The 121,896-nt window shown below is 40.0% G+C and overlaps 1 protein-coding gene across 4 annotated transcripts; it reads right to left on the bottom strand.

The window, feature by feature from the left end:
* Positions 1-3,488: 3,488 nt before the first annotated feature.
* TGFBR2 (transforming growth factor beta receptor 2) lies at positions 3,489-90,884 on the bottom strand. Of its 4 annotated transcripts, XM_054680490.2 has the most exons (9): positions 90,485-90,861; positions 74,246-74,320; positions 52,696-52,864; positions 47,134-47,324; positions 35,966-36,073; positions 25,176-25,975; positions 23,357-23,498; positions 9,081-9,208; positions 3,489-6,173 (listed from the first exon to the last, which is right to left on the bottom strand). In XM_054680490.2, exons 1-9 carry the CDS (start codon positions 90,576-90,578, stop codon positions 5,994-5,996), a joined length of 1,887 nt encoding a protein of 628 aa, XP_054536465.1. In that variant the 5' UTR covers positions 90,579-90,861; the 3' UTR covers positions 3,489-5,993. The 4 variants fall into 4 exon arrangements, with proteins under 4 accessions (XP_054536465.1, XP_516343.2, XP_054536466.1 ...); XM_516343.8 differs by lacking the exon at positions 35,966-36,073 and having other exon boundaries at positions 90,485-90,881; XM_054680491.2 differs by lacking the exon at positions 74,246-74,320 and having other exon boundaries at positions 90,485-90,672.
* Positions 90,885-121,896: the final 31,012 nt, after the last annotated feature.

Below are 121,896 nucleotides of genomic sequence, written 5' to 3'. Positions count from 1 at the left end.
AAAACAGTTAAAAGACTTACACAAAGTTACAGTTAGTGGCAGAGCTGGGATTTGAACCCAGGAGATTTGGCTCTAGAGGTTCCAATTTTAACCACTTTGTTATCAATGTTTAGACAATTTATTATGAATATTTTAATGGACCTAGGGTACCAGGGCCACAGTTATTTTATTCTATTGTCTATCATTGTGGGCATAGGTCAGGGGAAGACAGAGGAGAATTTCAGAAGCACTGTGCTACACAGGCTGTTTACAGAAATGATTTTTAAGGATCAATTGTGTGTGTGTGTGTGTGTGTGTGTAGAGAGAGAGCGAGCATGAGAGAGCAAGAGAGCAAGCATTTCACAGTGTGTGCAATTTTAGCTTAATTAGAATAGGAAGACTATTAACAAGTTATTTTTAAATGCACCAAAGATCAGGAGGCATATTAGAATTAAATTACACCATGTGAGGCTGATTGGCAGCCCATGTAATGTGGGCAAGTTCACAGTCTCGTCTTTTATCAGCACAGTTTGCAAAGTAGGCCTGAAAGGCATGGCCCCAAACCCATAGAGCGTGGAGCTATAGTTATTCAAGTAAAAAAAAAGAAACTAGTTGGAAATGTGATAAGCAATGATTAGCTAACCTATTTCAGGAGGAAAATGAACAAAATGAGCAGATGCCGACTGTAGTGGCTTTAGTGAAAAAGGATAGATACACTTGTTTAAATGAAAAGTTCTCTGTCACCTGAAGACAGAATTTCCCTTAGGACCAGACCGCTAGTGTGTCATTTGCATAGAGAGCTTAAAACAAAAACAGCCACCACAAATAGAAACTCCTGGGCACAAATATAGACTGCATTCAAAGGATGCTGACTGGTGCAAGGGACTGAGTCCATGCTGAGGGCACTTGGAGACCAATTGCCAGTTGGGAATGTTCCTGACCTTGCAGTAGCAAGAACTAAAATAACCCCAGCAAAACAAAGCGTGGAAGAAGGGAGAGGGGTTAGAAGACCTTGGCTTCTGTTTTGGCTGAAGCTCTTGGGCTGCAGCCCGGAGCCCATGTGCATTTGAGGAATAACTTTTCCTCCCTGGGTTCCCTCATGGGTAACTCCCTCCTCTCCAGTGCTAACTGCATCTGCCTCCTCCTTATTTTGGACTGTTGAATCAAACCCTTGAGCTCTCCAGAGGCTCCACGTTGTTACCCCCTAACTCCAGCTTTATCTTGTGTTCAAGGTGGGGATTTGATCCCTGGAGTCCAACTGCTTCAGTTCAAATTCTCATGCTAATGATTGCGACCCTTAGCTAGACCTTGCTCTCTGCCTCAGTTTCCTCCTCTATAAGATGGAGGTAAGATACTTCGCAGGGTTGTTGAGAGGATTTAAGCAGATAAGGTAAAACAGAGAATAGTGTTTGGCGCTTACCAAGTACTCAATAAATGTTAGGAATTAATATGAATTTGCCTCCTTGGGTAGAGCTCCCTGACTTCAATTATTCCTATTAACACCTCCTGTAGTTGTCATGCATGAGTATCGTCTACTTAATGTATTTTAATAATCAATTCAAGTTTTTAAACTCAGCCATATTTCAAGCAATATTATTTGTGAAAGCCCAGGCTGTGTTAATGATTTTTTTCTAATGTATGTTAATGATCCACTAAAATAAAGGTGGATCTATTTTTATAAAGGTGGCACAATCTTAAATCATCTCAGATACCAGTACACATTTCACACATTAGGAAACACAGTCTATACACATTCACTCATCTTCCAGTTGTTCTCTCAGCAAGCATGTAGACAACACTTACCATGTGAATGGAGAGGAAGACAGGCAATAGAAATGGAAAAGCATCTTTTCTGCCTCCACTGAGCAGAGACCCAGAGAGAGATGAGAACAATGATCCAGTAGCAGAGCTTTTCTTCATGGGGTAGCCTTTTGGTCCTGCTTGGGCAGGTCAGTTCCCTCAGGAAACAGCAGGAAATAAAGAACCAAGCATGTCAGGTGTTCCAAATTCCAGTTCCAAGACAACTTGGCCCTGCATCCAGATTCTACATGGTGAGACCCTGGGCTTCTTATCTGAGCTCTCTGACCATCTGTTTCCTCATCTGTTAAATGGGCATAGTATGTACCTCACCGAGCTAGTGGAGGATTCAATCTGATGACATAGCGAGTCAGTGACTGAGTCAGTGACTCAGTGAATGAGCGCTCTCCCCCGATTATGTGTTCACACAGGACCCATGTTTCCTGTCCTGCAGACCTGGGGACTGTATCCATTTTCCTCTGTTGTAAATGCTCTCTAGGTTTGTACCTAAAAATCTGCTTCTTGGCCTAAGCAGGCCTTGGCATACTAAACCAACTTAACATTGGCCAGCATGTAGTGAAGGCTTTCCAAAAAGTTCAAGACCCATCTTCAAAAGCCTCATGTGTCTTCTTACCACAATTTTATCTTGTAAAGGATGAGGCTTGTAAAATCTCATTTTACACATGATGAAACTGAGGCACGGAGAGGTTAAGTAATTTGCCCAGATCACAAAGCTGGCAAATGGAGGAGCAGGTAACCTCTACAATTAGTAACCACTAAAATTGCTACTAATAAAGACAAGACTATAACTAAGGCCCACAGTAGGACCACATCATCTAGCTCAGTGATTCTCCACTGAGAGGGACTTTGTCTTTCAGGGGACGTTTAGCAATGTCTGGAGAAATTTTTGGTTGTCACAGCTGTGGGGTGGGTGCTACTGGCATCTAGTGGGTGGAGGCGAGGGATACTGCTAGACATCCCACAGTGCACAGGACGGCTTCCCTCCCTCCCAACACACAATTATCCAATGCAAAAATAAGTCAGCAGTGCTAAGGTTGAAATACCCTGGTGCAGGCACTATGACATTAACTATTTAGAACCCAGTCGATAACTAAGAAGAAGCTACAGAATCTCTCAGATTCCAAAACAGGTAGCATGAAGTGCAGGCAGAAAATCTCATGCACTTTGTCACAAGAAATGACCAGGAGACAATTTCCTAAGGCATATTCATCTCACCATTCACGTAAATCAATTAAAAGCACCAAATGGATGTGGTATCTGGGTAGAAAAGGGAAGCATGGAATACGACAAGAGTCAAGAAGAGAGCCAACAGCTCGCTAGTATGAGGAACAGAGAAAACAGAAGAAGCGGTAGAAACATTGGCTGTGAAAATCCCTGCAAGAAACAGCCATGTGGATAGAGGCAGCTCCTGAGACTGTGGGAAAAGGTCGTCTGGGCATTCAGAGGGACATCATGCCAGGATGCCAGCATGGCAGGCAGGCCATGAGCAGCATCTGCTTCATCTCATGTTACTGAGCTTCTGTGACTTTTTTTTTTTTTTTTTTTTTAAGGACTGTGAGACTGTCAGTTGAGGAAGACAGTATGAAAAAGTTGGAGATTATTTACTTGGTGACGTTTTCTGCATAAATTGCAAAGTAACCAAATGAGGCAAATGGATTTAGCTACTAGGAATGGGAACAGGAGGCAGGATGCTCACCTGAGTATTTTGCTTTATTCAATCTAATAAACATTTTATTTATGTAAAAGACAAACAATGCATAGAATGAAAATAAGTGCTTGAGACTTTTGATATAAAAAGAGTATATAGCATTCACATTCCTATTTTAATACATGAGTACAGCTGAAGTGTTCCATAAAAGAATAAAACTTTCCCTTTATGTATAGTAGTGAAAAAAGTCAGTATTTTTAGGAACTACAGAATGTTATTCCTTGGTCTTTTTTCTTGAATAAGAAAAAAAAAACATAAACAAAACAAGCCACAGTATCCTCTGACACTACATTCCAGTTTATGCTGATAACCCAGAAGTGAGAATACTCTTGAATCCTGAATATCTCATGAATGGACCAGTATTCTAGAAACTCACCACTAGAGGTCAATGGGCAACAGCTATTGGGATGGTATCAGCATGCCCTACGGTGCAAGTGGAATTTCTAGGCGCCTCTACGCTACTGCAGCCACACTGTCTTTAACTCTCAGCCCACCCACACTGAGGAGGGTGCCTAGAGGTTCTATTTCCAAACCTTTGCATGTATCTTAAAAATCTCAATAAAATGAGACCTTCCACCATCCAAACAGAGCTGATATTCTCACTACCAGTCCCTCTCTAATATTCCTATTTGGCTGAAAATAAGTAGCTTCAAAAAGTTTTAAAAAAGAGATTACTTGCAGCATTAACACTTCTTTGTTGATTAACAAGTTTCCTATGGAGTTTTAAAGCTCATACTTTGTTCTTGTCCTTGTGGACACAAATTTTCTAACTGCAAATGGGACCTTTGTGTCCCACATTCAAATCCTCTCTAGTAATTTCTGCAAAGGTTGAGAAGGCTGGCATGATGGAGAGAACGGTAACCATGAGGAAAGCTTCTTGGAGTAAAGCACTCCTCTCTCCAATGCAGAGGGTAAAACTATTAACATATAAGCAAAAGAAACTTGGGCTAACTGAGACCCTTAAAGGAGTTCCCCTTTAGTCCAATAAAAGGCCAACTTCAAATCTTAACACCAGATAAGGTAGTCAAAATCATATTATATACCCAGAGAATGACTGCTTGAATGGACATTTCTTACAAGGGACCTTGGTTAGGTGCAGATTTAATTCCTAGACTGGGGTCCAGGTAGGCAGTGGAACGAGCTAATGTTTACAGTGAGAAGTGAGGCAGCTTTGTAAGTGTCTCCACACCTTCACGTTTTGTGAACGTGGACTGGAGATAACTGAAAACCATCTGCTATCCTTACCTGGGGATCCAGATTTTCCTGCAAAATCTCCAACTATTTATAAAGTGGCTTCACTTTCTGAAACGCTGTGCTGACCAAACAAAACATATGTTTGGAGTGCCTGAGGTCATAGTCCTGACAATGATAGTATTGTGTAGTTGAAATCCTCTTCATCAGGCCAAACTGTGCTTGAGCCATCAGGAGCCCAGAAAGATGGAACCCATTGGTGTTTGTATAGAAAAATAGAAAATCAAGTCAAGTGTAATGAAAAAGTAAACACGATAAAGCCTAGAGTGAGAATTTGCTCCTTTTTAGAAAAGGATGAAGGCTGGGAGCAGAGAATAGTAACATAAGTGCAGGGGAAAGATGAAAAAAAGAACAATTTTTCATTAGTAGGTGGTGGGGCAATCGCATGGATGGGGACATCTGTTCTGATTTTTCTGCAACCCATGAAGGTAAAAAGTGGGGTTCAAAACATTCAAGGTATTAAAGACGGGGTAGAGTTTCTAAACTAGGTTGAGGGAGAGTTTCTAAACTAGCCCCCCAGATTTGGGGCTTGGAGCTTAAATGAAAAGTCCAGGAGAAATAAGGGCACACAGGAACCCCGGGAACACTGGTCCCCAAACAGTGCCACTGTACTTAGTTCCATGGCCAGAAGAGAAGTGCTAGGCAGGGAATGATTATTTTGCAAAAGCAAGTGCAATGTGGTCATAGCTGGCTGTGAGACATGGAGCCTCTTTCCTCATGCAAAGTTCACTGTTTTACAGTCAGAGAACCACTGCATGTGTGATTGTCAAATGCTAATGCTGTCATGGGTCCCTTCCTTCTCTGCTTGGTTCTGGAGTTCTCCAATAAAACCAATTTCCTGGGAATATTTGATGTTTTTCCTTGTCTCTTTTCAAGGTATGGCTATATATATAGAGATATAGACATATATAGATATATATATATATAAAACATAGCTATTCATATTTATATACAGGCATTAATAAAGTGCAAATGTTATTGGCTATTGTAAAAATCAATCTCATTTCCTGAGGAAGTGCTAACACAGCTTATCCTATGACAATGTCAAAGGCATAGAATGCTCTATGTCACCCACTCCCTGCTGCTGTTGTTTCTGCTTATCCCCACAGCTTACAGGGAGGGGAGTGACCCCCTTGGTTTTCCAGGAAGCATCAGTTCAGGGGCAGCTTCCTGCTGCCTCTGTTCTTTGGTGAGAGGGGCAGCCTCTTTGGACATGGCCCAGCCTGCCCCAGAAGAGCTATTTGGTAGTGTTTAGGGAGCCATCTTCAGGAATCTTCTCCTCCGAGCAGCTCCTCCCCGAGAGCCTGTCCAGATGCTCCAGCTCACTGAAGCGTTCTGCCACACACTGGGCTGTGAGACGGGCCTCTGGGTCGTGGTCCCAGCACTCAGTCAACGTCTCACACACCATCTGGATGCCCTGTAGCGGGAAAGAGATCCAAAGGGCACCATGAGTTGGTGGGCTCCGTGGAAGGCAAGGTGGCCTGCTGACCTTGTTGCTATAGTGAGTGCAAGCAGGGTCCAAAAGTGCCTGTGCATTTAACATGTGCTGACTGAGTGCCTGCTGCTGCAGGCCAGCCAGTTCCATGTGGAAAGGGTGGTGGGGGGTTTGTGCTGGTGGCAGCTGTGCTCAAAACCTACCATACTTTTTGGCTCTGGTGCTATCTGATCACAATAGGTCCTGACAGCACAATGATCCTCTGCTGGGCTTCTGGGGTACACTAACACTCCCAACACCTGAAAATTCCCCACGTAGTGGCCCTTAATATCATTTTAACACCTTTCTATTTAGAGAAGTTCTTGCTTCACAGCAAAATTGAGTGGAAAGTACAGAGAGTTTTCACAAAACCCCTTCCCCATATAGGCACAGCCTTCTCCACCTTGACATCATGCATGCATCTATGTGGTACATTTGTTATAACTGATGAACTAACACTGACATATCATTATCAATCAAATTCATAGTTTACATTAGGGTTCACTCTTGGTGTTGTATATTCCAGGGGTTTTGACAAATGTATAATGACGTGTATCTACCATTATAGTATCATGCGGAATAGTTTCTCTGCCCCTCAAATTCTCTGCATTCCACTTATTCATCCCTCCCTCCATTCCCCTAAATTTCTGGCAGCCACTGATTTTGTACTGTCTCTGTAGTTTTTGCCTTTTCCAGAGTGTCATATAGTTGGGTCATATACACTGTTCTATTTTAACAGGGCTGATTACCCCCGTCAGAATTGTATGCAGGCATTAGCATGGTTTCATTTTCTATAGGCCACACATTTTGTAGAGTGATTCAGTAGCAGCTTCTACGAGCTGCCAAGGATGACCTCTGGGATGCTCCATTCCTCTCCAACAACATTGGGTTGAACCCTGTGAAACAGCTGCCTATGTGGGTCAGGCATGCTTAACTCTATGCCATTTCCTAGGGTTCACCCTAACCGAATCCAGCTCCCATCCAAGGAGACCATCCAGGAGATCCTGCCCAGGAAGGTGGCAAGAGTTTTCTCTCACTGGCTTAATTTTTATTTTGCATTGCAAATATTTTTGTTATCATTTCAAATCCTTTTTGGAAATAAAGCAGGCAGGAGTTAAGTAAATGGTCTGATAGGTGGAAATAGAGTGTGCTCCTCCCAATTGTAAGATCAACATTGCTAATGGGATCCCTCACACAGGTGGCTGGGAGTGGGATGGATAAATCTCAAAACTACCTGGGAGAGCTGGCACTTTTTCTACTTGTTTTCTAATACCAACAACTTTCCAAACACACCTAGGAGCCTATCTCTCCCTCCCCACCCGATGAGTTCATGATGTTAAATTAATTGCATAATTCACCTAATTGACAGTATTGACAGATGGCCCTGTTAAGAGTAGAGTGCTATTGTTGGTACACAAGTAACATTTATTTTATTCTGGCACTGTAATTACAGGCAGTAAATTAAATTAAATATTAAGCATTAACTTGAAATCAATAGGGCAACAAATCTCATTATGAGAAAAAATGTATTATGCAAATTCTTTTCAGAATTTTATCATCATGAATAATGGCTTCATTACGAGAACTATACAGCAGAGGAGGCAACAGAGTTTGAAAGAAACATAACACTCCAGCACATTCTGATTTCAGAATTTATGCAAAATATTCTTACAGTTTTAGTGTCAAAGAGGATTTGCTCAAAACTCCAGAGAAGCCTGTGACCCACCACAGCCTGGTTCCCCCCCGCCCCCTCCTCGGACTTTATTAAGGTCTGTCTGCTGAAGTGGCTCTGGGCCAGGACTGGCACAGACCAGGCTTCCTGCTCCATTTGTCTTCCCGATTGTGCCTGATTTGTTGTTTCTGTTTCTTATCTGAATTTGCCTTGCCCTTAGGGAAACCAACAACTTAGCCTCGGCCTTCATGGTTGAGGGAATTCATCCAAAAGAGGCAATAAAAGGTTTTAGTCAGTAGAAAGAACAGTTTTCTCAGTGAGATAGGGCCACACTGTTCTCTCTCATTCTTCACTAAGGGCTCCTTCCTGGGTGTGTCAGACATATAGCTGGTTCTGACTCACTCACAACCTATCGTTTTCTTTTTTCTCTGACCATTGCCCTCATCAAAGTGCCCCCAAACAAACAATTTGGATCAGCCTCTTTATGAGTCCAGAATGACTGCCCTGCTATGGACAGCCTTAGCTAGCATTTCTTAACAAGGAAAAATAAGAGGCCATTAGGATGTTCCCAACAGACAGATTTCTCGTTCCTTCCGGGGCATTCTCCTCCTCTTTGCTTTCCTTAATTCCAGAGTGAGGAGTCGGTCTCCTCTTTCCCACGCGTGCTCACTCAGGCCTCTCCCAAGTCTGTGAGCACAGCCTGCAAACACCTGTACACAGCCTTCTGCATGCCACAGTCACTTCTCACTACAGCTGCCTGACAAACCCTGCTTGTTTTGCATCTGCTAAGTATTTCCTTATGGAGCTGAAGATTCCCAGAAGAAAACATTTGGAATCCAGAGGGAATCAAATATAAACTCCTGACGTGAAGGCCCAGGAGTAAGTAGCAGAGGCTGCAAACAAAATGTTTTAACCCAGGACCAAGGGGGCTTGGAAAATGTGACAAATGTCCTCCGAATGGCTATTTGTGAGCTCTCAGAGTACACATCAGCTGGTTGGAGCCTATAATAATTGGGTTATCCACTGTATTGAAATTTGCTTTATAAACAAAATTTAACAGGGCCATAGAACACAATGGGACCTTCCCTCAGATTTAAGCTCAATATTCCAGAATTCTCTGCCACCTAAGAGGAAACTTGGTTGAATCTTGCCGACCTTTGTAAACACTCACTCCTTACCTGGTGGTTGAGCCAGAAGCTGGGAATTTCTGGTCGCCCTCGATCTCTCAACACGTTGTCCTTCATGCTTTCGACACAGGGGTGCTCCCGCACCTTGGAACCAAATGGAGGCTCATAATCTTTTACTTCTGTGAAGAAAGCCAGCAAACACAGGGTCACTGAGAATGGCATGTGCAGCCAAAGGAAATGAGCATGGTGAGATGCCTGGCTGGGGAGCATGAAGCACTAAGTAACAAATACATACGTAATTACTCTAAGAGCAAATTTTAATAATAATGGCTAAGATAAGAAGGAAGGAGTGGTTGGGGAAGGGCTAGAGAAGTATTCAATAAATGATTGTTGAGTACTTAAAATGTGCTAGGTGTTATGCTGGGGGACACAGTGGACAACAAGATAGAGAGGGTCACGGAGCTTAGGTTTTAACACAGGCATTTTCTACAGGGGGATATTGCAGCAAAAGGGTGAAACTGGTTCTTGGGAAGTGGAAAAATCTTATGTATTACAATGATTTGTGAGCCTCCAAAGGCCCAGAGTATACAAAGAGATTTAAAATGTGGTATTAAATTTCATGTAGGTATTGAGGCATAAAAAGGAATGAAACTCTGGCACATGCTACAACATGGATGAATCTTGAAGACATTACGCTAAGTGAAATAAGCCAGACACAAAAGGACAAATATTGTATCATTCCACTTGTATGAAGTACCTTGAACAGGTATATTCAGAGACAGTATAATGGTGGTTGTCCAGGGGGCAACCTGGGAGGAAAGGGTACGAGAAGTTATCCTATAAGGGGTAAAGAATTTCAGTTGAGCAAATTTCAGTACAGAAAAATGAATAATGGTGATGGTTGTAGAGCACTGCGAATGTACTTAATGCCAGTAAACTGTACACTTAAAAATGGTTAAGATGGTACATTCTATATTATGTCTGTTTTGCTACAGAAAAACATCATGGAGAGTAGTGTTTAGAAAAAAAGTTGTCTACAGGCCAGGTGCTGTGGCTCATGTGTGTAATCCCAGCACTTTAGGAGGCTTAAGGAGGATTTCTTGAGTCCAGGAGTTTGAGACCAACCTGGACAACATAGCGAGATCCTCTATCTATACAAAATAAAAAACAAAACAAGCAAACAAAAAAAGTTGTTTAAAAAGGCTCCTTACGATATCACTGATTTTAAAAAAGGTTGAGAAATGCTGTTTTAGTGGGAAGACAGAGGGGACAGATTAACAACATCAACAAAATTTTAAAACGATAATTTTCCTCTGATGGTATATTCAATAAAGAAAATGATAAAGGAGGAGGTAACCCTTCACCAGGGCCTCAGGCTTCAACTAAGGTCAAATTCTTTATAAAAACTTCCTTGAACATCCTTAGGGTCAATCTTGGTTAGATATCCTGGGCAGGGCTCTATCCTTGCATGTACCATATTTTATTTAATATATTCAGCTGCTTATTTTTCTCACCTAACTGGACTGTGAGCATTTGGGTGCAAGTTGAGTCCCTTTCTCATTCTTGTATTCTTGGTGCCAATTGCAAGGGTCTCCCATGCCAACAGGCTGTCAACAAATGCTTTGTTGAGTGAGTGAATGAATGAATGAATGAATGAATCTTAGATTCTCTCCAAAGTGGCAGTGCATAAACTCTGGCCAAACATTAAAACAAAACACCAATTTAAATGAGCAGATTAATATAGTGTAAACAGAGCACAGGACAGTTAAAAAGATAGAAAACATCCCAGTACTAAAACATGCCTGGGCTGAAAGGAGAGATTGGGCTGGATTCAACACTGTTCTCCAAAGTAAGTAGGATCTTTGGCCTTTAGCTTCAAAATAATCTTATTTAATGAGTAAAACTTTCAATACATTTGCACTTCTAGGTAAGGAATTGAAGAAGCTTTCATGGCAAGATGACATTTTGAAAAGGGATGGCTTGTTTTTGTTCTTTGTTCATTTGCTTTTTTCCCCTTTTCCAGAACTCTACTTGAATATTTATCTTTTTCAGCTTCACCCAAATAGTAGAGCTGCCAGGATATTTTCTTTTTTATAGTTTTAAATACAGGGGAATTTGGGATGAAGGCCTCCCATCACATTAAGACAAACCACAAACTATCCTCCTGTGTGTCATGCTTTTTGCCTTAAAGGACCCAAGCATTTAATCCACATTGCTCTTGGGTGAGATCTGAATTGTGATTTGCATAGTATTTATACTCTTATTTTTTTCTTTCATTCCCTATCTTCAACCAGACTGTAAATGCCTAAGGCACAAGGCAGTGGCTGAATTTGGTGGGTTTCACTTATCTGCTCAGTGCCTAAAATCGTGCCTTATACGTAGTAAGAATTTAATAAATATGAGTTCAGTTGAATTCAGGCAAAAGAGAAAACTGAGAATCAGATCTGGTTCCCAGTAAGTGTTTACTCTCACATACTTCTTCTCTTCTATAAAATGAATATACTGAACTGAGCTACTTCCATGTTCCTCTTCAGATTTATCTTGTAATCCAATCTAATCAAATATGATGCCCCCTTGGTACCACACCTTGAGATATATGTACTACCATATAATAGTAAAGGATAGGATTTGTATATGATATAAATTGTTCCTTAGATAAGGTACAGTACACAGACCTTCCATCTTCAATTGTTTTGGCTTATGTAGCAGTTGCAGTTGGTGCCTGCCAAGGTCCCCTTGACCAAGCTAGGGCCAGCAGCCTACAGCTGCCACAGGTGTTGGCTCATAAGGGCTCACACCTTCACCCTTTTCTGGGGGATTGTCCTTGGCCAATGGGAGTTGCCTATCCTAGAGATTCTTGGACATGACCGCCTTACTCTCGGAGGCAGCGTATAGCCGATGACAAATTAATGTTGAAGTTTAACAGTCCAATTCTCTTGGCTCTTGGTGGGTAACTATGGTGCAATTCACACTCTCCAGAGCTTCCTGTGAGATCAAGCTGAGGTTAGACCTCTCTTGAAATACAAGTTCACTTAACTCCTTCCATGCCTCTTCCTGCTTCTCTTACTTCCTTCTCATGAGAGCTTATCCTCAATAAATCATTGCACAAAAGTGTGTCAGACTCCACTTCTAGTAAAGCTGGCCCAACGCAGCCGCCAAGGAAGTGCTTTCTCCTGTCTCCCTAGGCCTTTGTCTCAGTGAATCTGCACAACCTGACTGTAGCTGCAAAGCTACCCTGGGGAAGCCTTGATGTAGCCCCTTCTTGTGAAGGTGAAATTACTAAACCAGGAAGAACATTCTGAATCTCACATTGTATTACTGTTACTCTGATGAAACTCCTTTGCCTTTCTAGAAAGCTTTCATGCTTTTTCCTTTCTACCAAGCATTTCAGAGAGTTCTTTCTCCTCTGACTATCAACAACAATCCCTATACTCATGGTCAGAAGTGACAGAGGAGGACATGACCAACATCAGAGGAGGAAAATGTTGGGATCAGAATAAACCCCAGCTGTCAATCTCATGGCTGATAGTCCTTGAGAACAAAGACAAAGTCTTTGTCCTTGAGACTATAAACCCAGAGCCAATTCATTTCAAGTCCTAATCTTCCTAGTCACAAACACTACAGAATTTATTGTAATTTTTTTTATAGGTACTCTGTGGATCAAAGCAAGTTTCCATGGGGAATGAGAGAAGATGGCATTGGGCATATTTTTACTTAAAGAAAAATTAATGAATGCTATTTTAGAAAGGAAGACAAAGGCAATAATCCCTTCCCAAAACAAACAGACTTATAAATAGGTTACTTCCTACTTTTCCTAAAATCTTGGAAAGTTGTGAGAGTCCCTAATATTCCCAAGGGATACAAAGCCTGCTTCCCATCTTTGACTTATGGGTAATTTCACAAGGAAGGGAGGTCACGGGTAGTCTGAAAGGTGCTGGCAAAAGGACTGGCTCCTTGTGCCCCACTGGGAGAATTTATGACTCTTCTGCCTCCTCCTAAGCTTAAAACAGACAAGTCTGGGGAGGGAGGATCATCATTTGACCCAAACTGTCATACTCTAATCCTTTAATATTAGTTTTTCAGATTAGGAGTACGGATGGGGATCTGCAGTGTGTGCATGATTTAGGCTGACCTTTCTTTAACTTTTGAAAAATGTCCTATTTATGTAACATAGATTTTCCAAAACAGCTAAATGCATGTTTGCTTTTTTCTTTCTAATTACGGATTTTTGCAATTCTTCTTTCTTTACCCTTCTCTCTCATTTTGGACATCCTACTCCCAACCTCCATTTTTTTTTCTCATGCCCTGCAATGTGTAGGAAGATGGTTTAATGTTTGGCAGTGTGTATACACGTGCCTCTCAGTTAACATCTTTGATATTCAATTGCAGTGATCAGGCAACATTGCTCGTTTTTCCTACTATGGCCATTAAGGCAATGCCATTCTCAGGGCCTCCATTAGGACTTGTAGGATGACCATGTAACATGGAGGCCAGTCCCTCCTGGAGGGCATTTCTTAATTGCTCCTCAGTTCTAAGTGTCCCTCAGAATGCCTCAGATATTTGCTTTCACTCAGCAGAAGAAGGGAAGAGCGTGGCCAGAGATAGCCTGAACCCTGTGAGAGGAGGTTAGAAAGCAGAAAGCCCTCTGCCAGCCAGGTGGGTACCAATGGTCCTTCCTAGGATGAGACCTCATGTAACAGAGCCCAGGCAGTCCTGGGGAACTGGACAGAGCTGGTGATTGGCAACAAGTTGATGGCCTGAGACCTTTGACACTCCAGCTTTTTCCCCAGGGTTTCAGGCAGCTGGAGACTGGGATGTTTAATCCACTTTGGCAAAATCATTGGGTCCAAACTGTGTATCTTATTTATTTTTCATGATGGTGCTTAAAATATTTTTATTTTGGAAAATGCATGTGATTAAAACTATGAAATGACTAAACAAATATGTATAAAGAAATGCAAATCTCTCCCCAACTCCTAACCACTGTTTCTTTCACAAAAGTGGCTTAGGTGGAATAGTGAGATTAAAAGTGATTAAAACTTTTCCCTTCTTACTTGCAAATGAGCACTTCTCAATCAATTTTTTATAAAAGCCCAGATGTTTTGCCCTCAATTCATTGGGAATAAAGGCTTTGGTAAGATACAGTAGAAATGAATTACAAGAAAAATGAATCCCACTTGAGTGTTGTGGCAACATCAAACTGCTATTAAAGGTACAAAACACATCTTGGTTTCTGTCCTTATATTGCAAATCTGAAACAGAGAGTTTGAGGACCAGCACCTTCCAAAGACCACATTTGGAGCAACAATTGCCCTAGATGCTTCTTAAGGAATGTGAGATGCATTTTGACACAGGAAAAAAGAACACAAGTTATTAAACATATTTTAAGGGTTTCAAATGAGTCAGACAAAGAATATTGAAAACGTCTTCAGAGACGGGATCCAACATCCTCATTTTACAGTTGAGAAAACTGAGGCCCAAAGAGTACACTGGATTCCAGGAAGAGCATTTAGAATTGTGCACTTTATTACTGTTACTCTGAAGAAATTTGCCTTTGCCTTTATAGGAAGCTTTCATGCTTGCTCATCTCTGCCAAACATTTCAGAGATTTCTCCCCTAACCGGAGCAAGTACAGCTGGGGCAGTCCCCGGTATGAACATGCCCTTCCCAAATGTGACAAGTGTGTCCCTCCCTGCCTTGATGGGGCCCTCCTCAGCATACAACCTTGAGAAGGGGAACCTTATGGGATCTGCTGGGTGGTTGTTATTTGTAATTTCTAAGCCAGCTATGCAAAAAAACAATTACAAAGAGCAGCCCTCTCCTTAGCTGGTATTATTTACCCACATTAAACCCAAACACTTGTCCTTTCTGGGTTTCGGGAAGTAGATGTGACTGGTGGTGGAGGTGAGGTAAGGATGAGAATCTCATTTTAGCTACAGGCATCAGATCAGGGCATAGTTGGCAATAGAATTAATGCAGTTCCTCTTTGCACATTTGATCAAATGATGCTTGACCTTGGGCCTCTCTCTTGTGAAGAACTGCATAGAAAGCAAGTTCAGGAGTGTGTGGGCTGAGTCCAGAGAAAATGTTACACCGGGCTAACCTATAACAAGAACCACCTTTTTAAAAAAAAATTAGAATTGCCTCTAAGAAAAAAAGCGAAGGCTTAGAGAGTATGACTGAGTTTAGCACTTCAAAAGTGGAAGAGCTAACAATATGCATTGTAAGTATTATTTGTTGGTTTTGCCCTGACTCCTTTAAAAAGTAGATATGAGGACTTAGAAAAGAGATGCCAAGAGTTTGTGCCTCACTTCCTATATCCACAAAATAAGAATAGTCACATATGCCCCTTACAATTATTCAGTGTGATGCTGCAGGGCCAGCTGCACCACCACCTCCCAACCCCATTGCACTGGCTCTTCCGGTTAGGCTGGCCCAACTCCAGGAGGAACAGGCAGGAGGGCTGGGGAGTGAACCCTCCCAGCTCGGCCTGGAGCAGCCCTCCAGCAAACTGATGGGAATTGGAAAGATAAAACACCCAGCCTCCTTTGAGTCAGGTGGTATGACACTGAGGTGTGTGTTCTGCCCGTAGTTATACTCCAGTTACCCATGGTGGTAACTCACTTGATAAGATATCCTTTACTGGTTTCCTTCCCTTTCCTGACTCATTTCCTCATTCTCTTACTGGCATTTCCTGCAATCTCTTCCCAAATAAACTACTTGCACTCAAATTCTTGTTCCAGGGTCGGAGGCACTCCACCCAAGACATATGCCTACACAGCAGAATTAGTTCATCAAACCAAGTCTCTGTCTCACCCTCAGACTGTTTCTGAAGCCAGAGAGACGGGGCTGAACACCTCAGAATTTCCCTGAGTGCCTCAAACGGCATCTTTTCTAAAAATCCTCTTTATTTCACTGCTTGAGAACGACTTTCTCTTCCTTCCATCTCCCTCCCACCACCTCTCTCTGCAGTCTTTTCACTGATGGAAGCCACCCACAACCGCCCGGCCCTCGCAGCTTCTTTTAATTTGTTTCAAAAGGCTCTTAAGAGAAAACTACGCTTGCCTGTCCCTTCCCAGTTCCGCAACCCTCAGAGGGCAGGTCTCTGGGACAGCAATGGTATCCCTCGGAAAGTCAGCATCTGGTGCACAGCTGCTGTTTTGACTGTAGTCCCAACGTAACAGGGCAGCAAAGTTGTTGATGGTTTTCCCCAAAGCAGTACCCCCGAGTTTTCATATCTGCTTTCCAGACTGTGCTCCCTTGAAATCCAGGAAAATGAAGTGTTTCAATCCTGGTCTCTCCTCAGCCCTCTCTCCAACGCCTCCTTTTTTTCTCTCTCTTTCTTCCCCCACCCCCTTCCCTTTCTTTTTGGTTCATTTGCACTTTTTTTTTTTTTTTTTTTTTCCCATCTCACAAGGCTGCAGCAACTTGACAATACACTAAGGAGCCCTTCTTGGAGTTGTGTTGCTCCTCATTAAATACTTGTTCAGCTGGCTGCTACGTGTCAGCTTCTATTCAAAGGCCTAAATGCTAGGGATGTGGAAGTCAGTGTGCTTGTAGGCCAGTTTGGCTGGGGATGACGAGAGTATTTTGCCTGCTGTGTTCACCAAAGGGGGCCCTGAACAGGACCGCCTTCACCCGCCTTCACCCGCCTTCCACACAACACACAAACACTTGTATGAACACCAAACAGACTGAAGGCCTGGGACAGAGATTTCTTTGTAAAAGAGAAGCCATCTCCAGTTCTGTCCTTGCTGAATGGCGATTTCATGAAGCTTTTTCTCCTTTTTCGTAAAACAGTAACACACCAATCACCTCCTCTTGTCTTGTTCTTACTTCAAACAATTCTGAAAGATTTGTTTTCTTTTTTTTTCTTTTGTATTCTTTCAGAGGATTAAAATGTCTGAAATGACAGCCTCTTTCATTATCTATCCCCCAAGTCTATTTTTCTTTCTAAAATCATCCCACCCACCCCACCCAACTCCAACATTATATTACATAATCTCTTTGTTCATTACCTGTCCCTAAAATACTGGCTCTTCACTAGACTTCCTGTCTCTCAAAGAAAGACACTGCTTTTTAAACTGCTGTATCCCTGGCATTTTAAACAATGCCTGCGACACAATAGGTACTCAATAAATACTTTTTGAGTGAATGAATGAATAAATATATCTTTAGGGAAATAAAGATAAAACAGTTATCTCAAATTTTAAGGCATCAATACTGTGACATGCTACACAAATTAACAGCCTTGGATTCTGTTAACAGGGATTCACCCAGAGAAGTGAGGCCATCACTGAATGTTCCTCAAACATGTGATTGTCTCCTCAGCTTCTGCTGGAAGGCTTCATATCAACTGCCAGGATGCACAGAGTAGCTCTGACTATCCTATCCATACTGATCATAGGAATCATAGCTACTATTTTTTGGGGGGGGCGGGGGGGATGGAGTCTCGCTCTGTCGCCCAGGCTAGAGTGCAGTGGCATGATCTCAGCTCACTGCAACCTCCGCCTCCCGGGTTCAAGCAATTCTCTGCCTCAGCCTCTTGAGTAGCTGTGATTACAGGCACCCGCCACCATGCCTGGCTAATATTTTAATTTTTAGTAGAGATGGCATTTCACCATCTTGGCCAGGCTGGTCTTAAACTCCTGACCTCATGATCTGCCTTCCTCAGCATCCCAAAGTGCTGGGATTACAGGCGTGAGCCTGTACCTGTACACGGCCATAGCTACTATTTTAAATACGTTCTCCATTGGCCAGGCTAGCAGTATACCAGGAATACTAAGGCCTGTGAGCTACAGAGTCAGACAACAGGGCTTTGATTCCTGGCTCCACAACTTTCGCACTTCCTGAGCCCTCAGTTCTCTTATTGTAAAATGGGATTAATAACAGTACACGCCTCAAAGAGTTTTGGTAGATTAAATGAGTTGATGTGTGGAGCAAGTGCTCAAGAAGTGGTAATTATTCCTTTATGGCTTTCTTTATCTGGACCAAATGAACTTTCAGTAAGAAGCCTTTCTCTCTGACCACTCTCTTCACCTAACTGCAACACATCTCCCGAGGCCCCTGGTGGAATTTTGTGCGAAATGAAGCTGTACCACCTGGCTTTTGAAGAGCTCTATTATCATCTGTTTATGTTTTCTCACCTGATAAAAGTGAGGCTTCTCCAGTGTAGTGCTGTTCTTTCTCTGTTTTCCCTGTGCTCCCCTGCATTCAGGGGAGATTGGCTGATAAAGAAGTAACTCAGAAGGACGTCCCAGAGTCTTCCTCTTCCTTTAAGAGCTGACCTAAGTCTCATTCCCTGACCATAACACTGCACTGCCTGTAGCCAACCTGGGCATTCAGTCCTTTGAGCTCACTGCCTTCCCTTCCTAAGCATTTATCACAACTGAACCACACTTGCCTGTTAAAAACAGACTAGTTAAGTGTTCCAGTGCCAGTAAATAGCATGAGACAAAGCCTGGAGGTAAGATCTAAAAGACATTCATCATGATGAAGTGATGAACACAGAATGAGAATGTGGCGTGGAGGTGAGCTTGGAGCCTTAATATCCATGTTTATGAGTCACTGAAAGGCAGGCTAGGTGGGACTTCACAGTTTTCTGTGAAATCTTCTGTCCCTAATCCTTGTATCCTACTTCATTCAGTTAGACCTTCTGCTGCTTAGAGCATTTTTCTTCAAGTAGTGAATACTCTAATGTTAACATCCAAGAAAGTAAAACAAATAGTCACCTCAGCAATAGCTCATTAACAATTGGGAACAGAGAGGTTAATGTTCCATAGCTTAAAAAAGTATCAATACAACTGGGGACTCTCTCAGTACAGGATGGGGTGCTATATCCATATTACCAATGGCAGTCATCCTGAGAAATCCAAGCAGCCACACTTACTCTCCTTCAGTGGGTAGATCCACTATACTTGTCATGTAGATTAGCTGTTTTCACTGGAGACTTGCATCCCATCATCCTTCTGCACACAGTTGAGGTGGACCATACCTCTTTTTTTTTTTTTTTTTTTTTTTTGAGACGGAGTCTTGCTCTGTCGCCCAGGCTGGAGTACAGTGGCATGATCTTGGCTCACTGCAAGCTCTGCCTCCCGGGTTCACGCCATTCTCTGGCCTCAGCCTCCTGCGTAGCTGGGACTACAGGCGCCCGCTGCCACGCCCGGCTAATTTTTTTGTATTTTTAGTAGAGACGGGGTTTCACCGTGTTAGCCAGGATGGTCTCGATCTCCTGACCTCATGATCCACCTGCCTCGGCTTCCCAAAGTGTTGGGATTACAGGCGTGAGCCACCGCGCCCGGCAGGACCATACCTCTTGAGCAGGCTTCTCTGCAGGTGCTTGGTAGCTGGCTCGATGGGTCAGATCATAAGCCTTTCATGTCACAGAAGTGGCCCTGATCCATGATCCCACAAGCACACAGACTCAGAGCCTACAGAGAAGATGACTCTGGAGATCTGGTTCCCTTTACTGTCCATCTATGATTCATCATACAAAGGTAAGCACATTCCACATTTCCTTTTTTGAAATAAGACTGCTGATTTTAAAAAAATGGTAATTACATCTGCTATACTGCAAACTGCAGAAGTTCAAGCTTAAGGAAAGACCTTTTACATCCTTCCCTCTTCCTTATGCCTTAAAATTAAAGTCTAACATCAAACAGGGGGATTCATTATTTAATTTGTAAGATAAGAAACATATCTGCATGTGTAAGTTTTTTAAAAAGAAGGGAGAGGAAACAAACAACTGTTTCCTGTAGACTACAAGCTTCTTGAGGTCAAAACCTGTCCTTCCATCTGTGTTTCTACAAAAGCTACAGCAGGGACAACATCAAGATGAATGCAGTTGGAGGGAATCCATCTGTCTTCAGGCTTCGTGTACTTTCCAAAGGACCTTTTGAATGTAAAAGAAAAGCCTCTGAAACTAAGACTAGGCTGAAAATCTGTCTTTAAGGTTTTTGAGACATGCCAAAAAGAAACAAACAAAAACCACTAATACTTTTAAAAGAAGAAGTCAAGGTGGGAGAAGGAGCTTACTACGTGAGTTCACACACTTAATCAAGTGAACGGCTTTGTGTCAGGACGAACGTGAGGATGGATAAATAACCTTGGTGTCTGCAGCCCGAGCAAAGATGGGAGAAATAGGACTGTGGGCTTAAGATCAAACGAAATGAGAACTGGGATGGCCTCTTTCTGGTTCCCCAGGGCTGTCTCTTCTTATCCTAAGGTTATAAAAGGTTTTTTGAGACTAGCTGAATAAACCAGATCCTGTTCCTTCCTTCGGAAAACTTGTTTATATTCTAACTGTCTTCAGACCTTGTAAAAGTTGGTGAACTTCTTCCTCATTAGCTTAAATTCTTCCACACTCAGCAAATATCAACAGGCAAAGGTTTTAGTCAGTGATAACAATGAAAGCTGGGAGCTCACCTAGGGCCTTAATAAGCTGGCTGCACTGACAGAGGGAAAGACAGAGACACAATCTCCAGCTCATGTTTATAGAATAACAGGGTTGCAAGGATAGGGAATGATACTGAAATCTAGGTAAATTTATTCTGGCAGTGACAACAGCATTGTCTCTGATACAACTCATACCCGGCTAAAGATTCATTTTGGAACTGTCAAAGCTTTCAAGCAGAAAATTATTCTCAGTGGCTGAAACTTGGTTAAACAAATTTCACTGTGCAAGGAAAAACAAAGTTAACTTTTGGAAGTGTTTTGGGGGAAGAAATCTCAGTCAAGAAACTAGATAATAATAACTATGTCAGCTAGATAGGAAGTGCCATCCCCATGCGGGGGTCTCAGGAAAACATGTGAGGTTCAGCAGGGTGCAGGATGGGAGGGGGTGACCCGGACCCACGCTGGAGAATTGGCTATGCATATTCTGAACAGGATGAAGAATCAGAGCCAGCAGTGGTGCCAATTGAATCTGCCTTGGGCAAAATGTTGGGTAGTTTGGACCAGTGACCCAAGCTGTGGCAACCTGAGCAACAAAATAAATAATGACAATACTGGATACTCATATAATAAAACAAATATCCAAAATCCTCTGCTGATATAAATACATAATTAGTAAACAAAGAACAGGGGATGGTGACAGAAGAGACAGATCTTTTTTAAAGTAGAATGCATATTAATAAATATAGAAGGAACAAGAAAAACAGAAAATCTTCCTTAAGTAAACATTATAGTAATAATTGTTATAGGCAGGAATTAGTCATAGATCGTCAAATTAGTGGGTAAATGGCGAATAAGAAAGTTCTAGTACCTTTGCTAAACAGGTATTTAGTATCTTTAGAAACAGGTCAAAGGCATGTATTACTTACAAATGGACAAAGAGCAGCAGGTCCCACTTTAACCAAAGGACCAAATTTAACATTAATAACCAGACACATGGACATCTTATTCCCCCGGATATGACGCACTGAAGATAGGCACACTATCATTTTTGTGGTAATTTTGCCCAAAATATGTAATCTCAATCTAATCATGAGAAAACATTAGTGAAACCCAAAGTGAGAGACCGTCTAAATAACTGTTTTAAACTTTTTATAAGTGTCAAGGTCATAAAAGACAAAAATCGACTGAGGAACTGTCACAAGGTCAAGGAGACTAAGGAGGCATGCACATTAGATCAATGCGGGATCCTAGACTGGATCCTGTTTCAGAAAAGAACATTACTGGGGACTTGGAAGTACAAATACGTATATGGATTAATTAAGAACACTGAATCCAGGTTAATTTGCTGTTTTTGATAGCCATACTATGGTTTAGGTTAGATATTAACAACAGGCAAAGTTGAGTTAAGAGTATATAGAAACTCCACTATTTTTACAACTATTTTCTAAGTCTAAAATTATCACAAAACAAAAAGTTAAACATGGAATGGAGGCTGGGTGCAGTGGCTCACGCCTGTAATCCCAGCACTTTGGGAGGCCGAGGTGGGCAGATCATGAGGTCAAGAGTTCGATACCAGCCTGATCAACATGGTGTAACCCTGTCTCTACTAAAAATACAAATATTAGCTGAGCGTGGTGGTGCATGTCTGTAATCTCAGCTACTCAAGAGGCTGAGCTAGGAGAATTGCTTGAACCTGGGAGGCAGAGGTTGCAGTCAGCCGAGATTGCGCCATTGCACTCCAGCCTGGGTGACAGAGCGAGACTGTCTCAAAAAAAAAAAGGAGTGGAATTAGTTTGGCTTCATTTGGCAGCCAACCAGGATGAACTTGGGTGCACAGATTTCTCAGGTGAGACCTAAGACCCTGTCTCACCTAAGAAATAAAGAAGGACATGAATAGAAACACATAGTGGACAGGAGACAGCAAAAGGCAGTTCTAGTTCAATGAGAACTTGCGCTGGGCTGCTTTCATTGGACAAGCATGCCAGAATTCTATTGCTTTATGTGTCATGCATCTGCCCTCCAAGGTACTGAGAAGAGAGTCAGGAAATGGTATAGTAATGTAGACCTCAACTGTTCTTGCCTTCTGGACAACAAGGGACAATACTTCCTAGAACAATAGCCTCACCCTGGCACCCCAGATGTTTGTTGCCCTTTCTATCTACAGTCTCATGGTCAATAGTAGTAACAGCCTCTAACAGTGAAAAGGACTCAGCATACAACTGCAGAGAAGACATAGCAGAGGGCACCTGGGAGACTACGACAGTGTGTTCAGGGAAAAATGATCCTAAAAGAAAAAAAAAAAAACAGTAGGTGGCTGAACTTGGGGATAAAAAGAGCAAGCCAGCTTTTCAGGAGAAAAGTAGGTCTCCTAATCAGTCTTGCAGGCTTAAGCAGTAAGAAGACGGCCTTCCTCAATAACCTCTTCACTAGAATTTTCAAAACCTAAACAAATATCTCAAACAATGATTTTTTTTTTTTGCCCAATAAAACAATGTCATGTCCATAAAAGTAAATTTTGAATCAAATCTTTTTCCCAGACATAATTCTGAAAAACCTTAAAACACAAAGTAAAAGAAATCAGATGCTTATCTGAATATTATCCACATGATCATTAGAGATAATTCTTATACATTTATTAGTATTCGTCTCTTGCCAGATATTTAAATAACCGTGAAGAGATGTGTCAAGAGAAGAGTAATTATACAAAGGTTTATAAAAGGAGATACAAAGCTTTATGCTCCAAATGCGGCTTTCAGTTTAAAAACCTAGGCTGTTTAGCATAACCCCAAATAGTTCTGGGATGGTTGTATAATATCAGATCTCAACTAGCTCTAATAACTGCTTTGTAACCCCTGGAATAATGCTCGAAGCAACACATGATCTTATTTTGAAGACAAGTTTACCACTACACAATGATGCTGGTCCACACCTACCTCCCACTGCATTACAGCGAGATGTCATTTCCCAGAGCACCAGAGCCATGGAGTAGACATCGGTCTGCTTGAAGGACTCAACATTCTCCAAATTCATCCTGGATTCTAGGACTTCTGGAGCCATGTATCTTGCAGTTCCCACCTATAGCAAAAACAGACAGTGAGGCCCATCATTTAATTCCAGCTGCCTTTTTATTTTCACAATATAGCTGATGGTGGCCCCTGACACGTGCAGAGGATTTTTTTAAAAAATCAAAGTGCTGTTTTAAAGAATGAGAAATGCACAGAAAGGTACAGATAGATGGTTATTTTTTAAAATAGATGTTCTCTCCCTGAAAACCCTCTAAAGACTATAAACAAAGCATGCCAAAATAAGGAAGTGCCAAACCCCAGAGCTGCCTTATCTAACCCCATGACTTATGTCATCACATTTTTCAATAACATCCTTACAGATAACCTGAGAGACAATATTTGTGATATTTTAAATGTTTATTTTTGCTTTCCAAAATTGAATTTTTTTTTTATTCCTGAAACTCCAAGACTTATGGTAAAAATAATAATTGCTATCAGTTTTGATCACTTCAGGACTGAGTCTTAATCTTTGTTTATCCCATGGCACATTCCAGTGTGCAAAGGATATAGTACAATTGCATAACATCCCTACTAAATTAAATTGTATAAAAGCATTTTCACAGTAAAAGACCAAATCTGGATCACTTTATAATTTTAACTTGTGGGCCATGTAGTTTTATTTTGACTTTTAGGCCTGTGCTAATCTCTATGACTGATAATATGCAAACGTCGGATCCATATGAAAAAGGAAAAAAATATTCCAGAGAATGGCTCACTTAAATATTTAGTGTTGTAGTATGTATAAACTGACTAAATAACAATAAAGTCCTACCTTCCCAAGGATCTAGGGGAGCCAAGTGAGTTGATATTATCATTCCAAGGAATGTTTCTTATTGGCATGTATTAGAGAATTTTTTCTTCTCAAGAGGTCATTGCATGGCTCATTACTCTGGCACATTAGTCTGTCCATATTTCGATGTTTACCTCAACACTGTGTGCGCTGCCATGGACACAGGGCTGACTGAGCAGTAACCGAGTGCTTCAAAGTGTGTCCTGCCACCTGGCTAAAGAAGACAGTGCTGCTCTCCACGGACTCCACTGTGTGAAAACACTGGGCTCATCATTTATAAGGGATGTTGTGGTGATTTCCAATCACCTTCCAATAGTTTCTTAGCCAAAAACATTTCCATTTTAATCTGTGAGAGTGCTTCAAGAGTGGAAGCGCTCACTCAGTCGACAAGTACTTATTTTACTTTCAATGTTCAAGGCATTGTGCTAGATATCTTGGGTGACCATGTGGATGTAGATTTGGACTTCAGGGAGATTGCCTTCCACGATGCTTTTAATACAGAGAATAATACAAAGAAACCAACACAACTACAGCTAGTATAGAGCAGAAAGGACTGAGTACAACCATAAGAGGGAAAAAATAGAGGTAAAGTACTAACAGTGCTTGAAACAAAGAAAAAACATTTGCTGGAAGAGAAATGAGGATTGATCCAGGAGGAAAAAATGTGCTGAACTGGGAAGGATTTGAAGATAGGAGGAGAAATGCTGTCCATTAGCAAAAATGCTCAGGCAGGACAGAGCAGAGTATGCTCAAGGAAGACTCCATACTTTGGCTAGATTCCCTAGACCAGTGTCCAGAGTACAGGGCTGTTTGAGATAAGAGCCAGGAGATATGGATCAAGAGGTAGGGTGAGGCCAGGCTCAAGGTAAAGGGGATCTAGCACTAGCTCTAACTTACCTGCCCACTGTTAGCCAGGTCATCCACAGACAGAGTAGGGTCCAGACGCAGGGAAAGCCCAAAGTCACACAGGCAGCAGGTTAGGTCGTTCTTCACGAGGATATTGGAGCTCTTGAGGTCCCTGTGCACGATGGGCATCTTGGGCCTCCCACATGGAGTGTGATCACTGTGAAGGTGAGCAATCCCCCGGGCGAGGGAGCTGCCCAGCTTGCGCAGGTCCTCCCAGCTGATGACATGCCGCGTCAGGTACTCCTGTAGGTTGCCCTTGGCGTGGAAGGCGGTGATCAGCCAGTACTGTTTCCCCAACTCCGTCTTCCGCTCCTCAGCCGTCAGGAACTGGAGTATGTTCTCATGCTTCAGATTGATGTCTGAGAAGATGTCCTTCTCTGTCTTCCAAGAGGCATACTCCTCATAGGGAAATATCTTGACTGCCACTGTCTCAAACTGCTCTGAAGTGTTCTGCTTCAGCTTGGCCTTATAGACCTCAGCAAAGCGACCTTTCCCCACCAGGGTGTCCAGCTCAATGGGCAGCAGCTCTGTGTTGTGGTTGATGTTGTTGGCGCACGTGGAGCTGATGTCAGAGCGGTCATCTTCCAGGATGATGGCACAGTGCTCGCTGAACTCCATGAGCTTCCGCGTCTTGCCGGTTTCCCAGGTTGAACTCAGCTTCTGCTGCCGGTTAACGCGGTAGCAATAGAAGATGATGATGACAGATATGGCAACTCCCAGTGGTGGCAGGAGGCTGATGCCTGTCACTTGAAATATGACTAGCAACAAGTCAGGATTGCTGGTGTTATATTCTGATGGGGAAACAAAACAAGGAGAGAAGGAGTTGGATGTGGTAGGTAAGTACTGTCAGGAAGTGGGTTCATGCCTGAGCATCTACAGATTTTAGCATCTGCATAGTTTTTGTAGATACGATATTGTTAATTTTTATTTCAGGGATGCAAGTGCATGCTCGTTCAGTCTTCCCTGTCTCTGGTCATCTGTTCGTCATCTCCTACTCTTCCTTCAAACTTCAGCTTAAATGTCGCTCCTTAAGAGAGGCCTAGAAAAACTTGGAAAATTGTCTTATTTTATACATTTTCATAGCACCTTATACTTTTCCTAGGTAACAATTCAGTACAACTTAAACTAAATGAACGATGACTCTACCTCTTGATTTCACATCTGTCTTTCCCTACTCTTGCCATCCCCCATGGACAGGGAACTCCATGCTGGAAGGGACCATGTCTTCTTCACTACTGTAAACTGCACTTAGCACACAGCAGGTCCTCAATATTGCCAAATAAAAAGACAAACCATTTACTGAGTGTTATCTAAGCTCAGGACATTGGGAACATGGAAAAAAATGACACAGCTTCTGCCTTCAAAAAATCTGCATGCATGATACCTGGTAAAAACACAGAGTGTGCCACAGTTTGCACCAAAATCTTTGCTCTTTTTCAAACTCCAACTTGTTCTGCTCTGATCTGTTCTGTTCTGCTCTGATCACCTGGGCCCATGGGTGACAGGGAGAGGAGTCCATGGAAAGGATCTCTTTGGACAGTTATCTTACATCCACCCAACATTCCTCTTTTCAGTGTGCATACGAATTGTAGTTTCATGGAACTGAAATATTTAATAGCAACAATGGAAACATTGCCGCAAAGGTAAAACAAGTTAAAAATGGAAATGCTGCAGTTTTTTGACTTGGAATTCTGAAGCAGGCCCCTGTGGGCTGACAAGGAGAGTCCTTAGCACCAGATATCTAACTATAATATCTTGTGCCTCAAACTTTGTTTCACGTGCTGGCCTTGTTGGCTCTGGTGAAACAGTTTTCCTCTTTGGAAGAAGGACATGAATAGAAACAGACAGTGGACAGGAGAGAGCAAAAGGCAGCTCTAGTTCACTGGGAGCTTGTGCTGGGCTGCTTTCATTGGGCAAACATGCAGAATTCTATTGCTTTATGTGTCATCCATCTGCCCTCCAAAGTACCCATTAATGAGCAGGCCTCATGCTCAGATCCTAGAATCATTCATTAAATATATCACTACTGAGTGTCTATGTTGGGCATGGCACTGCCCTCAGAGAGTACCCAGTAGAGGACTTAGGGCACATATACAAGTAAGCAATATATGGCATCTGGGATAGGGGCTAAACATACAATGTAATCTATATATTAGTGGAATGTGGAAAAGCTTAGAGAAACGTGGAAGGCACAGTAGCAAAAAACTGCCTTTAAGTTGGTCTCTGAAGAATGGGAAAAGTCAGTGACGAGTGGAAAGAGTGCTATGTTAAGGAGAAAGAATATATGATCTACTTAAGGAAGAGCAATTATCCCATACTGACCACTCTGCACCTGCGGAATAGAAAGGAAAAAAATGGGTAGGTGGTATGGAACCAAACTCCGTGTCAGAAAAGGATCTTTTGATTATTCATTTGTCAGTTTTCACCTACAGTAGGTGTTTGAAGAGAAAAAAAAAAGTGATGAGAATATAGTCCAGGTAGAATGAGGATATAACCAAATTCTCTCAAGGGGAACCCATTACCTAAATGATACTGATAAAGGAGTTAAGAAGAAATTACTTGGGCAGATAGTAAGGGTATGGAAGTCCTCGGTAAGGTGTTTCTTTTTAATGAAAAGCAGCCCCAAATCATTTTCTAACAAAGAGCAGCCTGTAAAGTTGAGCTTCAGACATAGACAGGCAAGCTGGGAGCTTGCACGGGTGAATGCCAGCAGGAACTAAGGACATGTTCAAGATGGCAGCTCCATCTTCCCTTCTCTTTGTCAGCCATGTGTACAATAAAGAACAGACCAGATGGTGCTGATCAACTGGAAAGCCCATTTGCATAATAAGATTAGGGTGGGGTGATCAGTCTTCCCCATGCACTGTGTAAACGTCATACCTGATTGAACCAATCTGTGAGCCCTATGTAAATCAGACACTGCCTCTTCAAACGGGACTATAAAATCCAGCACATTCACCACTGGCCCGTCCTTTCCGCTTGGAGACTCCTTTCTCTACAGAGAGAATTGTTTCTCTTTCTCTTCTCTTCTGCCTATTAAACCTCCACTCCTAAACTCCTCATGTGTGTTCATATCCTAAATTTTCCTGGCTCATGATGATGAACCCCAGGTTATATACCCCAGTCTACATAGCTACTTCAGCATCTGATACTTTCTTTTTTTTTTCTCGAGATGGAGTCTTGCTCTGTCACCCAGGCAGCAGTGCAATGGCACGATCTCTGCTCACTGCAACCTTGCCTCCTGGGTTCAAGCCATTCTCCTGCCTTAGCCTCTATGCCCGGCTTTTTTTTTTTTTTTTTTTTTTTGTATTTTTAGTGGAGACGGGGTTTCACCATGTTGGCCAGGCTGGTCTTGAACTCCTGACCTTGTGATCTGCCCGCCTTGGCCTCCAAAAGTGCTGGGATTACAGGCGTGAGCCACTGCGCTTGGCCCAGCATCTGAAACTTTCATCTAACGAAACAGTGAGAAATGAAGCTAGTACATATCCATTTTTAAGGTTTATGTGTAATATGATTACTTGTTCTTAAGGTAAGTCTGAGTGGAAATGCCAACTTCCACTGACTATATATTCTAGATGAAAATCTTGGGTCTAGTAACCAGAGAAGTAACCCCAAGATATCAGAATTCCAGCAACCAAGAGGGAAAAAAATCACCATTTTTTGGAAAGATATATGAATGCATTTTAAAAGTATCGGGGAAGTGAGAAAATTTGGTGATTGATCCTTAAAAACATAAATTCTTACACTGGGAGGCTTGGATTGGGACAAAGAACAGGCAAGAGTAGGGCAGAAATGGGGTGGGACAAAGCAATTACAGAATGATTGAATGCAAAAGAAAAAAAAGATGCTCTTGTGGAGATGTATGGACTGTCCCTGTTGTCCAGCAAACAAAATTAAGGGGGCAGATGAACACAACACAAATTCAAACACAACAGCCGATCCAGCAGTCAGCATTTCCACTTAGGCTTACCACTTCCACAATGCTCCCTGCCTGAAACTCCACCTCTATTATATGTGGTATCCAATGAATGTGTTTGTTTGAAGTACCCACTTGTCTCCGGTCTCTGTGTCTGTAACTACACAGAACATCTTATAATCAGAAATCCACTTGATTATCTGATTGCTTCTCTCCTGACAAAGCAGGGTAGTGGCCAGGTCTGTTTTGATCATCATGATATACACAGCACCTGGGGCAGAATGGGGCAATTTATGGTATTCAACAAACGTTTGTTTTAGAAGCTGAATGATTACTTATGTGGAATGATACTTCTCAAATTTTTTATATTTTACAGCAAGGTTTGACAAACTATGGCTCAGAAGTCCATGGCCTGCTTTTGTATAGTCCTATGACCTAAGAATGATTTCCATCCCCATTTTTAAAGAGTTGTTTAAAAAACAATAAAACTAAGAGGTTCATGCAACAGAGATCTTATCTGGCCCAGAAAGCCTAAAATATTTACTATCTGGCCCTTCACAGAAAAACTTTGCTGACCCCTGTTCTAGAGGTGTTATTTTAATAACCTCATTGGCAGAATCTGGAGAGACTTCACTTTGGCCAAATGTGAATATGTAGTCAATTTTTTTTCACATACGAGAAATACAATTTGAAAAAATTTAAATATTAACTGCATAATTACTTAGCTTTGTCCTTAATTCACTAAAACATCCAGATGAAATGTTGATTCATCATGGATAATTTTATTTTACAATTCCTAAATATCTATAAAAACAGTCGTATTTGCTAATTTCAATTCCTTTTTAGCCTAAAGGAAACACAAAAACAGAAATCCCCTTATGTGTGGCACTGACTGAAGAAGATTCTAGAAATCCCCAGTTCAATGTCAGAAACCAAAGTTTTACTTTCTCCTAAAATTTCCTGTTATTTCTTTAGAAGACTTACACTTAAAAAATTTGAGGGGGAGGAATTCTTGAATAACATCTGTCAATCTTGAAACTTCAAAGAGGTGGTGAAAAACTCTAACAATAGCAACCAGGGCTGGAAGGAAGCTTTGGGATGTGGCTTTATCTAAACAGGAGCCACCCACACCCTCTGGCAGTATTAACCCTTGGGTTGCTACTAGAAAACCCAACAGCTGTTGGTGTAGGTACAAGCCAGCATCTCCTTTAGTCAAAGACCAACAGGAAATGCTTTTCATCAGCCGCCAGTTACAGAGAAACTCATAAACTGAACACTTACTAAGTTCCTGGCTGTGTGCTAAGGATTTTATAGAATATTTAAATTTAATTGATAGAAAAACCCTATGAGGTAGAAACTGCTATTATTATAAACCCCATTTTACAGATAGGGAAGCTAAAGATCAGACAGTTTAAGTAATTTTCCAAGATGATAAATTTAGGCAACAGCAAAGCTGGTATTTACAATGAGCATTGCCTGATTGGAGAGACTTCTGATCTCAACCCCATACCTGATCTCTAAATTTCATATTGGTGAGAGCCAACTAAGAATGACAATGACCTTAGGCTGGGTGTGGTGGCTCACACCTGAAATCCTAGCACTTTGGCGGGAGGATCACTTGAGCCTAGGAGTTTGAGACTAGCCTGGGCAACATAGTGAGACTGTCTCTACACAAACTTAAAAAAAAAAAAAAAAATTAGCCAGACACTGTGGTGCTTCCTGTAGTCCCAGCTATTAGGGTGGCTGAGGCAGGAGGATTACTTTACTTGAGGCAGGAGTTCAAGGCTGCAGCACACTATGATCCTGCCACTGCATTCCAGCCTGGGTAACAGAGCAAGACCCTGTGTTTGTGCGGGCGGGGGTGGGGGGTGTGGGTTGGGGGGGGAGGGGAAGAATGACTTTATATAAGCTCCCAATTTGATAAAGTGTTTTTCTTTAGTGTAGCCTGGACTAAGTGATTTTACAGCCATCCACCGACTGACATTGGCAATTCTTGTATAATGTGTCTAAAGGAGTATATTTTGGGTATGGGGATTATATTCCTTTGTTCTGAACTAAGAACCACAGTTTAGTAGTGTCTCTGTAAATATGCATCTTTTTCCTGCCAGGAAATAAAAAGTTTTATGTGAAGGAGAACCCCCAAATATTTTTCTTTTCTCAGAGCCTATTCTCATGGCCTAGATCTTAGCACAGCTCAAAACATAATTGTTGCACTATTGGGACCTTCCATGAATAGTAATAACATTGAACTAGATATAGCTCTGAAGGGCATTAAAAATAAGGGTGGAATTTATCCAAGGCCCATAAAAAAATGAGGCTATAATAGTAAACATTTTTAGCCTGGGTTCCATAAATAGAGTTCAGTGGGTCTGTGAATTTGAATGGGCAAAAATTGCATCTTTTTTTCTCTAACCTTTAATTAAAAATTAATATTTCCTAGTATCAGCTGTACCTATGAGTTTGTTGTTGCAGACGTCTCAGCATGTGACTTACACTCACCATTTAGACATTTCAATTGTTTAGATCTGCTGCTATTGTTATTTAAAGCATTATTATAGAAACATATATTACTATAACACAAATTCATTTTTAAAATATTTGGTCATTGTATTTCAATGTAATTGGTTTTCTTTGAAATACTCCATGTTCTATTTTATGCATTTAAAAAACATCACAGTGAGAAGGGTTCCACAGGCTTCCCTACTTCAAGAAGTCCATGGCACAGACACACAAAAAGGGAAGCTCCCTTGGCAGAGTGAAGGCATTTGGGCTCTAGTCTCTTTTCCAGGACTTGCTAGAGCAGGAATTTTGAGATTGATGGGTTTCTCTAGGAAGTTGGTAACTAGTGCCAATGGGAGATCTGCCTGGCTTGATTTGTTGTGCTGCACATGGACAACTGTGGATGCTGTCGGAGCTTCTGTGGAGTGGGAAGGGAGCTCCGCAGTGGAGAATGAGGAGAAGCCCTCCTTTGAAATCTTGTAACAATAAGAAAGATAACTCATATACGATGTGCTTTGTTGGGTTAGGCACCGGACAATTTATTTCGTAAACATGATCTACTTTATTTCTCCAATAACCCTATGTATGAGTTAGATTCTCTTACCCCCGTTTTACAGAGGAGGATACTGAACCTTGGTTGCTTCTACAACATTTTTGTCTACTTAGTAAATAAGTATTCTTGTTAAGTAAAAGTTGTTCCTAGTAAGTACTCAATAAATGAATGCTGTCCTTTTAATGTTATAATTAACATGACTTGAGACAGGAAGTTCTTCCTTCCCCTCAGCTATCTCTCTTTAGCACAGTTTCCTTCTTTGGATCTCAGCCAGTTGCATATATACTCTCGCTTTAGGTGAACATGCTGGCATGTGAACATCCTTGCGGCTAGAGCTTCACTGCCAACTTCACAAGAATCTCTCTTGGCATCTGAGGCTCATTAGTGCACTAATACACCAAGGTGTGCGAAAAACTGTCATCCATGTCCCTTTCTATTGCTCGGATAAATTAGTATCCCACTAAATGTTTGCCCTAAACTCCTTTACCGAGTGGAGGAATTGCCAAACTACTTCAAATATTAAAGTAGGAGCCTATCTCCCAAATTCAGCTATGTTGATTTGCTTTTTATCAAGACACATTAACTGATCCACATAGGATTTTATTTACCAAGTTGGCCTTAATTTAATGCTTTTATTTTTTTAACCAAGTGACTTTTATTTAAAATAGTGGATAAGGGAGGTTCAGTTTTAAGTTCCTTTTAGGAACTGGTGTCGGCATAACAAAGGACATAAAAGAGGCTGAGAGCAACGTGTGTGTGCACGCACGCGCGTGTGCATGTGTGTGCGCACATGCATACTCAAGTTATAAGACAAATTGTTTACTTTTCAATCACTCCAACGGAAAGTATACCACAGGATTTCCCCTTGAGGTTTTCTGCCAGTTTGTATTTTTTTTTATGGCATACTAACATTTATCTTTGGAAGACAGAAAAAAAAAGAATTTGACATTTGTCTTTAAAAAAATATTTATGTAACAAGACTCTGACATTTGCAAATGGCTCCTTATTTGCAACTAAGTCTGGCCTCTATGAGTGACAGAAGTGACTGGAAATTTTCAGAATTATTAAATGGATCTCACAGTTCATTGTTAAGGAGATAGCTTGGTGGTATGGAAAGAACAAAAGCTTTGAAGCCACTCAGATGATTAAAAAAAAAATAGGGGGCAGATATGGTGCCTCACACCTGTAATCCCAGCACTTTGTGAGGCTGAGGTGGGAGGATCACTTAAGCCCCAGGAGTTTGACACCAGCCTGGGCAATATATTGAGACCCTGTCTGTATATAAAAAAAAAAAAAATTAGCTGGATGTGGTGGTGTGGGCATGTAATCTGAGCTACTTAAAAGGCTGAGGCAGGAGGATCACAAGCCCAGAAGTTCAAGACTGCAGTGAGCTATAATGGTGCCACTGCATTTTAGCCTGGGCAACAGAACGAGAACATCTCCCCCTGCCCTCCCAACCCACCCCCCAAAAAAAGTTAGCCCTCTCTTCCTTTTTCCTTTCTCCTAAGGGTATTTAAAATAATATACTTAGCCCAAGAGCATGGTATGGCCCTCAAAATTAGAGAAATTACTCTGATTTCTCTCTTGTGAAAAAGAATTCATTCCAAAATAAAACACAGATACAGAAAAGTGCATAAAACAAGTGTCTGGCTTAGTGAATTACTATAAGATCAACACTCTTGTAACCACTGGTCAGGTCAGAAAATATAATTTTGCTGGCCACCCCAGAAGTCTGTTCATGTTCCCCAACTCAATCGGAGATCCCTCCCTTCCTCTAAAAAGTAATCACTATTCCTGGCTTTTATAGTTATCATTTTCTTGAGCTTTTAAACTTGTTTTATCATCCAAGTATGCATCTGTAGTCGTCTTGCTACTAATATGACTGAATACAAATGGTAAACCTTGCTTTTTTGCAGAATTACTGTTTTAAAAAAACTTCCTACAATAAAAACACCAGAATCTTTACAAAAATGTTTAATCTGAATTAATCAAATCATCAGACAAATCTACAAAGTGCCTTTATAAAGTACCTGAAATGGTCTGACCTATTCAAATCAAAGTCAATGTCATGAAAACCAAAAAAACACACTGTAGAGGCAAAACAATCAATTTTAATGTGTTGTCCTTGACTGGATTCTGAATTTAAACAATAGACCCATAACCTTGAAGAAATCTGAATATGGACTGTACTGTATATATATTTAGATGTATATATGTGAATGTATCTGTGTCTTAGTATCTCTATACACACACACACACACACACACAGAAAGAGAGTGAAAGCTAAGCACTCACATATATGCTTCATATTGCAGAGTTCAAAGATCTTGCCATCATTTTCTGTACCTTTAAAAATTTTGTTGGCGTGTTACATAAAGAATAACTTGTCACCTCGTTATTCTAAGTGTGCCCGCAGACCAGCAGCCATCAGCATCCCCTGGGAACTTACTGGAAATGCAGAGTCTTAGCGCTGTCCTCAACTAACTGAATCAGAATCTGCATTTAAAAGTTCTCTCAGTGATTCATTTACACATTCAAGTTTCAGAGGTAAATTTTATTCTTGCTAAACAGTTTAGCAAAAATAAAGTTAAGTTCTTTGGTACTCTGCCATAGAGATGCTTTCCTCCTACAAAAAATTTCTTAGTGGAATTGTTTGCAAAGCTCTGGTACAGGTGTATTCAGCACTAGCCAATGAGAAAATGGTCCATGATAATTTTCTAGTCAATTAACTGGTGGAGGAGTGTAGAATGAGGTATGCTTCCCCATCCATCATCCTAGTAAAAAGCACACCAATTTAGGCAAACAATAAAAAGTCATTTCAATTAAACAACAAAAGGACAGTAAGCTCACTAGCAATGAAGGATTTAATTTAACTTCTAGCTATTGATAGCACTGTTTGACATTCTGGATATATTTTGAGAGTATTTTTTCCCCAAATGATGAAAGAAGTCTTCTCTCCAATCAATGTGGTTGTTTTATTCCAACTGCACATATTTCAGAACAAAGCTATTCGCCACCTCTCCTATCCCGTGGCACAGTCTCCTTTGTATTATTTCCTTCTTATCTCTCTCCCAGATGGAAAAGCCTTGCATGTATTCTAATCCAGTATGATAATCTCTTTCTAGAATACCCATGAGAGGTAGAGGTAAAACCTCTGCCTGAAAATGTTATGGTAGAAGGACATCATTCCTTTGTTATCATTCCATAATCAAATCACAATATTTCTAACTGCAGATATATTGGGATAAAGTCTAAATATTGGGATATGTTTAAAATTATTCTTTACATTAAGTCAAATGTAGCCTCTGTGTGCTTCTATTATTGGTCCTTCTGCTGTTCTCTAAAGCAAAAAGTAACAAAATGAATCCATTTTCTATGGGATGAGAACTATTAAACTCCTGCTGGATATTAAACTCATAACCCATAAATCATTTCATTTTCAGGTTGAACAGCCATGTTTTCTTTGGTTACTTTTCCAGAGATACATTTATGAGACTCTAAAGTCTGACATATTTATCAGACCCTAAAATCAGCCTGCCCAGCATATAGCGCCCAATAAATGCCAGGACCTTTTTTCTAAGGATAAAGTGATCTATTCTCTGAAACCACGCTTGCTATTTAAGATTCTTCATCATGTGTTTTGATAGACACAGATATAATACTTGGAATATAACTTGTGTAGCAAAGATTACAGCAGGACTCTCACCTCCTCTTCCACCAAGTGGAGTTTAAGGCTCCTGATGGTTTGTTCTTTCTGTTTTGTTTTGATTCTTTCAGCCAGATCATCCTGATTTCAAAATGACCTTAACTCACCTCTAAACCCTGGGGTCTTCATCACATGAGCAGATTCCCAGCCAGTGTTTTGACAAGTGCTCCTTTGCAATTGATTGTTTGAACCTATATGTCTGATTTTACATCTACCTGTCAAGTTTTAGAAAATTGGTCATTTCAGGCCATTAAAACCCTGATTCAGCCTTTGCTCTTTTAGGCATCCCTTCCACTGTGCTTTTCACCCTTTATGTTCCTCCTTAGGATATAGATTCCTGCTACTTCTCTTGCTCTGACTTTAAAAGGAGGGCAACCAACATTAGGAGGGTGCCTACAAGGTACCAGGCTTTGTCCAGGAAATGATGACACATCTGTCCTCCCACAAAGAGAGTTTCACACCTGATATATGTTCTTTGGAACAAGATTTTTTTTCATTTTCTTTTCTGTGTTATTACAGTTTTCTGACTACTAAAAGCTTAGGTTTTGTTAGGATCCCCACACCTGCCCTGATTCTTTAATTCTTTTTCTGGCTGGCTGTCTGAATTACACCTTGTACTCTGTCTAGGGGCCCTCATGTTCTCAGGAAACCTGAAAGCAAGGTATATTTCTTAAGTTATTTCAGGATGCTCTCCAACAGGGAGACCAGATCGCTTTGGAAAAGCATATTCATTATTCACAATACCTGTTAGGTCACCAGAATACATCCTCTCTCTCTCCCTGGCTTTCCAGGTGAACCACAGGCTTCTGTAATTCCTTCCCACCTGAGTTTCTCACCTCCTAAAATCACGCACACAGCCTCCCTGGTCCCTGCCTTGTCTCTGCCAAGGCAGTAGCACCCAAACCTTGCCATCCAACCTTTTGGACACATTAAGGTTTAAAATGTGCTTTCCTTTAACGTATAATTTAATCAGTTTTAAAAGCTAAGATGCCTATTCCCAATGAAGCCGTTGACCTTGTTCCAAAGCAATTGCTTGTAAATTGTTGTAGAAAACAAAATAATATCCCCTCTAAAAGTGTCTTGCTATTCCTCCAAGGACGGGGTAAAACAGGTGTTGGTTTTTCTCCTCCTCTAACCTTCGAAGGCATAATTTTGGCTCCTTCCTGTGGTAGCTGCCATTCTTTAATTGTTACCGTCCCTTTCCAGGCTACAGGGGGAACGTGACGAAAAATATAAAAAGATTTGGCAGAACAAACTGTCTTGAGTCCAGTGGTTCCCAATGTGGGCTGCATATTAAAATATCTTGAAGAATTAAAAAATAATTCCTGATACCAGGCCCCAGACCAATTAAGTCAGAAACTGCAGGAGTAAGACCCAGTTAATGAGTAGTTTTTAAAGCTCCTCAGGTGTTTCCAATGTGCAGCCAAGCCTAAGCATGACTACATCAGCCTGGTGGAAGAAACAGGTATTTTGAATAGGATGGGGCCTGGAAAATGAAAGACATGGAAATAATTTTAATGACTACATTTCAGAGAAATTGTTCTTGACATTGGAACCAACTATATCCTCTAATTAGGCAACAAAAGGCATATATATGTATATTTTTAAAAGTAGATAAGCAAATATAAATTATTTCTCTAAAAGTTAACATGTTTTTTAAAAAAAGCATAATTTGTAATGGCAAAATTGATATTTTCCACAACAGGTAACATGCAGGAGCGATTTAGAATACAAAAGGACTTTCCAAAGGCAAGTCATCCAGATGTCCAAATGGTGGTGAACACAGCCTCTGGAGTATACGTGGGTGGAAATAAAAGTCAATTTCACAGTGGTTAGCCACCTCCCTGAGCCTTTTTTTTCCCCTGGTGGGACACTGAGACACTCGCAAAGCAGCAAAAGGTCTCAATGGACCCTTCTTGCCATTACTCATGGGTGTGGAGTTTATGGAACACATGGAGGCTGCAGTGGGAGAGACCTGAGGCTGCAGAGGAACCACCAGAACCTTGCTACAGCACCAGCAGTATGGGTCCGACTGCTTTCTTGGCCACTCATATCCAGTGGATGGAATTTGAGACAGCCTGTGTCCATACTGGATTCCACTCTGCTGATTCATACCAGAATGAGGTTCTAGAGTACAAATATTCACAACCAGAAAGCACATCTGGCCTCAGTGCAGCTTTGTTTACTTTGCTACTTAGGAAAAAAAAAATCTTGAAAAGCGAGTTGCTTCTGCCTTAATTCAGTTCAAATACATTCTAGGCTTCCTTCAACTGAGTCACAGTGTCCTCTAGCATGCAAAATCTTTATTATTTCCTTGGCCAGACATAGGGCCATATTGATGAATTCCAAGTGTGCTTTCTAACCAAGGCTGGTTCACAACAAAAGGCTGCTTCAGCTCTGAGTCATCACCTCAAATAACTGAGTTCTCTTCTCAGGAATGAGACTAGCAACTTTAATCCATAATTTTCTTCCTCTTCTAACAACTTTTCTCAACCATATTTCCACACTTATTTTTTCTTCTGCATTTAGACCAGAAAGTAAATCTGGTTTGTTTCTTTTGAAACAAAAATGCACAGCTGGAAAGCCAGCTATTTTGAGGCGTGAGTGCACAGTTCCAAGGCAGCATACCTAAAATCCCCCAGAGCTACCAAAACACCATTTACTCTTTTCATTTCTTACATGCAAGAACTAATCATTTCCCCAAGAAGCCAGCTCCCTGGTGTTGGAGCTGAACAAACACAAAATGAGATTTGGGAGAAAGAGGGCAGCATTTCTAAGACTTCCCTTACTCGGAAAGCAACGGAAGTCAACAAAATGCTCAAAGCATGTGATCAATACACAGAGTGGGTTTGCTGGATGGTGTAAAGCAACGACATTAAGGACACAATGGGTCCAGAGGGAACCAGCTGGCTGAGATGTTCTGCTAGCAAGTTAAACATAGACAGGAAACCGCGTGTCTGATACTGTAAAAAAATAATTTGTCTTCCTGCCAGAGATAGGCTAGCAAACCAAAAAGGCTGTTTTCACTTAAAAGAAATGCTACAACAATGAGAGAGGAAGGAATGAAACTTTGTGGCTACAAGAAGTCTTCTCTGCCCCTCTCTCAGCATCTCAGGTTAGAGGGCACACAACACCACACTAAATGCTAAAGCCTGCACATAGCTTGCGAGTCAGCAACGTGCACCACTGGGCATACATCTTATGGTCTGCTTCCCTATTTAACCACATAGATTGAACTTTGAGTCAGAAGTGGTTTCTCAAGTCCTGGTTTCTAAGCTAGCAAGATATAATTGATTTATTTACTTACAGTCCTATCCCATTCCCAAAAACAACAACAACAACAAAAAACACAGTGAAAGAAGATACAGTCAAGAGAGGAGCTATAATTATGACAAATGGAATATAAATGTGAGAAAACAGGGTAAAAACTGGTAAGCAAGAGTGATATTAGTATGCTAAATGTGTAGGTACATATTTGCTAGAAGCATGATTCAGATTTGACTCTAAGCTTTTCTGGTAGTTAGCATTTGAGAGAGAAACACAAAAACCATGAATATCTCTATCAGGGGTTGGCCTGAGCCCTGTTTTTGTAAATGAAGTTGTACTGGAACACAGCCACGTCCAATCACTTACACACTGTCTGTGGCTGCTACCACAGAAGAGTTGAGTAGCTGTGACAGAGACTCTGCCCTGCAAAGCTGAAAATATTTACTATCTTGCCTGTTATCAAAGAAGTTTGCAGACCCCTGCTCGGTATGCTTCAAAGTGTCCTTAAGATCAGAGGCAAACAGGTCGTCATGAGGAGAACACCTTTCTAAAACAGAGAGCCAAAATAAATGTCTCCTGGCTTCCTCATGAAGATAACAATACAATGCAGTGAACAGCATCCTCCACATTCTTTACAGTAAACATACCACTTTGATTCACAGGACTCCTTATAATGGGGAGCATCTAAATAGGACTCAGGTGGAGGAATTTGCAGGGAAGAGGAGAATACATGACGTTGGTACAAATCTCCTCACTCATCCGGCTAAAGCCAAAGATAAGAAATTTGAATCTAGTGGAACAGTAATAACTATTTACAGTCAAAATTCATTAAGTGCTCACTCTGTGCCAGGTGCCGTGCCAAGTTCTCTACATAAATAAATACATTTATCCTCAAAATAATCCTATTAAAAGTATTCATTATTTCTACTCCCATTTTTCAGAGAGGAAAACAAGTAGTTACCCCAAGAACCAAGAGCTTACACACGGCTGAGCTGGGATCTGAACACAGGCAATCAGCAGGGAAGCCACGCTCTCAGCCCTGCCCTCTGTTGTCTTCCCAACAGATGAGCATCTTACTGGCCATCGTTTATACACATAATTTCTCACGGACATGGAAACAGTGTCAGCCTGAGGTTGTGCTTCTTGCCAAGGACATGCTGAGTGATGGGTCTGGGCTGCCGTTTGGCAAACAGAACAGGTAGCCTCTTATGTAAGGTGTGCAGCCTCCCATGGGTTAAGACTGATAAAAAAGCAAACACACCACCACCATGGGAATGTGGAAGGGTAAGGGTATTCCTTCTATAAGAGACAAGATTATCTGGTTCTTCTATGATTCTCCTATGGACAAAAAGTGAGGAACAAACTATGAGATCTTGGAAAATCCCAGCTCCTCTCTGGAGACCCACTTTTTTGTCATTAAAATAAGAAGTCTGGAGGAGCCAATTCACGGGTTTCACTTCATCATAAAAATGTAATAAGTCTATGAAACAAGACAACACACCTGAAAGTAGTTAGCACAGGTGCGCACATTCAGAGTAGGCTGCGATCCAAGGCAGTGATCATCACTATGGTTGTTCTATGAGTTCCCACAGCCTAGGCCATGGGCTTGCCACCACCTTGCCTACATTTCAATTGGAAAAGGGGTGGGACCCTGGTCCTGCAAACAAACTACTGAAAGTCTAGGACTTGGGTCCAATGATATCCCTTTCCTGTATGGCCCCAGTGCCTCTCATTTTCTAGAATAAGCAGTTCAGTTCTAAGTTAGCAGGAAAAGCAGGATGGCCAAGATCCAGTCATTTGGGAGCTGGAAGTGGTCCAGCAGCATGCCTCCCTTCATGCTCCTTGGCTTACCATCTTGTTTTCCATGTACCCACCTTCAGCAGACAATCTTAGCAAACAACCCAGGAATGAACTGGTTCAGGCCAACTCTTCTTAGAACCACACTATTACTCTCCAGGGCTTTCCAAGGCCACCAAACATCTCCTCCATAGATCCAATTCAAAACAGTATCTTGTACAATGCATCTTGAAAACATTCGCAAATGTCTTCTTGCTTTGGGAAATATTAAGGGACAGTCCCACAGATAAACTAATACAAATACAATAAACTAACATGAACATGATCACAGAAACAAAAGAAATGCTTACTGAAAAGGTGTCTGATTTTCTCCACATTAAGATCCACACCAGAACAACATTTGTGGAGTATATTTAAAAAATAAACTATTGTCACTGCTGAAAAAGACCCACATGCCACTGGAGAGCTCTGTTACACAAGCTGACTGAGTAAAGTATATTTAGCTCATTTCCAAATGACCAGGCTTTAGACCAAATTTATTCCTCATGGGCCCATCAGCTCAGGGAGTTACTAGCATGAAGTTAATAAGACCTCCATCTCTGGTTCCATCCCTACCTGGTGAGTTCACACCAGTGCTTCTCACACTTCAGTGTGCAAACAAATCACTGAAGGCCTTGTTACAGGCAGATGCTAATGCAATAGGCCCCGGAGGACCCAAGGTTGTGCAGTTCTAATAAGCTCCCGGGTGATCCTGCTGCTGCTGGTCCAGACACTTTCAGTAGCAACGGTTTATACCGTTCAGAAGAGGTATGTGTCTTGGTGTAGAGTGTTCTCCTTAATCAGGGGAAGAAGAAGTAAGAAAGGATGCACCTACTGTGTGCCAGCCACTGTGCTGGGCGCTCCCAAGCATCATCTCCTTAAATCCCACAACAACCCACAGGTACCATTTATCAGCACTACTTGGCCAATAATGGCGCAGTCATTCAAAGAGAAGGCCTTGTGGCCCAAAGCAAGCTTTCCATGGAAAAAATGAAGAGGGAATGAATCCCTTTGGCAAGTACAGAACTGCGATTACCCTAATCACTTATGTGAAAGGCACTTGTGAGTTGTTTCAGTTTTATTTAGCTGCTTCCTGCTGTGATTCTGAGTCAAAACAGGAACAACGTGTCTAATTTGTAATATTATCCAACAATGCCAGGGATGTGGTTAGCTTTGATTAGAAATTCTAGACTCAGCATGCTCCCCTTGCCTCTGTGAAGGCATGTGGAGAAAAAGAGAAACTGGATGAAACAGGGATTAAAGCAGAGTGAGCCCCTCCAAAACCTTGTGGTGTGATATGTAGGTATCCGAATGCTCAGTTTATGCACCACAGTCAGCACTCAACTACAAAACCTCAGTGTTAGAACAGACCGAAGGCTACACAGGCCTGGTTTCCTGCATTCAGACAAGCACAAGTCACCAGCCCTCTATAAAAAGCCCAACTACTGCTAACAGCTAACAGACAGTGACATGTCAGGCAATGTTGCAAGCACTTTACATGCATTAATCTACTCAATCCTCACAACACCTCCCACCCGCTTTGTATTTCCATTTTACAGATGAAGAGACTGAAGCATGGAGATGTCAAGTCACTGGCCCAACATAGCAGAGCTAATAAGCTGTAGAATAAGCCTTAAATCCAGGAGATCTAGCTCATTCTTGAGTATTACACTAGACCGTTTCTCTCTTACCTAAACCAGCAGAAATCACCTCTTCGCTCAGTGTTCCACAAATTAAATGTCTCACTGCACTTGGAAACCATTTATGAAATGAATAAAACTGAGTTGTTGTGTTTGATTCTTACAGGTTCAGTGAGAGATCAATAACCATATCATGTCTTTGCAAAGTGGGGATGTCATTGGCAAGTAAACAGCGTGGCTATTTGCTCAGGATTCCTTCCTCTCCTACCTCCTGTGCTGCTGCCTTCAGTCCTGGTGCCCATCAGGTCTCGTCTGACCGACAGCTGTCACCAGGCCATCCATCATGACCAATCCAAACAACTTCTCTTCTAATTGGAATTTTATATGTTGGTTAGTACAGGGATAGACTCTGATTTCCTTAGAATTCTACACAAAATGTTCTGGCAGGAGGGAATCTTCAGAGACTGGGAGGGAAGCATGAATGTGAGAGAACAGTTGTGCAGTGCAGACCCCAGCCCCATTCTAGTTGTTTCTTGACTCCTGCCTGCCCTTGGTCACTGTAGGGAGGCAGGGGAACTGGCACTAGGCCCCACTGAGGGATTCCAGGGTTAAGGGTAGGTACCCGGTTCAAAGAAAAAAACAGCAAGGTTTCTTTAACTCTTTCATTCTAAAAACCATGATCTCAGTCCTCTGAGGAAAGGGCATCTATGACACCAGTGTCTGATGTCAAGATGTTACCGTGTTCCTCTGCCTCTACAGACAACCAAGCCTCATTTACAACAACAACAAAAGGAACAAATGTTAAATCTCTGCACCATTTAGTCTAGATGTTTGAATTTGTCTAGCATTTGAATTTTTTATCATGTGCATATATTATCTCTTTGGAAACATATAGAGATATAAAGAGAAAGAAGGAAATAAAAAGAGGAAAAAAGGAAAGAATTAAAAAAGGAAAAAAGGAAAACCTTCACAGGTTTTAGTGCCTTACATATCCCATTATAAATCCTAGCTTTGATACCCACTAGTTGTTTGATCGTAGACGAAGTGTTAAATTTCTCTAAGCCTGGTTTTCTCATGCATAAATAGGGATCCTAACAGTGCCTACTCGCATGGGGTGGCTATGAGATTAAATGAGGTCATGCTTGGAAAGGGCTGAGCTCCCTGCACAGCAACAGTATGTTTTCTCTGAATATTAACTATCATTAATAGTAGCACTAGAAATAAAGATCCATACTTAAAATCTTGTGGCTCAACTTTTTCTTCTTACATATTAAAAAAGGTAGATGTACATAATTATCATCCACTGTGTAGCTGCAGATCAGGAACTTGCCAGCAAGAGTACTGTACTACTAATAATACAGCCACAATGCACTTCACAGCTTTTGTGTTCACCACCTTGTTGGACTTGGAGTAGAGAAATCAACATTAAGAGTTTTCATTCTGGCCAGGTGCGGTGGCTCATGCCTGTAATCCCAGCATTTTGGGAGGCTGAGGCAGGTGGATCAACTGAGGTCAAGAGTTTGAGACCAACCTGATCAACATGGTGAAACCCCATCTCTACTAAAAACACAAAAATTAGCCGGGCATGGTGGCAGATGCCTGTAATCCCAGCTACTTGAGAGGCTGAGGCAGGAGAATTGCTTGAATCCAGGAGGCAGAGGTTGCAGTGAGCCGAGATTGCACCGTTGCACTCCAGCGTGGGTGACAGAGTAAGACTCTGTCTCAAAAAAAAAAAAAAAAGTTTTCATTCCTCAATATAAAGAAGAGATGGTGGCAATAAGGGGAGAAATGGAATATAAAATGTTGCTCCTAATGTCTGCTGTTTTAGGTGGAAGAAATATCCCACCACACAGAAAAGAGATGCTTAAAAAGCAAACACCCCCTACCTTCTGGAGCATTTTAGAAGACTCTGAAATCACCCAGACATTTGAGTCGTCAGCTGTGAAAGGCTTCCTGTACTGTACAGTGAGAAATTGTCTTTATGCTTATTATCTCACTTCATAAGAAAGTCTGAGAATAAATAAGAGGAAAAATATGAGGGATGCCCATGATGATCACTTGAGTTGAAATACTCTGAAAATGGAAGTCATTAGTATCTGAAAGGCTCATAGTAAAATATAAAATGCATGATATATTTTGACAAAGATATTCAATGATAAAATATAGATCCAACTTGCAGGCCATTTATCAACTTTCGTCCTTTTGGAGGAAATAAACTCGTCTACTGTAGACAAGCTGGTATACAGAAGGAGAGAAAAGTTTCTTCAATGCTAGTAAACATGCCTGGGTATTCTACTGTCAGAGATTAATTCCTTTGGCTTAGCCTAGGCCTTCTTTTAAAAGGTAAACTACTTGAAGAAAGCTGACCTGGTAAGTCAGAATATCAGGTGTTACCATGTTTCATGTGATTAAACTATTTAGATTTCCCTCCTAACTCAAATCACATAAAGAACATGAGGCCAAGCACAGTGGTTCATGCCTGTAATTCTAGCACTTTGGGAGGCCAAGGCAGGTCATTCACCTGAGGTCAGGAGTTCGAGACCAGCCTGACCAACATGGTGAAACTCGTCTCTACTAAAAATACAAAGAGTAGCTGGGTATGGTAGCACACTCCTGCAGTCCCACCTACTCAGGAGGCTGAGGCAGGAGGATCACTTGAACCTGGGAGGCAGAGGTTGCAGTGAGCCAAGATTGCGCCATTGCACTCCAGCCTGGGCGACAGAGTGAAACTCCGTCAAAAACAAACAAACAAACAAACAAAAAACAGAAAAGAAAATGAGAGAAATGGACCATTTACAGGAAGAGGATGAGAACATAGGAAGGAAGAGTAATCTGGAAAGCGTTGCCCTGACAAGATGTGCATGCCTGCCTTCAGTTCACTGAGAAGTTGGCCTGGGGGATGTTGGACAGGAAGATAGGGAGAATGGCAGTAGGTGAAGGACACAGGAAGAGAAAAAGCTGGATCTGCAGTGCTACTGAGCACCAAACATGAAACACGAGGACACATAGCTTCTCGCAGGTGGAATGCACATGGCCGCAGAGATAGGGTGTAGAGCCAGCATTTGTATTTCAAAAAGATTTTTTAATTAAATCAGACCTATTGTTGACTAAACTAACATTTACACTACCACGCTGGTAAAATTAAAAGACTTATCCATTCCCAGTGTTGGAGAAGGTACACGGAAATCCATATGCTTACATCCTTTTCAGGAGGAGAATAGTTTAGTAGTGCTTATTCAAATTTAAAATACACATATTTCTAATCTAGAAATTTCACTTCTGGCAATCTGCCTTGCAGAAATATTAGCACAAATGCATGAGATATTTTTACAAAGATATTCAATGTAGCATTAAGTGGAAAAACTGAAGACAATCCATCAACAGGGACATGATAAGATCCATCATGGGAGATAATATGAAATTCGAGACTAAATTAAAAGTTGTACAGTATACCTATGTGTTCTATCTTGTTTAGAAGGAATTGTAAAAGTGGTTGGGTATAAAAAAGTGTTGCAAAATAATATTTATAGTATGATCAAATAGTTGCACTGAAAGATGGATGAGTGGATGGAAGGATGGACAGATGGATGAAAGGAGAGAAAGAGAAAGGAAGACAGGGAGAGATTGGGAGAGAGGATGGAGTGGGAGATAATATGAATGAATGATAGAGACGGGTGTGCATGTAATACATTGTCAATACAGATGATCTGTTGCATTGGGAGTGAGGGGAGGAGGAAAATGTACTTTCATTTTTAACTTTCACACACTGTTGGATTGTTTGAAATTTCTGATGATCAGCATATACTACTTTTGTAATTAAAAACCACTGAATACTCTTCTTATTAAAAATTGAGGGAATAGTGTATGCCTTCCTTTCAAGCTGAGTAAACGCTGAACTTCAAAGATGGAGGCTAGTATCTAATCTACTCTTCTCCTGGCTCTAGGGGTAAACTTTGGCTTATTATTTCCTCTCTGTATTTCAATGTTTCTCTCAAATGGGATCGATGACAAGTACCCTAAAGACAAATCCTGGGACTATGTACAAGAAACAACATCAGTTATAAAGAAAGTCCTCCTCCAAGATTAAACAACCCCATCCAAATCTTTAGAACAATAGCTACCAAATTTTAGCTGCACAGAATTACTGGGAGGGCTTGTTAAAATACAGATAGCTGGGATTCACCCTCTATGGTTCTCATTTAGTGGGGCCTGAGAATCTGCATTTATAACAGGTTCCCAGGTGATACTGATGCTGGCTGCTCAAGGGGCTGCACTTTGAGAAACACTGCTCTAGGTGAAAGAAACTATTTGTCAAAGACAAATAATAATGTTTGCCCCAGTCAACCATATTTGATGAGAACCAGAACAAACCCTGCTACTCCCTAAGCCCCTCTTTCCACCAGCTGAATGAGCTCCTAATCCACTGTATGCAATCCACCACAGGAGGAATGTGCTCTATGACACTGCAGACCAAGGATACAAAAAATTGGCACAGATCTCAGGTCCCACACCCTTAAGAGAAGAAAACTCACCTTCTGAGAAGATGATGTTGTCATTGCACTCATCAGAGCTACAGGAACACATGAAGAAAGTCTCACCAGGCTTTTTTTTTTCCTTCATAATGCACTTTGGAGAAGCAGCATCTTCCAGAATAAAGTCATGGTAGGGGAGCTTGGGGTCATGGCAAACTGTCTCTAGTGTTATGTTCTCGTCATTCTTTCTCCTAGAGTGCAGAGATTCATTGGAAGTGAGGGGAGAGGGAGAGAGAGAAAGAGAATAAATGAATAATATGGCCTCCAGACAGAAAGGCAATCTGGAATACTTTTCCTTCATGAAGTTGTTCCTAACAACGGCAGCTGGTTCCTGTTCTCCAGCATTCGCAGGCTGTCCTATAGTCTCCTATGCTTTTCTACTCTTTTCTGTTTTTCCTTTGTTTATTCTGGGAACCCATTTGTGATTATAAACATCACCTGGAGCAGACAGCGTTCCACGGGGCAGTCCTGGTGGAGAATTTTACATATTTAAGTCTTAATTAAATCATTAAAGGGGAACACATGGAAAAAAAGAACATTCCTAGGTACTCAGGATAATTTTAAATCTTCCATCCTGAATGTAATGCAAACCTCACATCACACCCCTAGTTCAACTGGCAAAATCTGTCCTGTCTAGCTATACTGTTTTCAAAGAGCATGCCTGGGGAAATAGTCACAGTTCCTCTTTTTTTTGTTTGCTGGGCCCCAGAGCATTGCGTGTAAAGGGTATACTCCTTGTCAACAGCTGGTTCTGCTGAGAAAAACGGGAAGAAACATCCCAGATAAAGAACTGCAGTCTTTCCCAAATTACAGAAAGGAGCAATTCAGAAAAAACAAACAAACAAACAAACAAAAACAAATAAAAGAAATGGAAAAGGATGTCAGGGTGTTCTTCATTTACAGTTCAATGAAATATTTTATGCTGTCATAAACTAACTACTTTGACACTTAGTATCCCTTCATAGCACATATTTGAAGACTAATTTAGCCCAGGGCTCAGAGAATTTCTCACATAGCATTTTCCTTGGGCCCTAGGAAATGCTCAATTGGCCGTCAGTGTACATTGGATTTTTAAACAACATGATTAATGCCCACTATTATAATTGAACAAAAGAACATTTTGGCTCTCTTGGAAAAGGGCATCACCCCTCTATCTACCTCCCTCTGCTCCCTCATGAACATACTATCTTGGATGACTGTCCAACAAGGTTAGTCTGACATCCACCCTTTCACCTCTGTCCTTTTTAGATGCAAAATACCTGTTGTCTTGAATCGCATTCTCTCTGTCTAGAGAGGGAGCGGAAGGAAGGGCTAATCTGGTCCAGTCAGTTTTGCTAGAGTAATCTTCTATGAAGATTCTGAGTGCACACATGAGCCAATGCATGCATGTACTCACTCACCAATTTTCCCCTAATCCTCCCTGCCCCATGCACAAAGGCTCACTGCTCACAGCAAGGAAAATGGAAGGCAGGCAAGAAGCAAGAAGCAGCTAAGACACAGCTTGCACCTATAAAAGATGCGGGGCCATCCCCATGAGAGAAAGAGCAACTTTGACCAATACCACCTTTTTAGTGCTTAAGTCAAGGACATTAAAGGACAATATGTTGACAAAGGGATAAGGGCAAGGGTATGGCTTAGGACAGTCCAGGCAGGAATGGTGCCAGTGTCGACATCCATGCAGCCCAGAGTTGACTCCAGTGGAGGTACATGTGTCTGCTTGTGAAGGGGCTCAAGGGTTCTTAAACTAGAATTCCGAAAGACCCAAGAGGAGCACGGCTTTGCTAAGTTGGTCCCTGCTGTGACAGGAAGAGTGACAAGCAGAATAATTGGTTGAGGGTGGCTATCAGGACACCAAATGAAACTAAATGAAAGTTGGCATGATCATACAACAAATGATGAATAATTTGGAAATCTACCCATCTTTAACCCCAAAGCTACTTGGCAGTCTTCAAATCAGCTGTAGTCATGGAACAAGAACACCTTCCTCCCTGCCCCCACAGTTTTGTGTGTGTGTTTGTGTGTGTGTGTGTGTGTGTGTGTGTGTCTGTGTGTGTGTAGGTTGTTTTTGGTTTTGGTAATAAAACGAAGGTATGCTGTGCCCACAGAAAGGCATGGTCTCTTTTCCTTGTGACGCTTATAGAGGCCTAAGAAGGAACTGTGAGCCATGAAAGAAAGCTGCTCTATAATTATTGGGCAGCTCTTCCAGAGCCTCTGGTTTTCTACCTCTTAGCTACTGAGAGAACTAAAATCACAGAGAGAAAACAACTGTAATACTTGAGACCTGGTAAAGCCCTTAACTGCTTTCTCCACTCACTCCTGTAACAGCCAGGCACAGCTAACTTTTCAAACTCTTTTTGGATATAGCTGAGCATAGGAAAGGTAAATACAAAGAAGTAAATACGGACTTCTTTTTTTTGTCCTGCAACATTTGCTCTGAGCCACTGAAGAGGCTGTCAATTTCCACTGAACGAAGAACCAACATGATAAAATTAATTTTGGAGGCTGGGCACGGTGGCTCATGCCTGTAATCTAAGCACTTTCAGAGGCCGAGGCAGGCGGATCACAAGGTCAGGAGTTCGAGACTTGCCTGGCCAACATAGTGAAACCCCATCTCTTCTAAAAATATAAAAAATTAGCCACGTGATGGCGGTGTGCACCTGTAATCCCAGCTACTCAGGAAGCTGAAGCAGGAGAATCGCACGAACCCGGGAGGCAGAGGTTGCAGTGAGCCCAGATCACGCCATTGCACTCCAGCCTGGGCAACAGTGGGAGACTCCCTCTCAATTTAAAATTAATAATAATAATAATTTTGGTTATAAAATATTTCTATCCTTGGAGACAGCTTAAGCATTTTATATGGAATGGGCACACAACTGACATTAGTTAAATGAATGAATGAATGAATGAAAAAACACTAAAACTGATTAAAAAAACAACAACACTGAAATCTACAATCATAGTAGAGCCTTTCAGTTTCCACACTGGCTATTTTTACAATAGCCTCCTGTCTTAGTTTAGGTTTCCTGGAAACAGACCTTGAGGCTGTGAGAGTTCTGTGCAGGAGGTTTTTGGAGATGCATCTGTAAGCGACTAAAGGCAACAGTATTGCACAGAAGGAAAAAGCTAAACTATAATGCAGGTTGCAGCAAAGGCCTCAGTGAATGCCTTGGAAACTCTGAAAATGGGATGTCCTTCAAAGATGTCCCACATTATGGCAAAATAACCAGGAATTTGTTTCTCTGCATCAACTAGCCATGGGATGATGGCTACCCATGAAAAGTGTCCAACGTGAATGAGGCAGCTCCCATCACTGGAGGGAAGGCTCAGCAGTGATCCTTCAACAGCCAACACTCCCAGGGAATGAGTGCCTTGGTCATGAAGGAGGATCAAGGCGGGCACTATAGCGTACCCTATACTTCCCCTTCTCATTATCAACACGCCTGGTTTCACAGGAGAATTTTCTCTGGCCAGCACAGGTCAAAATAATGTTCATTGTATTTACCCTTTATAGCTGGGACACAGAAAAGACAGGGAGGCCTCCTCTCTTCGACATGCTCACATTTTTTTGAGGCTAGCAAAGCCTCTATTCTAGAGAGACTTGATTCACATTCAATGATTTGGGCTTGTATTACTGGTCAGGAAAACAAAAATCTTAATTAAAAGAGCCTTTTTGGGTTGCAAAAGCAAGTGCTCACATCACCGTAGATATTTAAGAAACCACGGAAGGAAGCTTTGAGGCCATCTAGTCTGGTGTCTCAATCTTTCCTGCATTCTATTTGACATATGGTCATCCAGCCTCTCCTGAACTTCACTTGGTGCTTACAGAAAAGGAAGCCTGTTCTGCTGTTGGGAAACCATGATTGTGAAAATGTCTAAACTTATGCTGAGCACAAGTCTGCCTGCTTGCAAATGTTATGGATCCTCCCTCTACCCTTCAGAGTTATGCAGAATATGTTTATTATATTTTCTACCTGAGAGCCTTTCAATTTCGTCAGCAGAACCCACGATCTCTCTTCACTGTACTAACCATGTCTAATTGCCCAGGCCATTCCTCAGACAGCATGATTTCTAGGCCTCTAACCACACTGGTCCCTCTCCTCTGAACACATTCTTTGTCCAAATCCTTTCTTTGAAAGCGTTACCTAGAAGTGGACATGGACAGGTATCATATCATATTGGCAAGTATGTCATGACAAGTCTTTGCTGTTAACATTCCTTCAGTTCTTAAGAAACCAGTTCATCCCCTGGTATGTACAGAAGTTTGTAAGGTTTCCAGATCTATCATCAAGGCTAGCTTTACATGGTCTAGGGGTCTCAAATGACTCATTCTCAAAAAAGGGGGAGAGATATTTGGGTTTATATTCTTGTTTGTCAACTAGCGAGGAGCCACATAAGTTACTTTTTTTAAAATGGCCAATAAATTAAAAACATCAGAGTAAGTCTGCAAAATGTCATATCTCATTAATGAATTTATGTACTTTTGTAAAATTACAACTCTTCTAAAGATCAAGGTTATTTCTTGTTCATGCTCACAATCTATAACCATGAATTAATCAAATGATTCATGAGTATCCACTGTGTATGTATAATTATTATTTGAGATGTATGTATGAGTTGGAGGATATGAGAGAGAGAGAGAGAGAGAGGAGAAAATGTGATCCGATAAAAATATATAGTTCTGGTCGGGCATGGTGGCTCATGCCTGTAATTCCAGCACTTTGGGAGGCAGAGGCGAGTGGATCACCTGAGGTCGGGAGTTCGAGACCAGCCTGGCCAACATGGTGAAACCCCATCTCTACTAAAAATACAAAACTTAGCCAGGTGTGGTAGCGGGCACCTGTAATCCCAGCTACTCGAAAGGCTGAGACAAGAGAATCGCTTGAACCTGGGAGGTGGAGGTTGCGGTGAGCCAAGACTGTGCCATGGCACTCTAGCCTGAATGACAGAGCAAGACTCCATCTCAAAAAAAAAAAAAAAAAAGAAAAAGAAATATGTAGTTCTGAGCTGAGAGAAAGAAGTCATATCTATCCCAATGGTTATACGAATAATATAACCAAGATTTCTGACTAAAAAAATAGGTTGTTTTTGTGGTTCTCCAAGTAGATTCCCCATTTTTGGCTGGTAGTTTTCTTTTCCAACAGCCAACCTTTCATCACCTCTTCTTCCAGACCTGAGATTGCCTCAAGAGAACAAAGCTCCTGGTCTCACTATGGGGTGCTGAGGAGGTGTCGGTTAAATGACTACTAAGCGGCAAATCCCTCTTCTTGATACAAGAAAGAGTTTCCAGATTTATTATATTAAAGATCATTTTATGATCTTTACGTTTATCATGATCATTTTATGATCATGATACGTTTATATACCCACATAAACGTACACATACATGCAGAGAACACCCCTAGAAACTACATTTAATAATCGAAAGAGAGATGGTCTAAAGGAAAGGGAAATGGAACAGGTGTTTACACTTAGGGGACAGAGATACACTGACTGTGTGTACTATGAGAATACATTATGTAAAAAGGGGAAAAGAAAGAATAACTTCTTAAAAGGCTCGCTTACCATACAGCCACACAGACTTCCTGTGGCTTCTCACAGATGGAGGTGATGCTGCAGTTGCTCATGCAGGATTTCTGGTTGTCACAGGTGGAAAATCTCACATCACAAAATTTACACAGTTGTGGAAACTTGACTGCACCATTGTTGTCAGTGACTATCATGTCGTTATTAACTGAGGAGAGAGAAAGATATATTACATGATTATCCAACTGCCAGGCAGCCTGCCAATGAATTCCTGAAGATGTTATGCAATTTCAAATGAACTTGATGTCATGAGAATGAATCTGAAGAAAGGCAAAATAATTCCTTCACATCAGATTAGAATTATCTCGTGTATGCGATTTGTAATAAAATCCATTGTACCATGGTGAGGGGTGGTGAGGGGTGGTGAGGGGTTGGGGTGGTTGAGTAGCCATTTGCTTTTGTCAATGGTTGTCATAAGGTCCACTTTCTACAAAAATCTTATCATTCAATAAAGAAACCTAGATGGGCCCACTGCATAGTACAGAGTGCTGGGCCCACAAATAAAAGTACCCTTAAGGAAATTATAGTTTAGCTGGTGAATAAGACAGGAAACAGACCAAGTCAGGGTGACCCAAAATAGAGGGCAGCACAGAGGATGTGGGAGCCAGGCGAGCATCACCGTTCAGCTGGGCAGGGAGGCTATAACCTCACAGAGTCATGAAGTGCCGCACCAAAGGAGGAACCATTGCTAGAGGCACAAGATTGTGCCGCCATTTTCCTGACCTACTCCTGAAAGAGCTCTAAGGGTCTTCTTTTCAAGGGACTAGTTCTACTGACCTCTCTCTGTGTTTGAGGCAAATCAATTGATTAACCAACACTTACTGAGTGCCTCCTAGACACAATCCCAAGCATTGGTGAGGCATTGGAGTTAGGATCGCAGCAAATAAAAGCTGAATCCACCTCAGGATCTGCCTTCTGTACCTCTCCCTTATCACCACCATCACCAACCTCCTGCCCCTTTCTGGGAAGAAGCCAAGTTCATTCCCTCCTCAGGCCTTTCACTTGCTATTACCTTTGTTTAGCTTCCTGTCACTTTTCTGGTCTCTGATCAAATGCCACCTCTTCATCCTATAGCAACTCTGTTTTATTTATTGTCTGCACAAACTATCCGCATCGCATACTTGCTAATAATCTATCCACAAAAATGTAAGCTCCATGAGACTTTCTCCACCTCATTTACCTACTATATCTCCAGTGCCAAGAAGAGAACCTGTCACATAGCAGGTATACAAAAACGTTTATTGGATAAATGAGTGAACACAGGATGAATACAAGGAGTCCATGTTTGGCCCTTGATGCCATGTAGGATAGGATACAGAACTTCTTCACTCAGATTAGAGAGGAATGTGATTATAAATGTGATATTCATTCACATTTATTCAATAAAATATGGAAGACAGACTATTCTTTGCAAAATACATGCTGCAAACTAGGGGCAGTTCAAATAAAGGTGTAACACCCCATTCCCCATTTTCTTCCTCAATGAGATGGTGATGATGTTTGAGACACGAGTTTGGACAGTCAGTGAAGTATGACAAGGCTACTAGGCACTCAATCAGCAAACATGAATTAATACTTACATGCTAGACTAAGAAACATTAAGCACTTAGACCGCATGGGGTGCTGGAGCAGTTGCTGGGCCACAGAAAGTTGTGAGGTACTTTTCCAAGGCATAACCCTTAGAGAGGCCTAAGCAAAGCCTCATGTTCCCTCTGCTCTTGCCTAGAGAGGAACACTTTCAATGCCTTTCCACAGTCACTCTCTGTCCTGTGAATTTTAGGATTCTGTCATAGATACTTTGCCCTGCAACTGTCTTTGTAGCTTGGGCATAGCACCTGTTTCCTGGGTCTCTAAAAATATAAACGTATATAAATTTAAGATTTGCTTTCTTGTGGTAACAGTAAATATAGAAGAAAAAAATAAAGCCATTCATCCCTCTCGGGCCTCAAGTTCATTTCAGGAAGTTTATTTTTAGGTAACAAGCTATTTTGAAATTCTCAGTGTCTCCCAGACCAAGAGCTCTATGCTTAGCTAAAAATATAGGCAGAAATACTCTCTGAACTGTGTGAAATTTGGGAGAAACACAACAATTAATATGTATTTTTTTCTAACATGGTTATACTTGGATCAATTTTTGAAACAACTAATAACACTTTAGGTTTCTTTAACATTGTTTAAAGCAAAAAAAAGTGAAACCACGTTTTGTTTATTTCATACATACGTATTTTTTGTATAGAGTATGTTTTGGACAAGCATCTATTTGCTGATTAGGAAGGTTTGTTGTTTGTAAATATAAAATCAAATTTCCATTACTTGAAATTCAGTCTTCCAACATCTTAGGATTTTAGCTTAGATTGGTGGTTATCAACTTGGAGAGCATGTTGAAATCCATCACCTGAGGAAATTTAAAAACTACTGAAGGGGTCCCACTCCCAGATAGTCTGATTTAATTTTTCTGGCAGGTAACTGAGGCATCAGGATTTTTAGAAGCTGCCCAGATGATTCTAATGTGGAACCAAGGTTGAGAACCCAGACCTATAGTTAGTTGGAAAAAACACAATAAACAGAAAACAAAACAGCAACCCCCCCACTCCCACCCCACCACCACAAACACATATACAACTTATGCTGCTGAGGGGATGCACCTGGATATAGCTGGAATTAGTTCCCTTGTGAAAAACATGCACCTAAGGAGAGGTGATTAGCTCTTTCACACCTCAGATAGAAATTCTTCTCTGTGCTGGCCAGTCCTTTTCTAGCAAAACCTTAGAAACGTGAGAATAGTGACAGGAGTGAGCAGTGATAGATAAGACAGAAATGAAAACAGATGAGATGGGTGCTGGGAGCAGTGGTGGCCACAGATGTGTTGACAAATGCAAGTGGTTTAAGTCCGACGCTTGCAGAACACAATCAACAGGGAAAAGAAAAAAGGACCATTAGAAGAAAGAAAGGGAGAGAAAGGGAAGAAGGATGTAGGGAGAGAGAGAGGAAGGAAGGGAGGAAGGGAAAGAAGGAGGGAGGGGGAGGAGACAGAAAGAGAGAGAAGGTCCACCAATTTGCACAGCTCCAGGAGCACCACTGTAACGGGGCCCCTGGCGAGATACAATACATGTTACTTTATGGGTAGACCCAACAAGAGAAAGCCTTTCCATTGAATGTTGAAGAAAAGCCAAACAAGCAACTGTACTGCATACAGACACAGGCATATGGTGGGAAGGACAGCGTACAATAAGAATTTGCACATGCTGAGCACCCACTGTATATGAGGAAAGTTGCCTAAGATACAGCATATTACTTCACAAGAATCCAGCCAGGGATGCCACATTTTTCTCCTTGTCACAGCAGAAGCTACCACTGCAACAGCTTAACCAGAATTTTTTTTCAAAAGCCTGTATGCAGGACATGTTCACCACCAGCCAGCGACTCCCTATTAGTTGACCCTAGGAGGCTCCCCAGCTTAACAATTCCAGGTAGCCCTTGAGGTCATATACATTCCAACCTTGGTTTTAAACCAGTATTCTTTTCCTCTATATGATATAGGTCCTCAGGTCCTTTTATGCATACCATATGTACTGGTGGAATAGGTAGTTAAGTTCAGAGGGCAAAGCTACTCTAAACCTTTGCTGGGGTCACCTAAGTTTGATAAAAGCCTTATGAACACACTTTGGAGTTGGGGAAAAGAAACAAATACAAAATTTGTAGGTCATCTGAGAAGGTTCACAGATTCTCTGAGGCCCATAAGATCCAGTTAAGGCATCCCAAGCAAACCCCAGAATCCTCAAGAGTCACTAATAACATGCTAAGTGGTATACTGCTGGTCAGAGTGGGATGAGGGCCAGTGGGAGGGAAGGGTAACAGTCATTTGCTGTATGGGACATTGCATCTGTGCACCCCAAACCACAGGAAAAGATGTTACCAGCCACGACCTCAGATATCAAACAACATCTCCTTACGTTTAATACATAATGTTTAAAAAGCCAAAGGAATGGGAAGGAAAGTAAGTGCATACATGTGCATAGCTAGGAATAAAGATATTCCTCTAAACAATGATACAAAACCCACCTAATTAACCCTATAGCAAACCCTAACCCAACTTCAACATTACTTTTAATCCAGATTGTTAAATTAGTCTAAGTCTCTCTAGTTAAGATATTCTTATATTAAGGCAGTATATAGTCAGCCTTCTGTATCTGTGGGTTCCGCATCTGCGGTTTCCATCAACCGTGGATGCAAAATATTTTTTTTAAAAAAATTGATGATTGTGGCTGTACTGAATTATGTACAGACTTTTTTCTTGTCATTATTCCCTAAGCAACAGAGTATAACAACTATTTACATAGAATTTACATTGTATTAGGTATAAGTAATCTAGAGATGATTTAAAGGATATGGGAGGATGTGTGTAGGTTATATGTAAATATTACACAATTTTATATAAGGGAGTTAAACATCTGTAGATTTTGGTCTCCTCGAGGAGTCTTGGAACCAATCCCCCATGGGTACCAAGAGATGACTGTACTTCGATTCCTATAGACTCTCTGTGAGCAGCTAACCATCTTTAGAGAATTTTCTACCCCTAATAGGCAAATTCATTATTCATAAAGTTCTCCAGAAAGAAGTTCCAATAAGAATATCTGTCACCTAGAAAGCCATCCACTAAAGGAAGTGAACATGGGTAGCATCTCTCAGCATATGATAGTATCACATGGCCCATAATATTTCACTTCTCTTCAAATAAGCCCATGAGTAATATCAAAACCTTCACTCTAGGTCATACCACCTTCCCCATTTTATCTCACATTTTCCCCACACTCACTGCCTACAGACAGAGGTTCCAGGTCTTGAGAATATGAATTGACTGCTTAGCTGTGTCTATTTCTGGAACTGTACTATTGTCTTTGAGGGTCAGATGAGCAGCCTAATAAGATTTAGACTTATTTCAGATAAATATTAGAAATTCTGAATATGACCTTAGTCCAAATCTTTGAAATAGTGTCTATTATTAGCTGAACCATTAGGTAAAATCTCAAGGTTTAACAATAACCATAAACACTTGTCAAAAATGCATTCATGTATCACTGAATTCATGTATCTACCGACTGTTGTTTTCTGGAGTGTTTTTTGTGGGGGGAAACTCAGAAATTTATTTGTTCTACAAACACCTGTGGATGTCTTGATTAGTGTTATATATTCATAGTAAGACCACTGAAATTGACACAATTAAATAACATCTCAAAGAATAATCCATGGAAACTGGTGGATAGAATTTACTGTTTTAGAGGACTGCTTCTCAAATATTAATACACAAGTACTTTGGGAATATTTTTAACCTGCAGGTGTAGCACAGTGGTATTGTGGGGGCTGGCAAGTCTGAAATTTATAGGGCAGACTGGCAGCCTGGGAACTCAGGCAGAAATCAATGCTGCAGTTTTGAGGCAGTATTTTTTCTCTCGGAAACCTCAGCTTTTGCTCTTAAGGCTGTTCAGTTGATTGGATGAGGCCCACTCACATTATAGAGAGTGATTTCTTTTACTTAAAGTCAAATGATTTTAGCTGTTAATCACATCTACAACATACCTTCACAGCAACAATGAGATTAGTGGGTACCAGAACCTAGCCAAGTTACACACGAAACTGACCTTACAGATAGGAAGGGAGCTGCTGCCCTGGGTGATGCCAGCCCACTATATGTTGAGTGGGAAGGCTGTGGAGAACCCAGTTTTTAATAACTGTTTCCCTTTCTCCAGTCATTTTGGAGTTAGTGAAATTAAATACCTATTCTTCACCTTTTTACAGGCATTTCTCATCTTCCAGTTCTTTCCATATGCTTTTCTCTTGAGCCTGACCTCTTAAATGATTGCAAACCCAGAGGCCCTGATCACCATATGGGCCCAGAATTGAAAGACATGTTCTCTGAAAGGAGGTTTTTAATTGCCTGCAGCATTTCTGAGTCAGATACTGAGGCAGCCATCTGGCAGAAAGCCGCTGTGGCCTGTGATGCTGGCAACAGCAGCTCCGACCCTTGAGACAAGGTGGGACAAGGCTATTGGCTAGTCACACACTTCCTCCCACCCAGAACAAAGAAGAAAGTCAAGCAATCTGAGAGGATTCCCTGTATAATTCTTCAGGAAAGACATCCCCAAGCCAATCAGATACCTTGGCCAATTACTACAACCAACCAACCAAACAACCAAACACCTTGTGATTAAACCAAAGATAGGAACGTTTTAGGAATATTTCTTTTTTGCTGAAAATCTATTGCACACTCTAATTGGAACTTCTAATACAATACCTTCTTTTTAGTTTTTAAAAATGTGTTTGAACCCTAATGCTTTATCTAATTATACCTTGAGAGAAGAGAGGTATCGGGCTTTCCTTCAACTGACACTCCACATGGTCTCTGGGGTACCAAGGTCAATACTAGAGAAACCATCATTTAGCTAACAGGGAGACTATGGCGTGTGCAGGAAGAAAACAGAGACAAGTGACCTGAAGGCATCAATTCTCCTTCTTATGCAAATATTTTTGTAGTAATAATACTTTAAAACCTTTCAGAGATGACAAAGTGAATACTCTAAAATCTCTGTGAAATGACAATGCCTTATAATTCTTGCTTTTAAATAGTAAGTATTCTACAAGTGCCAGAAGAATTAATGCCATTTAAAATCATTATCAATGCTTATTGGAAACAAATAACAAATCATATGAGTTCTCTATATTGTGTTAAAAAAACGCTACTTTAAATATTACTTCCTGATCATGTCACCAGAGAATAAGCTCTAAAAGCGAAGCATGTCAACCTCATTGCTAACAAGAGAAATGCAGATTAAAAATGCATACCATATTTCACCTAACTCATTTTGAAAAAGATCAATAAGTCAGATAACACAGTGAGCTGGGTAAAGTATGGGGAAACAAACATTCTCATAATGCTGTGTTGTAAACAGGTATAACATCTCAGGAGTACATGTTATTGATATCAATCAACACTGCAAACGCAAGTAGCCTTTTGCCTAGCACTTTCACTTCTAAAAATTTATGATATTCATTGATAAATTCGCTGCAGTGTTGTTTGTAAGGACAAACAGGTTTTTTTTTTTTAACCACTCATCAAGAGAAGACTAGTAAAATAAATTAGACAAATCCAAACAAGGAATACAACGCAATGACTAAAAAGCAGGGGGCAGCTCCATGTGGCTATCTTTATAAGTGTTGAAGCCCAGGCTATAGCATTCAAGAAAATAAGCAAGGTAGAGACCAATGTATAGAGTTACTTGGGCTGGGTGTCTTCTATTGCCCTTAGAGATCAGTTCTCCACCCTTGGTCACCAGACTGTCTGCCCCAGGAGGCTCATCTTTACGGACTACATCAACCGGCTCTCTTGCCCTCAAGCTTCCATTAAGTTTGGCCAATGGGGTGACCCAGCGGTATCTAAGGGAAGCAATGAGGAGCACATTGAAGATATCTGTGTTCTGGCTCCCTCTGTGGAATCTTTTCCAGCTGGCCAAGTCCCTCATTTGGAGGTCACAGGTTCTCTTGAGGAGGTCATTTCCCAGATTTACTTCTTCCCTCTCCTTGCCCCTTTGGGCCTAGCAAGTCAATGTAGCAATTACTAGTCCTAAGTATCTGCACTATGGTTTCTCCCATTTTGTGGTGGTTTCCCTTGACTCTATCCATATCTTTGTAAGTACTTCTTTTACTAAACTCTCCTTAAATCTCCCTAATTTGAGGGTGCCATCTGCTTGCAACTGGAACCCTGGTTGACACACCACCATTTCTGTTTTGTTGTTATTGCTTTTATTGCTTTTTTTTTTTTTTTTTTTTTTGAGACAGAGTCTTGCTCTGCCACCCAGGCTGGAGTGCAGTGGCGTGATCTCGGCTCACTATAAGCTCTGCCTCCCGGGTTCATGCCCTTCTCCTGCCTCAGCCTCCCGAGCAGCTGGGACTACAGGCGCCCAACACCACGCCTGGCTAATTTTTTGTATTTTTAGTAGAGATGGGGTTTCACCGTGTTAGCCAGGATGGTCTCGATCTCCTGACCTCGTGATCTGCCCACCTTGGCCTCCCAAAGTGCTGGGATTACAGGCTTGAGCCACCGTGCCCGGCCTGTTACTGCTTTTTAAAGGGAATACACACACACACACACACACACACACACGTGCACACACACGCATGCTTATATATGTAGACTGTCTCTGGGAGTAGATGCAAGAACATGAGAATCAAACATTATTTGGCCCTGTAAAAGGAAAATAAATAGATAGAAAACTGAGGTTGAGAAGCAACTTTTTATTTCACACCCTTCTGTTACTTTTGAATTTTCTATTATTTTTCTGTGCTTAAAAAATGTTTTCATTAAAAATGAGCAAATGCAAGGCAGATTCTGTCATGGCAGATGCATGCAGCTTTCATTCAAGTGACAGCCCCACATAGCCTCTGGGCACCAGGATCAGAAGTGGAGAAACAATACCTAATAGGGAGACCACCATGTGGGCAGAAAATAAAGAGATAAGCTCAAAAGCATCAATTTTCCTTTTCATGCACATGTTTTTGTAATACTAATATTGTTTTTAAAACCTTTCAAGAATGACATAATCAATACTCTAAAATCTCTTAGAGCAGGAAATAATTCTAGTAAAATACCTAGTACAGGCCGGGTGCGGTGGCTCACACCTGTAATCCCAGCACTATACACACACACACACACACAACAATTAAGGATATCAAATGTCTGGGATACTCTCCACACAACAAGAGATCTAAAACAAACACCAGGTTGGTCCCTACCCTCCTGTGGCTTATATTCTAGTTTGAGAGGCAACATTAACAACTGCAACCTCATGTGAGTCAGTTACTTGCCTTTAAATGCAAACATGAGGTCAGAAATGGAGACAGAGCTGATACGGGAAGTGTGTGTGTGAGTGTGTGTGTTTATGCATTTTATGTGTGTGATTTCCCCATTTGGACTTGTTCAACTGAGGGAATTTAGCTTTGTAGGTTTGAGTTTCACTAGCATTTTGGCTCATGAATTTAGTAGTTTGCTATGATTGCTTTAAGAAAACTGCATAAACATAAATTTGAATTTACCAAACAAATTAAGGGATTAAGGAATGATTACTTGTGTCTCAAAGGAGTTCATCCAATGAGGTACTTTAAATTGAAATCTTGGCTGTACCTTTAAACTCAAATTTTTTTAAATGTAATTTACAAGGAAGTTTTTTTAGTCTTCTACGGAATGAAACAAGCTGTAGCTGAACGGAAAAATAGTTGGCTTTCTCCAGTGACAAACATAAAATAACTGAGCTGGAATTTCAATTGCATCCTTCCTATTTAACACTTACCAGCCCCAGTGACCCCAAATAAATCCTAAAAATGCATACTTGGTTTTCTTGCTTTCTTGTATCATTGAAGAATGAAGTACAATTTGAGTCACCCCAACGCTTGCTGAATTTTCATTTATTTTTCTGTTTTTTGTTTGTTTTTGTTTTTAGTGGCAGGGGACCTCTCTGAGATACAGGCCACATAACAGGAGACAAAACCTAAACATTTAAAATGACTCTGGCAGGTGGAAATATCTACACATTGTTGCCAAAGGCAGTATTTCAGAATTCTAGCACTTGTGCCATATTCAAAAAGCTGAAACAATTGTAACTTTCTCAATCATGCTCTTTCAGCTCTAATAGGACCCAGTGAATAAAACAAATTTCTGAAAGCTGGGGAGAAGCAAGCAGTTTATAGTAAATACTGTCATCAATACATGAAATTCTTAAGTTTTTCATTGACAAAGCTCACTTTAACAGTGCCTTTATCTGGCAAAGACTGACTGCAGGGACTATGAGATGAGTCAAAAACCAGAATGTAGGGTTTGGGGCTGAGAAAAAGAGGAAGCCAGTTGAAAAAGTTAAGCCATATAAATGCAAATGGTATATTAGATCAAGTGGAAGAGTAGAATGGAGCACTATTTCATGAACTGTCAAAATAATAACTTTATGCCTCTGCTGAGAAGTGCTTTAAAGTTGGTACTTTACCTAAAGTGATAGCAACTGAGAAAACAATTCTCCCTCAGTTGACAGGACTTGGAGTGCTGTAGCAACAAGGAAATAATTTATTATTGAAAATAAAAGATGATTAAATAACTCTCTTGGTGATAGTCAAAACAACATTGGTAAATGGCACAGACTGATAGAGGCAAGATAATGATACACGACTGATGGAGTTTTACAACATTCCAATTCAACTAAAGTAATTTGTTACTTACCAGCAAAATTAGTTAACCTAAACGAAAATGTGCTGCTTTCTGAGAGCCCTCATATTTAAACCCTTGAGGGAAGGGAGACAGGATAAGACATGGTCCTTTCCTCAAGATCTTTAAGTTCTTCTAGGGAATTTTAAAAAATGCACGAAATGATTTTCATCAAAAGAGCTTTGGAAATAAGGAAGGTCTAAATGAAGATGTGCTTTTTAATTAAGTTATTCATTTAGGATTTAAACAATTCTTTATCTCAAAGTACTGAGGCAGCTTAATGGAAAATGCAGAAACTAACACAAAATCTGGTAAGAACAGATTTTTAAAAGATAGTGACTATTAGAGAATCTGAAAAATCAGCCCCTGAAATGAGCCATTTGCCTCAACTAAGCATGGGATTTGGTCCGAATATCAATGTTCTGTGAGAGCAGAATTTTCACTGATAAATTTCTCCGTGGAGGCTTTTGCTTCAGTTTTTCAAAATATGCTGCGGGGTTCTTGTGCATGCCTGGTACCTGAAAGGTTTTTCAATTACAGTTTTATTAAACATGTGAAAATATTGGTCAAAACAGATGATTTCCATATTTTCTCTGGAAAAAGGCCAGAGTACTACCATATTTGGGAAAGGCATCCCTTTAAAAAGTAATATAACGAGGTCCAAGGCGCTTGGTTTCTAACAACCAAATAACTTGGGCACAGACTGAGAAGCTAAAGCAGAAATTGCTACAGTGGGTACAAGAGCTGGATACAGAGCACAGATGTGTTCTGTTTGGCCTGAACTCTTTTTTTAAAATATAAACCAAGTTTTAAAATTCAGAGATTTCACATGCAAAGCTGGTTTTCTAATTCCACTTAAAGAAATAAAAAAGACTTGGAAACAGTGGGCCCACACCATCCCAAGACAACAGTCAGCTGACTGTGAGCTGAGATGCTCCTCTTGAGAAAGTCTCTGTGTCCTCAAATTTGCCTCCTCCCTGACACTCCTTCATGTCACCTACTCCCCTGCCAGGCCCCTGTGGCCACCTGAATGTTTACAATTAATGATTATTTCACCTGCCCATTCAATTCTCTCTTCTAATATTAGGGTTTAACTAGAATGCAAAAAGTCATGATTTAACTCTCTAATATGAATATTTTTAACATGCATGTAATTCTCTAATGTGGATAATCACATTTCAGTTCAAGGCCAGAGGACATCTACTTTAGAAATCAGATCTATGTGATATTAATAATTATTATTACCATGATCATGATTTATCGAATGCAGACCAAATGCTTAGTCCAGTATTAAGTACTGTGATGATTATTTCATTTACTTATCATAACCACCATGCAATTTTGTCATTAACATTTTATAGATGGAGAAATTAAGGGTCAAAGAGATGAAATAACTTATCATATCATATCAATGAGAGAAAGCAAATAAAAGACAAAGCCAATGGTGACACATAAGCCCTCATCCTGATACTCCACAATGAAATAGATATTCCATCAAAAAGTTTAAGAGTAGAACTTTACACATTCCAGTACAAGGCAAAGACACAGGTGTGACTACTAGGAGTTGAAGAAAGTATACAAGGGGTGGGGAAGCAGTAAGTTTCTTAGACAAAAGCTTTGGTTCTTTGTAATTACTTCACTTATTTTAGGAGACATATATAATAAGGTCAGCTTGGTGAAGCCCAAGAGTTTTAAGGTAAAAACTTGAGTGTGAATTCAGGCTCTTACATGTATTAGCTGTGGGCCACTTAACTTCTTGAAATCTCCATTTCCTGATTTATGAAATGGCCCCATGTAGGATCATGATGAAGAGCAAACATGCTTGAAGTACATGTGAAAATCCTCTAGACAGTAAAAAATGCCACACAAGCATTCACTTGTTAGAAAGGTAACATTCCATGCAATGCTCTCTCACACCAAAGAAAATTGCAGGAAACAAACGACAAGATAAGTATGAGTTTGGTAAATCTATTCCTACTCATCAATAGAATGTAGCAGTTTGATGACTTCTAAAAAACCTTTCAGGAAATTTGAATGAATAGACAAATTGAAATATAATAATTTTTTGTTACCACTGTGCCCTGATGCTTTCAAATATACAATGGAATCAATCACCGTTACAATAAAGTTGCCAAGAGTGTTTAGGATCTAGAACCAAATAATCTGGTTTTGAAATATTGTTCATAACCAGCATAGGTCTGGCAAATAGGCAGTAACTTGAGAATCCAGTTCAATTTTCAAATCCTCTGCTGACTCCTACACATTTATCAGGCGAGAGCTGATCTACTTTGGCTTTGAGACACTTAGTGTGTTATTTCGCAACATGCTAATAAAATTAGTAAGTTTGACATGCAGAGATGGGAAGGCAATGATGTGTCTTAAGATTGTGGAATTGTAAAATATTGAAATAAAATCATGTTTGGCTTACTTTTCAAGGAAATAAAACTGCTGTACTTTCATTCACAGCTGATGAAAGAATTACAGAAGAATATGGGCAACAACAATTGTATTAGATTTTTAAGTACCTAGTTAAAAAGTGTTCTGGGCCATCCAGATATATGGAAAGCAATATTCCTTAATCTTCTCTCCTGGAGCTCATTTGCTCACGTAAAAGTTAATTATAAAACATTGCTATATGACTTCTACTGGAGGAGAATTCACCATGCTGGGAATGGCAGCAGGTTGCAGTGGAGAAGGCTCTGAATCGACCATGAGGGGGCTTTGAGTTCAAGGGCAATTACCCAACCACTCTCTGTGCCTGTTCTCCAACCAGTCAAACAAATGGGTTGGACATGATGAACTTAAAGGTCCCTTTCATTTTGAAAAATGACACAAAAAGGACAGAAAGACACATTCAGATTCACTTTGGTTTCTAAGATAACACCAAACACTTTGAAACTTCCCCCTTCATGTTTTTCAAGCAGAGGAAGTAAAAAAAAAAAAGAAAGAAAGAAATAAGTTTCAAGCATTGTTAAGGCTTCTAGAAAGGACAACAAAGGGCAGGAAATTTGAAACAAAATCTGAGAATCTGCCCTTAAACTGGGCAATTTTGCTTGTTTTCTCACAGTGCAGTTAGATGAAAAAGTGTAAGGTTGATCTTCGCCTTTCCTGGGCATTACTCATTGCTGTCATGACCTTGATGCTATTTGCAGTAAACAGCATAAAGGTCTCTCTTGTGGTGAGTAGCTGCAACTTTTCTGATGCTACCTCCTGTGATTAAAATACCTACTCCCGGCCCGGCACGGTGGCTCACGCCTGTAATCCCAGCACTCTGGTAGGCCGAGGTGGGTGAATCACGAGGTCAAGAAATCAAGACCATCCTGGCCAATATGGTGAAACCCCGTCTCTACTAAAAATACAAAAATTAGCTAGGGCATGATGGTGCGTGCCTGTAGTCCCAGCTACTTAGGAGGCTGAGGCAGGAGAATCGCTTGAACCCAGGAGACAGAGGTTGCAGATGGCCAAGATTGTGCCACTACATTCCAGCCTTACGACAGAGCAAGACTCTGTATTTAAAAAAAAAAGAAAAAAAAGGCTACTCCCTTCCAAGTCCTACCAATCCCACTAAGGTTGGTAACTTAGTCTGTTTGGCTGCCATACAAAATATGTGAGACTGGGTGATTTATAAAGGACAGAAATTTTTCACAGTTCTAGAGGCTGACAAGTCCAAAATCAAGGCACTGGCAGTTCTGATGTCTCGTAAGAGCCCCCTTTCCTGCTTCCAAGATGGCGCCTTGTTGCTGTGTCCTCTAGAGAGGACCAGTACTGTGTCATCACATAGCAGAAAATGGAAGGGCAAAAGGACCCAGGCTGGTTACCTCCAGCCCTTTTATGTGGGACTAATCCACTCATGACTTAATCACTTCCCCCAAATCTCCGTCTCTTGATACCACCACAATGGGGATTAAGTTTCAACATAAATTTTGGAGGGGAGACATCAGCCACAGTAGTTGGTGAGAAAAAAGGACAGTATTTACATAATGACAGTTGTCAATGGGCTGTGGAAAAGTCAAGATAGATTCCAGCAGTGATTTTAAGATGGAAAATGAGAACCATGCACACAGTCTTCAAGGTGCAATCTTCCAACATAGTTCTGGAACACAGCTGGCTCCTTCCATCCATGGGGAATGACCACATTTGTGTGCTGAAATAACATTTAGTACTAGAGATAAAACTGGAATAAGTGATCTAAACTTTGAAATGTTTTGAATGACCTTTGGCTACAAAGTCAAATTATAATGCTTTCTATTTCTTAAGACAACTCTTTATGGAAGTTCTAGTATGTACCTAACTTTGGCACCTTAAATTTGCCCCACACTGAATCTTATCTACTAAACCTATCTCATTCTGGGGTGAGAACCCAGATGTGTAAAATCGTATGGCCAGAGGTGACTGAGAAGTGCATTTTGACTATGTTTCATAGTCTTTTATCCATCTTAGCATAATCTTTTTACCAACACCAGTGGAGTTGTGAACTGGCTCAATTTCTTGTGATGTCCAGTGTAAAAATGTATGCCTATAAATGTAACTCTTAGAAAGAGAAGCAAAAATGAGAAACCATGGGGGAGGAGGGGAGGAAATGACAAGCACAGTCTGTTTTTAGGACACTGTACTTGCTGTTCCCTCCAACTAGAATGCGCTTAACCCAGAGATCTGCCTTCTTCATCCCGATTTCATACCAATTACTGCTCAAATATCACATTATCGAAGATGCCATTCTTGACAACCGCTTCTAAAATTACAAGCATCTACCATTGTTCTCAGACCCTCGCGCTGTACTTATCTGCTGACATGTTGATAGAATCTTGTTTATTAGCTTGTACACATGGACTTTAATTCACTCTGTATTCCCCAAATCTCAAACATTGGCTGGCACACGGTGGTTGGTACTCTATAAACACTTGGTGATAGCTTTCCTATCCCTAAGTCCTCCAAAGCCAAGTTTCATACCTCATCCTTAAGTTCCAAAGGAAACCTTATCTGCAGAAAATTCATGCATATTTGCTATTGCTGGATAAAGAATAAGGATATAGTCACAGAGAAAAAAGGACATGTTGAGGCCAGGTATGGAGGGTATAAACAGTTGGTGAAGAGTTTTAAGCTCAAGGCCTAGCCTGTCTAACTTAGCAATAAAAGGAAGTCAGTTCTGAAGTCAAAGAGAGTTCTTCTTTCCCCACTGGGAGGAGCTGGTTCATGAAAGTGGAGGGCCAGAGCCAAGAGAACTCTCCCAAGACACATTGTTCAAAAGTCAAGGGCATAATCTAGAGCTACACAGTAGCCATGAGGACACATGGATTTATAAATTTAAATTAACTAAAGTTAAATGAAATCATACATTCAGTTCCAAGTCAGACCAGCCATTTTCAAGTGCTTAATAGCCACATGTGGCCAGGAATAGACAGGATGCTTACATCATTGCAGAAAGTCCTATAGGACAACACTAATCTAAAGAAATTCAAAAGGACCTGCGTTCCTCGGCTTCCGAGGAGATCTGAAAACGAAGGCCCAGAGGGAAATGGAAGGAGAAGCAGGGCAGAGCTTGAAAAGTAATCGCATTGGAAAGGGCCCTGACTGCTGGCTTGGATGCCTTGTGTAATTAAAGTTCTATCCCAACTTCTTAAGGAATGAGTCTGGTATTAAATGACTGGCTGTCTGTAGTGTCACTGCTGAGGTAGGGAGAGAAGACAATTAGGGACAAGGAGTAGTGTTCCATGGAAAACACGTTAGCTATGAGTGGCAGCAGCAAAAGGTCTCAGAAGTGAGAGAAATGGACCCAACTAGGTTTGCAACAAGCTGAAACCTGTAAAGGCTCATGTCAGCTGGCACAACCTCTCAAAATGCAAATCCCTGAGCCCAAGATAAAAGTAAGGCTCGTCTGACTCCTAAGGTATCAAGTAATTCTTATTAAGCCCCATTTCAATGACTGAAACCTAATGCAGAGCCCAGGCACACAGATTAAGTTTCCAGTCAAAGCCCACACAAGCCTAAAGAAAGGAAATTAACATTTTAGAAAAAAAAAAAAAAACCACAGGCTTTTTCAAAGGCTTTTTTTTTTTTTTTTTTTTGGAGGGTTTAAGTCACAGCATGCCAAATAAAGGTGAGTTTTTAGGAGAATACAGCACAGAGGTGACCAAGGTGGGTGAAATTTATTCACAGGGGAAAATCCAAATGCCTTCAGGGAAACCACTTTTGCAGGGTTCTTCTGATAAATACTGAACCCAATTAAAAGCATCCCTTCAGGGCAAGTTTTCTCCTAGGAGATTTCTACCGGCCGCTTTAACTTCCCTTTCCCCAGAATTTCCAGGAGAAGTTTGTAACGGTTTATAATCCCTACCACTCCATGCTCATAGACTTTAAGCATATTTTTCTCCCACAAGGCAGTACTATTTTTATAATCCTTTTAAGATTAAAACTAAAAACACAGATGATAAAAAAAAAAAAAAAGGCCTGGCTGCATCCTCCTACAATAAAGTATTATAATTACAGTGCACTACTGAGGAGTATTTCCACAAACATTAGACTATCTGGTTTCCAGGACAAAGAAACAGCCTATAATTCCAAAGCACAGGAATGGAAAGGTACAAGTAATTTAATCTGTCCCACTGTGATTACAGGTGCTAAGAAATTACCTGAACGTACCTCTTTGGGACTTGAGAAGAATGGGGACTTTAATGATGCTCCATAACTGCCCTATTCATTATGATACCCAAGAGCCACCTGTGGCTATTTAAATTCAAGTTAACTGAAATAAAAATATATCTATATTTGAAATTTACTTCCTTATTTGCACCTGCCACATTTCAAGCCACATGTATCATCTAAGATGGTCTTAGACCCACTGTTCAATAGAACTTCCTGCAAAGGTGAAAATATCTTATACCTGTACTGTCCTTAAACCTTAACACAGCCCAGGTATAAGATATTTTCATCTCTGCAGAAAGTTCTACTGAACAGTGGATCTAAGACCATCTTAGAGAGATAATTACATAATTTTTCCCAATTTCATAATAGAGATTATAAAGTAACAGCCTCCAAAATACAGGGTTTTTAGGCTACTGGCTACCTTCTACACTCAGGTGAACTTTTTGTAGTGGTTTACACATGTGTACCAATTGCCCTCATCTCCCCAGTTTCAAGTACATTAAAATGGCATTAGATGTAATAAAATGCATGCCACTGAGACTCAGCTCAATTGAAACTTGAGTTTCTTCAGAATTCCAAACGATGGTGCATCTCTTTCTGAAACCTGAAGTGGGGACTTGTCAGGAAAATGTCTATGAGTGAGGCCTAGGAAAAAGAAGGCATTTTCCGAAATTAATAAATTTATTTCCTTGTTTTTTGTCACACCTTATTCCAGAGGTGTCCCTAGGCTACTGCGTGCGGAACGAGCTCTGGACAGAACCTAATGATAAATTGGGGGATACTGAAAGTCCTGGCACTCTAAGGAGCTTCCCCACACATCTTTAGATTTTATTTCCCATATGGGAAAAAAAGAAAGGGATTTCCTATCTTCCCATCACAAACTCCTGGCTTTGCAGTGGTTTTATTGCGTCATTCCCCTACTTACAATCTGCCAGTGACTCAGAGAATTTAGCCCAAACTGGCACTTAAGGCTCCCATAATCTGATTACCTTTCTGCTGAATAACTCCTTTTATCAGAAACCCTTTGACCTGATAATTGCTGGCTTTCCTACCACCAAAATTTCTACCTCCCTACCAGATCTATCAGGTGGATTTTAAGGTCAAGAAGAGCATCCCCAAGGCAGCCTGCCCAGCCCCTGGAAGGAGTTCGGTGCCTTCACTGTTGGCTGTGAGGTTTACGTGATGGAGGGAAGAGACTCCAAGAATGGTGTCTGAAAGGATGCCTGGTGTCTGATGCTGCCCCTCGGCAGTGGTCCAAGGTGGTTCAAATACTGCCTGCTTTGGCCATGGCTGACAGAGCTGAAGAACTGCCTCTACATGGTGGGTGGACACACACCCCAGGCAGCCACTAGCCGGCTTCCCTCTGTTTCCTTGAAGGAAGTGGAGTAGCATGGCCCTGGGGCTAACAAGTGAACAACAGTGCCTGCCTTAAATCATACCCAGCCTTTCAGACCCAGGTCAAGTGTTTTCTCTTTTGGAAAATCATCCATTCCCCCCACTACCAGCCCCACCAAGAGTGCTCTGCCTCCTCCGGTTTTGGTTTTTAACCATCTTTACTGTGAGGTATCCTTTTAGATAGGCCTGTATTTGCTCTGTTCTGCAGATGAGTTTCCAAAACCTTCTAAAACCTTGCTCATATTTGTTATGCTGGATTTAAAGTCAACAGATGGGAGTTTTGAACCCAGTAAATGGCATTTCTTTGCTGTGGGAAATCAAGTACTTTGACCTCTCTGGTGAAATTCTTCATTTGTAACCTCACTGGGTTAGGCTAGATTAGTGTTTCTCAACATGGTTCCACATCGGAATCATCTGGGGATCTTTTAAAACAATAATGATGCCAAAGTCCTACCCCAGGGCAATGAGTCAGAACTTCTAGGTGCTTGGCTCAGGCTTTGGAATTCTTTTAGAAGTTCGCAGGTGATCCTAACGTGCAGCCAGGGTTAGAAAAATAAACTGAGTTCAGGAAGGGACTTATCCTACATGGACTGGAGAACTCAATAGGAAAAAATGTAGTAGTTAGAGATGGGGCATGGTAGTACTGGACAGAGGCAGTCAGGCCCATAGGTGATGCTTCTCATCTTTGCCTTGAGCTGTAACTAGAAAAACTGCAAACTGCATTATAACCAGAACATTATTATATACGTATACATGTACAATCAAGCCCAACCCAATTAATTTTCTCATATGACTCAAACTCTAGTACCATTTGGAGATGAGGCAGGAATCATAAACATAATTGGCTGCAGGGCATTTAGTTGCCATTGTATAAATTCTTCCTGAAAAATAATTTTAGATTAATTTTTAAGTGTGGATTTTACAATTTCCTATCTTTTTAAAGGGTGGGAATCCTTTGCCAATTCCCAAGAGGACAATAAGCTTAAAGGAAGATAATGTCTGAAAGATCTGAGGACCAAGTTTCCTGAGAAAGCTGTATTTCTAAAGTTTTGACCCTACAAGGCAACATTAAAAGTAAGTTCAAGGAAACAAATGTGAGAAAGCATATCTCCCTTTAGATAACCTAGCAAAGAAGTTAAGAAGGGAAATAGTTCCTTAGATCAGAATTAACAGTTGTAGATAGCCTTCCCTTCAGAAAATTGCAATGCTAAACAGACATTACACAAGCAATATATCCCTGCAACTTAATTTCTCTTCCTAGGATCTTTAATATTTTTCTTTTTTTATTCCATTAAACAAATATATATTGAGCATCACCTATCCACCAGATCTGAAGAAACACTATTTTTAATATGTTCAAAATTTGAGTCTTTTCTTGATACAATAACATCTGCCTTAACAGGAATCAGTATGTAAAAATTACAGTTTTTAAAGAATTATATAAAAGGTATTATTCCAGAAGACTTGCTATGGAATCCCTTTTAAAAAGGGCGTTCAGAAAAAGGTAACACTGAAATTTATTACAGTTTGAAGAAAATCACTCCAATTATAAATCCATGAACCCAGTCATTGTTTAATGAAGCTCATCTTTGATGGAAAATCCCCACTGAGAACAAAGCATCACAATGATCCACACAGTCCTAATCAAGCCCACTGGAAAAATCACCCTGAAGAACACTGGTGGAAAACAGAAAGAAGCCCACACCACAGTGTGAGAGCTAATTTAATGTGTTCTTCAACAAAAATTAAATAAAACAACATGACTCAATTTTTCTTTTATGTTGCAAGGAAAATAACATTTATATAAAGCTAGTAGTAGAAAAGCAGAAGTATAGCTTAGCTTTCTATGATGGCAAGTGAAATAGTTTCTGCTAATCAAAGTGATTCTTTTTTTTTTTTTTCCTTTGAGACGGAGTCTTGCTCTGTCGCCAGGCTGGAGTGCAGTGGCACGATCTCGGCTCACTGCAACCTCCGCCTCCCAGGTTCAAGTGATTCCCTTGCCTCAGCCTCCCGAATAGCTGGGACTAGAGGCACGTGCCACCACGCCCAGTTAATTTTTGTATTTTTAGTAGAGACGGGGTTTCACCATGTTGGCGAGGATGGTCTCAATCTCTTAACCTCGTGATCTGCCCTCCTCGGCCTCCCAAAGATCCGGGATTACAGGTGTGAGCCACCGTGCCTGGCCATCAAAGTGATTCTTAGCCACTTTCTTTGAAAATGTCAGTCATACAGGTAGGCTCTGTTGCTCTTCAATGTATACCTTCTTTTATATAAAAGCAATTTGACTAAATATTAGATGTCTGTGTGAGTCGTGTTCTGCTACTCAAAACACTTCTTGTTCTGTTCTTCTCTATATTTTGTTTATTTGTTTGTTTTTTGAGATGGAATCTTGGTCTGTTGCCCAGGCTGGAGTGCAATGGCATGATCTCAGCTCACTGCAACCTCCACCTCCTGGGTTCAAGCGATTCTCCTGCCTCAGCCTCCCGAGTAGCTGTGATTACAGGCGCCCGCCACTATGCCCAGCTAATTTTTGCATTTTTTAGTAGAGATAGGGTTTCACCATGTTGGTCAGGCTGGTCTTGAACTCTTGACCTCAGGTGATCCACCCACCTTGGCCTCACAAAGTGCTGGGATTACAGGCATGAGCCACAGTGCCCAACCTCTTCTCTGTATGTTTATTCAGACATTCATGTTTAAGAATTTCTGAGAATGGAAGCCAAAGATAATAATACCTGACCTCTATGTCTATATGATGAAGAGAAGCGCACTTCCTATGTAAAGATGCCCATATTCCTGATTAGGTTAAGCAACTTGAAGTTCTAGTGAGGGGCAAAACTACAGGACTGCAGAAACTGGCATAGCCTTTTACACATGGCAGCATTTGTCTACTGATAATGGTGACACAACCTCCAAGAGGGCAGACCACACGGTGTATAAAAGAGAAGCTGTCCCCATAAGAAAAGGGGAAAAGTAAAATGACTCATTACATAGTTTGAAATCTCTTATGATGGGTGGACAAAACCCTCAAAGAAGAAATTCTCCAGTCTTAAATAGGGCTTTTAATGTTCGAGGCAAGAACAAGTCTCCTGATGAGTGCACTGTCATCGCCTCTTTAACAATTTAGCTATGAAAATATGAAAATACGAGGAGACTATAGATTTTTATCTTAGATTTACTTACAAATTAAGCAGTGAGGGAGCATGACTAAAAATAGAAAAATGATGAAAAGATTAATTAATGATACTTTACTATGTCTCAGTGGATGGGCAGTCCTATTACAGCTGGGGCAGATGATTTCATCTTTCTGGGCCTCCATTTCCACATCTGTAAAACAGGATAATTATATCCATCTCAGAGAGCTGTTTTTAAAATTACAGATGACATGAAACTGTTTTGAAAATAATGAAGCTTTCTATTACTGTGAGATTATTAAAAGATTATTATAACTAGACATGGTCAATATGTTTTCTTCAAAGTTATCAGACTAGACATTTTTCCCTCTGGTGATCTTTCACCCATGTGTCTCAATCATACTGAAATTATTCAAATCACTTCTTTTTTCTGTTTTCCTGGTACTAGTTTCTCTTTTTCTTTTTCTTTTTCCTTTCTCTTTTTTTTTTTTTTTTTTTTTTTGAGACAAAGTCTCGCTCTGTTGCCCAGGCTGGAGTGCAATGGTGCGATATCGGATCACTGCAACCACTGTCTCCTGGGTTCAAGTGATTCTCCTGGCTCAGCTTCCTGAGTAGCTGGGATTATAGGCATGTCCCACCACTCCTAGCTAATTTTTGTATTTTTAGTAAAGACAGGGTTTCACCATGTTGGTCAGGCTGGTCTCAAACTCCTGACCTTGTGATCCGCCTGCCTCGGCCTCCCAAAGTGCTGGGATTACAGGCCTGAGCCATTGCACTGGCTGGTACTAGTTTTCTATCTGCCTGAAGAAGTACGCAAATGACTATTTTCATGACTTTTTTTTTTTGCCTTTAATATTATTTAACAGCTATTTTAACAATGAAAGACATTTTACATATTCTCAAAAGGTATGTACCAAAGAAGGGTGTGGGCAGAAATGTTCACAAAATCAGGACCTTTCATTGCATCTTGGTGACCACCAATAAAGTACACAGAAACCCATAGTGAACTGAGGTCTAAGTGGCTGCTATCAACCAACACAATCTTGAACTGCTGAGTCTGATCATTTCATTTTCTTAAAACTTCAGGACAGTTCAATTTAGAGAGCACAAGAGTGAAGTTAGCCTCCCTGGTCATCTTAAGCAACATGGGAAGGTAATGTAAGAAAAGTGACACCATATCAATCACTTTCCCAAGCTTTTCAGGGGCTCACTCCAAAGACTTTCTTGATGATAAATTTTATTAAAGTGCTGATCATAATCAAAACAGTACATTGTATCAGAGGTCAAGCATTGTTTTTCACTTCCCTTCCCAGAACTTATTAAAGATATACCTCTGAAGAAAGACATAAGGAAGAACAAAATTGTTTTGACTCACAGAAAATGGCTACACAGACATCTAATACTTAGTCAAGTTGCTTATATATATGAAATAAGTTATACCTTGGGAGTAACAAAGTCAATAGGCTTGGCTCATAGGGAGCTAACTACGGCTGCAGCAGTTATTCAAGAAGTTAACATATTCTCTCCTGTCCCCTGAAGACACCACAGGCATCTCAGTAATAAACTGATAACAACCAATACTCAAGAGTTTGTGAAAATGCTTTGTAAAGTGCTGAATAATGTGATTATCTACTTACCACAAACGTCCTCACCAACATCATCATTAAAATCTTGAAAGATAAGTGCTTTTCAGTAGTTTTGAGAGTGAACCAATGACATGCTAAATTAAAAGCATTATATTTCAACCATTTCCAATAAGTGCCACAGAATATTAAGACTTAAGAATATTAAAATTCTGGTCAGGTGCAGTGGCCCATGCCTGTAATCCCAGCACTTTGGGAGGCCGAGGAGGGTGGATTGCCTGAGGTCAGAAGTTCAAGAGCAGCATGGCCAACATGGCAAAACCCTGTCTCTACTAAAAATACAAAAATTAGCCAGGTGTGGTAGTGGGCACCTACAATCCCAGCTACTCGGGAGGCTGAGGCAGGAGAATAACTTGAACCCAGGAGGCAGAGGTTGCAGTGAGCTGAGATCGTGCCATTGTACTCCAGCCTGGGTGACAAGAACAAAACTCTGTCTCAAAAAAAAAAAAAAAAAAAAAGAATATTAAAATTCTTATTTCATCTCCTTTTCCTCTATAGATAGAGCAGGTAGGGCACTACCAGTCCAAATCTATGTAATGTGATGTCAGTGGTAGCTCCAGAATTCCCATAGAGGAGGGGCTACATGGGTGATGATCTGGCTGAAAGGGAGGCAGGCAACACATCTGGAAGCTGTGCTTGCACAAGAGAACACTACTTGTGGTACCTAGACTGCATGTTTATTCAGGATGGATGGGGACTATGGTGGAGGAGAAGGCTGAAGGCCAAATTCAAGACCATCCTTAGAAACCCACTCCTATTAAGCACCCAGGTAAGAAAGGCCTCATATTTAAGTCTCCTTAGCATGTATCATTTTAACAGGGCTTTCCAAAAAGTACAACCAGGGGTCACCTTTGCAATATGGGATTATTTACCCTCAGGTAGGTAGAAAAGTATCTTCAGGCACTCTTCATTGCACCAAGACCCCTTCAGCCATCCCTATTCCAGCAATCCCAATGACTGAAATCATCTATGACTCATAAAGAGGAAAGGCAGGAGTGGCAAAAAATTGTCCTGCGTGAGATGGTGTGATTTACTTTATGACTTTGTCTGGTCTCTATAGTCATAATGCATTAAGCCTTCTGCAAAAGATTCACACATGAGAGAATAAATGAATCAAAGGCAGAGCCAGTGATGGATGGAAAATTAACCTTAACACCCACACACCACAGCTCCCCAAAATTCACAGAAACTAAAGACTGCAGACAGAGCAAGTCTCCACTGTAAAGAACAATTTACACAAAGCAGATCATACGAGATTTTCCATAAGCCTATGGTTCTGTCAAACAATACTACAGGTGGCTTTAAGCCATTGACATTTACACTCGGTGGTGAAAAGCCATCTGGGAGAAAAAAAAATAGCACTCCCAGCCTTGGATCTAAAAGCAAGTTTCCTCGGCCTTTAAAAGCAATGAATTCCAAACAGCAACAAACAAAACACATAAACAGAATTAGTGAGAATCTGTGCTAAAAGCTATGGCAAAATCAGACAGAAGTTTCTCCCTCAAAGAGTTTTCATTCTAGTAAAAGAGTTTTGTTTTGTTTTGTTTGTTTTGAGACGGAGTCTCACTCTGTCGCCTAGGCTGGAGTGCAGTGGCGCGATCTCGTCTCACTGCAAGCTCTGCCTCCCAGGTTCACGCCATTCTCCTGCCTCAGCCTCCCGAGTAGCTGGGACTACAGGCACCCGCCACCACGCCCAGCTAATTTTTTGTACTGTTAGTAGAGACAGGGTTTCACCGTGTTAGGGAAGATGGTCTCCATCTCCTGACTTCCTGATCCGCCCGCCTCGGCCTCCCAAAGTGCTGGGATTACAGGCATAAGCCACCACGCCCGGCTAGTAAAAGAGTTTAAAACACACAGAGACAGCACAGGTAGCTTGGCAAACAAGGTCATATGAATGAGAATGCAAGGCTTGTCAGAGAGGCTATGGGCAGGAGAAGGAATCACAGTGGGATGGATAATCAAGGAAGGCCCACTAGAAAAAGTAACATTTAGACCAGGCGTTATTTCAAAGGGTGGAGCCGTTGTAGGGCACAAATAGAGAATGGTAAAACTTGGGGGGAGGTGGTGGAGAATGGTCACAAGCTAGGAAATTTGTAAGCAAAAAGGATGTGTGAGGCAGCTGGGTTCAAGTGGAACCAGGGCATGAGGGATGTGAAGGGTGGAATAGATGATGGGCAAGAGGTTTGGCTTCATCTGTGCACGTAGTCATCAAACTGGTCCTGTGTCCCATCAGCACAAGGCACTCTCTTAGGAGCCAAGGGACACTGAGGCAGCCCCCATGCTCAAAGAGAAAGGGAAGGCCATGTGATGATCTAGGATTCATAAAATCCATGGAAGGCTTTCTAACAGAGGCCAGCTATTCAAAATGCCATCTGGGGGGAGATTTAACTGAGGGCAATGCCTGTGTTATTGACAGAGAAAGAACAAAGGGTGTCCATAAGCAGAGACCAATTAGGTGATTTTTACAGATGACAAAAATAAGAGTTCAGGTTTGTGTTACGGTAGCATAATTCAAGGGCAAAAATAAAACCAAATGGTTATAGATTTTGCGTAACTTTTCTGATGGATAACTTAAGATGTGATGCAACAGGAAGCACCATGAGATATGAGTTGCAATGGAAAGTTTTTATGTTTTTTTTTCTTGCCAAGTATAGTTCAGATGTCAAAGGCAAAGAAAAAAAAGTCAGAAAATAAAATTATTTGGAAACATCAGAAACTGCTTGTAAGGACTGGTTATTGTGGCTACTGTTAATTAAGAGCATTAATAACTGACAGGGACCCATAATTCTGGAAGACAAAAGTAACTAAGTCACAAAAAGCTGCCTTATGATATTAAAATAAAGGAGCAAATCAATGAAAAAGCCTATAGTGGCACTCTCAGAACAGTCTAAAACAAATGTTGAGCAATTCAAGAGAAATTTATTGGGTCTTCACTGAGCATCAGACAAATAAGTTCCTCAAGACAAAAGAGGATTAAAAAATGTTGAAGAGTAAAACCACTTCCTGAAAACCTGTCATCGAATCATTAATTTATTGGGTACCTACTTTGTATAGAGCAGAGTGCTACCTATTTTAAGAAATGCTGTGGTATAATAGCTCCAGAATGAATTAGGGCCTACATATGTCAAGGCAATCTGTGAGTAAATGCCTAATGAGGTAAACATGATTAATGCAGTGAGTTCAGTATAGAAATGGGTCCTTGGGGCCGGACGCGATGGCTCATGCCTGTAATCCCAGCACTTTGGGAGGCCGAGGCGGGCGGATCACGAGGTCAGGAGTTTGAGACCAGCCTGACCAACATGGTGAAACCGTGTCTCTACTAAAAATACAACAACAACAAAATTAGCCAAGTGTGTTGGCGCACACCCGTAATTCCAGCTACTCAGGAGGCTGAAGCAGGAGAATCGCTTGAACCCAGGAGGCAGAGGTTGCAGCGAGCCGAGATTGCGCCACTGTACACCAGCCTGGGCAACAGAGCGAGACTCCGTCTCAAAAAAAAAAAAAAACAAGAAAGAAAAAAGAAATGGGTCCTTGGGTTCTACAGTTCACCATGGTCAAGGGATGGACAATCAGTGGATAAAAGACTCATGAAGGATGACTAGGGAAACAGACTGGTTAAAAACTGACTCATTTAGTTGACTTGCTACCAGTGCCTTCTGTCTTCTGCTAGCTTTAGTTAAAACGGCTTAGGAAGAGTCAAAAGACTCTCATAAAACTAAGCCAACTCTTCCTTGAATTCTCCTCTTCTTTATTGACAGAAACAAGCCTGATGTGATCCACTAAAACCACTGCAGATCATTTGGCTACTCTTTGGAACATGCTTTAATGCTATTACAGCAGTGTTTTTCAAACTGCTATGTGTACAGGAATCACCTGGGGACCTTGTGAAAGTGTACATTCTGTTGCAGTAGGTCTGGGGAGAGGACCCACAATCCTCACTTCCAATAAATTCTGAGTGATGCCAGACCTCTTGTGAGCGGCAAGGTATTAGAACATCTTCAGCTGCTGTTATCAGAAGATGATAGGAAACCATCATTTTCGGGGTCAGAATGCTGGAGCTCAAGCTTTGGGCCTTGATGCATATAATAACTCATAAAATGTAATATTCAGGAAGGAATGAGGCTCCTAAAGAAGTGAGAAAGTAGAATGAACAAAGGCCTAAGAGAATAGAAATGTATTCTAACAATATAGATTATAAAAATAAAAGTAAGAGTGCCCAGGGGGATTGAGATTGTTAGATTATTTTATAATGATATAACTTAAGGGATTCCAAAATAATGAACATAAAATGTTATTATTAGATTTTTTTCCTTTTCACATACTTGAAGGACAAATTATATCATATTGTCTTTTTTTCTTCCCCAATACTATGAGCGTTAGAGAATGAGACGCAAATCCAATATGTAGTAACAAGGTAGTCACTCACAGCAAAAGTTGAAAGATTCCTAGTCTATGCTAACAAGTGTCTGCAAACTCTACAGAAATGCAATTATAGGTTGCGGCAGCTACTCCCCTGCCTAAAACAGCAGTCTGAAAACTGCCAATCTGTTGCAAATTCTGTCTTTTCTGAGAATATTTTAAGAAAAGTGGTAGAGAAATATTTGAAAGGCAACAGAACACTATTATATCTAGACAAGTTTCCTTTTTTTTTTCCCAAAAAATATGAAGGTTCCTTTAGGCTTTACTTCTCCCTAGGCATAGAAAAGCATTTCATAACTTTCTACCTTAGGAAAAATTTTCACAGACATTTTAACCAATTCAGAGGAAGGGGAGAATGAAAATACCATAATTAACCAAAGAGAAATAATATTACCACCAAAACCAAGTAAGCCTTTTATTTAGGAAGGAGTGAGCTCTAGCTGAAGTAAACATGCTATTTAGTCAGGATGTATGCTCAGACACCTGTAGTCGGAAATTTTCAAAATAGCTATGGTTTTTTTTCTTCTCTTTTTTTAATAGTAGTCATCTCCAATGAACACCAGTGGAAGTTTGTGGTATTTCTCAGTTCTGACCTGTCATGACTTTTGTTAGTTTTCTATTTTGATTAGCTAAAGATTTTCTAACTCAACTTCAATGATTTATTCTACTAACAAAATAGTACAGGGATAACAAAGAATGAAATGTTTCAGAACAGAAAATACTGGAAATCTTATTTAGTCCAATTCTTGTCACTGTATAGAAGGAAAATGAGCCACAATGGGAAGAAAGACAGCCTGGTCACCCAGACACCTAGATTCCTGGTACAACATACCTTAGTCTTTACCAGCTGTCTCCTAGGTAGAGTCCTTCTAATCTCAAACTAAGGGTCAGAGCTAGGTTATCTTTCATCCAAGATGAAGGTTTGTGATAATTACATCTTTGCAACTTCTTTTCTACTTGGCATGGGGCTCTAAAGTAGGAAAATGATGAAGGGTTTAGCTAAACCTGGAGGAAAAATATTTTGGTTTTGTGAAATAACAATGCAGATTTCAGTCTCTGTTTGCAATGGGGGGAAGGAGGAAGAGGCATTTTTTAACATTTATTTTCTAAACCAACAAACAAATCCTACCATTAGTCAAAGACTCAGGTCTTTGGAATCTGAAGCTTGTAAATTTCAGGGGCACTCTTTAAGAAGAAGAATACAAAATTAAGAATAAAGTGAATATAAAATTAAGAATAAAGTGAATATTTATTTAGAATTAAAATGGTATACAGGCTGGGTGCAGTGGCTTACACCTGTAATCCTAACACTTTGGGAGGCAGAGGTGGACAGGTTCCTCTGAGCCCTAGTGTTCAAGACCAGACTTGGTACATAGTAAGACACCATCTCTACAAAAATTTAAAAAAACAAAAAACAAAAAACTGGCCGGTCATGGTGGTGCATGCCTTTAGTCCGAGCTACTCTAGAGGACTGCTTGAACCTAGGAATCCAAGGCTGCAATGAGTTATGATCATGCAACTGCTTTCCAGACTGAGTGACAGAATGAGATCTCATCTCTGGAAAAAAAAATTTTAAATAGTATCATACAAACAACAAATTTTTAAAAGCTATAAATACTACAAATATGAAGTGTTTAAAAAACAAATATTTTTATTAACTGATTGCCATACCTCTGAAATACTTCTCCTATATTTTTTGGTTGCACACTCTTTGATCATCTCTTCCAATAACACTTTGCAATATTCTCTATTGAGAGAATAGAAAAATAATTCAGTCTTCCCTTTAGAACTGTAGATCAGAATTTGTAATTCATTCTTGAATAATTTGGAAAAGTTCCTTTCAGCTTCATAATTCATTACAGGTAATGTCATATAAATTTTTTGGATTGACTCCAAATTTGGAAAACTTTTATCAGGTTTCTTTTATATGTGAGCTGTAAGATTCAGGGCACTGCAAGATTTCGTAGTGTTTGACTTGATGACACTTGTTAACCACATTGCCAGGGCCTCTCCTAGAGCCAGGAGATGGACCTATACCAGGGTATAGGTAGCCTTGAAGGTTAAGTTCAAGCACTTCACAGTAAATCCACCTGAGCCTGGCATTTATATCCTCAACATATTTGATGCATCTGTGAAGTCTCCCAGTCCTTTCAAATAAAGTGCCTGTTTTACTCAGAATACCTAAACTTCCTGATGGCATAATTGTTCCATGATTCAGCCAAGACTGTATCACTTGAGGTATATACTTCATTTTCCCATTGAGATCACAAGACAGGCATGATGTTTGACTACCTGGTGTATAAACCGAGTGTTATTTTATTACACTAAGGAAATTCAATGGGATAATATATGAAGAATGCTAAAACACTAGAAAAATGTTGGATATTATTATTTCTCTTAACCTCTAGTCTTCCAACACCCATGCTATAATGGACAAGTAGTTTATGTCAATTAAGGCAGACTAGTCTCAGTACAGTATAACAATTAGGAGTCTAGATCCCCAAACCAGACCATCTTGGTTCCAACCCCAGCCTAATCATTTTCTAACTAGGTGGACTTAGGCAAATTTATTGACTCTGGAGGATTTATAATAAGTATAATATAACCTACCTTCTAAAGTTGTTTTGAGGGTTAATACACTTGAAGTACTCAGCATGATCCATGCAGTAGCAAGACCTCAATAAGTGGTAGCTACTGTGATTATTGGGAAATTAGTCCATGAAGTCTCTTGAGAAAAGCTACAGGGGAAATAAGCCCAATTTCATTTCCCTATGTAGAAAAGTTTGCAGGATTTGGGCATGACAGGTAGTCATCCACAAAGCAGCAGTGTTATCGCCCCATAGGAAATGAAGACTTTGTAATGATTTATACTTTAATAAAGAGCTGCTGCAGCATATACTGAAAATATGCACCCAACCCATATCTTCTTTCAAAGGCATTCATGTTGGTTCAACCAAATCCCTAGTTCTCTAAAATGAAGTTTTGACAATCTTATATCTTCTAAAGCACTGAGAAGCCTTTTTCCTTGTTTTCTTTAAAGAGGCTTGAGAAGAACCAAGCCTTTTTTTAGTTCAAATAAAATATTTACAATAGGAGGAAAAAACATTCAGATAAACTTCGCCTTGCCCGCCTGGTGGTCTCTCAATACACAGAAGAAATGCAACTAGGGCACTAGGAAATCTAAAAAAAAAAAAGGAAAGAAAAAAAGTATAGAGCTAAAGTTCACTTCAGGACAATGCAAAGTAAGAAAAACTACATTTCCCAAAGGAAATAGAGCACTATGTCTACAAAGTAACTCTTATCTTTTTCTTTAACGTTCAATGCTGTCTATTCCAGGGAAAAATGATACAATTAACCAAAACTAATTTCTACCCAACATCTCTGCAAAAGAATGTTGCTGCTGCAGATCCACCCCCAACATGGGAAGGCCCAAGGCAAGTGAGCAAATAGAGGCCCATGTACCATAAGTCAAAACATTTAAAGTTACAAATCAAGCTAGCAAACTGCTCAATAAAATAGGTTTTATCCTTCTACCTAGACTGACAAATATATCTTTTCAATGTCTTGGCAGACCAGGTACAACTTTAGAACTCCTACAATGTTCATAGTCCTTCCTCAGAAATGGGTGGTTTAAAGAGAGACATCATCCTGAGCCCTGGTAATCAATTTGCCTTCCTCCCCCCTGCCTGCTCCATCCTACATCAAGAGGGGCCTTGTGATATGTGGACACCCAAGCTCGCTCTCTGTCTCTCTCTCTCTTTCTCGCTCTCTCTCTCTCACATACACACACACACACACACACACACACACACAGAGCTATCCCTTAAACAACCCTCGCGCAGAGATTGCACAACCAGTAGCAATGACAGCCTTCAGGAAGATGGCTTCAAGGATCCATGCAAACTGCAGATACCAGTTCAGGGCCTTCTGGACAGCGAATGTGGGTTCCCACATAACCAAATCATGGTCTAAAAATGAAAAGAGAGTAAGACTGGAAGGCCCAAAAGTCACCTCACCCCATAGGCATGGCTCTGACCAGAGAAGAATGACAGCAGAGTACCATCTAAGGCCCAGGACAGAGGCCAGTTGTGTTCATATACTAGGCCTATATTTTAGTTGTAGAGCTGAAAAAAATTGGAGGAAAATATTCCCTCAGAAAAGAGAAAAAAAAAAAAAAAAGAGCTGCATGTCTTGACCTTTCCCAGATAGAATCTCCCCAGTCACAGGTACAGGCCCTGAAGCTAAATCTCATCCAATAATGATAGCTTCAAACCTATAAACAAAACACAGATGCTAGGGAACCCTTAAGAGTCTAAGCAGGAGGCCATAAGTAGACTAAACTGACTACACCCAAGAGGATAGTTGCTACTTGTTGGGTGCTAAGACCTAGAAAGCTGACTGTGGCAAGTAAAAGGCAGAAGTAATCCTGATGTAATGGGTGAGGAAGAGAATCTTAACCTCCTATAAGTTTTCAAATTGTCCCCTTCAAAAGTCAAACTGTCCCCTTCTTCTTTGTTATGTTGGATAACGTCGGCTCTTCTTGCCCTCATCAGCAGTTGTACACAATTGATTGTACACAAATGATTGTCCTACACACTCAAAATTTGGGGTTTACAATACACATCTTTGCAAATGGGGTATGTCCAACTGCTATAAGTGGCCAAACCACAGGTCACCCACCATGAGTCCTACCACTAAGACACCATTGTCAAACTGTGGGCTGTAGAGTTTCCTTATGCAAAGAAACTCTGCCTTATCTTGATTTTCTGTGGTACAAATGTAGTCAGGAAGGAGGCAGATAATGCAAGCAAAGCAAATCAATTAAATCAGGAGCACTGAACTGATGACATTAGATGGTAAGCTTCCCCTCTCTCAAATCTGATATCCATTCACCCCTCTTCAGCCTCCCTCCCAACACACGCATACACACATAGAGACCACACGAAAGAACCTAGCAGCATGCAAGCACAAGAAGCTTGGGCCACACACACATACATGCACCCAGGCAAAACTCCAGAGAGACCCTGAGCAGGATCCATCTTTCCATCCATAAAATAAAGATAATAAAACTTATCTTGGAGATTTCTTCCTAGGATTAAATGAGATACATAATGTCAAGTGGCTGTCTCAGGGTAGGTTCTCAAATGTTAATTGTCTTTCTCCTCCTTCTCCCTGAGATGAGACAATTTGCCTGTCCAGCATTCCAAACCCTTTTGGCATGCCAAGCAAAGAAGTATGAGTCATTATTTTGCCTCAGTCACAAGCAACAAGTACCTGTGGAGCAAAATATTACCAGGAAAGTAGAGAGTGCAAAATAAGCAGTGAGCATTCTTGCTGCAAATGCATATCTGTTCTACTGAAAATCATAACTTAAATCTGCTGAAGTTGTACATAAGGACCTGGAGGGTAGAAGCTAACAAGGTAACAGAGTTATGCTTTTATGTGGAACTTGGCCAAATAATGCCATGCTGTAGCCAGGAAGTATGTTTCCCCTGCACCCTATTTAAAACTGCTTTGGTGGTTTGCATCAGACCTAAATAATATCCACGCTACTCTAGAGTAGGCAGTGGTGGCTACAAGACCACACTTCCCTTCAACCAACGCTGCTTCACCCTTATAAACCAAAACATAAAACCCAATGAAAAAAGAAACTTAAAAACTAAATTTAGATTTTAGCACTCATTCGTAATAAAATTCTCTTTCCGACACCCTTCTATGAAAAAAAAAAAGAGGAATCAGTATCTACTGGATAATTCCTCTGGTGACTTTATTTAAAGTTTTGCAGTGGCTTTCAAGGCCCTACACTGATTCAAAATTTATGGCTAAAGGAATTGCATGAAAACTTCTAGCAGCTTTCCATCATGTTTGTCAGAAGTTGAAACATCTTTTTCCATATTTCATGAGAATACAAGAACCAATTCCATACTTCAAAAACAGTCAAATTACTTATTGTGATCAGAACTAAAACTATTCTAACTGAAAGTAAAGATTTTACTATTTGGACCAAACACCTAATAAACAGTGACTGCTTAGTTAAATGCTCGACCTCAGTTGCATTAGATACAGTAGGATGAAGTGGAGGCTCAGCTCAGCACTTCCTGGGTGCTAAATGATGTGTCAGGCACTGCCAGAGACCCCAGAGATAGAAAACTGAATAAGATTGAGAGGATTAAAGGTATAATGGGCAAGAGAGTTACGTAAAGATATGACTTTGGCTTGGTATTGTTACCAGCTAAGTGAGAGGTCTGTATCTCATAGGAGACATTTACCTCAAACTGGGACATTCAAAGCAGGTTTCCTCAAGAAGATGACACTTGAACTACATCTTAAAAGATGAGTGAAAATTAGCCAGGTAGCAGGAGTTCCAGACATCCTGAACAAACGAACAGCTGCCTAAATTGCTCACATTGTGTGTATGTGTAGTGACACAAATAGACTGGGAAAATGTGGGCTGTGGTGGGATGTGAAGCAGCAGAGTCAAATGGGAACCAGGTCAGAGGCCCCTGGTAAGCCCAATTAAGGAGTTAATAGTAATAACAGAAGCTGATATTTATTGAGCATTTACTATGTTGCAGGCACCATGTTAAATACTTTAAAACAATATTTTATTTAATCCTCACCATAACTCCATAATCCTCATTTTACAAATGAGACCAGGGATGACTAGTAGGTAAAGTAACTACAACAGGCTACACAGCCAGTAAATGGGAAGTGGGTTTGGAACCCAGGACGGCCTGATTCCAAAGTTTATACCCTCCACTCTTCTACCACCAGCCTATCCTCAAAGAGAACACTAAATGAACGCATTGGGTCCATCATGCTGGCTATGGAATGGAGAATGCAATTAAAGGCTGCCCAACTGGGGCTCCGTGGCAAGGCAGGGATAGAAAAGTGAGAACCAATTGATTCAAAAATACATTCAATGGGACCTAGAAGGAAACATTCAACATGCACATCCTCCTAGTGCATACAACAACAAAAAAAAATGAGGCTTTTGAAAATGAGGTGTAGAAAATAAAACACCAGATTCCATAATGCTTTCAAATATAAACAGTTAAAACATGTATCCTTTTCTTTACTTATAACATGCTCCCAGCTGTTAAATTCAATGGCAGAGACCAGGTCTGTCTTATTCATCTGAGATGGTATCCCAGGTCTGAGCATCCTGCCTGGCAAGAGATACTCAACAAATATGGTTGAAAAGGTAGAAGAAAAAATGCCCAGTTTTTGCAATGATATCGATGAGGTGCCTTATAGATCCAGAGTTAAAAACTAACCTTACTGAAAAAATTAAAAAGTCATGTTCATAACTGAGTAGAAAACATGTAGTAGTTATGTTGGCTACACAGACAACAGTCATCATTAGGGAATGCTACACTGAAAAGAAGGCAATGAGTTAAAAATGTGATTAGTATTTTGTATAAATCATAACTCATTAAAAATAAGATGTTGAGTTGCCTAAAAGTGAAAATGTGTTTTTATGAGGGGGAAAAAAGCGCGAGTAGACCGAAGATCAGATTTGGGGCCTAATGATGTCTAGTCTCTTACACTGACAAAATAAGCAGGTTATTAAAGTGACATGAAGAACCTGATCACTATGACACTTTTACAAATTCTTTGTCCTCAATAAGAATCTATCTACTTTTAGGAACCTGAAAAGTCATATTTTTCAGACCTGAAGAGTTATTGTGCACTTTACAGTTTTCCCCAAAAGAGTCATTTCTTAATTTTGATCATTTAGGAAGAGTGAATCTACTAAGTCAAAAACAAAGAAAAAAAACCTTTCTAATTCTTAGTGAAATTTGTTCTTTTATTTAAATCCTTTGCATACTACTAAACAGAAGTACAGAAGCTACTAAACAGAAGACAGATTTTTGGGCCTTTTTAGGTGACGTAAAAGGAGCTTGTTGTTTATTAAACAATCTCATTACCTGATATATTATCTTGCATTAAGATATTTTGAAAAAATGTTTTCAGTTTACCAATTACGTTAGAGAAATTCTGAAACTATTTACTTACATGAAAAATTAAAATGTAAGTAGAATTAGGTTTCTCGTCTTCAATATATCTGTCTTCAACCTTTGGCCAACTTTGAAAATTTAATTTGAATCAAATGAATACAAATTCAAAATGATTCATTAATTCAACCATTTTGAAACTTCAGTTCTATAAAAATATGAAATCTGTGGGCCTTGTGAAACTGTCTAAATACCCAAATAAAAAGCCACCACGTTTTTAAGCTAATTGTTTAAAAGTGTATATATTGATGAAATGAAAGTGACTCGTGAACTATTGGGCCTGGAATTTGCAAATCATAAACCTTATCCTTGTAAACAGAACCTAACTAACAACATCAGGGCCTGCTAATTTCCTTCTTTTATAATCTGGAACAAAAGTTGTTATGATTTTTAACATCCACAGAAAATTAAGGGTGCCATTTTAAATATTTATTAGCAAAATGTAACTTAGGTTTTAAGAGTCTGGAGGAAAATGACAGACAATTGAACATTCTGGTACTGCAATGCAGGAAAAACGCCAAGAACGAAACACTAAGATTTTATTAAAACCATAGGACTCAAGTGTGTGTTAAGACTTTTTGCTTGCAATAGTGCCTCTTCCTAATTTGATTAAAAACTTCCATCTCCATGCCACCTTCAATGTATGCCATAATTTTTAAAAAGTTCCCAATACACTTCAAACACTCTAAAATTTACAACTGACCGTGATGCGCATTTTTTCTAGACAAACCTAAAGGTAAATCTGCCCATGTCCCTGGATAAATAAAATGAGTGCCTCCGGGTGATGTGGACTGTCAACTCCTCTACATTTCATCCAAAGTCTACATGGGTCATCTCCAAGTCACCAGAAGAGCCAGAGGAAAGGAGGGGAGGGGCACGACACGTAAGATGTTAAACATGAAGATGATGTAAAATTACCCAGATTGAAGCTGGCCATTTTACAGATGAGGAAACTAAGGCCCAGAAAAAGCTCTATGACTCGCCCAAATAGTCGGTTACCCAGACCACAGCTGCAGATACTGTTATTTGGATCATAGCTGCAAAAAGTCTAACTTTTGGCCGGGCGTGGTGGCTCACGCCTGTAATCCCAGCACTTTGGGAGGCCAAGGTGGGCGGATCACGAGGTCAAGAGATCCAGACCACCCTGGCCAATATGGTGAAACCCCGTCTCTACTAAAAATACAAAAATTAGCTGGGTGTGGTGGCACGCGCCTGTAATCCCAGCTACTCGGGAGGCTAAGGCAGGAGAATCGCTTGAACCCAGAGGCAAAGTTGCAGTGAGCCGAGATTGCGCCACTGCACTCCAGCCTGGTGACAGAGCGAGACTCCGTCTCAAAAAAAAAAAGAAAAAATCTAACTTTTGAAGTCTCAGAGGTTTTACACTTTCCATAACAAATAGTTAAGAACCCCCATTCCTGCATGCATATATATATATAATATTTATATATATATTTATATTTTTTTTTATTTTTTCCTTAAAAACCTTCAGAGACAGCGATCAGGTGGGTAGCCTAGTTAGGATTTTAACCCTTCGGTTTCCAACAAACGATAATTGCATAGAACCATCAACTCCCTGAAGACAGGACTGTCTTGTTCCAGGCAAAATCTACGGCCTCTAGCACCCAGTAGGCATTCAGCGAGGGATTCCCGGTTTCACCTGAGCATCTCCACTCCCTATCCATCCATGCCAAGGCGTCAGTGGAGCCAGCTAACTTTCTTTTGGAAATCGATTATTTTCTTGAAACTTGTATCCAAAAACTCCGGGCCAAGAAGCCGGCCTGAGGGAAAGCGTGGCCGTCTCCAGGAGCTAAGGACTGAGGAGCTGGCCTTTTGAACGGGTGGCTCAGAAAGAGCTGGGTGGGCACGCGGCATCGCCATGGGCGGAGTGGCCCAGGTGCGCTGGCTGCTTTGGCAGCTCAGGCTGCCGCTCCGGGCCGCTGCTCCCCGGCCGCCTTCAGATAACCAACTTCTCAAACTTCCCTTTCCGGGGGTGGGGGCTCGCCTCGAACGCGGCCAACACAACGCCTTTCCTGCTCGCACAAAGGGGACCAAACGTGCCCCGCGCCCCTTGCAACTGAACTTTCCTTCTCTTTTTCAAGAAAAACTCACACATCCCTGCAGCTACGGGAGTCGGGCTGCGTGAGTGCCGCGGGGGAAACTTTCCTCGTTTCCGCCCGGGCGCCGGGTTGCCGGGCCCGACTGTCAAGCGCAGCGGAGAGGCGGGGACCCCAGGAAGACCCCCGGCGCCCCGCCGAGCCCGGGCTGGGGACCACTCACCCGACTTCTGAACGTGCGGTGGGATCGTGCTGGCGATACGCGTCCACAGGACGATGTGCAGCGGCCACAGGCCCCTGAGCAGCCCCCGACCCATGGCAGACCCCGCTGCTCGTCATAGACCGAGCCCCGAGCGCAGCGGACGGCGCCTTCCCGGACCCCTGGCTGCGCCTCCGCGCCGCGCCCTCTGCGGACCCCGCGCCGGGCCGGCAGCGCAGATGTGCGGGCCAGATGTGGCGCCCGCTCGCCAGCCAGGAGGGGGCCTGGAGGCCGGCGAGGCGCGGGGAGGCCCCCGGCGGCCGAGGGAAGCTGCACAGGAGTCCGGCTCCTGTCCCGAGCGGGTGCACGCGCGGGGGTGTCGTCGCTCCGTGCGCGCGAGTGACTCACTCAACTTCAACTCAGCGCTGCGGGGGAAACAGGAAACTCCTCGCCAACAGCTGGGCAGGACCTCTCTCCGCCCGAGAGCCTTCTCCCTCTCCTCGACGTCCAGCCCCTAGCTCTCTCGTAGCTGCCAATCATGTTTCCTAGACCAGCCCCTCCGAGAGCTTTGGCCGACTTTCAGCTGCCCCTCACCGCCCTCCCACACCACTCAGGAGTTCCTCGCTCCAAGTATTTACTCAAGAATGACTAAGTGCACGCAGTTCACAAAGTAACAACAGAAAACGTCCACGTTTTCCCTAGTAGATCAGAACATCTGCCGCCTCCCCTCAGCTTTCTTCAGATTGCTCCTAGGTGCTTTAGAGATGCGTTTTCAAATTGCAAGTTGAGATCCAGGAGTGAATACTCCAATCTATTGAGTCGCGAGCACATTTCTTTCCCAAATAAAATAGTAACGGTAAATTTTACTTCATTAAATTTGTGCTTCAGTTGTGTCTATATGCATGTATGTATGTGCATACACTGTCAAGTTGTAAAATGTTTTTCTTTAGGTCGAAGTCTAGAGGTTTTTCTCAAGTTTTAATGTACATATTGATCACCTGGGAATCTTATTTAAAAAATGCAGATTCTAATTCAGTAGGTCTAGGAGGCAGGCAGAGATTCTGCATTTCTAATGAGCACCTGGATAGAGCGTCCCATTTTGCACCGCCTCTTCCCGGGACTGAGTCAGTGAGTAATTGTAAATGATCACCTATCACGAAGTGGTAGTGGTGGGAAATGTAATTTTCAGGATGTATAGATTATAGCAGAAACTGTAAAATTAAAAGTGGCTCGGGAGTCACCTGAATGCTTGTGCTTTTATTCCCTTAATGCAGGTGAAGAAACAGTATACTTAGCCTCTCATGTGCAAACGGGGTAACATGGGAGCAGAACAGTATAAACTTTCAAATTTCCTTTCTTGCTAGGGCAACCAGATTTGCCCAAGACATTCCTGGTGTACATGTTTTGTAGTTTAAATATTAATAGAACCCCCTTTCTCTTTCAGATATGTCCTGATTGGATAATAAACTATGTGATCAACCTACTTCCCACTCTCAAAGATATGATTCTGTACAGCCCTCTGGTCAGTAGATCTTCCAGCGATTCATTTAATGAATTCCTTTACCTGAGAGGAAGATTGCAGAGGCAAGGGTTTGTGCCAGGGTCTCCAGGGAATAAAGGTAAATAGCCCTCCACCAAACCCAACTCCCAAATCCTTCCTGTCATTCTAAGAGTTCATTTGCTTCATCCTGGAATTTTAACTCATGCTCCACCTAGCACCCAAGCTGCCTCTGGATGTTTTGCCACTTCCCAGTACTCATGTTTAAGATGCAGAAAATGCAGTGAAATCAGGAGGGCTAGGCATCTTCTTTCCCACCAATTAATTGCCTTGCCAAAGCTGGAGTGACTTTGTCAATGGAGGAAGATTGAGTTCCAAATCTTCTCCCTATTCCCTCTTCTGCCACCAACCCATGCCACTGCCATGGCTTGCGTAGGAGTCTCCCACGAGTCACCCTCAGCCACGGCCGTTCTGGGCTCTTTCACTCAGTTTCTCAAACGAGAGCTGAATTCAGCTTTTCAAAATACAAAACTAGTTATACCAACCCTCTGATTAAAATCATTTAATGGCTTCCCACTGCTCTTGAGATAAAGAGAAGATAAAAACCAGATCCTTGAACGTGTCTTCAAGCCTCCACCTCTCCCGTAAACTTTCATTTGGCTTCTCCTTGCTTACTGAAAGCCTTCTCCAAATTTCGTGAATGTGCCTCTGTAATCCTCCTACCCTTTATGCATAGAGCCTTCCCCAGTGTGGACTTCCTTCCTCTGACCTTTTTTTCTTCACCCAGCCAACTCCTGGTCTTCGTGGATTGAATCATAACTTCTTTGATGGGCAAGCTTTCCCTCACCTCCATGAGTAGATCTTGTATTATAGGTTCTCTTGGCACCATATGCTTTTCTTTTAACAGCTGTAACTTTATAATTATTTGTGTCATTCTTTAATTTATATTTCTATCCTCCACTCAACTCCAAATTTCTTGAGGGCAGGTATTATGTATCTTTCCCTCCACTTACTATTGTGTCCCTAAGCATCAAACACATAATCGATGTTTAATAAATATTTGTTGGATGAATGAATGAATCAGGCAATAAAGATTTAGAAGAAAATTGTATTTGATTGTTCTAGTTGCTTCGTAACCCTGGAGAAAACATTGTTACCGAATATTTGAGATATAAACAGACTACATTTTAGCCGAGAATGATGTCACCACTACTTCCTTTTCTTAAGAATGGAGAAGTATGTGGGTTTCTTTCTTCTTCTTCTTTTTTTTTTCCTACATTTGCCCAAGTTCCTCCAGATAGCAAACATGTACTTTCTTTCTCCTGAAAACACAATGTGGCAAATAAATGTCCAATAGATTCCAAAAGCTTTGTTTTCCTTAATTATCACAAAGACAGATGTTTTACATTGTTGGAGGCTAGATATTTAAATCTATGGTGGAATGTTTAACTGGTGGTCTTTGCCATGATACATCATTAATGTTGATTTTAATTTTGTTTGCCCTTAACATTTCTGATTTAATCTCCAGTCTCCTGTGAAATTGAGAAGAATCAGAATTCAGCATTGCCAAGTGCAAGCTAGCCTTTTGAAAATCATCATAATAAAAATAATAGATATGTAAACTCATGCATATTGCAATTTGATAATTTTAAAAATTCATCAGGCTGAGTGCAGTGGTCCACACCTGTAATCCCAGCACTTTGGGAGGTCTAGATGGGAGGATTACTTGAGCCCAGGAGTTCGAGACCAGCCTAAGCAACATAGTGAGACTTCATCTTTACTTAAAAAAAAAAAAAAAAAAGCCAGGCATGTTGGCATGTATCTATAGTGCCAACTACTCAGGAGGCTGAGGTGGGAGAATCACTTGAGCCCAGGAGACAAACGCTGCAGTGAGCCATGATTGTGCCACTGCACTTCAGCCTAGAAGACAGAATGAGACCCTGTCTCAAAAACAAAAAATAAATAAAAGAAAAAGAAAAAAAAATTGTCATGATGCCCTTCCTTTTGAAATTCTTATTGAAAGGGATGTCTGATACCCTTAATCAAGACATCATTTTCACACATAGTTGTATATTTGGCTTAGTATAATATTTTGTGTATTCACATAAGCAGTTAATATATACATGTAAAAAACTGGGCCATTTGCAAATGGGAACAAAAAAATAATAGCCCGACTCAGGGTTTAAAAAACAAGGAAGGTAACTTTTAAGCCCTTAATGAGGTGAAAAACAATAAATATCAACTTGAACAGAAATTTTAAAAGCTGACAATCTATTTTACCAGTTTTTTAAACTCTGCACGCACACACAAACACACACAATTGAACTGAATCAAATTGTGGTTTATTTAAACATTGGGTTTCTCAGTTGTGATGAGAGAAGAACTTCCTACTTCCCTGAGCTTTGTGACATGCAGCTGTTGAGGTTACTGTCAGCTAGAGCAGTTAACAGGGAGATTCCTCTCCTTATAAATTAACCAGCCTCATTCTCAGCTCTTATCTCTTGACCAATTTTCCTTTTATTGTGAAGCAAACCAATAAGCACTGAGACTGTAGTTAATTTGTGAGGGTCTCCACCCTTTGTGGGTCATCCATGATGCTACCTCCTCCAGGAAATATTTTGTGATGCTTCACCTACTGTGATCACTCCTTTCCCAGGGATAATCCAGGGAACATTTCGTTTATTTAGCCTTTTTTAAAAAAAAAGTTTGCCCCATTCTAACATGGAGTACATTATTGTTATTTATTTGCTTTGTAGAATTCTACCCTAATGATTGTAAAGTCCTTGAAAGCACGAAATATTCCTTTTTCAATGTAGAACCACACTCTGTGCTCTACAGATAATCAGTATTCAGTGTTTGTTTCTTGTCTTCAATAGAGAGAAAAATAAGAATATCAGTTTTCCTAATCCATTCTCTTGTTTGCAGTTCTTCACAGATATTAATAGAACCTGCAATTATGCCACATGTTTACAGAAAGCATCAATAGTATGTTTTGAAAAAAATAACTTTTTGAAAATTACAAGGGTAATATGTGTTAATTATAGGTAGGAAATATAGATTTTTTTTTAAAGGCAGACGTTAAAAGGATTCTTAACCCTATTATCCAAAGATAAGCCTCGTTAAATTTTGGAGCATGTCCTTGCAGTACTATTCTAATCTTCCCTTTACAAATGAAGAATTTGAGGATTAAAGAGATTAAGTATTTGACAAAGGTCACATAGCTAGTAAAAGACAGAGCCCAGATTTGAACTTAGTCCTGTCTAGTTCCAGACTTGTTCTACACTCTAGAACAAATTGATCAGGTGGTTGATCTTCGCCACCTGACCAGTGAAGGATTTCAGGAAATGCCACTCCAAAATATGCTGTTTTGGTATACTGATTATTTTCAGTTGAAGGCACTTAAAGACCAGCAAATGCAGGGAGGAAGAGAGACGTGTGGAACAGATGTGGACCAACCTCCTGACTGAATCTAAGCCAGACCTCCATCAGCCAATCTCAAGCCTACCTCTAGCCAGTCCATATGAGTTTGAGTAAGAATAAGTAAATGCTGTTTAAGGAAAAATTTGGGTTGGTTTGTTATCCAGAATTTTTGAGGCAATAGCTAAGAGATATAAGGGATGTGAAGGGTGAGGAATCATGGAAAAACAAGGTTAAATAATTTGCAGGTGGTAAAACTACAAAGGGGTTCTTATAGACAAAAACTATCATGAGGTTTGTTATGGGGGCTGAAGATGAGGAAGACAGTAGGACTCCAATTTAGACTTTTAGGGTCATCTACAAATTAAATTGTACATACAGTTAAAGAATATGGGCCGGGCATGCTGGCTCATGCCTGTAATTCCAGCACTTTGGGAGGCCGAGGCAGGCAGATCATGAGGTCAGGATTTCGAGACCAGCCTGACCAACATTGTGAAACCCTGTCTCTACTAAAAATACGAAAATTACCTGAGCGTGGTGGCACACACCTGTAATCCCAGCTACTCGGGAGGCTAAGGCAGGAGAATCGCTTGAACATGGGAGGTGGAGCTTGCAGTGAGCCGAGATCATGCCATTGCACTCTAGCCTGGGCAACAGAGCAAGACTCTGTCTCAAAAAAAAAAAAGAAAAAAAAATTTAAAAAAGAAAATGACCAACACCATTCCTTGTTTACTTAAAATCCACTCTCTCCCATCTTGCCATTAGTTCACTAATTTTGTTTAGGATTTGGATGCAGCTCCTCTTAAGGAAAAGGCCCATCCTTGTCTAAGGGTGGGTATGTGATCCAGGTCCGGTCAAAGCGCTGCAAGAAGAAATCTGATGGGGGCTTGTGGGAAATTTTTTTTCTACCTGATAAGAAAGAAGTGCCTAAGGAAAAGGACTCACCTGTTTCCTAGCTTTGAACATAATTGAAAGAGGATAAAACAGTTGGAAATACTCCAATCACCTTTCAACAATGAGAGGAAGGCCAAAAGTATCAGAGTAGAACCATTGAATCATTATCAGCAACTACCTCAATGTAGACATTATTTGAGTATGGTGGATAGTCTGTAAAGACAGCCACCATCGCCTCCTTTTTTCACTGTACTCACACATTATTCTGCACAATAATAGGTGGGATGGAGTCTATTTTCCCTTTCCTTGAATCTGCACTAGCTTTGTAACTTCCTTTCACCAGAATATAGTGGGAGTGACATTGACCATTAGTGCCAATTCTGGGACTGGCCTCAAAAAGAGACTTCCTCTCTCTCAGAAACCAGTTTTGCCAGATGCAGTGGAGTGCACCTATAGTCCCAGCTATTAGGGAGACTAGGGAGTCCCAGCTATTTGGGAGCTATTAAGCAGGAAGATTGCTTGAGCCCAGAAATTTGAGTCCAGTCTCAGCAACATAGTGAGACCCTGTCTCTAAAAAAAAAAAAAAAAAAAAAAAAAGAATAGAATCAGGGCTGGGTGCAGTGGCTCAAGCCTGTAATCCCAACACTTTGGGAGGCCAAGCAGGCTGATCACAAGGTCAGGAAATCAAGACCATCTTGGCTAACACAGTGAAACCCCGTCTGTACTAAAAAAATACGAAAAATTAGCTGGGCATGGTAGCACACATCTGTAGTCCCAGCTACTCAGGAGGCTGAGGCAGGAGAATCATTTGAACCCAGAAGGCAGAGGTTGCAGTGAGCCAAGATTGTACCACTGAACTCCAGCCTGGACAAGAGTGAGATTCCATCAAAAAAAAAAAAAATAGAATCAGTTACCATGTAAGAAGTTTGAATACCCGGAGTCCATCATGCCTCATGGAAGCCCAAGCTAGCCATTTGAGAGGCTGCACGGAGAAAGAAATGCCCAGCCAGCTACCCTCTATTCTAGCCCTCCTACCTGAGGCACCAGAAATGTGAGTGAAGAAGCCATCTTGGATTTTCTAGCCCCAGCAAATACCAGGAGGAGTAGAGCCAGCAAGATGATCCCCATTTTGCAGAACTATGAGAAATAATTAATTGATATTGCATAAACTGTTAGTTCCAGCCCAAATCATTTCTAATACAGAGAAATCCACTGATTAAATTGAAAAAGGAAGACATTTCAGTTACTATAAGCTGTTAACCTGTGTACCAAATACATAGTCACATCAACTATGAATTGAGAATTGCATGGTTTCTTTAGTTATCTTTGAATTGCGCAATTATACACATTTCTATATTGTATATGTTTAAAGTAATTCTATGTTACAAACCCATAAATGTAAAACATATTGTGATTTTTATTTTAGCATTTGTTTATTTTTACACACTAATAAGGAATCTCAACACCCAAGAGTGGTGCAGCATAACTTGAGCTTGAGAGGCCCTGTGTTTCATTTCAGAATGAGGATAATAAAAAGGCATTGAAGGAGATTTTGATCATGGGAGGGAGATGATAATGGATAATCAGATAAGATTTTTCAGTCAGTGATTAGAAAGTCTGGATAATGCATCCAAGGACATAAGACTGTCAGGAAAACAAGTAAGAAATAACCAAAGTCTAAACCAAAGTCATGACTGTGAGAATAGGGGGAAGTCAATAGATTAAAAAGATAATACAGAGTTCAGTCTGGTAGGAATTGGTATCTGAGTTGACATAGAGTGACATAAAGAGATATTCTAGCAGGAGACAGCTCTCAAAGCAACCTACACTTAACATAATAATTCTAGACAACATGTATTGTTTGGCACATTTATCTCTACATGCCATACAACATTCAGAGTGTTTGTATGAATAAATGACATTGGTCCTCATAACAATCTTATGAGGTAGATAGCATCATACATAGTCATTTTATAGGTGGGGAAACTGAACCAGAGAGAGGTTAAGAGATGGCAGAGTCAGAATTCTGGCTCAATACGACTGGCTGCAGAGCCCAGGCTCTAAGCCACTCTGTCATCTGCTGCCATGACACCAGCCACCTCTCAGTCTCTCCAACTAGGCTGTGATTTACTGAGGCAGGGACTGTGTCTTTAGCATTTTTAGCTTCTTGTGCCTGATCCATATTTTTTGCTCAATGAATACTAGTGAATAAGAGGATGGTTCAATGAATAAACTCTATAATTTGTAATATTTAAAAATTGGGACTTAGAAAGTTGTGAATTTAGGAAATAAAATCTGCATTGCCCACAATGCCTGACCACAAAATGAGGTTCATAATGCTCATCACAGAATTTAAACACCTGCACAGAACTTCCTCTTAAAATGATGAAAAATGCTTTGTAAAAGTGAAAATGGTACAAACAAATGAAGACAGATTTCATTTCCAGAGACAGACTTTATATCCTTTGTAGTTACATTAATAAATTTCATCCTGGTAAAACATTCATCTCAAATTCTTAATTTTTTAAGAAGGAAAATTACAACAAACAGTTTTAAATCTTTTTGTCAAACTCAGTATGTGCTTCCTTAAAAATAATGACACTCTTATTTGGACATTATATTCCAAGTGCCACAATCACTTAGTTTAATAGTTATTAAACAAACTATACACAAACCTTGGAAGCTAGACACTTCATCAAACATAATTAATTTCTTTAATTACAACAAATTGTTTTAATTATTCATTTCTCAAAAGTACAAAGCCACTTACCAATACAGGTTAATTGACTTAAAAATATTTACCTTAAGGTGGATTTATTTGGTTGCTATCAGAAAAAAGATGATACTAGCAATTTTAAGAGTTCTGTTTAATGGGCATGTACTTCAAATTCATGGTATTACACATCTTAAAACATATACAATGTATATGCATTAATTATATTCAATAAATACTTGATATTTACTGGACAAATTTTGTACCTTAATCAAAAATAAATATTTCAAACATATTGTAGCATTTGGAAAGGTCTTCTCAAAAGGCTGTACCCCTGGAAAGCTTCTGGAATTGCTTCAGCCAATCCTATTCTTCTTTCAACTCCAGAAGCTTTGTTAATTCGCATAATGGAGGTGAGAAATACATTTTCATTTTGGCCATTATTTGTGCTCAAAATATAAAGACTGGCTTACAGGATTGTACAGGTATGCCTCCTGTGACATGAATAGGGCATAAAATCTTACATCCTTTCCAGTAGAGCCATAGCCCTAAGTATCCAGTCCTGTCTTAAGCCATTTTTGTAATATTCTGACATTTGATCTCAGATTAACTGTATCCTACTGCTCAAAAATTTTCACATTTTTCTAAAGTGATTTCCTGCAAAATACTATCACAGCATGCTGAAGGATCAAGAGCAAAGTCTTCACTTAGTTTACAGAAGAGGTCCATGCGGGTTTGCTAATAAAAATTTGTACATGTTGAGGAATTCAATCTGAGATTTATTTTTATTGTTAAATGTTACCTGGATAGCAAGGATGTGGGGAGACCTTGAGTTCTTATCCATTTCTAACTCCTCCCATCTACCAAACCTAACTAAATATTTGTCAATGACAAATTGACTTTGGTCAATTCACAACAGCTCTCTAAATGCAGAAACTTTAGATTAATGGCTAAGAAAGATTGCAAAGAATACTTGGTAACAAAACACTTATGCTTTAGTGTATCAGAGGTTAGGAATGCACAGTGTGATATGTGCTCTTGCATAATCATTTGCGCAAGTCTCCAGAGGATATTAATTATTAACCAACAGAATCATTTGAACACTCTGTGCCACTTTTGCCTTCAGGCATTTCAAAGGGTTGCCTCCTTCCTGAACCTGACAATAGACTCATTGGTTATTGTTTAGAATTGTTTAGAATGGTAAATGCTTGTCTCCAAGTTATAAAAAACTGAACCGTCTCTTTCTCACTTAGTCATTCCTCACCTAAAGGCTCTCAGAATGCTGCCAGTTCTTTAGAATTCCAGAAAAAAATAGTTCAGAGAGGTTGCCTCTGATATTTATCATGATCATTTTGCCTCCATGTGTAAAACAAACCCCTAAAAGACAGTTAAAACACTGAACTATTTTTGTAACACTCAGTGTTTTATTTGACTAATTTTATAGATACCTTTTATTATGCTCTACTTTTTTTCTCCTCAGCCATCTGCTCTAATGAAACATATTTTTTCTCTATGGGGAGTACCCATGTTCCCTAGGACATTTTTCTCTAAGTAGAGAAAACTAGATCATGGTTTTACCATAGAATTGTTAAACATTTTCATATCAATCCTTTACATAAATATCTTACAAAAGGTAACAATTATGTACATAAAATTCTACTCCTGGATGAAGTATATAATCTCTAGCTAGACCTAGAAAATAATATTGGTATAGTGTTTTCCAATTCACAGAGTCTCTGCATGTATGATCTTCTTCACTACATGTAAAAACTATATGATGTGAAATTATTAATCTATAATTATTATTTATGTTATTATCAAGATTTTACAGATGAAGACATTGATATTCAAAGACATTAGTGACTTATCCAAGGCCACCTAGCTAGTAAATGCTAAAATACAAATTGATTATCTGACTGCTCTCTCCTGTAGCCCTCATAGCCTTCTTAACCTTTCTTTTCTGTTGTCCTATATGTCAAACTTTATGCTAGTCTTTTACCTCTGTCCCCAGCTCAGGGTACACTGGTGTGCTTAAGTCCATTTGCAAAGTCCAAGCAATATCATTTGCTTCCTATCCAGAAAGGGTCCAGAAGTGCTCTGGAGCCAGAGAGCCCTGAGGGCATTGCTATAGCACATCCAGCATGGTGATCATCAGTTAACAGATGATAATCTACACATACAGAGGAGCCCGGCAGAGCTGCCTGCACAGGTGAGTCATCCCTACGGTGAGTGGGGATGAAGACGGGCATCTTCTAGTAAAACCACTGCTCTTGGCACTCCATGATGCCCCTATGGTTGTCCTCTACTCATTCAAGTCCTCAGAGCCTCTTCATTCTGAGAGCCACACTTGAACCAGCAAACTCCCTTTCAGAATGTGATTCTCTGCTCTGTTCTTATAAATGTGGCTTCTCTCTTCCTCACATACAAGCCTACAACATGCTTTTTTCCAAAACAGGAGATCCTGACCTAGAATTCATGGAATTAACTCAAATGAGGTGCAAACTGTTGTATGTATGTACATAAGTATGTTTTTCTTTTCTTTTCTTTCTTTCTTTTTTTTTAGACAGAGTCTCACCCTGTTGCCTAGGCTGGGGTGCATTGATACAACCTCAGCTCACTGCAACCTCTGCCTCCTGGGTTCAAACGATTCTCCTGCCTCAGCCTCCCGAGTAGCTGGGATTACAGGCACCCACCACCACACCTGGCTAATTTTTGTATTTTTAGTAGAGAAGGGGTTTCAACATGTTGGCCAGGCTGGTCTCGAACTCTTGACCTCAGATGATCACCCGCCTCGGCCTCCCAAAGTGCTGGGATTACAGGCGTGAGCCACCATGCCCAGCCATAAGTGTGTTTTTCAAAAGAGAAGATTTTAGCTTTTATCATATTCTCAAAGGGGCCCGTGGAAAAAAAAAATTACTAATAATATTTAGAATGAGTGATAGATCTAGAAACCAAACTCAGACCATTTCACTCTAAAGTGCCTATTACTCATTTCTTTCTTGATTTTTCACTTTCTAACTGGGTGACCCTGAACAATTTTTTCAACATTCCTGAGTCCAATTTATTTTTGATAGTCATGCCAGACTTTCATTTCTACGAATATGGCATAGGCACATTTTTCCTATTCCTATTGATAAGTACGATAAAAGCCCCAGACATTATGTATTAGGCAAATGTAAGAAGACTATAAAAGGAGAAAATATAAAGACAAGCCAGTTCGGGACGCCTAGACCTAGTGAAATCACATGGCAGTAATTGTCATGGGCTTCCTTTTTGCTTCACGTATCTCAGACATGAAGCTGCAGAAGCCGGAAACCTATAAATACCAATAGACAAGAGAAAAGAAAATTTAAGCTCCAACAAAAGCTTCTTCTCTCTAGCCAAACATTAGGAAAAAGGCAACCTATCAAGACAGAAACATTTTACACAATAACTTCTCCAACAAAATACCACATGAAATACTGTGGCCCCACACCTATCTATACCAGTAAAAGATGAACTCGGAGCCTAGATTTCTACCCTCGTGAGTCTGTAATGAGGAACCCTAACACTTCTACTAGGATAACTTCAAAGAAGACCAAGTCAGAAGGAAGGATTTTCATCCCTGCTGTCCAGTAATGATATCCCCACTCTGCTCCCCTCTGCTTTCATGGTGGCAATGGAGACCACATGAGCAGCTTGGACCACATCCAGCAGTAGCAAGATGTCTCTATCCTTCCTCACTGTGGTGGTATCACAAGAAACCGATGGGAAATTTAGGACATTAACTATTGCCTAGAGTAATGAGGCCACTAGCACATCAGTGGAGACCACTTGGGGAGCTGGAACTCCAACCTGTAACCAGCAATAATGAGATGCTTCCCTCCCCGCTGCCTCTACCACACAGGTGTCACTGGAGGTAAAGGGGGGGAACCCAGACCTCTTCTGGCAGTAACAAGGTGGTAACTACTGGCAGTAACAAGGTGGTAACTCCTAGCAGTAACAAGGTGGTGCCTACCATCTCACTGAAGCAGTGTGAAAATATTAAAGCAAATGGTTTGTAATAAGATCGTAAATCATGTAACATGGTACAAAAATGTCCAGGTTTCGATAGAATATGATTCATCATGCCATGAACTAGGAATATCTCAAACTTAATGAAAAAAAAGATAGTCAATAAATTCCAACACCGAGAAAACAGAAATGTTAAAATTACCTGCTAAAAATTTTAAAGAACCTATGATAAAAATGTTTGAACAAGCAATTAGGACCAATGCCAGAAACAAAAATTACAAAGTCTCAACCAAGAAATAGAAAATCTCAGCAAAGAAATAGAAAGTATAAAAAAGAAACACATGGAGATTTAGAATGAAAAATATAATAACTGAAATAAGAATCTCAGCTGATGGAATAAAAAAACAGATTGAAGGGGAATGAGGAAAGAATCAAGGAACTGGAAGATAGCACAATAGAAATTGTCCAGTCTGAGCAAAAAAGAGAAATAGGCAGGAAAAAAAAAGAGCACAGCCTTAGGGATCTGTGAGACTATAACAATGTATCTAGTATTTATGATATCAGAGTCTGGAAAGGAAAGAAAGAGGGAAGAACTGAAAACATACTTGAAGAAATAATGGCTGAAAACTCCCCAATTTGGGGAAAGACATAAACCTATAGATTCAAGAGGCTGAACAAAGCCTGAAAATAATAAGGCTAAATCAATTGATGTCAAGATACATGATAATTACAATTTTGAAAGCTAATGACAGAAAAAATGTTGAAGCAGCCTGAGTGAAACATCTTACTTATAGATGAAAAATAAGGATGATAGCAAATTTATCTTCCAAACTATGAAGGTAAAATTGAAGTGGCATAATATGTTCAGGCACTGAAAGAAAAAAAACTGCAAACTCAGAATCCTATATTTAATAAAATATATCCTTTAGAAAAAAAGAAAATCAAGTCATTCACAGATGAAGTACAATTAAGAGAATTTGTTGCCTAAAGACCTATCCTAAAAGATGTTTTTTAAACAGGAAGAGAATGATAAAAGAATCTTGGAAATCAGAAAGGGGAAAAGTACAATACAAACAGTAAAAATATGAGTGAACACAATAAATTTTCCTTCTCTTTTTGAGTTTTCTAAATCATGTTTTATTATATAACACCATCTCATGTGGCTCTAAATCTATGTAGAGGAAATATTTAAGATAGTTATTATAAATGGAGGAGGATTAAAGATGAAAAGACAGGTGATAGTTCAGCATATCATTCAAATTGATAAAATAGTGGCACCAGTAGACTGCAATAAGTTATGTGTATATCCATTAAAACCACAAATAAGCTGTACAAAGAAAAGCACTCAAAATGCTATAGGCCAAGCAAAATAGAATTTTTGGAAAAAAATGTTTGAGTAAGGGAGAAAAATGTAAACAGAGAAACAAGAACCAGAAGAAATAAATAGGAAAACAAAAGTAGACTTAAGTACTAACTTATCAATAATCACGTTGAATATAAATAGTCTAAATATACTAATTTAAAAACAGATATTGGAAAGAGTGGGTTAAAAATGACCATATTACATGCTGTCTACAATAAACCTACTTCAGATATAATGATATGGGCAGGTTGAAGCTAAAATTATAGAAATGTATTTATCATACAAATATTAATTAAAGAAAAGTAGGAGTGGCTACACCAATAGTTGATAAAATAGATTTCAAAGCAAAGAAAATTACCAAAGGCAAAGAGAGACATTAAATAACAATATACCATCAATTCACCAAGAAGACATAGCACCCCTAAATGTATATGCACCAAACAACAGATCTGCAAAATATGTTAACCAAAATGGATAGAACTGTAGGTCAATAATCATAGTTAGAGACTTTAACACCTCTCTCTCACTAACTGATTGGAAAGCTAGACAAAAATCATCAAGGATAGAGAAGAATAAAATAATGCCATTGACTGACAGGAATGAATAGACATTTATAGAATACTTCCCCAAATAACAGCAGGATATAGATTGTTTTGAAGTGCCCTCAGAACCTATTCCAAGATAGACTATCCTGGGCCATGAGACAAACCTCAACAAATTTAAAAGATCTAAAATCATACAAAGTATATTTTGAGACTATAATAGAGTCAAATAGATATCAGTAACAGAGTGATAATAGAGAAATCTTCAAACACTTGGAAACCAAATGACATACTTCTGAATTATATTAGATCAAAGAAGAAGTCTAAAAGGAAATCAAATAATACATTAAACTGAAGAAAAGTAAAAATACAACATGTTAAAATTGTGAGATACAGTTAAAGCAGTGCTGAGAGGAAAACTTATAGTACTAAATACATAAATTAGAAAAAAGGAAACTTCTCCAATAAATAATCTAAGCTTCCACCTCAAGAACCTTGAAAAACAGAAACCAAATAAACACAGAGCAAGCAGAATAAATGAAGCAATAAAGAACCAAAATCAATAAAATTGAAAATAGAAAACTATAGAAAAAAAATCAGTGAAACAGAGAACAGTTTATTGGAAAAGATGGAAAAAATTGACAAAACTCTAGCAAGCTTGACAAAGAAAAATGGAGTGAAAACACAAATTACCAATATCAGGATGAAATGGGGATGCCACGTGCAGACTCTGCAGACATCAAAGGATATTGGAACACCATGGACAACTCTACCCATATAATTTGACAACTTAGATAATAGGGGTCAATTCCTTGAAAAGCATAAACTACCCCAATCCACTAACCATAAAATAGATAATGCGAATAGATCTCTAACTATTAAGCAAATTGAATTTGTAATTTTAAAACTCCAAAAAAGGGCCTGGCACGGTGGCTCACGCCTGTAATCCCAGCACTTTGGGAGGCCGAGGTGGGCGGATCACAAGGTCAGGAGATCGAGACCATCCTGGCTAACATGATGAAACCCCGTCTCTACTAAAAATACAAAAAGTAAGCCAGGCGCGGTGACGCCTGTAGTCCCAGCTACTCGGGAGGCTGAGGCAGGAGAATGGCGTGAACCCGGGAGGCGGAGCTTGCAGTGAGCTGAGATGGCGCCACTGCACTCCAGCCTGGGCGACAGAGAGAGACTCTGTCTCAAAAAAAAAAAAAAAAAAAAGAAAACTCCAAAAAAGGAATTTTCAGTCCCAGATGGTTTCAATGAAGGATTCTACCAAGCATTTAGAGAATTAACACCAATTCTATGCACTCCATTCTGGAAAATAGAAAAGGAGGGAGCACTTTCCAGTTCATTTACTGAAGCTGGTATTGTCCTAATACAAAAACCAGACAAAGACAGTACAAAAAAAATTAAAGATTAATACACTTATGAATATAGATGCAAAAATGCTTAATGCGATATTAGCAAATATCATTCAACAACATAGTAAATGAGTGAAATACCATGACCAAATAGGGTTTATTGTATGAACACAAAATGGTTCAATATCATAAATCAATCAGTGCAATCCATCAAATCAACAGGCTACAAAATAAAAACTGTATAATTACATCAATTCACATAGAAAAAGCGTTTGACAAAAGTAAATATCCACTTCTGATTTTTAAAAAAACTCTCAAAAATAGTAATGTAGGAGAACTTACTTAACTTTATAAAGAGCATCCATAAAAAAACTTGTAAAAAACGAGGAAGAGTGTTCACTCTCACATTCTTATTCAACATAGTATTAGATTTTTAGCCAGTGCAAAAAGGCAAAAATAAATAAATAAATAAATAAATGGCATACAGATCAGAAAGGAAAAGTGAAAACTGTTCTAATTTGTTATTGACAAGCTACAAAATAAAAACAACTTCAAGAAATAATAGGTGAGTTCAGCAAGGTCACAAGCTACAAGATAACAAATATCAAATGTATCTCTGTATTTTCTAACAATGAACATATAGGCACTAAAAGTAAAAATACAATACTCTTTACATAGCTCAAAAATGAAATGAAATACTGGGGCATAAATTGAACAACATATAGAACTTGTAAGCTAAAAACCAGACAACATTGTTGAAAGAAATTAAGAAAGATCATGAATGGAGAGATGTATCATGTCCACAGATTGTAATACTCAAAATAGTAAAGATGTCAATTCTTAAAAGATACCAATTCTTAAACATGTCAATTTAAGAATTGACATCTTTAGTGTGTTTCCTATCAAAATATCAGCAATATTTTTGTAGATATAAAATATTAACAGAAAATGTATTCCAAAATTTATATGGAAAGGCAAAGAAAATAGCTAAAACAATTTTGAAAGAAAATAATAGAGATAAATAAATCAGTCTTCAAGCTACAGTAATCAAGACCAGAAATAAAGCCCAGAAATAGACTTACATAAATATGCCCAAATAATTTTTTACTAACATAGAAAAGCAATTTACTTGAGGAAAGATAGCCTTTTCTACAAATGGTGCTGGACCATTTGGACTTTGGATTTCCATATGCAGAAAAACCCCACACGCACATACACACACACACACACACACACATACACACACAAACCCTCAAACTAACTTGTATTTTATACAAAAATTAACTCAAAATGAATTACAGACTTAATGTAGAAAGTACAGCTATTAGACTTTTAGAAAAATAGGAGGATAAGTCTTTGGAATCTAGCTTTAGGCAAAGAGTTTATAGTCTCGAGAAAAAAAGGCACATTCATAATAGAAAAAATTAATAAATTAGATTTCATAATTTAAAAGTTTGCTCTGTGAAGACCTTGTTAAGAAGGAAAAAAAAGACAAGCTACAGAAAGCAAGAAAACATTTGCAAACCACATATGTGATACAGGACTAGTATCTATAATATAAAAAGAACTCTCAAAACTGAGTAGTACAAAGCAAACTATGAAACTAAAATATGAGCCAAAAAAGCGAGGGTACATTTCACCAAAGAATACATACAAATGGCAAACAAGCACATAAAAAGATGTTCAACATCATTAGCCTTTAACGAATTGCAAATTATAACCACGATGAAATATCATTAAATACCTACAAGTATGGCTAAAATAAAACTAACAACATTGTCTTTCTGTACTTGGATTTTTTCACTTAGTACAGTGCCTTCCAGTTTCATTCATGTGGTTACATATAACGGGATTTTCTTCTTTTTAAAGCCTGAATAATATTTCATTGTGCATAGAAATGTGTGTGTGTGTGTGTGTGTGTGTGTGTGTGTGTTTATCCATTCATCCATTCATCTGTCAATGGACATTTAGGTTGATGTCATATTTTTTTCTACTGTGAATAATGCTGTAATGAACATAGGAGTGAAAATATCTTTTTGGAATACTGATTTCATCTTTCCTTTGGATATATACCCAAAAGTGGGACTGTTGGATCTTACAGTAAATCTCACTTCTACGTAAAATCTGAAAAAGTTGGACTCATAGAAGCAGAGAGTACAATGGTGGTTGCCAGGGGCTGAAAGTGGGGGAAATGGAGAAATATTGGTCAAAGGCACAATGTTTCAGTTATGCAGGATAAATAATTCTAGAGATCTAATATGTAGCATGGTGTTTATAAGATATAATAATGTATTGTATATTGAAATTTGCTAAGAGACTAGATCTTAAATGTTCTCACCACACCCACACACACACAAAAGGAATTATGTAGGGTAATGAATATGTTCATTAGCTTGGTAGTGGTACCTATATCAAAACATCACGTTGTATACTTTAAACGTATACAATTTTTACTTGTCAGTTATGCCTCAATGAATCTGAAAAAAGGGCCAGGCGTGGTGGCTCACGCCTGTAATCCCAGAACTTTGGGAGGCCGAGGCGGGCGGATCACGAGGTCAGGAGATTGAGACCATCCTGGCTAACAGGGTGAAACCCCATCTCTGCTAAAAATACAAAAAAAAAAAAAAAATTAGCCAGGCGTGGTGGTGGGCGCCTGTAGTCCCAGCTACTCGGGAGGCTGAAGCAGGAGAATGGCCTGAACCCCAGGAGGCGGAGCCTGCAGTGAGCCGAGATCGCGCCACTGCACTCCAACCTGGGCTACAGTGAGGCTCCGTCTCAAAAAAAAAAAAAAAAAAAAAAAAAATACGTAAATAAATAAAAATAAATAAATCTGAAAAAAGTAATGATAACATCAAATTCTAGTGAGGATAAAGAGAAACGGATTCACTCAGACATCATTGGTGGGAACGTAAAACAATACAGCCATTTTAGAAAACAGTCTGGCAATTTTAACAATAATTAAACATGCAATTTTCATGTAACCCAACAATTTCACTCCTGGGTGTGTATTCCAGAAAAATGAAGATGTATGTTCCCACAAAAAAATGAACAAGAATGTTTATAGCAGATAATTTCTAATAGCCTCAAACTGGAAATAACACAGAAGTCATTCAACTAGTGAATGATTAAACAAACTGTGATACATCTATGCCAAGGGAATAGTACTTAGCAATAAAAGAAAATGAACTACACTGATACATGCAGCAGCCTGGATACATATCGAGATAAATATCCCAATGAAATAAAGTTGATGGCAAGAACTTACATGCTATATGTTTCTATTTATAATACTCTTGAAATTACAAAAATATGAAAATGGAGAACAGATTAGTGGTTGCCAAGGGTTAAGGAGGGGGCAAGGCAGTAGGGAGTAGGTGTGACTATGAAGAGGCAACATGAGGAAGCTGGTGGTGACAGACATGTTCTGTATCTTGACTGTATCGATATCAATATCTTGGCAGTGCATGATATGGCACTGCATTTTTGCAGTGTTATCACTGAGGGAAAACTCAATTGGGGTATATGTACTCTCTCTGCATTATTTCTTATAACTATATGTGAATCTACAATTATCTCAAAATAAAAGTTTAATTTAAAAATTGTGTCTGTCAATGTTTTCTTGAAAATCAAATGTGACCGTATCTATGAAAACTCTTTATAACTTGTAAAGCACAGATACATGTTAAGTTACATATATATGCACATATATATAACATAAACGTTTTTTATATATATGTATGTATAACATTAAGCTTTTTCTTTATAGATATTTGAAACTGGTATTTCATTAGTCAATTGCACTCAGTGCATTTTCAAGCATTTGTTTGCCAGGTTCTCCAATGTCCATGGAAAGAGAAATAGTTAATGAGGGTGGAGGCCTGATTCTAATTATAATGAGAGACAGATAAAAACACTCCTGGGTTAACACACACAATGTGGCCTTTGTGCTTGAGAATGTTGCTGCCAACAAGATAATTAACTATCAGTGATACAGCAGTGAATGGATTCCAAAATTGGCCTCAAAAGTGATGGCTGGAGATCACCGGCCAACTATTGCAAAGATTACATAAGAGAATGCTTATAAATGATTAAACTTAGTCCCAACTATATAGTAGGTATACAACAAATGTTTGTTGACCAAATGAATGCCAAACTACTAAATAAGTGGTAGCAGTTTGCACTGCAATTAAATCTGCACTAGAATGTCCTGCAGACACCTCAAATTTATCATGTTCCTCCCAGAACTGGCACCTCTGCCTCTGTAATCAAACCAGACACTTCTCTGGCATTCATTTTTTAACAAATGACACCAGCATCTACCGACATTAGTTCCATCATGCCAGCAAGCTTGAGGTCGTTCTAGACTCCTCTTCCATACCCAAACTGGAAATTGAGTACTTAGTATCTCCTTAATTGTCCACCTTCCCCATCCTCACTAACTCTGGCTTCCTTCCTTTGTCACTTCTCAACTGGGAAATTTCACATTGCCTCTGTCTTCAATGGTCAGAGTGACTCATCTTGTGGAAAGCTGCCCCGATCAGATCAAATCAAATATTTTTATGATAACATTAATAACCATTTATTGAGCTCTTACATTACTATACACTATGCTAAGCTCCTTTCATACACTAACTGTGAGGGTGGTTTAGAAGGTATTTTGATTGCCTTCCCAAGAGAATCTAACCCATTCCCACCCCTTAACCTCACATAATTTTCCTTCCTGGATTTCCTTCCATATTTTGTTCAAGTGTTTTTTCACTGTGTATCCACATATCCTAGAAAAAGAGCCTCTTCCCTGAACATTTCAGAGGATAAATATTAATTAGTTTGGACCAATGTGCCGTTTTGCTAGCTTTGACATCTAGAGGTTAAGACATGGCAGTTCTGGCCAAATAAGAGGAAGTGTGCTGATAGTGGGTAAATAGGAAAAGAGTGGATTCTGACAGAATTTTGTTGCTTTTAACAAGAGATGCATAACTTTCATTTTTTTTCTGTTCAAAAATACACTTGATTACTTAGAACGGTTATAGATATACAGAAAAATGGAAAGACAGTACAAAGAGTTCCCATATACCTCCCACCCACTGTCCCCTATAATTAACATCTTAACTTTCCCTTTGAGGTCTATTGACATGGCTGTATGAGGAGATGGTTGGATCCCCTGTAGCCATCTAGCAAACATGAAGGTAACGCTGAGGGCGAACACCAACATAGCACAAGGAATGTGTTTACGGCCTCACAACTACAGTATAGCAGAGCTTGAATTCAAGCCATATGTAATTCCAAGATTATGTTTTGATTATGTGATTCTTATCACACAATATTGCATTTATTCATCATTTCACTATCTCCTCTCCTAGACTGTAACTTCCTTATAGGTAAATTTTATACAGTCTAATGTGATTTCTTCCAGTACAAGAACCATATATTTTCATATGACTGGACATAATATTAGTGCAAGTAAACGGTATGCTTTAGAAATACTGCTTTATCTCCCTTAGCAGGGGACATTCTGGTGGTCCCTCATGGATTTGTTTCACTCTTTACCCCAAATAACAGGCATAAGATTTGTATGAGATTGACTACACCCCTAGCTCTAGCAATCACAATTGGCCCAAGTCAGTCAAGATAATTCCAACCTTTTTTCTGACATTTTTAGTTTGAAGATCATAATATGATGAAGGATGATACAATCAATGTGAATTTTTAATTAATGGTTGGGGTGAAAGTAATCTCATCCACCTAGAAGTGAAGAAGATCTGGAGCCCTAGAAATCACTGGCAGCTTTCTTCTTGCCATTCCTACATGAGGGAAGCCAGCTTAAGTATGAAGAAAACACACCGAGGTAGTAAAGCTAAGCGAATTGCAGGAAAATGAGACCCGATGACATTGTGGACCTTTGGATCAAACTTAAAACCTGCCCTAATTCTGAATTTTCAGCTTCATGAGTCAATACATTTCCTTATATTAATCAATCTGAATAGGGCTTTCTATAACATGCATATAAAGAGTCCTTACTGATACAATCTTAATTACTTTTTAAATTAAAATCTATTTTAGATAAAATATCATACTGCAAATAATGTAAATATAGACTTTGGTCTGTATTATCTAGCAATAATAATAGCATTTATTATATACGTTCCTTTTTAGTTATATCCTTGAAGCATTAAAAATTATATATCTAATATTACATTGCTTGGTATAAACCATTTAAGAATTTTAGAAAGTGGTCAAATGTGAATATTAACTTAAAAAAAAGAAAATTTTGTCTATGTATAATTAATTTGTTTCTAAGTGTCAGTCAAATCATGAATTGAGTATAAATACAAATCTGTCATATTAAAAAGAAACAAGACCAATGTTTCATTACGTCTAAGGTTGGGACTCTGAAATCATGACACTCTTATTCATTGTGTAAACTTAAATCATATGGCCCTTGGAGTACAGTTTCTTTCAATGAAGTATTTTGTGAAATGATCTATGTGTGTGTATTATATATATGTGTATATATATATTTATGATTATGAGATTTATGTTTTCTTTATGAAGACACAAGTCTGAGCTTTTATGATCTTGACATTACATTTGTCGAATGAATAAATATGGCAAAGATTTTTGGTAAGATTTCATAAGGAGTTCAAAAAAGGACTCAAAGTCAACCTGTTATATGGAGAATCTGCTTTTGGAAAAATTTATTTATTGGAGATGAAAAAGTGGAGATGCAACTTAAATATTCTGGTTCAAAAATTGAAATCCATATGCCATGTATCAAGTTAACAGGCAAAGAATAGAGAGAAAAGTGCAAAAACTCATTCTTTGACTATGGTGTTGAAAGTGAGTTCAATAGCCATGAGACTGCTATTGAAGTGAGCATCACAATGCTTTGAAACAAATGGACTCTTCTATTTGTCTTTATAAAAACTTGCCTTGATTCTTAAGAGAGTTTTACAACCTTTTACAATCAAAACTTAACCATCAGGCAATAATATGACTACTTGGTCTTGTTCATAAGTTGTAGTTTAATGCTGCCAGTCTACTTTCATCTGTGATTCTTCCGCTGGACTTTGCCCTTTTGATAAAGAATTAATGTTTGAACAAGTCTTCAAAAGGAATGGTGGGGCAAAAGAGAGGAAGGGGAGTGGTAGGAAATGAGAATAGAGTGGTAGCTAAGGCTGATAATAAAGAAGTTTATTCTATCAAGAAAGTTCTAGTGTGCCTCTGAAGGAACCTAAGCAAAGGAGAGCTCCTTGGTTTTTAGGTTTAATTATTCCCTTAGTGGAGCTTGGTGCAGTCCTAAAAGAGATTTCTCTTCCTCCCTAAACTTCTCCTTATTCCCATGCGGCCTAGTTTACTCACTCTTTCCTGTATCCAATCCTTACCACCAAGCGTGGGTGCTCCATGCTTTCTCACAGGCCAGGGATCTCCAAAGATTTTTGGTTGTATGCCTTTATCAGTTCAAAAAAAGTGAAAATACAAAAATTTTTCTCTCATATAAAATGAGACCTTTATGGACAATATGGTGGCTCCATGCTGTCATAAGCTCCTTATATCTTTCTGTCCCCATATGTCTCATGTGGCTTCTACCTTCAAAGTGAGAAGATGGCAGTCGGACCCAAGAAGGGAAAAAAGGAAGGATCCTATTTCTGTGTTCTCCCGTTTTAAGGAGATTTCCCAGAGGTTCCATCCAATAACTTCTAATTGTTCAGAATCTAATCACTTGACCATAACACGGTTGTAAAGAAGACTGGGGAATATAATATTTTAGCTGGGCACACTACCACACCCAGCAAATATCACAGAAGAAGAGAATGCTGTTTCTGCCATTTGCTTTTGCTTCAGAATCTTGTTTTTTTCTATTAACCGTCAAAGCAGCCACAATTCTTTGCTAAAATATCCTTAAGAATATATTATTTCCTTTATGCACATCTTTCCTTTTAACAATCTCCAGAATGTATTGCTTCAGGCATTGCTGCATCACAAAGGAAATTTAACGAATAACATAAGCTGAGATGAGTTAACACATCTATATTTTTATTCAGCTGGTAAATCACCTTCCTACATGGTGTGATGTGCTCTAACAATTGTCTCTTTTGTATCTCCAGCAATGTATTCTATGTATTTTTGAGTAAGTTTACTGACAAATGCTTTTTAATTTGTTGCTACATTGTATCTTGATGTTATTTCAGCTATTTTTAATATGCCATGAAAGAAACCATTTATAATTATTGCATGTCATTTTGTAAAGTATTCAATTGAGCATATTATGATTTAACCTTCACTAGATTTCTTGGATGTTCTGCTTTTAGTTATCTAGTTAATCATGATGTCTTCATACTAATATTACCTATAAATTTAAGCTGCTTCTCTTTAGGAAATTTTAGTATCTTGCTGCAGATATGAACTTCAAGTTATGGACATGACACAGACCTGTGTCTTAAACTATTCATATCAGTTCTGTTTAATAGCCATTTAATGTAAACTATGGTTGTAATTTAAAAATTTCTAGCAGCCACATTAAAAAGTATAAAAAGAAACATAACATTAATTTTAATAATATACAACCTAATATATCCAAAACATTAAAATTTTAAAACAAAATCAATAAAAAATTTAGAGACATTTTAATTTTCTTGTACTGTCTTTGATTTTCATTTTATATTTTACATTTACAGTACATGTTAATTCAGACAAGTCACATTTGAAGTACTCTATAGCTACCTGTGATGAATGGCAATGGTATTGGTCAGCACAGGCCCAGATCTTACATCTATCTATACCCCGAAGACGGGGACACGGGTCTTGTGGCTCAAGATCAGTTCCTAAAATTCCATATCCCAAATAACCCCTTTAGGGATTAAGTTGTTTCTTCATTGTAACGTGTGATAGTGGCAATGATATTTGGTGATTTGACTCAACTCCTCCCCCTCCATTGCTCTCAGTGGTCTTACAATTTCGTTAGTGGATATGACCTGGCTTGACTTCCTAGAATTCCTAAGGTGTACATGCAAATACTACCTCACAAAAACACATACTTTGCATACCTTCAATAACATTTAACCCAGAAACACCTTTTGTCCTTCACTGAGTACAACATACCTTTGTTCTGTCTTATACTAAACGTCAACTCCTGTCCTTTATACCTAGCTCATGCCATGTACTTTTTCTAACTCAGATTTCCCAGTCAAAGACCATTAGCTTCTATATTATTCCTTAGGAAACTTCAGGCTACAAGTAACAGAAAAACCTTATACATACTGTCTTCAAACGCAATATATGGTACTAGTGCACACAACTGGAAGAACACAGACAGGGCAGGTATCATGTATGGCTGAATAGTGGTTTCAGGCACTGTCTTAGGTTGGGGTTCCCAAGAAGTAGAATCTGGGACAGGGATTTGGGTCTATGCAGTTTGTGGAGGAAAAACCCTCAGGAGAAAGGAAGTGAGGAAAATAGGATGGGGCAGATGAGGAGCGAAGTACAGATGTGATTTCAGCTGGAGCCGGCTTCTGCCTAATCCCCCAGGGAAATCCGGACAGGAATTACGCCACAAAGTCAGTCCCACCTTGAAGCAGGAAGGTGGTCTTCTGTACCCCTATGGTGGTCAGTCATTCGCTGAGGGTTAATTCAGGGATGAAAGACGTGCATAACTTCCAGCAGAGGGGAGTCCGGCTTCTCATCTGAAGGGAGAAATTCTTAGGAGGAAAGGACAGCTATTAACAGTGGCATGCTTTAGTTGATTAGGAGATCAGGGCAAGGCACCCGCAGCATCCCATACAGCTGCGTTTTTTTGTGGTTCTCTTGGACATGTACTCCTCTGGGTATGGATTTTATCTTCAGCATTTCCCCTCTCCCCTGGAAAACCTGCTTTTCTTATGCAGATCCTGGGAGAGTCCGAGTGTTAAACTTCCTATGAGTTCGCCAGGCGCAGTCGCTCACTCCTCTAATCCCAGCACTTTGGGAGGCTAAGGCGGGCAGATCACATGTGGCCAGGAGTTAGGGGCCAGCCTGGCCAACATGGCGAAACGCCATCTCTACTAAAAATACAAAAATTAGCTGAGCGTAGTGGCACCCGCCTGTAATCCTAGCTACTCGGGAGGCTGAGGCAGGAGAATCCCCTGAACCCGGGAGGCGGAAGTTGCAGTGAGCTGAGATCCACCACTGCACTCCAGCCTGGGTGACTCTTCTCGAAAAAAGAAAACAAAAATTCCTACAAGTCTCTCAAAAGAGTTAGGAAAACCTTCTCAGAAGGCCCCAACAAACTTCCTCTTGCTTCTTGGCCAAAATGTGGTCATATCATCATTCCTGAAGCTTTCTTTAATAAGGAGGATGGGATTAAATGTTGACCCATCAGTTTCACACGTTGGTATAAGATCAGCTCCCACCAAGGGAGAAGTGGAATATGGTGTCAGCCTCAAGGTACACAACTCACAGCGAGAGAAAGTCTGAGACACTAATTTGCGTTGAGATATAAACAATCCTTAATGGTTTCTAGGAAGGCTGTCAGGAATTTTTATCTCTTATAATGCAAAAAGGAGAGGATTTGGCCAAAGAATATTTTCACAGAATCTATTGTCACATAGAACAAATGTGAGATGTTACCTCTTTATTTTTCTAACAACTTAGTAGAAACAAAAAGAAGTTGTATTATATATAAGTATACACACACACGTATGAGCAAGTTTTATAGTTGATGAGCTGAAATTGTCAGTGGTTACCAGATCTTCTTAATATAAGAAAGTGTATATGTATATATCTGTGTGTATTTTTATTTTCCATTCACTCTATAAAGTGAAGCAGATTGCATCATGAATTAGAAATCCTGTTGTTTTGTTGTTGTTGCTGTTGTTGTTGTTTTTGGTGGTGGTATTTTTAATACAGGATCTCATTCTGTTGCCTAGGCTGGATTGCAGTAGCAGGATCATAGCTCACTGTAACCTCAAACTCCTGGGCTCAAGCAATCCTCCCACCTTAGCCTCCTAAGTAGCTAGGACTACAGGTGTGTGCCACCAGGCCTGGCTAAGTTTTTAAAAATGTTTTCTCACTATGTTGCCCAGACCAGTCTCAAACTCTTGGCCTCAAGCAGTCCTCCTGCCTTGGCCTCCCAAAGTGTTGGACATACAGGCAAGAGTCACCACACCCTGCCACAGAAATCCTGGGTTTTGTCCTCAGCTGCACCGCTTACTAGCTGTTGTGATTCTAGTAAACTAATTTAACCTCTCTGAATTTCACTTTGTTTATTTACAAAATAAGGGAAAAGATTTATCCTGCTTAGAGAAGGGTATTGTGACACAGAGTTGATGAATGTCAAAGTGCCTTACAAAGTATATGTTCACATATTTTATGATTTATTTATTACAGTATTATTACAATGAGGAATTGATTTATGGCAATATGATCTATAACATTTCTGGAACTCCAATAATATTCCAGGTATTGGGCCTGATGCTTTCAAATATAGTATCTATGTGCCTTCTTGAATCTCAGGGCTAGACATGCACTGACCCAGAGAGCATGGTAAAAATGATGCCATGTGATTTGTCAAGGCTAGGTTATTAAAAACTGTTCAGCTTCCACCTTCTTTGCTGAAACACTCATTGTAGGCATTCTGAGCTCTATACAAGAAGTCTGACCACCCTGATGTCTCCATGATGGAGAGGCCTGGAGGAGAAATCACAAAGAGAAGCCCTGAGACTACATTGAGAGAGATGCCAATCAGCTTTAGCCATGAGTCATTCTGGCCCAGGTATCAGACCTGAAAGTGAAGAAGTCTCCAGAGAATTCTAGCCTCCAGCCATTCAACTCAACCTCAGCCATTTGAGTCTTCCAAGCTGCGGTTCCAGACATTGTGGAGTATAGTCAAGCCATGTTGGCTATGTCATTGGAACTCCTGACACAAAAAAATTCATGAGCGTAATATACTCATTGTTACACCAAGTTCTGGAGTGGTTTGTTATGCAATAATAAATAATCAAAACAGTTTATCAGTGAAGTGTTTTGATTAGTAAACCATAAAACTCTGCATCATCTCTGTCAACTGAAGAATGATGGTGTTCATAAATCTGGAAAGGAGAGCATTATTTATTATAAAGCGTTGCAATCTGCAGGCTGGCCATCTTACAGGGAAGCCTCACTTCTGGCAAAAGGTGAGAGCAAGCACTTTGAGGGAGGGGTAAAGGGAACAGGAATTTATGCTGAGCATAGTGGCTGAATTTACACAGTCAATAACAGGAGGAGTCATAAATATTTCATGAAAGCAGAAACAAGGGCATGCACAACTGAGCTTCGTGCCTCTTCATGGGTTGCATGTTCAAAAAACGGCAGCCTTAGCATGATCCGCAGGCCAGGGTGTGGTGGGGTTGGCCCTCTGACATCAAAAGGTGAAGCAGAGGACACGAACACCATCACTGTCCATCCTCTGTGAGCCAGCCAAAACCAGTCTGGAGATGGTGGTCAGTTTTTAGGAAGGGATGCATTGTGAAACTGGTGAGCTGTCATGTTCAAACCACAAAGAGGGAGGGGGAGTCCAGTTGCAGCCTCAGATGACTAGCTAAAGGCAATAAAGGAATGAATCCTTTATTGCTAGTTTTCCAGAGTTTGTTTCTGCTTACTTCTTAGGAAAGAATTCTGGTTAAAGTTTAACAAGGAAGGGGCACACTGAGGCGTTTCCAACCTATGGTCCTGTTATAGCCAGGAACACAGTTTTGAAGGTTTCTTGAGTTGCCTTGGCCAAGAGGGAGTCTGTATAGTGGGTTGGGGGGTGGGGGATCTTATTTTTATTTCTCATCTCAATTTTTATAGATGGAAACTGGGAGTGAGAGAGCTTAAGTAACTTTTAGTCTTACTATTGATAATGGTAGATCCAGGATAGTAACTCAGGTCTGCCTTAAGGCAGAATCTATGTTTTTCTAACCACAGTGGGACTGACCTCTGGGGAACATGCATGGTCCGCCTGCTGAGTCCACAGGATGAAGAGGCAGAAGGAGAAACATGTTTTTGCTTTGGTGTATGGAGTTGCCTTGGCCAAGAGGGAGTCAGTTCAGTGGGTTGGGGGGTGGGGGATCTTATTTTTATTTCTTATCTCAATTTTTATAGATGGAAACTGAGAGTGAGAGAGCTGAAATAACTTTCAGTCTTACTATTGATAATGGTAGATCCAGGATAGTAACTAATGTCTGCCTTAAGGCAGAATCTATGTTCTTCTAACCACAGTGGGACCAACCTCTGGGGGACATGCTTGGCCAGCCTGCTGAGTCCACAGGATGAAGAGGCAGAAGGAGAAATGTATTTTTGCTTTGGTGTATGTTTGTCTCCAGGATGTCTGCTGGATGATCATCCAAGGAGCCCTCTGAATTTGTTATTATCTGCTTCAGACATCTTAATTAAGTGCTTTAGAGGCCTCTACCATACAATCAAAACTCTAAGCACTCTTCTCCCTATGAAAAAAAAAAGTAAACTAAAATTCCTGTCCACTGTTAAGATTCCAGCTATTGATTTCTGCTCATTTTTAACTTACTCTCTCTCTGAGAGTGCAAGTCCCCCAACAAGAGAAGAATAAACAAGAGCAAGTCAGTGCCACCTGGGTGAAAGAGGAGGAGGGCGTTAGAACACCCTGATAAGGGTCTGAGTTGATGGTTCAGTAGGAGAAGGGTTAAGAGACTTGAAGTTAAAACTTGTTTGAACTTGCAAGACCCTTTTTTGAAACTCTAGGAGAAGGCCTTTCATTTCTCAGTGAACCTTGCTTCACATATACTCTCACAATAAGAATAAGAAAAATAAAATTTAAGACAGAGAAAACATGAAAGCAAAAGGATGTCAAATATTGAATATTTCATTAACTTTTTAAACAGAAAAAGAATTTTCTCCCTCAATTTTATTAAATAAAGGGACTGGCCCAGAGATCCCATGTGATATATTTGAGGTGGCAGATAACTTATGGAGGCAGCGCCTGGAGAAGAAGCCTCAATTCTATCTCTTGAAGCCTCAATTCTATCTCTTGCTTTCACACTATATTGTCCATATTTATTTTTATCCCATGCAATTGCTACGAGTAATATCTGTGTAGCATAAGATCTGGCCACTTGTTTCTGTGAGGCTATATTTAGAATAAGAGCAGCCAACAGATTATTAGAGAAAGTGAGAAGTGGAGAAAGAGGGAGTGCAGTCTGTTCGAAAGGTGAGACATATGTATCATCTTAGCAGGTATAACTATCGAGTACCTAAATAATCTATGCAGGACTTCCATTAGGTGATTTACATATTTAATCTTCACAAAAAGTCTCTGAGGCCAGTCTTCTTATCTCTATATTTATATGAAGCTTTGACTTTTAAAGAGGTTATATTACCTTGGAAGTGGATAAGATCAATACCAGTTCATCTCACCCCAGTCTATGTTTATTCCACTCTGCCAGTATTTATCATGGTATATACAACATGATTTTAGTAGACATGATATATTCCAATATTTATGTGCTTATTTTAGTGTGCATTAAAAAATGTAACAGGCACATAAAACCTTAATATTCATGGATATTCTTTCTTACAACAGGGATAAGGTATGTATTTAAGGCTTTTTTAAAAAATAGAAATAGCTAGAGCAAAAATATTTACTAAATAATCATATATAAAAAAATGAAGTGGCATGCAGTGATTAATGTTTGGGGAACTAGACTATTCTGGGTTGTCTTCATTTCATTGATTGGTTATTTGAGAATTTTGAAAGAATTTGTTCAGATTTACTGATAAAACACAAGTTAAGTTTTGATTTTACAGTGATATCAATAATATTAGATTAGAATATGCTCTTAAAGAAAAGGTACCATTCCTTTTAAATGTATCTGTTTAATTTAGTAGGAATGTAAATTTCATGTATTCATGATCACAAATGAAAGCACCATCCTTTTATTCACGCATTTATTCACGTATTCGATGAAATTTATTGAGTACCTGAAATGTAGTAGAAATTAATTACACACATCCCATATTTTGCAGGGGCTCATGTCTCCTAAGAAAGTCAGTCATCTAAACATTTATTCATGACATAGTTATTTGTGGACAAATCGCTATGGGATCAACCAAGGAGAGAATTACTCTCTACCTCTCTAGGAATGGGATCTCTGGGAAAACAACACAGTGCAAAGAATTTTATTGTAGGTAATAAGTTGGCACTAAATTCAGTCCAGACCCAGGACAGTTGAAAATCTGCGACCTGCATCTGACAAATCATGGGATTATAGTTTGGGGTTAAGATGGTGCTTAACATTATAAAAGATCAAGCATAATTTGTACCCAGAGCTGAGTCTATCTTACTTAACAGAACACTTCTTTATAAGATAAAATTATTTTCAATATTAACCCTGAAGTAAAAGAAATAACAATAAAACTGGCCAGAAAGGAAATACAGTGTAATAGATTAATATTTTTAATTATTTTAATGAATTCTTTGAACAAAGCAGAATATGTATACCATTATACTGGTCACTTATACTAATGAAAAATTACATTAGTTTGGTTTTGAGGCTTAACTTCTGTCATTGTTGATGACTTCATCAAAATTAATCTTCTTCATCATATTCCTGCAGAAAAAATAGTCTAGCTAGGGTTTTTAACCTATTTCATTCACAGTTGATCAAATAATACATTTTATTAATTTTCATTT

The sequence above is a fragment of the Pan troglodytes genome, chromosome 2 (genome assembly GCF_028858775.2).
Source record: "Pan troglodytes isolate AG18354 chromosome 2, NHGRI_mPanTro3-v2.0_pri, whole genome shotgun sequence".
Lineage (NCBI taxonomy): Eukaryota > Metazoa > Chordata > Mammalia > Primates > Hominidae > Pan > Pan troglodytes.
Note: the sequence above shows the minus strand (reverse complement) of the source record. Positions and strands in the feature narration are given on the sequence as shown.

What these genes read in the sequence shown, in the direction of transcription:
- TGFBR2 (XM_054680490.2), bottom strand. Translation starts at nt 90,578, where the DNA reads ATGGGTCGGGGGCTGCTCAGGGGCCTGTGGCCGCTGCACATCGTCCTG. An exon ending in CAACATCATCTTCTCAGAAG is followed by an intron (nt 36,074 to 47,133) that starts GTGAGTTTTCTT and finishes AAAACTTGACAG; the next exon opens with GTAGATGTAAAATCAGACAT. An exon ending in GAAGACCCCAGGGTTTAGAG is followed by an intron (nt 25,976 to 35,965) that starts GTGAGTTAAGGT and finishes TTTCCCCATCAG; the next exon opens with AATATAACACCAGCAATCCT.